At 46.9% G+C, this 143,101-nt stretch overlaps 4 protein-coding genes across 9 annotated transcripts in view; 2 read left to right on the forward strand and 2 right to left on the reverse strand.

Annotated features, from left to right (window-relative positions):
• Positions 1-18,205: 18,205 nt before the first annotated feature.
• MOCS3 (molybdenum cofactor synthesis 3) lies at positions 18,206-20,586 on the reverse strand. Its single transcript, XM_004430271.3, has one exon. The coding sequence runs from the start codon at positions 20,537-20,539 to the stop codon at positions 19,163-19,165; it is 1,377 nt and encodes a 458-aa protein (XP_004430328.1). The 5' UTR covers positions 20,540-20,586; the 3' UTR covers positions 18,206-19,162.
• Positions 20,587-20,846: 260 nt separating this feature from the next.
• Positions 20,847-44,803, forward strand: DPM1 (dolichyl-phosphate mannosyltransferase subunit 1, catalytic). 2 transcript variants are annotated; one of them, XM_004430272.3, is made up of 9 exons: positions 20,847-21,022; positions 23,666-23,765; positions 28,368-28,401; positions 30,069-30,145; positions 30,230-30,255; positions 32,831-32,926; positions 37,197-37,265; positions 41,704-41,818; positions 42,755-44,803. In XM_004430272.3, the coding sequence occupies exons 1-9, from the start codon at positions 20,862-20,864 to the stop codon at positions 42,857-42,859; spliced, it is 783 nt and encodes a 260-aa protein (XP_004430329.1). In that variant the 5' UTR covers positions 20,847-20,861; the 3' UTR covers positions 42,860-44,803. The 2 variants fall into 2 exon arrangements, with proteins under 2 accessions (XP_004430329.1, XP_087301242.1); XM_087445116.1 differs by lacking the exon at positions 32,831-32,926.
• A 1,369-nt stretch (positions 44,804-46,172) lies between these two features.
• ADNP (activity dependent neuroprotector homeobox) lies at positions 46,173-80,835 on the forward strand. Of its 3 annotated transcripts, none has more exons than XM_087445114.1 (4): positions 46,173-46,852; positions 69,626-69,738; positions 71,527-71,619; positions 76,420-80,835. In XM_087445114.1, the coding sequence occupies exons 2-4, from the start codon at positions 69,631-69,633 to the stop codon at positions 79,528-79,530; spliced, it is 3,312 nt and encodes a 1,103-aa protein (XP_087301240.1). In that variant the 5' UTR covers positions 46,173-46,852; positions 69,626-69,630; the 3' UTR covers positions 79,531-80,835. The 3 variants fall into 3 exon arrangements, with proteins under 3 accessions (XP_087301240.1, XP_004430330.2, XP_087301241.1); XM_004430273.3 differs by lacking the exon at positions 46,173-46,852 and adding an exon at positions 48,884-49,028; XM_087445115.1 differs by lacking the exons at positions 46,173-46,852; positions 69,626-69,738 and adding an exon at positions 73,062-75,747.
• A 10,162-nt stretch (positions 80,836-90,997) lies between these two features.
• The window catches only part of BCAS4 (breast carcinoma amplified sequence 4), a 58,950-nt gene continuing 6,846 nt past the window's right edge, over positions 90,998-143,101 (reverse strand). The window contains exons 2-5 of one of the 3 annotated variants that reach the window (XM_004430538.2): positions 135,449-135,520; positions 125,744-125,845; positions 118,578-118,712; positions 90,998-91,541 (exon numbers count right to left, since the gene is read on the reverse strand). In XM_004430538.2, coding sequence (XP_004430595.1) covers positions 91,419-91,541; positions 118,578-118,712; positions 125,744-125,845; positions 135,449-135,520 — 432 coding nt within the window. In that variant the 3' untranslated portion in view covers positions 90,998-91,418. The remainder of the gene's footprint in view (positions 91,542-118,577; positions 118,713-125,743; positions 125,846-135,448; positions 135,521-143,101) is intronic. The other 2 variants (XM_087445117.1, XM_087445118.1) reach the window with 2 other exon arrangements.

Here is a 143,101-nt window from a genome sequence, read left to right on the forward strand (position 1 = left end):
CCACATGGCTGAACAGCAACACCAGTCAGCAGTAGACCGGAAGGCTGGATTTAACTAGGTCTGGGATTTTGCCAATAGGGTGTACGACACAGAGAGAGGGGCAAGGGCATGGAGTATGTTAGAATGTGGCTATAGTGGTGGACAGTGGAATCTAAAGTGGGTTGGAGGGAAGTGAAAATACGGGTGGGGGGTGCAGGGAGGAGGCTGTAGGATCCTGGATTTGGAGGGCCTGGTGGGTCAAGGCCTTGTTGGAATTGAGGCACTAGAGGGAATGAGTTGAAAGGCTGGGGACAAGGTGGATCCAGGCTTGGGGAGCCTGACGTTTATATAATATAAAGAAAAGATTAGAAAATTATAAACACAAAATCAGTAGGCTCCCACCCAGGGCCTTGGAGAGAGCCTAGGCAGACGAGGGGTCCAAAGTTTGAGGTTCATTAGCTTCACGGTGAATCCACCACTGGCTAAGACGTACCTTGAAATTGGATTATGGAGGAGACATGATCAATTATGGGTAATGATCAGGTCTGGGTCTCGGCTGTGATTAGATCATAAATGATCGTCTTTTGGTTCCAGTGAAGTTTCACCTCTAAGAGGCAGAGTTTTGATAACAATCGTTGCTGATTTTACCGTAGCTTTCAGCCACGTCTGCAGGCTGGGGTTGTCGACTGCATCACAGAGAGTCTGACTTTAAATAATTGCTGCTGGGCCCAGGTAGTTCTGCCTGATCGGCCTCCCCAAATTTTATTACTATTTTTGAAGGAATTGTTGGTTTTAATGGCTTTGGGTACTGAGGGAAGAAGCTTCTGGAATTCACGTGGCTGGTTCACACGCTCTTGAGGGCACCACCCTCCATGTGTCTCCTGGATTTATTAATCACATAAGCTTTGACCATGTCTTTCAATAAGGTGGCTTCACCCACTGACAGGTGATAGATTTTACTAATAACCAAACAAAAAAGGAACAAGAGCCTATTATAACGTTGATATGCCAACCTGGTAGGTGGAAACAGAGAAACAGTTTGATGAAATTAAGGCATATCCAAAGTCTGAGCAGGCGATCAAAGTGGGTTCTGCCTGAAACTCTGGTTCCCAAAATCAGATTTGATCGGAGAATCGAGGAGAAACAGAGGCGGTTTGAAACATATGAGCTTCCTTCCTACTGTCACAGCAGGAGCGGTGGAAGAATGAAAACCAATACAGGTCATCAGCTTGCAACCCCAGGTGAACAAACTGATGCAGGCAGTTATGACCAAGGGCTGCTACCACCACAACCAGAGAGGCACCCAGACGTTCCCTGCCTCTGCTGGAGGGACACACCACCACCTATGGAGATGTCATGCCAAAAAAATCAGTCCTGAATCTGATTCAGCCACCAGATCTAACTACCAATTTATAGGAAATACAGAGGACAGAGGAACATGTGAAACTAACTACAGGGCTGCAGTCAGCAAAATCCAGACTGTAGAAACTCTACAGGACTCATAATCTAGTTTTTTCAACAAACATACTGGCAGGGGGAAAGAAAAGATGGAGAGAGAAGTCTCTAGATTAAAAGATACATAAGACGTATATCAACCAATTGGAATGCATGGACTTTATTTAAACCCTCATTCAAACAGTTTTTTTTTTTTCTTTTTTGTGAGGAGGATCAGCCCTGAGCTAACATATGCCAATCCTCCTCTTTTTTTTGCTGAGGAAGACTGGCCCTGGGCTAACATCCATGCCCATCTTCCTCCACTTTACATGGGATGCTGCCACAGCATGGCCCGACAGGCGGTGCGTCGGTTCACGCCCAGGATCCGAACCGGCGAACCCTGGGCCGCCGCAGCGGAGCGCGTGCACTTAACCGCTTGCACCACCGGGCCGGCCCCCAAACAGTTTTTTTTTAATTCTAATATTTATGAGACAATTGGAAATTTGAATAATTATTGGAAATTTAATGATATTAAAGAAGTATTACTGGGCCGGCCCCGTGGCTTAGTGGTTAAGTGCGTGCGCTCCGCTACTGGCAGCCCGGGTTCGGATCCCGGGTGCGCACCGACGCACCGCTTGTCCAGCCATGCTGAGGCCGCGTCCCACATACAGCAACTAGAAGGATGTGCAGCTATGACATACAACTATCTACTGGGGCTTTGGGGGAAAAATAAATAAATAAAATTATAAAAAAAAAAAGTATTACTTTTTAAGTATGATAATGGTATTGTGGTTATTGCTTTTTTTAAAGTTCTTATTTTTAAAAAATACTTACGGATAAAATGATATGGTAGACAGAATTCTAAGATGATCCCCAATCACTCATGCACTTGAGTGTAGGTGAGACACGTGATACGAGGGATCTCACTCCCGTGATATGTTATATTATGGGCAAAAGGGATTATTGCAGTTGTAAATAAGGTCTCTAATCAGCTGAGTTCATCAAAAGGAAGATTATCCTGGATGGGCCTGACATAATCAGGTGAGCTCTTTAAAGTATGTGAAAAAGTCAGAGAAATGTGCTCCTGCTGGCCTGGAAGAAAGCAAATAGCCACGCTGTGAACTGCTTGTGGGGGCCACATAGCAAGGAACCACAGACAGCTTCTAGCAGCAGACAGCAATGTTCTGCTGGCAGCTGCAAGGAAATGAATTTTGCCAAGAACCAGTGAACTTCAAAGAGCACGTTAAGCCTCAAATGAGAATTGCAGCCCCCACCAAGATCTGGACTGCAGCCTGGTGAGACTCTGAGCAGGGGAGTCAGCTAATCCATACCCGGACTTCCGACCCATGGCAACTCTCAGATAACAAGTTTGTGTTCTTTTAAGCTGCAAAGTTTGTGTAATTTGTTATGCAGCAATAGAACACTAATACAAGTGATGATGTTTGGGATTTCCTTCAAACCACTAAGAGAGGGAGAATGTGGATGAGGGTGTATGTGAAACAGGTTATTCACGAATTGACTGATGTTGGGGCAAAGATCCACAGGGCTTCATTTTACTATTCTGTCCACTCTTGTGATTGTTTGAAGGTATCCATCACATAAAGTTAATAAAAGAAGCGAGGACGGCTGATTAAGTTAAGGATGAAATAAGATATTTCCCTGGGACAAATTTCAACATCTTAGAAGACAGCTGGACCAAAATGAAGAATGATAAGTAAAAGGCCAAAATCTTAAAGGAAAAGGGACTACATCCAGAGCGACTGGATGTATTTGAAGACGGGAAAAGCCCTAGGACCTTATTTACCATTAAGAACCAAAGAAATCTACCAGAGGAAGAAAGGCTAGATCTTGACAGCCTAGAGCAGCCATCAAACACGAGGCCAAGATGTGGAAAAGTTTTACAGCTGCAGAGAGTGAGAGCCCAAATTAAGAGTGGTAAGGGAATCATCCCTTGAAAGTAGGGACAGCTAGACCACGTGGTTCAGATTTGAGAGGAGGACTTCACAGTAAAATAATCAAAATTATTGTTGGGTGAGTTTCAAGGTGACACTTATTCAGGTGAGGACACATGACTTGCCTCTGTCCAAAGAGAACAGGTTTGAAAAATGTTTGCAGTCATGGCTCCGAGGATGACTTTGGCAAAGATGAGTCAAATTAAAGAGGAATCACAGACTGAGTTCAGGCCTGGTTCAGATGTTGGTCTAAAGGGAGTGTGTCACCCAGGGAAGACAGTCCAAGTGAGAAGGAAAGGGGGACAAGACTTTCTTAACAGTGGATGCTCTTGGCAGACCCAAAATGCATTAACTTCATATATCTCAATATAAGAGATCCCACAAAGAAACCCCACTAGAAGAATAGGGAAGAAAAACAAATGTCAGGGCCAGAAAGCAGACCCACAGGTCCAGCACACAGTGCTAGCTTCCCATGTGGCAGAAAGGGAAACGGACCAGCCTTGAGAAGCAAGATAAACCAGGGGTTAGCAACCACAACCTGAGGGCCAAATCCATTCTGCAACCTGTTCTTGTCAGGCCTGCAAACTACAAATGGTTTTTACATTTTTTAATGGTTGAAAATAAAAGTCAAAAGGAAAATAATATTTCATGTCACATAAAAATTACATGATGTTCAAATTCCCAGGTCCATTAATAAAGTTTTATTGGACCATAGCCACACGCATTCATTTCCATATTGTTCATGGCTGCTGCCACATAACAGCTACAGAGAGGAGTAGTTGTGACAAAGACTGGATGGTCTGCAAAGCCTAAAATAATTATTCTTTGATACTTAACATAAAAAGTTTGCAAACCCCTGAGTTAAACCATTAAAACTCCAGCTGAACCTTCCTTGTAGGGGAAGACCAGAAAGAGAAATGCAAACTGAGTGCAGAGGTTCTTAACCTAGGTCCTCAGACTTCCGGAAGTGTCTATGGATAGAATTCAAGGGTGTCAACGAACTCCGATCGGAAAAAAAAATACATCTTTATTTTCACTCACCTTTAACTAACACTCTGCCTTTCAGTACCAGTAGATTAACAGTACCTATGTCTTGGTCGCCAATAGAAATCACAGATATTTTTATAATGCATTCGAGTTGTTGCAAGTATTTCAAAATACTGTTTATGCTTAAAGTTATGGTGGTCAATTTGCCATCCAGTCATGTTATCAGGTGCGTGAATAACTTAATAACACAAGAAGCACAACTATTGCTACATCACAAATTTGTTTTTATAAGACATTAACTACGTAACTATAAGTAACTATTTAACTGTAACTGTAAGGGTAACGTTACAAGGCTCTGCATGGCACAGGAAGCCACTTAGATATTCTGAGAAGGGGTTCATGGGCAGCCCTAGACTGCCAAGGGGGCCATGACTGACAAAAATCTAAGAACCCCTACAGCAGAGCATAGCCCACCCCTACAGAAAAGAGGAAGGCTGGAACATCCCCATGCAAAAGACTGTCTGGAGGCGCCCCCGGCAGAAACGTGAGTCCCTACTAGCCTCCCGAGGTTAGGTCTCAGAGGCATCAGCAGTCACTTCAATTCTGGAATCTGCAGCTGAAACAGCAGCTGCAGAGGGGGAAAGAAACATCACCAGCAGGCAGCCTCTGCAGGCCAAAGAAATTCCCCAACCAGAGGCAGGGCCCAGGATGAACACACCTGCTCACAGAGAGCTCGTGCCCGATTCCCATGAGGGCCCTGGAAACACAGGGCTCGACGGGGACGCAAACACAAAGAGGCTTTGGACCTGCATGGACTACCTGTGTTCAAATCCTGTCTCTACCACTTTGTAGCTGTGTAGACTTGAACAAGTTACTTAATTTCTCTGTACTTAAGTTTTCTTACCTGTTAAACAGGAATAATAATAGATTCTACCTAACGAGTTCTCATGAAAATCACATAGATAAATAAGTATAAAGCACTTAGGACAGTGTGGGCACACGGTGGACTGAACAGGATCATGACTTGCTATAAATGATTATCCTGAGTAGGAAGAAAAGGACTTAAGACCCTCACGTTTTAAAACTCTGCAAAAAGAGAAATATCTCAAATGCTAGTCTCAGAGGAAAGAGAGAGACACATGCATAAACGGATTTGAAGAAGACAAGGATCAAGGGAGAAGCTGAATTGAGGCCCCGAGGCTCCCCCTGGCTGAGGACCAGAAGGGAAACATAACCTCAGCGAACCTGCCTAAGCCGCTCTATTCAATAGCCTTCCTTCCTGACGTTGCCGGAACATTCTTCCAAACTCCTGATGCGTGCTGAGCAGCAAGTGTGCCCTGTGTGGTCTGTGGGTCTGTCACACAGCCCTCCATATGCCGTGTCAGCTGGACTGAGCAGTAATCCCCAGATGTAAGAAGAAAACACAGGGGTGAGCGTCTTAACGCTGGATTTCTGAGCTCTACCCATCCAAGGCGGGCCTTCACTTGGCGTTAATTCTGGCCAATTTAGCTTGTGCTCCCATCGAAAAATCTGAGTCGACCAGGTTGCAATCCTTAGACGAGCTGAGGACAGCAGGCCCTAGCTAGGCAAGTATAACTAGCACAGAAAAAGGCCATTTATAGTAAGTTCACTTAAAATGGGGACCCAAATTTCAGAGTATACAGTAGAGGGGAAAAAAGTTTGGGGCTTTATCTGGAAAAATGAAAGTAAAATTTATAAAAAAAATAAGTCTATTTATGTTCATAGCAGCTTTCTTCATAACAGCCAAAAACTGGAAATAATCCAGATGAATGGTTAAACGAACTGCAATACAATCCACACCATGGACACTGCTCAGCAATAGAAAGAAACAAACTATTGATACACACAACAACCTGGATGGACCTTGTATCAGTTTCCTAGAACTGCAAATTACAAATTACCATGACTTTAGTGGTTTGAAAAAAACAGAAATTTATTCTCATAGTTCTGGGGGCCAGAAATCCCATACAAGGTGTCAGCAGGGCTGGTTCCTTCTGGAAGCTCTGAGGAAGGACTCGTTCCACGCCTCCCTCCTAGCTTCTGGTGGCTGCCAGCAATTCTTGGCGGTCCTTGGCTTGTGGCCGCATCACTCCAGTCTTGCCTCCATGCTGTCTTCACACGGCCCTCCCCTCTGTGCGTCTCTGTGTCTCAAATTCCCCTCTCTTTTATAAGAACTCCAGTCATAGGATTTAGGGCCCACCGTATATCCAGGATAATGTCATCCTGAGATCCGTAAATTAATTTCATCTGCGAGGACCTCGTTTCCATATAAGGTCACAGTCACAGGTTCTGAGGGTTAGGACTTGGGCATATCTTTTTGGGAAACACTATTCAACTCACTACAGACCTCAAGGGAATTAATTATTCTGAGTGAAAAAGAGCCAATTGCTGAAGGTTACATACTGTATGATTCCATGTATATGACATTCTTGAAATAACAAAATTGTTAATGGTTGCCAAGGGTTAGAGATGGGGAGAGGTGGGTGTGGCTGTAAAGGGGTGGCTCGAGGGAGCCTTGTGGTAATGGAAGACCTCTGTGTCTTGACAGTTATGTGAATCTACACTTGATAAAAGTTCGTAGAGCTACACACACACACGCAAATGAATGCACGTATAACTGGTGAAATCTGAATAAACTCTGTGGATTGGAGTAATGTCATTTCCCTAGTTTTGATATTGTAGCATAGTTGTGCAAGATGGAACACGGGAAACAGAGAGGGTACGTGGACTCCCTGTACATTTTTTACAACTTCTTGTGCATCTATAATTACTCCAACATAAAAAGTTTTTAGAAAATAATTATAACTAATAAAAGTTAGGTTATTGAAAACTGTGACCTCATTCTTAGAACAAAGAATAAGTCTTTTTTTTTTTTTTTGGTAAGTTTTCAACAAAAACAATTCCATAGCCAATAAACATCCATTTCACTTTCATAGCCCAAACAGAAGGAGGGTCATTTCTGCAAATTTATTTTCTGGAATATAATTTTTGGACTCATCTGGAAGTGATGTGTTTGTGTGAAGTGATTAAATGACTCTTAATCGTTTTAACATCATTCTCCTAAAGAAGTGCCTCTGGGAGCATCATCCATGTGCATTTCTCTTTGTTGTTGTCGGCCAAATTCTCATGTAGTGCCTTTGGGTGTTTCAAGTAGTTCTCCAGCAACCCTTTTGTCAGCTTTGTGAAATCCCGCATCTTTTGTGAGATTTGCAGATTTGATTCGCTGGATGACTGTCGCTGGTTGGTCTCTTGCTGGCTGTCAGATGTCCCCAGCATCCAGCCAAGCAAATCTTCGGGCCTGGAGCAGCGACGGGCATGAGGGGGCATTTGTTTCTGCCTGGCCATTTCATTACTAAGGAAGTTAGTGTTAGGACAACTTCTGCCTCCCTTTGCAACCTTGTGGCTGGGGGCCAGACCTCGGGGGAAGACTCCCAGCAGAAGTCTCTTTGTGCTTTCTAAGGGCCCCAGGAATAAAGTCCCAGAGGAGAAAAAGTCCTAGTACCTGGCATGTAGAAGAAGCTGGAGTATTTGTGGAGTGCACAAAGTGTATTGCAGCCCATTCGGATAAAATCCTGTACGCACTGTGACAAATCTATTCTCTATTTCTCCTTTAAAAAAATAAGATATAAACAAGAAGAAATGAAACCTCAAGCATCCGTGCCAGTCTTTCTCTGTATGTTTCAGCTGCCAGAGGTGTTGGTTTAAACACTTTCTGGGGACCTGCTGGGTGTCGGGTCCTAGGAGAAAGTTGACGAGAGGATGTGGGTCCTGAGACAAGAATCTGAGTGCAAGTCGTTGATTTGGGAGGAGATCCCAGGAAGCTCTGGTAGGGGCATGGAGGAGTGAGACAGGGAAGGGAAAGGAAGGGGCTATTAATGGGCAGGTTGCCACTGTGGGTAGCTGGAGATCAGTCCTTCTGGGAACCTCTGGGAGACTGAAGAACACACCTCAGAGTTGTCTCACTCTAGGGGCCAGATAATGGGGGGATTTATCCACCGCCCCCCGTCCATCATTGGCTGGGAGCTGCTCTCCCGGCATTAACTTGCTGCATTCCTGTCAGGCTCTGCACACAAGCACAGCTTGAGGACCACGGTTTTCCATTACCCTTAGAATAGGATCCAGACTCCTCGCTATGGCCCACTATGCCTTGCTCAATCTGGCCCCTGCCTTCCTCTCCCTCTCATTCACTCTGGTCCAGACTTCCCTGGTTCTTCTTGGCTTTTCCAACTCAGGATGCTCTTTCCAACCTCAGGGCCTTTGCACTTGCCATTCCCACTGCCTGGAATTCTCTTTTCCCAACTCATCTCATCATTTCTGCTATCTCCCCTTTCAGGCATCCCACCTTAAATGGCCATTTATCAGAAGTCTTCTCTGGCCACCACCCCCACTATTTTTCCCTTTCATAGAATCACATTTTGTGATGTATATTTGATTATTTGTCATCTTTCTTCTCCACTAGAATGTGAATTTGTGTGGACAGGACCCAAGTCTATCTCGTTCACGGCTGTGTTACAGGCCCACTGCCTGCCCATTCCTAATGCCTGTTAAGTATTTCTTGAATGAATCAGTTGTGTTTCTTTCACATGACCTAAGCGACTTTCCTGTCGCATGTCCTTTATTTACAAGCACTCGGGTTCTAGTTCTAACAAGGTAGACACAAAGAGACTGGAAACTTCTGTCCTAGTCTGGGTCAGGGTTACCAGGCTGCAGACCAGAGCAGATGTTTCTCTACAGAAGAATGGGCACACGAGGATAAAACATATAGCAGCTGTTGATTCATTAAACGGTCCTAAGAGCCTTTCTATAAAAGTCTTTCAATACTTCAAGAATCTTTCTACATAACTCTTTGGAAGGAGGAGCAAAAATAAAGGTAAACTTCTAGGGGGAAAAATAAGGCTGCCTGCTTTCCCTTTCCTTGAAACAATGAAGGGAAATGTGACAACATGAAAGAGAATAGGGCATCACCATTAAGCAGTTCTCATCTATCATTAGCAAACTAGTATATCAAATTTGTGATCTTGCCCGAATAGGCTAATTTTTTAAGGTGGTCAAATTCAACAGATATATTTTTTTACTTTTTTCTCTTTTTCTTTGGATTTCAGGTGCACATAATTGGATTAATCATAATCATTGGTTTGTGCCATATTCTCATTATTGGTTGTGCATGATCTCTACTTAGTTAGTTATTTTAAATAAAGCAATATCAGCCACAAACTCACCACCAAACAAAAGCTAGGACTTTGATAATGCGGTGCATCTAACCACATCATTCCCCTTTCCTATCTCCTCCTCCTCTCATCCAAGGTCATTGTATCCTGAGTCCTCTGTTCACCTTTCCTTTTTATGTCATTTTGTTACATGTGGAAGTTTCTAATACCAAAACTTCAAAATTTCCTTGGACTGGAGAAGTGTTAAGTGCTAAGCCATTATCCCTGTATATCTGGCTTTCAGAAATTCAACCAAGGAAAACCAGTTCCCAAGAATTTCTTGTTTTCAAGTCCAGAAACTCAAGTGTGAAATTATATTATAAATATGTGCACAAAGAATCTTAAATAAAACAGTATATGCAACCCATTCATTGGGAATAAAGAATTGTCTCAGAAATATCTGCACTTAGCTAATGGTCTAGGTGTCCCAAGTGCCCTGACTCCAACCAAAAAAAGACCAAAGACCACACTGAACTGAGGCTGACCCCATCAGGAGACATCAACAATGGACCAACAGGATACAAGTCTCGTTATAGCAGCAATTCATTGCACTCACAATGTCCCACCGTGGCTCCAAGGAAAAGGTTTTCTGATGATCAGAACACATAAGATGCCTGGGAACAGCTGAAAAATTCAGCCAGTCTGCAATAGAATCTTTTCTAAAATGCTATTCAGGGACAAGAGAGCCTGCTCTCATTAGTGACAGAAGGATTCTACTTTGAGAACGTGGCTCCCCGCCAACTAAGTTATTTCAGAGAAATCTCTTGTTGGTGAGGGCATATAAGAGGAGCCTATGAACAAGAGATAGTTCCCTTTATCTCAAAGGTTTTGAAGGATTAAATGAAATAATGTAGGTGGGAAAGGGCTCTGTAAATTACATGTATAAAGTTGTAAAATGAGATATGAACACCTAGAAGGCAAGCCGCACATCCTAATTCTCTTCTATCCCCAGAACTTCGCCAATGCCTGGTACGTGGACTTTCAATAAATGTCTGCAGAATGAATGAATTCAAAACTCTTTTGCTAAGGAATACAGATTTTTTTCCCTTTCTTAACCATATATATCAGTAAGAATGAGAACACACAACTATGTATAAAATGAGCTAAGTATAAATAATATTTTTTATTTGAGGAGACTTTTAAGTGTGTGAAAAACTGCTCAAACTTGCTTATAATAAAAAATGTAAATTACCACAGTGAGTTTTTTTTTAACCATCGGAATGGCAAAGATCTACAAGTCTGAAAAGACTATGCTGGCAAGGGTGTTTGGGAAATAGCCTTTCTTAGGCGTGTTGGCGATACATTAATCTATCCCCTTGGAAAGGAAATTTGGCACTGCCTACTCAGAATCGGAACTGGACCTACTCTTTGACACAATTCCATTTCGAGGAATTAATCCTACAGATACACTCTCACAGGTGTCCCTAGAACTATGTGGGGCACATAGTAAGCACTTTATTATTATTTGTTAAATGTATTGGTACAAAGACATAAATATTAAGATATTCTTTGAAGCACTATTACTAATAGCAAAAAGACTGTAAAAATTCTAAACGTCCTTCAATGGGGGAACTGGTTAAAGAAACTGTAGAGCATGTATATAATGGCATTCTAAATGTTGGTTAAAAAGAATGAGGCTGATCTATGTGAACTGATAGCAAATAGAACAGTGGTCAATATATATGACTTTTTTAAAAAACAAAATACAGGAACAGTGTAAATACCATTTGTATGAAGAAGGTATATGTGCAAATATGCATGCATAAAAACATAATAAGACTGGTTGCAGAGATTGTCTGTGGTGAGGAAACTGAAGGAATGGGAGTTAGGAGTGGAAAGGAAGATTTATACTTCCGGTATACGCTATTTTTTGTTTTGTTTTTAAACTTTTTATTTTGAAATAATTTTAGAGTTGCAAAGATAGTAAAGAGAGTTCCTGCATAACCGTCACCCAGCCTCTCCTAATGTTAAATCTTATGTATCCATGTGCATTGTCAAAACGAAGAAATTAACACGGGTACAATACTATTAACTAAACTACAGACTTGGTTTGGATTGCCCTGGTTTTTCCACTGATCTCCTTTTTCTGTTCCAGGATTCAATCCAGAATGCCATAGTGCATGTAGTGTATATATATATTTTTTGTGTGTGAGGAAGATCAGCCCTGAGCTAACATCCATGCCAATCCTCCTCTTTTTGCTGAGGAAGACTGGCCCCGGGCTAACATCCGTGCCCATCTTCCTCCACTTTATACGGGACGCCGCCACAGCACGGCCTGACAAGCGGTGCGTCAGTGCGCGCCCGGGATCCAAACCCGGGCCACCAGCAGTGGAGCGCATGCACTTAACCGCTAGGCCACAGGGCCAGCCCCCGTGTTTAGTGTATGTATTTTTTTTTTTTTTAAAGATTTTATTTATTTATTTTTTTCCCCCAAAGCCCCAGTAGATAGTTGTATGTCATAGTTGCACATCCTTCTAGTTGCTGTATGTGGGACGCGGCCTCAGCATGGCCAGAGAAGCAGCGCGTCGGTGCGAGCCCGGGATCTGAACCCGGGCCGCCAGCAGTGGAGCGCGCTCACTTAACCACCAAGCCACGGGGCCGGCCCTAGTGTATGTATTTTGAGCTGTAGGATTTTACCATGAGCATGAATTACTTTTTAAAAACTAAGCACTTCTTAAACTAAATGTATGATCATAACGTTCATATGATATTGATGCTGTGAAGGCATATTTTGCTTTTTATAATTAGAAGAAAATGTTAAAAAAGAAAATCTCTTTTTCAGATAATCATTATGAGTCATCTATCTTTCAATAGTTTTTTTTTACTTTTTTTATTTTATTTTTTATTTATTTATTGTTTTTGGCGAGGAAGATTAGCCCTGAGCTAACATCCGTTGCCAATCCTCCTTTTTTTTGCTGAGGAAGATTGGCCCTGGGCTAACGTTCGTGCCCATCTTCCTCTACTTTATATATGGGACGCCACCACTACATGGCTTGACAAGCGGTGAGTAGGTCTGTGCCCGGGATCTGAACCTGCAAACCCCAGGCCACCAAAGTGGAGCATGCGAACTTAACCACTATGCCACCAGGCCAGACCCCCTCAATAGTTTTTCTAAAAAACTTATTCCACTTACCATTCTTTTTTCCTGCTGTTATTAGAGGTTAATTTATGGGTCTAATCCAGCCTAAAACACCACAGGTACAAACTTCCAAAAGCATCATGTGTGACCTCTTACACTGTTCCATCTTTCGCTCTGATTATCTATTACGCAGGTATATCTAAGAAATTACATCCAACCACCAACTCATCAAAATACTAGGAAAAGCAAAGATAGGTGACTGATAGTGCAGGTAGCACCCCAATTCCAATTTTTCAGTCTTTTGAAAAATATCAATCTCAAATCACTTTACATGATACTAAATGTACATGACATTAAAATGAGCAAATCGTATACTTTCCTCCAAAACTTTAACCACCTAAGGTGATTAGCCTATAAATACAGTATAAACGAAAAACACAAAATACAAATGTTACCAAATTGTTAAACTGCTGTAGGCTTCCCCCAACAGTCAGGTAACACCGTGTCCACCAACGTAGACAAGACCCAAATCATGGTTTCATTCTATTTAAGCCTCAAGTCTTCATCCAGCCCACAGGTATGTTTTCAGTGGTAAACAGTTTCAGAATTTCTAAATTCATTTTCAATATTTAAAAATTAGATTTCAGGGCCGGCTCCGTGGCTTGGCGGTTAAGTGCATGCGCTGTGATGCTGGCGGCCCGGGTTCAGATCCCGGGCGCGCCCCGAGGCACCACTTCTCCGTCCAACCCGAGGCCGAGTCCCATGTACAGCAACTAGAAGGATGTGAACCTATGACATACAACTATCTACTGGGGCTTTGCGGGGAAAAAAATGAATAAATAAAATCTTTAAAAAAAAAAATTAGATTTCATAGAAAACTCCAAATACTCAGATTTTCTTAAAAGACTGAACGATGTGGCCACACTGTACCCACATTCCTGCACGGCAAAGCTGGCTAAAGCTGTGTAGTAGTTTTAGATGTGCCAGACGCCCTCTAGTTCATGGTCCCTAGCTGGCCACCTCCCTCCTTTATTTTTTTGCCTAGCCCCTGTAGTTATTGAGTTTGCAAATCCCTTTAAGCTCTGTGCAAAAGAGATATTTAATTATTGTTCATTATGTCACCAAGAGAAACTTGTGATCTAAAAGTCCTACTTTCCTTCACAGCTCTCAAAAATACCGAGAGGACATTTTTGTACTGATATTATCAAAAATTTCTTGAGGTGGTAGACCCTGCTATACACAGGTGCCTCTTTTGTTATCTTAAGACCTAAGGTGGATAGTGCTCTTGGCACCCAGTGATGCAACCGATGGTGTGCGTGTGTTCCTGAAAAGCTATAAATGTGACGGAGAGATGGCTTGACTAGAGTGGCAGCAGTGAAGATAGGAAGAAGTGGACAGATCTGAACTGCATGGGATGGAAGAAATTGTTTAGATGTGCAGGTTCTGGGCCGGCCCTGTGGCTTAGCAGTTAAGTGCATGCGCTCCGCTACTGGCGGCCCAGGTTCGGATCCCGGGCGTGCACTGACGCACCGCTTCTCCGGCCATGCTGAGGCCACGTCCCACATACAGCAGCTAGAAGGATGTGCAGCTATGACATACAACTTTCTACTGGGGCTTTGGGGGATAAATAAATAAATAAATAAAATTTAAAAAAAAAAGAAAAGAAGTGCAGGTTCTTCAAAAACTGCAGGGGAGGCTGGGAAAGGAGTCTGACATTTTCCAACCTGCCAGCAAGGAAGAAGGTGGGAGTGTGGAGACAACCCAGAGCCTACCTCTGTTGACAAGAAAGTTGAGACGTAGAAACACTGCCTCCCTTTGGTCTTACACATAGCAAGCCTGGTGTGGAGTTTTACTGTACTTAAGAGTCAACTGTTTCAACTCACCTGAACTTCAGTCTATTAAATTCCAGTTCGTTTCAGGCCTCCTTCATCCGGAAGCATTGGGTAAGGAGAATGCTGCCAATTAAAAATTATGCCCAAAACATCTTCCATCAATGTCACCCTCCTCTGGCACCTTTTTAACTAAGGTGTCACCAAGAAGGGAAATTTTAAGATATAAGCCTCTTGGGGGCCAGCCCCGTGGCTTATCGGTTAAGTGTGTGTGCTCCACTACTGGCGGCCCGGGTTCGGATCCCGGGCGCGCACCAACGCACCGCTTGTCCAGCCATGCTGAGACAGCGCCCCACATACAGCAACTAGAAGGATGTGCAACTATGACATACAACTGTCTACTGGAGCTTTGAGGAGAAAGAGGGGGAAAAAAAAAAGGAGGAGGATTGGCAATAGATGTTAGCTCAGGGCTGATCTTCCTCAAAAAAAAAAAAAAAAGATATAAGCCTCTTTCCCTACCTTCAACAACCTGTCCAACAAATGGTATTAACAGGGATAAAACACCTAGATAATTCACAATTTGTTGTTTTTAAAATCCTGAACAATTGGACTAATGATTAGAACCAGAATCAGTGTCAATATGTAGGACGTCATAGTAACCTATATATGTATATAATTATGTCTAGATATTATATTTTATATACATATATATATATACATACACACATGTACTATTTATCACCCAAATTCTGGGCTGGTTTAATTAGCTTTTCTCTCTAATCCTGAGCAGTTCAAAAATTATAGTTTATCAAAGATGTGAATTAATTCCTTTTCCCAGTTTATTTGCAAAATACTTTCCCACCCCTGCACCATAGTTGTTTTCCTAATATTCCAAACAGACTCCAGAATTATCCTGAAACAAGGCAGGTGCATGATTTCAAATGATGAGATTTTACTATTACTGGGACAGGGCTACCTCATGTTAGCTATGGAACCCTTAGAAGATACAATCTATAAAACCAAAGAGATCTCCTGCATAGAGCAAACTGGGCCATGGACCTGACCTCAGGCTGAGGGGACCCTCTGTTGCCGTGGGAGGGAGCAGCTAATTAAAAACAAATGAGTTAAAAAAAAAAAAAAAAAAACCCTCCTCTCCCCTGGGAACACTCTCAGGAGACTTACTGCCCTTTTTTGAGCCCCCTCCTTGGCAACCCTTCTACTTACCAGCTGTGACTCCTTACGTTGAGACTTTATGTCTCACTTTCCTTGACCACAGTGGCTCATTCCTAACTGGACATCTCCTATGTGACACACGGGTGCCAGAGGGCTCCCAAGGATTTCACTCTGGAGTTCCTCCCCTAAAGAGAAGGCTGCAAACCAAGTGCATCAGCTCACATTTCCATTGTATCTGAAATACAAGCTCTCTCCATTTGGTGATGATCGGGGCATAGTTTTTCCAATAATGAAACATAAACAATTACAAAGTTTGCACTAAGAATCAGTATAGTCACGTAGTGCTTAGAGCACCAGCTCTTCAGTCAGACAATCTGGGTTCAAATCCCAAATGACACACTAAGTGCTCAATATACGTTAGCTGTTGTTTTACTTGGAACAAAAACCAAATTCCTATTGTGGTCTACAACCTACAAGACACATTCCCTCTCTCGGAAACCTCCCTAGTTCTACTCTCCCCAACTCTTCACAGCCCAACTTGACTCTTCAGTTTCTTGATCATTCCAAGTTTATTTGCCTCAGGGTCTTTTCACTTGTTTTTCTCCCAGTCTGGGATGTTCTCCCAGATCTAACTGGCTCCTCACTGTTCAGATTTTGGGTGTAATGTCAACCCTTCTCCGAAGAGGCTTCCCCTAATTAACCTATCCAAAATAGCTCCTCCTTCCCCACCCCAATACATCAATCAGTCTCATTTCTTTTACGGGACTTATCACTAATTTACTTGATTTGTTTTCCTCATTGAAATGTAAATTCCATGACAACAGGAAATCTCTTGCTCATCTTTATCCTAGAACTTAGAATGGTAACTGGTACACTTAAGGCACTTGATGCTTGTTAAATGAAAACAGTTATCAAGTTCAGATCCCATCTAAAACTAAAAACCTGGCCACAATCCCCAGAGAAAACAGAATTTCAAATAGAAAGATCTGGGTTCTGTAGTGGGTACCTGTCATATTCTTAATAGCTCATCTTTTGAAAAACCTTTCACTAATTTGAGAAAATCCCAGATTATGAGTTCTGCGTCCCTCTTCTAGATGTCAGAACTCAAATTCCCAGCGGCTCTTGCAGCTGGTATGTAGGCATGTGACTGGGCTCTCCCTACCAGACACGCCCTCATTAAGACTCACTCAGAAAAGAATACAAAGTTTGTCTGCTTCATGCCCGCCCCCCACCCCCCCCACCCCATGGCTGAAGCTCGGGCTTTCTGGGAGGGCAGTGGGGCCAGGTCAGGTGAGACGGCAAGTCTGTGCTAGCGGTTTCCTCTAGCACCAGATGGGGCAGCACAGCACAGACCGGGGGCTCAGGAGGCCAGTTCTGTGCATGCTTTTGGGCATCGTTCCTGGAAGTATAGCCTTGAGGCTGTCCCCAAAATTCTCAAAAGCATCTCCTATCACTTTAATAAACTCTTCTCCCACTTGATCAAAAACAGAGTCAGCTTCTGTTTTCTGTCCCCAGTGACAACCAGGTTTCCAGGAACTACCCAAACTGCCCAACTGCCTAACTGCCTACCTTTAGGACATCAGTCTTTACAATATGAAACAGTCCTCTCTCTCTCCACTTGATTGTTTCCTGATACATACCAGAATCAGCTTTTGTCCTGGGAGTAAGAAGACACAGGCCAGTCATCTTTGTTCTCCTATCCGGGTCTCAGTTCTTTATTTCCACAACTCCTTGGGAGAAGCAGTTATAAGAAACCTGCTCCATCTTTATAACAGAGAAAGGCCTATCACACTTGAAGCACACTAATTCAAAAAAATGAGTTACAATATGTTTCACAGTTAAAAAGTGATGACTTGAATTTGACTGTTAAACAATACCATCCTTTTACAATAAAACAGGAGTCCATATCAGAGGCTGCAAACTAGTCAGTCAGTCTGACCTGCAGAGGGTTTTGTCTGGCCCTCAATACTTTTAAACTTCTTTAAAAATTTGAAGCCAGAGATACAAAGATTTCACGTCTGTGACTTCTGATGATTATAGGCCCGCATGCAACAGTCAGCCAGAGAGTAGAGGCCCCCTTTTGACATGGCGTTTGCTCTTCAGTTTACCACTGATATACACTCACATACCAGATTTTTACTTTTAATCTTGTTGCATATTGGAAATTAGGGAGACGACCCGCCACTTCATGAAAATGTTGTTAAAAATACAAAAACATCTACATTTTGCGCTGCCATAAAATGCTAGAAAGCAGATTAAATCAAAATAGGAAAGGCAAATTAAAGGGGAGCAGTGAGGAGTTGCTCAGGGGTGTAAAGTTTCGGTCATGTCGGATTGGGGGGTTCTTGGATGCGCATGTGCTTGACAATACTGTAGCGTACACTTGGAAATTGCTGGGAGGGTGAATTTTTATGTTTTTCTTTTCCACAATAAAAAAAAAATCAATGTAATTCACTATATCAACAGGAGAAAAAAGTTAAACCCATAATCTTAAATGGAGAAAAAGCATTTGATGAATTCAATGAAAACTCATAGCAAACTATAAACAGAAAAAAATTTCTTTAATCTGATAAATGGTATTTATTGACAGTAAAGCAATAACATGCAATATTGGTCAAATAGTCAAAAGTTTTTCACCTGAGACTGAGACAGAGCTAAGAATGTTCACTATTCCACTTTAATTCAATATCATATTTGGGGTCCTGGCCATACAGTAAAGCCAAAAATAAAAGTAACAGATTGGATAGGAAAAAAAGGGCAGGGGGAGGGCAGAAGGCTGGGACTTGAAGATTCCAAAGCAAGCCAATCCATGGAATACAGTTTAGAAAATGTTTGTGTACATCATAAGGTGGATCCTGAAGCTAACTTAAAAAAAATCAGCAATTTATAAGAGAAACAGACTACAAAGGTGGTTTCCTTTATTTTGCTAACCTGTAAATATTTCACTTTGATATTAACTCAAAATATTTAATGACTTCCCAGATAATTAAAACAATTTACATTTTAAACACTTATTTCTGTAGGATATAGTCCATCATTTGAAGTAGAAATCTGACCCAAAGAATGTCTTAGTAAACAATAACCTGACCTTAACTATATCATCTGTAATCAATTTGGTAAGACCAAGTTTACTACACCTTAATTCCAGGCATTGAATGGACAATTTACAGAGCTTTTTGATTGTGGGAGTTGGAAAAAAGGCAGGACAGGCAAATGATCTACAGTTTAAAACACAAAATCTTGTCACTTACATTATATCACATGCTCAAGACACCCTCCGGGTGCTGAAAACACAGGCAGTTCTCAGTATTAAAACCCATTAATAACTACGTCATCCAGTGAGTTACTATTAAAAAGCCCCTTATAAGAAGGGGTCTGTGTTCCCAGATGTTGTTGAATTCCAGGCTCTTCCGTACATTACTGAAAAAAAACACAAATACATATATCTTTAGGGTAATATGGCAATCCACATCTTTCTCAGGTCAGACTATACCAGCCACCTCAGTACTGTGGAAATGTTCCATCGATTTTGGCAGCCCAGGCCATGAGACCCCCCACTACATCCTGAACTGTTAGAGAGTCTAACTCTCCGGCTGCTGTCAAGGACTGCAGGATCTTCACGGCTTCCTGGGAGTCGTTGCCCAGTTTGCAAATCACATAAATGGGGAGAGCCGCGCCCTCCTGTGCGCCCTGCTTCCCTTTGCGCATTGCTTCTCCTAAGAGTTTCAGGCTCTCCGCATCCCTTCGTTGCAAATGTTTCAGAGGAATGTGTAGGGCATGAGGCAAACGACAGATGTCCACCTCCACTTGAGGCCTGACGTCCAGCAATAGGTGGGGTGACCCCGAATCCAGAAGTCGCTTATAGTCGGCGACAGAAACTCGCTCCTCTGGGCTCAGCAACTGCAGGGAGCGGCACTTATCGGTGGCTGAGGAGCCACAGAAGGCTTCGTAGTCCTGCAGGTCAGTCACAGTGGGCCGCTCCCCGCAAGCTGCACAGTCGGGCCTGCGGCTCCGCAGCTTAATACAGCGGAAATGTCCCCTGAGGGCATCAAAGAGCAACAGGCTGCCGCTGTAGGAGGGGCCCAGACCCGCAGCGATCTTCAACGCTTCCAGCGCCTGCAGGCAGCCCAGGACCCCAGTTACGACACCGAGCACCCCGCCGTCCGCGCAGTTGGTCACGGTCTCCGCTGGAGGTGGCTGGGGAAACACGCAGCGGTAGCAAGGCCCGCCGTCATAGTGGTAGACTGTGATCTGGCCCTCGAAGCGCAGGGCGCTGGCCGACACGAGCGGCCGGCCGGCGAGCACACAGGCGTCGTTAACCAGGTAGCGGGTGGGTACGTTGTCGGAGCAGTCAGCCACCACGTCATAGCGGCGGACCAGGTCGAGCGCCGTGGCTGGCGTGAGCGCCTGCGCGTAGGGCACGCACTCCACGGCCGAATTGAGGCGGCGCAGCGAGGCGGCGGCCGAAAGGACCTTGGCCTGGCCGGCCAACGCCTCGCCATGCAGCACCTGGCGGGGCAGGTTGCTCATTTCTACTACGTCGTAGTCCACAAGGCCAAGGCGGCCTACGCCGGCCGACGCCAGGTACTGCGCCAGTGGGCAGCCGAGCCCACCGCAGCCCACGACCAGCACGGACGCGGTCGCCAGGCGCAACTGTCCGCGCACGCCCAGCTCAGGCAGCACCAGCTGCCGGCTGTAGCGCAGAATCTCATCTCGGGACAGGGCCGCCTTCGGCGGCAGGGGCGGCACCGGGACCAGCCGCTCTGGCTCCTGCTCCGCCAGGAGAGCCGCCGCCAGCCTCTGCTTCAGGGAACTCAGCTCCGCCTCACGCTGGGCAACTTCAGCCTGCAAGGCGAGCACCTCCTCCCTGGCAGCCATGGCGGCCTCTTCCGGAAGTTGTCTCGAAAGGCATTTCCGTTTCCGGCCTACCGTCTCCTGGCGACGGGAATAAACTAAAAAAACTATGGAGCTTGCGAAAAGGTGATAAGTAGATATGTAGTTCCAGAAGCAACACTAAAATTGAACTTTCAGATTTATATGTCCCTAATATTTCCACTGGGACCATATAGAGGGCTTTAGGAGAAGTAGAACTCAACCACAGATACCATTCCCCTCTCCCCGAATTTGGTACGGTCCGACCCCTCCCCTTCCCTCGCCGCGCTGACGTCATTCCGCTTCCGGCGTCTCGCGCAGTTCCGCCATGGCCTCCGAGGAAGCGAGTTGCAGCCCTCGTAGATCTCGGCGGGAGCGGGCGGGGTGCGTCCTGCGACAGGACAAGTACTCGGTGCTCTTGCCCACCTACAACGAGCGCGAGAACCTGCCGCTCATCGTGTGGCTGCTGGTGAAGAGCTTCTCCGAGAGGTAGACGCCCGGCCGCCCTCCCCGAGGAATGAGCTGAGCTGGCTTCCTCCGCCCGGGTGTCGGCAGTTGGCTGCGCGAGGCGGCCCTGCCCGGCCTCTCTTCGGCTGCGGAGGGAGGCCGCGGGGAGAGGCCGCCCTGCGAGGAGAGGCCGCCCTGCGAGGAGAGCAGAGGCAGATGCTTCTGGGGTTCTCTGCGTGTCTCGGGTTCTCGTTCCCCTTCGGTTTTGTCAGATTCTCCTTTATCTTTCTTATACACTCCCCATCCGCCTTTTTCTTAGAAGGGCTGGCCACCCCTTTTACTTGGGGCGAGGCTGAAAGCCTGACCTCATTCCTCGCTCTCGGTGGTCAGGATCTGCGGCAGGAGCCCGGAGTCGAAGCGAGCGCGCTCACTCCCGCCCCCGTGCCGAGTGCTTATGTAAGCATGAGGTTGGGTGTCTGGGATGGGGAACTGCTGCTGGGCTGGACAGCCTTTCTGGAGAGAGCGGAAGGACACCTTCGCTGATCACGGTGGACGTTTGATGTGGTGGTTAGAAGCTGAGGGAGTTTGGAGTTTGAATTTGGAAGTGTTATATAATTTTTTTTAAAAAGCTCCAGGAAATCTTGGTATTCGTACGAAATAGTTTGTTTTACGGTTATAGCAATGGGATCGTGTTGTATAAATTTTTGAAGATCTTTCCATATCGGCAAATACAAACTTAGCAAATTATTTAGAAAGTTAGGTAGTATTCCATGTGGCTGTGTTGTAATTTATCTAACCGGTCATATCAATGAACACAGATTATTTCCAGAGTTGTTTTTGTTTTTGTTTTTTTTTGTTTGACTTTTGCCTTACACATGACAGCGGAGAGTTTGCTTACACCATATTTTCCAGCATTTAGAAAAGTGCTTGACACATAGTAGGTGCTCTTTTATTAAACGAATGTTGCAGCGAACACACTCATAACTTTTATTAGTATACGGGGCGAGGGATAAAGTCTTTGCGGTGGAATTGCTGGGTCAGCAGAAATGTGCTTAAAATGGACAGTTATTGCAAAATTGCTCTCAAAAAAGATTGTACTGGCGTAGGACTCTCCAGCGTTCTTCAGAGTGCCTCTTTCCCCACCAACCAGCCAACCTGAGCTACATTAAACTTAACATCGTTGGAAATGCTAGTTGGTGAAAAACATTGGTGTTTTGATTATAGTTCTTTGAATGAAATAACTGTTTTCACATACATGGCCTTTTAAAGTTATTTTGTTCATATCTTTTTCCTCTTTTTCAAAAATTGTTATTTTTTTATTTTGATTTCTACAAGCTCTTTCCAAATTAGAGAAATTGTAATGTAGCAGATCTGGTTCCGGTTTGTGTTCTCATTATACAATATTTTTACTGTATTGTTTAATTTGTTTTTGTCGTGCAATTTATCTTTTAATGGTTTCTGCGTGGATATTTTTAAATCAAAATGAAGTTTAGTGAAGGAAACAACTGTCTTCTTTTCAGATGCAATCAAATTACCTAAGTCAGCTCAGCTTGATTCCTTTAAGTTACCTCACCCTAGGGTTGTGTGGGTGCTTTGAAGTGGGAGTAGCGAGTAATTTTGCTTATGAAAAACTCCATTTGTTTATGAAGTATATCTCTTTCAGCACTAGAATCAACATCTTACATGTTTTGGCTTGTAAAGCACATGCCCATATTTAAGGCACAGTGAGAAGCTGAATGCGTCCTTATATTCTCTTAAGGAATAGATGAAGCTGAGTTTTTGCTTTCTTCCACGTTTGCTGGGGTTGACTTTTTTAAGCCTTTTACAGTGGAATGTGTTTTCTGATTGCTTCCCTTGCATATGTTTCTTAAAGCAGGACCAAGAGGAAACAATGTTGTATTGTAGGGCTTTTCTTTTTTTTCCCCTTAAGTTTCCCAATAAAATTAAGGAAAAGAATGTCTTCTTTAAAAGGGGAGAGGGGAGGAGAGACATAATAGTAATCACATGTACATCCAAGTGTTGTGTTGGCTTGTTAGCATAGAAACTATCAGGTGAAGTTAATGGAGAGTAACAGAGGGGTGTTACTTTTGAAGCACATTGAAATCTTTTGTAATTCTACTGTGCTATTGCTGTTTATTTGACAGTGTGGGATAAGGGGTATAACTATTTGAAATAGTGGTGTAAAGATTGTCATCATTCTAAAGTGGATTTTTTTAAGGGTGAAATTAAATCAGGTTTATTCCTGATAGTGTTATTTAGATCTATTTGGGATTAAATTAAAAAGAATAATCACTCAGAGCTACTCAGTCGACTTGAGATATCTTTTAAACGTGTTTTTGATATTTTATATAATTAAGGTTCGAAAATTCCATTTCCAAAGTAGGTAAATAAAATTTCATATGATATCATGTATATATGTAATACTATCATTTTTTAACTAAAGAGTATGTTTTCTGTGTGAGAATTTTTTGCCATCTCAGGATTTTATAATAGCATTCTCCAGCAATATGCTGAGTTTGGAGGTGAAGTACTAAATATTTATTTCATTTGATAATTGAAGTTTTCCTTTGTGATTAATATGGCAATGAATCTTACTTATACTGGTGAGGAATAAGTAATTTTAAAATTATTTTTTAATTTGAGAATACTGGTGCCAAACAATACAAATTTATTTTTTTATTTTAGTGGAATCAACTATGAAATTATAATCATAGATGATGGAAGCCCAGATGGAACAAGGGACGTTGCTGAACAGTTAGAGAAGATCTATGGGTCAGACAAAATTGTAAGTCGTGAACAAATATTTTTCTTTCGTATCAGTTGTGTTTATGTAGGGGAAAGATGAGAAATGAACAGTGCTTGAATTCAGCCTGTCTAGAAACTGAAAAGATAAAAGGCAACTTATACACTTATATATATACTTATACAACTTATACATGAACATGCGTCATGCTTGAGGTTTTACGTATCTTTGATATGTTGGGTCAGTGGTAGTTTTACAGCAAAATAGTGAGCCTTTGGATGAAGTGTTTTTATGACTGACTCAGATAAATTTTCTTGAAGGGCAAAATTAAAGCATGGTATTGAATTGATAAATACTATGGAACTAGGTTGCAGTTAGTAATGTATGTCTTGGTCTTTCTTGCCCTTTTCTCTAGGTATTCTCATACTTTCAGTAGAGAATGCTTGCAGCTAAAAGCTTGTACCTGGGAAAGGTGACTGACTGTTTTCATGTGAAGCAGGAATGACTTCAGAGTGCTTGGCATTTTTCTTTTTATCTGTAGAACAGTCTTGTGGGAGTAGATTGACTTTCTGAGTCTTAAACTTTAGATTTTCTCACTGTACCTTGAAACTTGTTGTTCTTCTGCAGGAGTAACTTAGGCAGATGTAGAGTTCATTTTATAACAGCTGTGTAATTTTATTTTTGATCAATGGTTTGGATTTATAAATGTTTGAACATACTTGTAAGCTCAACTTTAGATAATTCTTGGGCCAAAAGCATATAATTTAAGTCCAGATTTAATTAGAAAATACATTCTAGGCATTGGGTATTTTGTAATTTGTATAGACCAGAATTTCTCAATCTCAGCACTATTGACATTTGAGACCCAATAATTCTTTGCAGGGGGTGGGGGGGTGGGAGGAGGCTGTCCTATATGTTATAGGATGTTTAGCATCATCCCTGGACTCTACCAACTGAATGCCAGTAGCAACCTCCCTCCCCAGTGTGGCAACCAAAAATATCTCTGGATATCATCAAATATCCGCTTATGGGCAAACCTGTCACCTCCTTTCAGTAGAGAACCATTGGTGTAGACATAAAGAAGTCTCTTGGAGAACATTTGCTGATATTTGCATTTCAAGAAATGGCAATTAACCATCATAAAAAATAGTCACTGGGTCCAAATATTCTTGATTAATCCAAATAATGAAATAATTTCTAATCAGTTGGAGGAAATCTTGGCTGGTGGGCAGAGTTTAAGGGAAATGTGTTACTCTTATATCTGTGGTAAATCTGTCCTATACTAGAGAGTCTGTCCGTCTGTCTCACAGATGAGCAACTTACCCATCTATCACACCTCCAGTCCTCTCCGAATAGCCTGATGTACAGAAAGAGATTAAAAAGGTGATAGTTTTCAGCCTTCTAGCAGTGACTCCTGATCATGTTAGGTTCATATTTTTTTGGCAAACAGTTGCCCAGTTTTTCTTTTAAAGTTCTGGGCCAAGACCACTGATTCACATTTATTATGTATAGAATACACTAAGTTATGCACTGCTGTTTAATCGGGAGCATCAACCTGACAATATTTTGAATACTTGTCATAGAACCTTAGCCTTGAGGTATCACCGATGGGTTGATCTTAGGGAATGCCTACTAAGTTGACTTTTCAAATTCTAAAACAACATGGTCCTCCAAGAGCTCCATTTTCCCCCATCAACCCAATAAAGTCCAAAATAATGAGGAAAATAATTAACATTCATTATCATGATTTCCTTGTAGCATCAGAGAAATTCTCTATTCATTCATTCTTTTATGACCTTTAAATCATTTAAACTAGAAAATTACTTCCCCCCCCCCCCCCAGTATCAGGCCGTGCCAGGGATGATACTTATTTGCTTTTAAGTGACATATGTATGTTTATTTTGGGGGAGAAATGGAGAAAAATTATTATTGAAACCATCTTATAATACCTCAGATAAAGTATTCAGCACCAATGCTTTGTGAGCTAGCCTGTCAAACAGGCTGAAGTAAATGTTTCAGAAAAAAGCCAAGGAAGATAAATTTTTTTAAAACTCTGTAGATGAGGAAACTGAGACGAGAGGTTAAGTCACTTTCCAAGGTTACACAGCTAACTAATAAACGGCGGAAATGGGACCATAGGAAAATTGGCGGCACATATTCTGAACTGTTAACGGTGGTTGTGGGGCAGGGAGAGCCGAGGTTGTGGAGAGTTCAGCCTTTCTATGTTGAATGCTTCTGTCACATTTAATTTATATGGTTTGTCTCATCCTCCAACTTAAGATCACATAAAGTCACCTGTATTTTGTCATCTTATAGTTTAGTATTTTTAAAAATTGTTCATAATAAAATGTAACACATGTTCATTACTTTTAAAATGTCAAACATAACTATAGGATTGAGAGATTTTTGATGACTTAAAAAATGTTCTGTCCATCCCCAAATGCCAAAACTATCTCTAACAAAAAGATTAGTGCCCCAATCAAATGTGCAAAAACAGGTAATTCATAAAACAAAAACTACAAATGGCCAAAAATGAAAAAAATATGAGCCTCAATGATAAGTAAAGAATTGCAAAGTAGGAGAAAACAGCCTTTCTTAGCTGAAGATTTATTTTTATTTTCTTCTTTCTTTTAACCCATTGTTTTTGAGAGTATAGTAAAACAGGTCTACTCAAATACTGATGATCCTAGTATAAATTGATATAGTTTTTCAGAAGTGTCATCAAGATTTTCTATGATAAAAATTTTTACAAAATAAATTTTTTGTCAAACAAATCATAGGGTCACATGAAGTATTTTAAAAGCATTTGTGATAAGTGTTCTTCAGAGAGTATGTGCCTGGCGCTCTTTCACACACTTGCTGTGAATTCACTGCTTGTTCTCATGGCAGCTGAATGAGGTGAGCTCTGTTGTGCCTTTTAGTGCCTGGGATCACACAGCAAATTAGCAGGGGCTCCAGAGTCCCCACTCCTATCTATGATGCCATCCTGCCTCATGTGGAAAAAGGCAATCTCATTAATGTTAGGAGGCAAAACAGGGAGGGGGGTGGAATTAAGAGTCTGAAAGTAAAGCCCACCAAATGAAACAATTTGAATTTATTACATAAGAAATAAACAACTGCATTCCTGTAAAATGTAAATGTTACCGATGAAACTGAAGTTGCCTTGGATGAGCATTTCCTGGTTTGCAAGCCAGTCCCTTCTCCAAGGGAGACCCCAGTCAGCAGTTTGGCGGATGTTCCCTCAGACCTTTTTATGCATGTGTGCGCATATGTGTGTGTGTCTTTGTCTCTAGAACTCTAGGGAATGTGGTTTTTGTTTTTAAACATAAATGCAATCTTGTATCATTCTGTTACTTTTTAATTATGTCTTAGAGATCTTTTGTCAGCAGATTACCTCCTTTTAACTGCTCCACAGTACTCTAACATATACAACATGGTTTATATTTTATATAAACTTTTTAACATTCTGAAAAATATAAATAACAAAATTATCATTTATTTGAAAAAAGAAAGATTTTTCCAGCTGAAACATAGAGTTATAGAAAATCTAAGATGAACTTTAAAGGATTTGCTTTTTCAGGGCAGACACCAGATGAAGTCAGTATTTTGTCAATAAGTATCAGTCACAAAATCAAATAAAACCTGACATATCTTGTTTGATTTTCTTCAGTGTATCATAGTTATTATAGACAATTGATTGAATGTCTGGTTCTCCTCCATGTAAGAGCTTATCAGGCAAAATGTATTTTATCATTTCTTTGTTCCTTCCCAAGACCTACAGCAGCTTGCATATAGTAAAAAAACATTAATATATCCTGCTTGAGTTGAACTGAAAATATTTTATTTAGAGATTTGCGATCTGAGATAACCTGCTTATACACTGGCAAATGCAGAAGGGGACAAGATATGCTCAGTAGACAGTCTGCTTGAGCCCCGTATCTCAGAAACTTAGAACAGAGTCAAACTTTGGCATTTTACTTTTTCAAAAATTTCCAGACATTCAGGAAAAAGCTAAACTAAGTCAGGTTTATATATGAAGCAAAAAATGTAGAAAGACTAAGTAATTGACAAACTAAGAAAAGAGACAGAATTTAACCTGCTTGGTAGCAATGTAACCCTAAAGTCGTGCCATTGGACCAGTAGCGAATAAGATGAGGCCCTCCAACATAAAATCAAGATAAGTTGATGGAGTGATATCAGCATTTAAAAATCACAAAAGGAATTGAGAAAACAAACATGGGTACCAAATATTCCAAGCAGGTATGGGATAAGTGGGTTAAATCCTCAGTTTTCCTAGGAAGGAAACAATAGATATTGTTTAAAAGGATAAATCAAGTAACAGACATAAAAACATTGTTTACATATTGTTTTCTGGTGGATAGCACCAGGAAAAAAAAAAGTTTAAAATTTGGCCTGTGGAGTTGTGGTGAAAGAATGTTGCTTTTCCTTAAAAGTTGTTAAACTGTTTAACTTGTTACTAAACACTTTCTTTACTTTGGCAAAATATGTTAAGCATACTCTCCTTTAAGGTCTAATAAGTGCAGCTATATTTCTGTTAAAATGAGTAGGCACTTATCAAAAAAGAATTTTTAGTAGACAGGTTTTTGATTTTTTGTGTTAAAATGTTGTTTCTTATTCTTACAGCTTCTGAGACCACGAGAGAAAAAGTTGGGACTAGGTAAGTAGAACCTCTCACCCAGCATACCTGCTCCTTACTTTGGTAAGATTATCTGGTGTGTATTTTCCTGGTTTGGAACAGGGCCAAAATACAGTGACCTTCTGTGATGGTTTTTAATGATCTTAATGACGTTTAAATGGTTTAACTTGATGTGCCTGTATCAGTCAAGGCCCACTTGGGAAAACAGAAACCACTGTAAGTCTTGCAATACAGGGAATTTAATACAGAGAATCTGGTTACACGGGTGAAGGAATTGCTGAGAAACCAAATGGAACAGTGAGGCTACTCAGAGATTAGTAATAGCTGGAGGTCACTACCACCCCTACGATGGAGCAACAGTAGGAAGAGACTGTCTTTTTAGAACCTAGTAACGTGGGCTACCAAGAGGGGGCTAGAATGGTGTGGGGGATACATGGCAGGAGCTGGAGCCATGGAGGATATCAGTGAGTACTGGGAGGCAGAGTAAGAGAGGGGGGACACTTAGACTCTTCTCCACCTCTTTCCTTGAAATCTTCCCCCTGTGCCTCCCAAAGCTGTTTGGAAACCAGTTGACAAGAGAAGCTGGGAAATAGATAGTTCCCTGCAATATAGAACAGAGTAGGGAAAGGCCAGAGAAGGGATCTGAGGGCAAACACCTTGGACCAGCACCCTGCCTTAGCTGTAAACCTTTCAACATTGCTTTAAAGTATAAATTTAAAAACGTTATTTTTAATTTTAAAGAAGAAAGCTTTTAAACTTAGGGGTTCAACATTTCTTTAAATTATTAAGTTTAAAAAAGTTATTTTTTTATTTTTAAAAAAGAAAGCTTCTAAACATAGGGGTTATAGAAAATCTCAGATGAGCTCGGTCAGTCTGAGATGAAAATCTGAATGTCTTTGTTTCTGTTGGTCACAGTTGCTTGTGGTGAGAAGTGGTATAATTTTACTGAAAAATAGGGGAGCCTGGAGGAAGCACTGTTGTTAAGAATTGAAATCTGCTGTCCTGAAGACTATCAGTTCCCTGGCATCATCAAATGTTCTGAATATCTGAATCCAGAAGGTTCTTTGGGATTTAAATAATCTGGAAACTGCCATGAAAGCAACCAAGAATTACTAACCAGTTAGTGGAAATCCAAAAAGCTGTGGGTAGTCACTTCTTAACAAAAGAACGTAGAAGAATTCAGTCTTGCTAATAGGATACTATGGTGTTTTGGGGCTACAGGATGCGGGAATCCCCAGATCCTGCTCCTGACCAGTTACCCTTACCTGCCGAGTCCCTGGGGAACTTTTAGGCACAAAGGTGACTAAGTCATTGGTAGCTGCACCTTTGGCCCCAAATACCAGAGCAGGAGTCTGGTATACCAGGCTTACAGTGTAGAAGACACTGGCTGGGGAGCTTTTGTAGAAATAGGCCAGGAGTGATGGGGACGAGCAGAAGCAGGGAGACTTGTTAGCTAGGGATCCAAGCATGAGAAGATGGTGCCTGTGACTAAGGTGACGTTGGAGAATAAAGAACGGGATTGAGAGATGTTTTAGATGGAAAATAAATAGGATTGAATTATAGTTGAGTATCACTTTTAGAGGACTAATGTATGTTTTTCAGATGCTTAACGGTTTCTTCCCTGTTCATATGTATAGTTAAGCATTTCTGTGATTTTATTTAATGGATATAAACATTTTCATTTTTAGGAACTGCATATATTCATGGATTGAAATATGCCACAGGAAACTACATAATTATTATGGATGCTGATCTCTCACACCATGTAAGTGCTATATTTCTTTATTGGCTATTTATGATATTCTTAGTCTGTTTTACTGACTTACTGTTTATTCTTTCTAAATTTCAGCCAAAATTTATTCCTGAATTCATTAGGTAGGTATTTCTAATATTTGAAAGAATTATGATTCAAATCATTTATCTTATATTGATTTTGGACTTACTTTCATTTTTCATTAATTAAAAATGCACATGCTGTTGTAAGTTTGCTATCAAAAATAAAGCCAACATAGAGATTTGAGACTCATGAGTATAGATATGTGACTAAATGATATATTTTAGGCCCTGAGGGACTAATCAATAGATAATTCCTTTGTTATCTAAATTCTTCTAAACTACAGAGAAAGATGGAAGGCAGCTTCCTGGTTAAATGGAATTAAGCCCTGCATCATGAGAATAAAATACCATGAACAAATAGGGTTTATTCCAGGAATGCCAGAGTGTTTCATCATCAGGAATCGATCAACACAGTTCATTTATCACATTAACAAAGCAGTGTGATTAAGTCTATAGATGCTGAAAGGTATTTGATAAGGTTCAATAGCCATTTTTAATAAAAACTTTAAAGTAGAGATAGAAGGAAACCACTTAAACGTGGTAGACAGCCCAGTCCCAACACAGATGTCCTACTGAATGGTGAAATGTTGAGTCATTTCCAGTAAACTCTCAAGATAGGCATGCCAGCTATCATTAAACATGGAGATATTAAGTAATACTGTAAGACAAGAATTTAGTATAAATATTGGTAAAGGATACAAAATTATATTCATTTGCAAGTGGTATCATTATATTAGAAAATCCTGGAGACCGTGAAACTTCTGAGAATAAGAATTTGGAAGCTGTTCTGAATGTAAGCTAAGTACACAAAAACAAAATCAGATCGTGTCACTCCCCTATTTAGAACACTTCAGAGAGTTCCCATTAACACATGGGAAACAATCCACACTCCTTTCCTTGCCCCTCAAACTGCTGTGTGATCTGGCCCCCGCCTCCCTTTCTGAACTCATCTTGTGTCCCCTCTTTTGCTCTCTCTACCGAAGGCCTGCTCTTTCCATTTCTGTGTCCACACAGTGCTATATTCTCTTTGCCTGAAATGCTCGTCCCCTGCTCCTTTAAGGCCACCTACTTCTCATTCTTTGATCTTGGCGTAAACTCACCTCAGAGATGCCTTCTCTGCTTAGATCTCCAATACACAAAAGCCCCTTTGACCTGACAAGGAAATGGAACCAGTGGAGTAGAAAATGGGTGAAAGACACAGTGCAGAAGAAATCCAAATGGCTAATAAACCTAAGAGAAGATATTCACCCTGGGATGTAGTCAGGGAAGTGCAAAATAAAATAACTGTTACTATTTTATTACCCATTAGTTTGTCAAAATTAAAAACCTATAGAGCAATACATCCAGCACCACTAAGATGGTAGATAATGGACACACTCAAATATTGCTGGAGGAAGTGTGAGTCACTACAACCTTTCTGGAAAGTAATTTCTGGTGATATCTGTTAGAATTAAAAATACTGATAAGCTTTATTTCAGCAGTTCCATTGTGTTCCACTTTGGGTAGTCTAAGCACCAGGATATACACATATAAGAATGTTGCAGCACTTTGGGTTGTCGTGTTCTTGGGGGTGGGGGACAGGATTCACCTCGGAAACATTTGTAGGAGTATGTGGGTTCAATATTCTATGGAATATTTTTGCAGCTGTTAAAAGGAATGGGGAAATTCTCTGTTGACCGGTAGGGACAGCCATGATTCCATGATATATATTATTAACTGACAAGAAGCAAGTTGCAAAATGTACGTTTTTGGATTCCGATTTTGTAAAAGCAACCAAAAATCCTAGGGATGTGTGTGTTTCTTTGAGATATCTTTCTGTAAACAAAGAGAAAGATCTGGAGGGTTACCAGGCTGTTTAGGCATTGTTTACTTCAGGGGGCCAAGAAAAGAATGAAGGGGGGATTGGGAAAATTTAAACAGTCACGTGTCACTTAATGATGGGGATACATTCTTAGAAATGTGTCATTAGGTGATTTTGTCTTTATGTGAACATGTTAGAGTGTACTTATACAAACCTAGGTGGTATAGCCTACTACACACCTAGGCTATATGGCACTAATGTTATGGGACCACCATTGTATATGTGGTCTGTCGGTGACCAAAAGGTTGTTATGTGGCACATGACTGTAATTTTATTATTGTATTTTAGGATTATTATTATATTTTCACATGGTGCAGTCACCAAATAGTACTATTTGGTAGTTTTAAAAATTAAAAAAGGAGAGCCAGCCCGGTGGCTTAGCGGTTAAGTGTTTGCGCTCTGCTGCTGGCGGCCCGGGTTCGGATCCCGGGTGCACACCGACATACTGCTTCTCCAGCCATGCTGAGGCCGCGTCCCACATACAGCAACTAGAAGGATGTGCAACTATGACATACGACTGTCTACTGGGGCTTTGGGGGAAAAAATAAATAAATAAAATTAAAAAAAAAATTTTAAAAAGGAAAAAAAATCAGGTTTGACAACCTTACTTTGAAAGATCTCTCAGTTCATCTATGTTCTCAGCATTATTTTTTTCTATGCAAATCTTAAAAGTTCTGTTGTGTAGCTCATGGAAATAACTACTGAAAGCTCAATAGCTTTTTCTAATTGACAGCTAATTTATTTTTTATACAGGAAGCAAAAGGAGGGTAATTTTGACATTGTCTCTGGAACTCGCTACAAAGGGAATGGAGGTGTATATGGCTGGGATTTGAAAAGAAAAATAATCAGGTATAGATGTGCTATGATTTCTCTATTTTTAGTATAACTACTGGAAATATGTTTATAACAGGTATTTGGATTAAATTACCATGCTGCCTTAGTATTTGTGGGATCAGCTTGTAATTTCCAATAAAAATTCCCAGATAGTTTCCTACCTACAATGTTTCCTATGATTAGAGTATTTTACTTCAGATATTTTTCACTAAGGAAGAAGCAGCATAAACCTTTGAACTTTTGGTATAAATGGTCTAATTCAGCAAAATTTATTTACTAGACCTTCAGCTTTTTTTTTTTTTTTAAGATTTTATTTATTTCCCCCCCAAAGCCCCAGTAGATAATTGTATGTCACAGCTGCACATCCTTCTAGTTGCTGTATGTGGGACGCAGCCTCAGCATGGCCAGAGAAGCGGTGCATCGGTGCACGCCCGGGATCCGAACCTGGGCCACCAGCAGCGGAGTGCGCGCGCTCAACCACTAAGCCACGGGTCCGGCCCTAGACCTTCAGCTTTAAGTGACGAATCATCTATGTTTTTGGACTAAGTTTTTTTTCCATATATATTTTTTATCATTTTAAGTAAATAAGACACTTAATGATTTTTTTAACTTTTACTAAGGAACATAAAGTAATGAGGCTTTGGAGTCAGACGTGAGTTAAAATCCTGATTGTGTTATTTAATTACCTCTGTCACCTTTTCTAAGCTTTATTTTCCTCATCATAAAATGGAAATAAAACATACTGTTTCAGTTTTCTATTACTGTATAACAAACCATCCCAAAGCTTAGTGACTTAAAACAACAATTTAGGGCCAGCCCAGTGGTGTAGTGGTTCAGTTCATGCGCTCCACTTCGGTGGCCCAGATTTGCAAGTTTGGCTCCCAGGTGTGGACCTGCACTGCTCATCAGCTATGCAGTGGCGGCAACCCCCATACACAATAGAGGAAGACTGGCCACAGATGTTAGCTCAGGGTGAATCTGCCTTTAAAAAAGAAAAGAAAAGAAAGCAACAACAATTTATTACTCACAGTTCTATGGATTGGCTGATGGTTCCTGTGCTGACTTCACCTGCTCATTCATGCAGCCTCCTTCAGCTGGGGGTCAGCTGTGCTGGAAGGTCCAAGAAGCACTCACTCATACGTCTGGTAGTTGGCGCTAGTTGTTGGCTGGGGCATCTCAGTTCTTGTGCCTGTGGCCTCTCACCTTCTGGAAAGCTAGATCAGCTTCATTACATGGCGTCCCAAGGGCAGCATCCAAGAGCAAGGCCTCTGGGCTGCAGCTGCAAGGCCTCTTAAGGCCTAGACCCTGGGGCTCATGCAGCATTAATTTTTGGTCAAGGCAAGCCCATAAACAAGGAGTGGGGAAAAAGAATCCACCTCTTGGTGGGAAGAACCACAAACATTTATTTATTTGTTTATTTTTGCTGAGGAAGAGTTGCCCTGAGCTAACATCTGTTGCCAGTCTTCCTCTATTTTGTATGTGAGCCACCATCACAGCATGGCCACTGATAAACAAGTAGTGTAGGTCTGTGCCTGGGAACCAAACCTGTACTGCCAAAGCAGAGCCCATCAACCTTAACCACCAGGCCAGTGGGGCTGGCCCAAGAACCACAAAGAATTTTTGACCATATTTAATCTGTCACCTACTTTTCATGGTTGTTGGGAAGATGAGATATTTTTCTATCAGTGAAGGGTCTATATAGCTTACTGCTTTTTATATAACACTGTAACTTGATACAAATTCTTACTAATATTAGTATTTTCTTTATCACCCACTTCATTCCCATTGAACATTCTGTTAAATTAATCTCAGTTTTGCCTCCTAACTGTGGAACCTTAGGCAAGTCATTTAAAACATGTAAGAGCCTCAGTTTTCAGTGAAATGAAGGGGTTGGATAAAACAGTGGTTTTCAATCCTGCTGAACATTGGAATTATGTAGAAAATTATACACAACTGCTCCCTATTTGTCCCCCCTTTCTCGTGCATACACACATTGCAGAACATTTGAATGGATCGCCAGAGGTGGGGCAAAAGCATCAGTCTTTTCACTGGCTCCCCAGGTGATTCTCTTGTGCAGCCAAAATTTAGACCAACAAATGAGTGATCTTTCAGGTCTCTCTGAATTTGGTCGTTACAGCTATTATTTAAAATTAGGGAGTCCCAATCAGAGACAGTTTACAACTTTTGGTTGGATCATTTAGTTGTATTGAGTCGTATCTGTCATTAGTTGTCAATGTCAGCACTTTCTTCCAGTATAAACTTCTGAGAAAGATGATGTAATCACCTGCTCAAGGTCCAGAGCAAGTATGGTCCAGAACCAGAATTTGAACCCAAATCTCCCTGACTCTTGCTGCATTTTAATTAAAAGACCTCAATTTAAAAATACATTACCTCGGGCCAGCCCCATGGCTTAGCGGTTAAGTGTGCGCACTCTGCTACTGGCGGCCAGGTTCGGATCCTGGGCGCGCACCGATGCACCGCTTGTCCGGCCATGCTGAGGCCGCGTCCCACATACAGCAACTAGAAGGATGTGCAGCTATGACATACAACTATCTACTGGGGCTTTGGGGGAAAAAGGAGGAGGATTGGCAATAGATGTTAGCTCAGAGCCGGTCTTCCTCAGCAAAAAGAGGAGGATTAGCATGGATGTTAGCTCAGGGCTGATCTTCCTCACACAAAAAAATAAAAAACAAAAAAATACATTACCTTGAATAGATGTAGAAATATATACATATACACTCACTTTCCTTTGATTAAACCCATTTTTGGGGGTAAATTATGTCCTAGAATTTTTTTGTAGCTATTAGAAGCAAATTGAAGGGGAAAATGTTTTTGTTATCCCAGCTATGTCCCAAACCATGTTATTTGTATAAAAATAATCTTTCCTAGAGAGGGCCTTAGTGGTTACCTTGGCTTTATTTCTCTCTAAAGCCTAAATTGAGAGAAATTGTTCTCTCTCTAGGCTGCTCCAGAAAACTTTTTTCTGAATCTGAGCACACTAAAATAAAATAGCTGCAATACAAAAGTCACTTTTTCTCAAGGCACTTCACGTCTTTTTGAAATGTTAATTATAGCTATTAGTCAGTAATAGCTTATAATTGATTGATACTTAGCTGTGTTTGAAGCACATACCCTAAAGTCATTGTTGTGTGTTCACGTGTTCAAGTACCTTACCCCCAAAGTGTTGTTATCTGGAGGTGGGGCCTTTGTGAGGTTAATTAGGTTTAGATGAAGTCCTGAGTGTGGGGCACTCATGGTGGGATTAGTGCCCTTCAAGAGGAGACCAGACAGTTTGGCCTCCCGCCCCTTCTCCCCCCTCATGTGAGCACACAGCACAAAGGCCACCAGCTGTAAGCCAGGAAGAGGGTCCTCACCAGGAACCAAGTCCACAGCACCTTGCCTTTGGACTTCCCAGCCTCCAGGACTATGAGAAACAAATAGCTGTTGTTGAAGCCACCTAGTCTATAGTATTTTGTTATAGCAGCCCAAGCCTTCTCAGATAGTCTCAGAATGAACATTTGGTCATTTTCTAGAGATTGCCAAAAACCAAAACCTTCTCCCACTTCCATACCTTCTTTAAAAAAAACAAGTGCCATTTTCATGCAGACTGACCTATTACCTGGTTGAAACTGAGATCCCTTTGTGCTTATTAGAATCTGAAAAGGAAACTCCGAATCCCTGGTCCGTTTTATTGTCTAACAGATGTTCGCAGTTCTAAGTGATGACTGTTGGCAAACATTGGAGTTAAAACTCTGTTACTGTTCTTACCTAAAATTTGGAAGAATGATTGCTTTATAGGTCCCCTCTAAATGTCACCTTCAAAGAATAAAAATCTCTATTTTCTTTTTTTTTTTTGTGAGGAAGAGTAGCCCTGAGCTAACATCTGTTGGCAATCCTCCTCTTTTTGCTGAGGAAGATTGGCCCTGGGCTAACATCCGTGCCCATCTTCCTCCACTTTATATGGGACACGTGCCACATCACGGCTTGACAAGTGGTGCATCGGTCCATGCCTGGGATCCAAACCTGCGAACCCTGGGCTGCTGAAGCAGAGCACGTGAACTTAACTGGGCCGGCCCCTAAAAATCTCTGTTTTCTGAAAAATGAGAAATAGATCTGCTTTCACTGACTGAAAATTTCTCTTCGTTCTATAGAATTAACATTTTTGTGAAATAGTGTGTTGCATTTGTGAAATTAGTGTAGCATTTTTAGCACTCTGTTCTTGGATGTGTTTCTCTTGTTTAGAAACTATTTCATTTCAAAAAAAAATCTGATTTTTTTTTGACAGCCGTGGGGCCAATTTTATGACTCAGATTTTGCTGAGACCAGGAGCATCTGATTTAACAGGAAGTTTCAGGTACAGTGAAAACTTGTAATTTTTTATTTTTTTTTTGCTATTTGCAACATCTTGCCTAAATTTCTTGCTTTGCAATGGCTTATTTTAAAGAAGTGCTTTTCATTTCTACCCTTTCTTTGTTTTGGAACACTAAAAAAGGTAGACTGAAGTTCCTTGGAAGCTGCAAATGAAGCCTAAGCATCTTCCTAAGGAAAAATATTGTACTTTTTTTTTTTTTTTTTTTTGCTGAGGAAGATTCTCCCTGAGCTAACATCTGTGCCAGTCTTCCTCTATTTTGTATACGGGTTGGTGTAGATCCTCACCTGGGAACAGAACCTGGGCCGCCAAAGGGGAATGCACTACTGAACCTAACCACTAGGCCACTGGGCTGGCCCCCAAAATGTTGCACTTTTTAAAGAGCCTCGAAGGCAAGGCTTAAGTTGGTGTGCTTGTTAACATTAGTATTAATGCTCAGCCCCTGAGGGGGCCCAAGGTGCCCCCTCACTGCTCATGCAGAACGTTGTTGTCACTGGTAATGTGCACCTCTTCAGTTATTTTCTGCATTTTATATGAATATTTGTAGCATTGTCCACAGAAAAGTCTAAAATCTTGAATATTTAAGTAGAGCTTTTTCAGTTACCTGGTTCTCCATATGTGTTTTATAAAAAATTCTTGTTTAATTGGAGCAAAGCCTCCTGCTAGGTCCCTGGGGTGTTTTTGTTTGTTTCTGGGGGGGTGTGTGTGTAATTTCTAGACTTGCTACAGTAGATGAACTGTTTTCTATGACCATGCCAAATGACTAAAGATTGCCAGATTTTGTTTTTATCTCTGAAACTATAAAATGTCTATTTTAAGTGCCAAACCCCATGCATTAGTTAATAATCATATTACTTGATATTTGTTTTTTCCCATTAAATAATGTTGATTTTTTGGTTATTCATTAGAATTGATACACACACACACAATTTAGGAGCTGGCTGTTGAAGGTAACTTGTACTTCCAGTGCAACTGCAAGTCTGTTGAATAGCAGGTCAGAGATAGGAAGACAGAGAGAGAGTCTAAAGTGACGAGAGGAGCCATCACAAATCAGAGGTCCAAGAATGAAAATGAAGCATCTTAGAATTGAAGTGTAAATTGATTAAAGCAGAATTTGGTGTATAAAAGACAGATGGGGGCCCATAAATACATCCATTCAGTTCCACACTTCGAGGCAAAGGAATAATGTGTTATCTGATTAAGATCTCTGATTGCCATGTAGCAACAATGCACCGAGTTGTGGCACTCACTGAATCTCTGTACAGGGGGAGTGGCCGGTGTGGCCTTCATAGGCCACAGGCATCATGGTTTTGAATGAAGACCCAGGTAGCTCCGTGGGTTGTGGAGAGAGGGGCTTTGCTTTTTTGTAGTTCCCCTAGTTACTTCATCAGAAGGCCCCTTCACCTTTTGGAAACGCAGCATCCTACCCATATTTGTAGGAGCGGGGGATGAGAATGTGTGGTGAGTGAGCAAGGTGATTCCTTTTAGATTCACCAGATATTTATTGAGTGCCTGCTGTGTGCCAGGCATCGAACAGGAGTCAAAGTCCCTGTCCTCCTGCAGTTTGCACATTCTAATGACATGAGGCTTACAACTACATAAAATATATGCAGTGTCACATGGGGATTATGCTGTGGAGAAAACACAGCAGGGAGAGTAATGGGGGGGACGCCTCACTGCCACCAGAACCATGGGGGGATTAGAGGAGGGTGTGAGGATGAAGGATGGCCTGGGAGCTCTGGATTTCATGTAGTGAGAGCAGTGAGTGGGTGTATTCTGTGCAGGTGACAGAGCAGCCACACACAGATGAAAGTGAGCCTGTTGATTTCACTGTTTTTTTAAATAGTTAAAGCTCATCATCTCTTCATAAGAGTAGTGATTTATTAAATACATGCATTAAAGTTCAGCTTTTCATTAGATAAAGTTCATTGTCATATCCCTAGATTTAGGAGGTATGTGCCTTTTCCAAGATAAAAGGAATCCCAGAAAAACTACAGTCTGATGCAAAGCCAATTAATTGCAAATACCACTTGGATCCCATTTATTGGTCATATGGCTTCATGTATATAATTTTACATCATTAGCCATAGTTTTAAAGATATCGTGGCGGCTGGCCCTGTGGATTAGCGGTTAAGTGCACGCGCTCCGCTGCTGGCGGCCTGGGTTTGGATCCTGGGCGCGCACCAACGCACCACCTCCGGCCATGCTGAGGCCACGTCCCACATACAGCAACTAGAAGGATGTGCAGCTATGACATACAACTATCTATTGGGGCTTTGGGGGGAAAAATAAATAAATAAAAATAAAGATATTGTGGTGGGGGAGAGAGAGGTGGCAATGAAGAGAAATAATGTCTTAAAAAATGACTTTTACAGGGAATAAAGTAACTCTTAAAGGGATAGAATTTGGGGCTGGCCTCGTGGCTAGTGGTTAAGTGCGCATGCTCTGCTGGTGGCAGCCCGGGGTTCGGATCCCTGGCACCGCTTGTCAGGCCGTGCTGTAGCAGCATCCCATATAAAGTGGAGGAGGATGGGCACGGATGTTAGCCCAGGGATACTCTTCCTCAGCAAAAAAAAAGAGGATTGGCATGGATGTTAGCTCAGGGCTGATCTTCCTCACAAAAAAAAAATAAAAAATAAAGGCATAGAATTCATAGCCTAATCCCAATTTTAAAGGTAATGCTGAAATATCCCATCATGTCCTTCCCATAATCTCAGTCCTCTCTCCCCTACTTAACATCATTTGACATATATCTTTTTTTTTTTTTTTTTGCTGAGGAAGATTGGCCCTGGGCTAACATCCATGCCCATCTTCCTCTACTTTAAAGATTTTATTTACTCAGTTTTTTCCCCCCAAAGCCCCAGTAGATAGTTGTATGTCATAGGTTCACATCCTTCTAGTTGCTCTACGTGGGACTCGGCCTCACGTTGGACGGAGAAGTGGTGCCTCGGGGCGCTCCCGGGATCCGAACCCGGGCCGCCAGCATCAGAGCGCGCACACTTAACCGCTAAGCCACGGAGCCGGCCCCTTCCTCTACTTTATATGGGATGCCACCAAAGCATGGCTTGACAAGCGGTGCATCAGTCTGTGCCAGGATCCGAACCTGCGAACCCCAGGCCGCCAAAGCAGAGGGCCGAAACTTACCTGCTACGCCACTGGGCCAGCCCTGACATAATCTTGATTTAGTTTCTAGTGCTAAAACCCCAAAACATAAAAAGGTGCCTGAAACAGAGTGGATTGCTCAATAAATATTTGTTATTGAATAAATATTACTACCATCAGATTCTCCTCACTTCGGATTTATTCCAGACTTATTCTTTGAATTCTTACGGAACCTGTGTGGGTAGAGGAGTGCGTACACTAATCCCTCTCAAGTTCCTCAAGACTGCTTTCTGCAGTCTTATATTCACTTAAAAGCTTGACAAATCAAAAGGTAGCCTTAGAAGAAGCCTGAGGAAAAAATGTGGGTTCCAGGTAAAACCCTCTGGCATTGTAGATCCAGGTGGCTTCAACTGCAAAGAGAACAGAGTTATGCCAAACTGCCTCTCCTAGTTTTCTCCCCCACAAAAAAAAAGAGGTAGAAATTGCTCCCTCCCTATTCACTGAGACTCTGGGGGTTTTTTGTTTGTTTTTTTACCTCAGCAACTATGAAAACAGGGAGTTCCTGAAGACAGTGATTGGGTCCCCCCATTGGACTTCCCAGACCCTGTGTTACTCCTGCTTCATAAATGTGATGCGATCTGTGGTTGGCCTGCAGCCCACCTCTGGTAGACGGGGCGTTGGCCCATGATGAGTGTCTAACTGTGACCTCACTTGGTGATAGCTATATCCCACCAGGATTGCCTCCGTCCCGTGATGCCCTGTTCCTGTCTTAACCCAGCTCAAGCAGCCTCATCCCAGAGGGACTTAGTTTATCCCAGGGAACTTATTTAGTAGATCTTGAGAAATAGAAACTCATCATAGACTTTTATGAGGAGACACCTGTTAATTACTGGATTATTTTTTGTCATCTAGTTTATATTGTTGCTTCATCATCAACTCAATTGTTCCGATATTTGGAATAGTTTCTCCTCCAACTTTAAATTTTAGAAAATTTAAAAACTAAAAACAATGGGTAGTTCTGCTTCAAATTATTCAATTTACCATATTTTTATAATTTCTGATAGTATGATAGGAAAATAATTCTCTAAAACATACTAAGAATTCATTTTCAAAATTATTCTAAATTATTTACCAAATATTTCATGACCTTTCCAGTTCAGGACAAATGTATCATAATCATCAACTCTAAGAACTTTTCTATATACAAATGGCTAGTGAAAGTTTTAGGTTTTATGAATACCAGTGAGCTTTTCGAAAGGTCAGGATACATATAGGCAAGTGTATTTATCCAGGTGTTCATATATATCTTAATTTCTTACAGGTTGTACCGAAAAGAAGTTCTACAGAAATTAATAGAAAAATGTGTTTCTAAAGGCTATGTCTTCCAGATGGAAATGATCGTTCGGGCAAGACAGCTGAACTATACTATTGGCGAGGTATGCAACTGATGGTAAATAGTGTATTCTGTTCCTCATAAAGAAACAGTAACTTTTAGACTTTTTATAATAAGTTTAACTTTCATAACTACTGAGTAAATGTGGAAGGCTTCCAGTTGTTTAGAATGTCCATACACTAAAGGGTGAAAATTCACATCCCTTTCAAATTAATAGGTTGGACTTACAAGATTTAAAACACTAATAGAAGGCAGCATTCCCTTTTAAATAATTAAAAGTTACTGGTACTGTCTCCATCCTTGCCCCTTCTTCTGACCACTCAGCATTATGGGATGAGTCTGTTGGCTGCTTTTTCTCTTGCCATGGCCAACAGCCACCCTACTTTAAAACGACTGATGAACCCCATTTGCCCATTTCCTGTGAGTAAATGAAAAGGACAGGAATTGGGTGTGGGGGGGGGGGGGTTGTCTAGAATATTTCCAGCCAGCTAGTGAGCTCCTAGGGAAGACCCTCCTTGTGTAATACTCTTATTTAGAGCAAGAAAATAGCTAATTAGAATGCCACTTCTCTTGTGGAAGTTATAAGATTTTTAACTTAATACTAAAACATAGTGACAGCTAAATTTGATGGACTACTGAAAAAATTAAGTGAAAGGCCATTTTACTTTTGGAGTATAATTTTTCCGTGAAATGCAGTCTGAAACTTGAATAAACCAACTTAATATTCAGGATCAATGCTTTTCAACCAGTTGTAGATTTGGTTCAAATGACCTATTTTTAGATAATAAAATGCATGTTTAATTTTAAAGACTTGGAGGTACACACAGTTGCTGTAAAGAATCCCGATTCTGAACTTACTTGAAAGACTTGCCGTCATGGGATTAATCTTGTTTCTATTGTATTAGTAATTGTTGTATGCCTGCTACGCCTCCTTTCTAATATTTTTGAAGACTGACTTAACATATATTTTTTTAACTAGGTTCCAATATCATTTGTGGATCGTGTTTATGGTGAATCCAAGTTGGGAGGAAATGAAATAGTCTCTTTCTTGAAAGGATTATTGACTCTTTTTGCTACTACATAAAAGAAAGTTATTATTTATACTTATGTTCATTTCAATTTAAACATAAAAGAACTCTGGTTGCTCATTTTTATAAAATGTATGCTTAGAGCATATATCATAAGGTAAGGTAAATTTCATGCAAATCTTTTTTCTGAAGAAACTCCATTTTATATGTCAAATTAAATTAGAAGAATGAGCAGTGTTCTCAGTATTCATTTACGTTTTGCTGTATTAAGACCTATAAATAAATATATATGGGTATTTTGCATAAAATATTGCTTTCAGTAGAGTATGTGAATGCGGAATATCTTACATGGGGAAGATTTTGAAATATTCTTTATAAAAAGTGGATTCATAGATCTTTGTACCTAATAGATGTCAGAAGTAAGAGGAATGCTAATTGTATTCATGAAATATATATGGCTGTTTCTGTATGAATTGAAAAAGAAATACACACCTCTGCCCTTTCTTTAATGTATCTCAGATGTCTTAAACCAGATAAAACAACACATTTAGAGCACAATTTTAGAGTTTGGTTCTTTGCAGCTGTTGAATTGATGAAGCATTTCATCTGTCAAAGCAAGTCTATTTAAAATACATATGATGAATTGGAAACAACTTGACAGCAGTTGATTGCATAATTTTTTTCTTTTCTGAGCAATAACTTCTATCAGTAAGGAAAAATATTGATGACATTAAGGCATAAACTTAGCTGCTATAGTAATTTTTAAACATCTTACTATATAAAGATTTTTTCCTCAAAATATTTGTTTTCATATTATTTCAGGACCCTTGAGAAATCATACATCTTTACTAATATAACAAAAATCTCTTCCCTATATAGCTCTTCTCTGTGTTCAGAAAAGTGTTCTCAGTTAAAATGCAGGTTAAGTTGTTCAATAAAGCCAGTGCAAATATTCTGTTTACCTACTTTCTCAAAAGTAGGTATTTCAAAAAAGATCAATTACTAACTGTAGCATAGCTTTTGGATCATGTAGTATCTTTTAAAATTTTGGGTAAGACATGCTTGGAGCAAATGAGCTTTTAAGACCACGTTGACTTGCCTTTGCAAGTAAAAGGAAGAGGCATCTTTAATTATTTAATAAGCATATTTAGTGAACAGTATTGCTAATTACTATATTTTCCTGGCTTAGTTTGGCTGCTAAAGAAATTTAAAATCTGATTTTTTTCCAATTGCATTTCTAACAGATCCTACCAGAAATGAATACCAGAGTATAAGACCTTTGGTGTCATTTTGAACATTACCTGTTCCCATAGATGAATCCATAGGACACATTCCACAAAGGGCCTCTCCTATTCTATTCCCCTTTTACACAGAGCTGTGCAGCCAGCCCACGAGGGACCTACCTTTCTTGGGGAAGTGACCCCTCTCATCATTAATAACAGCTAGAAAATTCATCACTGTTTGATGAAAAATTAGTTTTGTTAACATAGAAATATAATTTTTTTTTTTTTTGAGTGTTTAGAATCTATTCTTCATCCAAACCCAAAGTTAAGTTTTCATTGTCAAGTATGTGGAACAGAAATTAAGTAACTCCTTCAGAGAACCCACTGTAAGGTATTGCCTTCTTGGACCTCACTAGAGTTGATACCTTTTGCCTTTTTAATCTTTTTGTTTCTTATTCCCACAATCATTACAACTCTATCACTTATTGGAGTTTACAGTAAAGAAAGTATTTGAGCAGTGAAGACTTTCACCATTTGGAAGTTATTTAGAAAAGAATCTGGACTATTTAGATGCATTTTTGTAGTAAATCTGGTGACTTAAACACTGTAAAATCTTTTTAAACATTTACATGTGAATCCAACATCCCTTTTTACTTTGTAAATGAGGCCAAGGATGAAATCCACATGTTCTCCCTTTGTATTTGTATTATCACTGTATGAAATCTAAGTATATCTAAGGAAAACTAAACTGAAGATAAAATTATTTTGCTTATTTCATATTGGCTTTTGCCTGTCTTCTGCAGCATGTAATTAGATTTTTCATCTTTGTTTCTCTAAATCAAATGTTTTGCCCCACCCCCCACCCCTTTTTACAACTTTTTCCAGCTGTTGTTTTCCCTTGAAATACTGATTTGGCTTTTAAAGATATATTTTATCACAATTTCAGAAATTAATGGAATACTATGTTGGATGAAACAGCTTGTTAAACCTGCTAACTGAAGTCTTAGACGCTGAGCTATATGTAACCACAATTTGTACTATTTTCAATTAAGTTAGATTCTTTTGGATGTTAAGTATGGTTTGAAACTATTTTAACTTGAAATGGAGAGAAACAGCAAAAGATGTGTATTTACAGAGCACATCTTAAGACAGGCTTGGTTCATCTTCAGAGTTGGCATTTATTTTGCTTAGCCAATGTTATAGACGCACTGGACTATACAAGGTGGGTTCACAATGTGGAGGAGAATGTTGGCTGGGGTTGACCTAAACTGACAAGGGCAGAGTGCCCGCGTGCTATCTTCCGCTGTCCCGACTGTGGGAGCCCAAGTGACTGTCCGCGACTACAGTCGAAGGGTGGTTTTTAAGGACCTGGTGGAGGCCCGCTGGCAACAGCATTTCTCATCTTTAGGCTGCACCAGTCCGGTGGCCTCAAAACGCTCGCGATCCCATTTGTGTCTTCAGGCCCAAGAGAAGAGTCCATCACTGACTCGGAGCAATGTCGAGCCCTGGGCAGCGGCGGCCTTCTGCAACACGCAGCCCCTGTGCACCGGACAGCCCGGCCCGCCAGGACGGGTCCGGCGCCCATGGGTTGTGCCTCATCTCAAGTCGCTGTGTGAAGCACGAGGCCCTCACACCTCCGCTGAGGCAGGAGGTGTCAGGCACGACCGGCCGGGCGTCCCTGCCCTTCCGCGCTGCCCAGCCCGTGAGAGCGCGCGCCTGCCAGCACGTGGAGCGGCGGGCGGCCCGCACGCCCCCTCCCGCCGGATCTAGTCCAGGCCCCGCGGGGCCCGCGCAGGGATCCCCAGCACGGCCACCTGACTGAGTGCAGGGCGTGCTGCGGCCGCTGCTTGTGCCTCCGCCGCCGGCGCTGCGGCCAGGGGAAGGCGCCCGCCGTGCACACAAGCCCTGGAAGCGCACTGCGGCCATTATCCGCGGCGCCTCCTAGTGGGTCAATGGCAAATCATCTTGGTTCTCGCGAGAGCTCCCCCTCAGTGGGGATTATATAATTTCCCTCAGGCGGGGGTGGGGTGCTGGGGCCACCCTCCCTCAGAAAAAGTTAGGTGCAAGCACAGGTGGGAGTAAGAGAGTTGTCCCTGGGGGACATGGGGGGAAGGGATACTGTCCCCTACTGCCCCCCCCTACTTAGCTGGACAATGAGTCCTCTTATGCTAATAAGGTACTACGTCACTTCCGCTCTTTCTCGGCCGCCATTTTGGCTAGGGCAGGTTCGGGGACTCGCTCCGAGGCGCTTGTATTGTCTGCCGAGGGGAGACGCGGGATCAGCCCCCTCCCCCGCCCGTTGCCGCCGCCGCCTCCGCCGGCCCGGTCTCCCCTCCGCCGCCCGCCGGGATCCATGAGCTGAACTCCCGCCCCCCCGGCCGCCGCCATCTTGTGCCCCCTCCCCCTCCCGCGGGCAGCGCTAAGGGGGATTTTGGCGTCTCCTCAGACACAGCTCCCTCTCTCGGTCCCCGCTGCTGAGGAGCGAGAGCAGCGCGGCCGCCGCCGCCGCCCGCGCCGGTGAAGCCGCCTCTCCCACACCCTCCGTCTCCTCCCTCCGCCCCTCCTTTGTCTGCACCGCTCGACGCCCCCGCCGCCGCCGCCGCCCGCGCGGGGACTGGAGGGAGCCGCCCGCCCCGCCGCCGCCCGCCGCTGTGCTGCGCCCGCCGCGCCCCCGGCAGCAGCCGCGGCCGCGGCGCGAGCCGGAGCCCGCCGAGGCCCCGGGCGCGCCCTCGCCGCCGCCAGCGCCGTGCCGCCGCCATCCGCCCGCCGCCGCCGCCGCCCGGCCCCGAGCACGCCGGCCCGCGCGCGCCTCGAGGCCGAGTCAAGGTAAGCCCCGCGCCGCCCGCCGCCCGGCCCCGCTCGCGGCCCCCGGCCGCGCCCGCCCGCCCGCCGGCCGCGGGCGCATTGTTGTGGAGACGGCCAGCCCTCCAGCCGCACGCGCTCCTTTGCATACTCCGGGTTGACGGCCCGCCCGCCCGCCCGGCGCGGACCGCTACCCGGCTCGGCCCCGGGGGCCAGGCGCCTCCTCCTGCAGCCCGACCCCCGTCCCCGCCCCGCCGGCCCGCCGGGGCCAGCGGCCGGCCCGGCCACCCGAGCTTTGGCCGCTGATGGCATCGCCCTCCACCCCGCCCCCAGCGAGAGCCGAGCTTCTCCCATCCCTGGAGCTGATCCCTGCCTCCCGCCCCCCCAAAAGGAGCCCCCCCACGCGCACCTCAGTGCCTGGGACCGGCCTGCTGCCAGGTCTGCCCACCCTTGGCTGGGGGAGGGGGGCCAGATTGGGGGGCGGGGAGCATGTAAGGCACGGAGTGAAAGTCTTTGCTTCCCGGTGCGATCCTTCCTCCCCACCGTGCAGCTCTCCTCCTGTCCTGACCACCGAGCCCCCCACCCCCTTTCTCTATCGCAGCTGCCTGGTCAGCACGGCCTCTTACGAGCATTCTGAGCCCCAACTTTGCAATAAGATGGTGAAAAATGGAAATCCAGAAAGCTGCGAAAAGATTTTTTTTCAGTGCAATGAATGGGGAGTAGTTCTTTGAGCACCCTTTTAATCATCTGTTCTTTCCTCCGGGCTGCCTGCCTGCCTTCCCCTCCCCCCCAACCTGGATGCCTGTCGCTGGAAAAGGCGCGATTGCTTCTCTTCCTCTTCTGCCCAAGACCAGGCGCCAAGGTCTGATGTCCTTTGTGGCCGCTCACATACCCACACTAAGTCTTCTTGATGTTCTTGCATCCGCCAATTGCTCTGGACAGTTCTTGCCATAACCCCATTTCTCAGACAAAGGCTTAGGAGGGAAGAAGAACCAAACTGTTTCCTGTGTTTGCCATTTTAATGCTGTCCATCCCCACACACCTAATGTATCCCTGATGCTTCTCCTGCCAGTGTCTTGAACCTTCAAAATGAAAAAGAAAAAAATTTCCTGGGTAGCTTGATACAGTTTCTTTATAAATCTGCATTGTTGCTTCTGGTTTATGGCCATGAAGAAAATACCAGCCCCCACCCAAAATGCACCGCAGCCAAGTCGGCTAAAGGCGATGAGTGTTGGAGTCAGTAGGGGGCGCATTCCCTGCACTGGGTAAGGCTGCAGAAGGGGGAAGGGCCCCAGAGCTGGAACAGGATGTGCTTCACAGCGCCTTCTACAGACCATGGGAAAATGGACCCAGCAAGACACACTCTCGCACTTAGTTGGTGAGCTGACAGCAACATGGCGAAAGATTAAGTGAGTCAAGAGCAGTGATTTTATTTCTTTTAAAGAATCCACCCTACATTTTAGAAGTTCTTTTTACTCTTCCAAACTGTTGACCCTCAGACCAATCCACATTTGTTCTTGACACATCACCTTGGCACATCCTTGGTACACAGACTTCCCCTTCTCTGCAATTCTTCCACCTTAAGCTTTGAATGTGTCACCATATCTTTCCAAGGTCAGATGGTAAGAGAGAACGTTTAAGACCTTGAGAGTAACGGGTTTGGGGAATTGCTGATTATCTCCCTTCCTCATGGCCCAAATCTTTCCAACTCTTTGAGAGTTAAAAATTATTCTTGAGGGATGTTAGATTTTAGTGGGGTAGTAGTTTTGATAAGCATGTAGATGGGTGTCATGATTTGCAAAGCCTTGTTGGTAAACATCAAGCCCATGTTGAGTTCTTTATTGTCCAACTCAACAGAGTTGATTGTAAAAGGTTGTTTCTTTCCAACTTTGGACTTGTAATTGCCATTCATTATCTTAGCAGCCAACCACCTTTGCAAAAGTGTTGACACCGGTCTTCTATGAGCACCCACCTTCTTAGGGTGTGTTGATTTCTGTAGATTTTACTCCTCTTGTTATTTCCATAGGTGTGAGATGCACAATGCGAAACCTAGGCCCCAGCTTTTGCACCATGATGCACAGGGTTGTACTTTTTGTACTGAACTGATAGGTGGCCTAGTGGTTATGCCCTGTACTACCATTTTGAGGATCTGGACTCCGTTCCTGCCTTGCTCTTTGGACCACATTATCAATTCACACCGGTGGGTATATTCATTTTGGAGGGTGGGAACTACAGCAACAGGGAAGCCAGAGACTTCTTCCTCCTTGGTCACCACCAAAGCCAACACTTCCAAAATTTCAGCCTAGCCACATTCCTCAAGGAACCGGTTAGAGCTGGTTGCAGTCGTGGGTTCTGAACAGAGAAATGACCTATGGCTTAAGAGAAAATTTTAAAGTTGCTAATATTGTTTTAATCGTTTGCATTCTGCACTCTTATGTATAAAGTATGTAAAGTTCTCAATTGCTGTTATTTTGATGACCCAGTCTCAAGAGTTGCTAAGCTTCTAAAAAACCTTCAAGATTCTCTGATCAGAACAGACCTTGCCATGAGATTTGCTACCAAAGATTGACAGTGGTTGTTGATACTCAAGTGTAGTTTTAAGACTTTGTTACAAGTATTTTTATATAGATACACCAAGATAAATTTATGGGAGAATGAATGAGTATATTCTTTGATACATAGTTAACCAGTTGGTGCTGAAGGGAGCATTTTCATTGGACAATTGTTACTAAGTAATATTTTGGTGAGTGAAAAGGAGGCAGCTTGGGTCAGGTATTCCATTAGAGACTTGACTATATTGCTTTTACAATTTTTTAAATAATTACAAGAATCAGATATTTAATCTAAATAGTATTATTTGTAATTTTTAAATACTGTTTAGTATTTGTTAAACAGGTATGATTTTGACCTATATTTGATCTTTGACATACAGTTACACAACTTTTTAAACGAGTAACTTGAAGACAACTTTTTACTTGAGGATATGTTTGAGGTGAAGTTTGTGAAGGTGCTGTTGTTTGATTTAGCAAATTATACATAAGATACAGTGTTAACTGATGTCCTTAGTGATAATAGCCATTTCCCCCTACAGGAAAACTTGCTGTGAGCTCTTAGAAAGCATGTATTCTGCAGTTTCAAAGGTTTCTTGGTTTTGGCATTCAAAAAAAATGGGGGTAGGTGGAACAATTGGGCTTGAAGGCTGGAATTTAGGTAAACTGAGGGTTCATTAAAGTACAGTAAAAAGCCTCAATTAACTAGAGGGTGGGGAATGGGTATCCTGTTTAATTGAACTTTAAGAAGAAATTCCTTCATGTTGGCCCTTGTTGAAAATTTCCTAAGACTACCTCAGCAGAGGCTGCTATACTTCGAACTAACAGCCTTTGATTTTAGTTCTTATAATTGCTGCATAGAAAGTACAGGAGATTGGGCTGTGACTGTCTAAAGACCCTTCGCCCTGCCTATCCCGGAAGTCGTTGGTTTAAACATAACCACTGTGAGCTTGTTTTGCTTGAATTTCTCTTTTTTTCCTTAAACCAGAGTGCAGGAAAAGTTCTAATAGTATTTATATTAAAAATGAAATGTCACCGTGTTGAACACATTAAGGGTCAAGTACTTAATTACTCTTATTTTGATGACCCGGTCTCAAGAGTTGCTAAGCTTCTAAAAACCTTAAAGATTCTCTGATCAGAACAGGCCTTTCCTGAACATGTACTTGCTTCCAAATAACCAACCAATAGGCTTTTATCATGTAAAAATGGCTTTTGATTTTCATTTTAACGTGTGTGCATACATTTATTATTTATCTTTGATTACTAAAGGCATAATTATATAAGGTACACTATGTGTGGGTTAAATTGTTGTGTTCCTTGTAACTACTTACAAATTTTGAAAAACATTAGGAATTGTTAGTATTTTGAAAATTTAAATATTCGGCGATCTGGTGGTTGATATATTTAAGATGATGTGCACATGCTGGCTGCACATTTAATTGTGAAAACTACAGTTTAATAAGGAAGATGAGCTGTTCTAAAGGAGCAAGTAGAAATCAATACTTGGGTAGAGAAGAGATAAAAGAAAAACTTTAGAATTTAAATAGTATTTCTTTTTTTCTTTTGAGACCCGTTCATAAATTACAAAATTGCGTAAGTTGTAATAGACCTTGATAGATTGATTCCATTAGTTGGTGGGTGAGTGTGTGTATACACATAAGATACAATGCACTTTTTTAGAGTTGGAAATAACTATCATATTATTAAACACAAGTAAAATATTAGAAATGTAGTTTGGAAACTATAGTAGTTTTCTAAAGTGCAGATAAAAACATCAGAATTAAACATTGTAGTTTTTTTAATAACCTGTTTAAATCTCAGTGAAATAAACTTTAAAAAAAAATTATGTGAAAGTACAAAAAATTTGAATTTTTGTAAGATTAGAAGCTAGTTTGTAGTTTACACCAAGATGCCCAGTACTGTTGTGTAATAAGCTACTTGTTCAACCTGGACTTCCAAAGGACTTTAAAGTCTGTTATGTCTTCCAGAAGGTAAAATACTTTCCATGAGAGTTTAACTTTGATTTATTTGCTTAAGAGGCATGAACATTAAGAAAAATGTTGCTCCCCTATGTAAATAATTTAATTATAGTTAGATTGACAGAGCTTGACTCGTTATTAGCATCACGTAAACGTACAAATTTTTTCCTGCCCTAGTTCTATAAGAGCTTGTGGTATTAAGTCTGGAGCAAATGCCGTATTTTGCTGATGTGCATCACTCACTCGTACATTTTGTGTTGTTAGTTTGGAAACTTGGCGTTTGAAACTGGTATGCACCAAAGCCCCACACTAATTAACTGAATTGATATTTTGAATGTAGAAGCTGTTTCTTGTTTGCACATTGGCACTTTCCACCTTGTTCGTTGAGACACTGTTAGGAGAAGCCGTCCACGTTTTGCCCAGCATGAGTGGTCACGGTTCCCTTGTGACTTCATCGTTTTTTATTGTTTGTTTTCCTGGTCCTGTTAATTAGAAAGTGGGGGCAGGATGATTGTGCTGTCTCAGTCTCTCAGTGTCTTAGAAGTCCTCATACCTGTGTTTGGTCCTGACCTACCTTAATCTGCCAGTTTAGGGGTCAGCTTAAATGAGAATCCATAGTCTGCTTCACTGAAAGGAGAAGGCTCTCCTCACATATTATCAGGCTTCTCAAATTGGTATATGTATATATAATATATATGGATATGTGTGCATATATAGGAAGTCACAGGTGAAATGTGAGCCAGCTCTGTAAAGTGACAGTTTTGATTGGAGTGCGTATTTTTATTCTCATCAGTATAAACTGCAAAATTCTTTTCACTGTTTCAGTTCTGGGTTTCCTCATCTTTGTGTATGCATTCACTGTCCTCTGCCTTTAGTTCTTTGAGATGCACTCACAAGCCTCCTTGGTTTTCTTGATCCCTAGCTTAATTCCAAGACAGCCTCTAGAGAAATCCTGAAATGTCAAGAATTTCAGCAGTGTTCCAGAGATAAAGGTTTGGAAATTAAAAGGAGAGCATAAAAGACTTTTGATAGAGTTTACTAAGGGAAGACTGCTCTGAACATAGTTTAAGATGTAACTCAGAAACACGCGCATAATCTGTAAGAGACTCATGCGTTGTTTGACCAGCCCTCGGAATTAAAAATGAATTCCTACGTGTCCTAATTCCCTCTCCATTTAGGGTGTAGATTTGTAATTGAGTCACTCAGCTTTGGGTTGTTTGTGTTGATGTGTCGCTTCTCATATGACTTGGTTGATGCCTTTAATCAGGATGAGCTGTGAGTTAAAGATCCCCTGGGTGGCCTTTATGGTATTATACAATAATATTGATGGCTTGCCCGTTTTATTTTCCAAGCACTGTATAAACCATTCTCAGTTCTCTCGGGACTGTCCTTGTTTCACGAGTAGGGAAATCAAGGCACTAGCATGTGCAGTGATGAAGTCTGGGCTGGTTCCCAGGCCTGTGCTTGGAGCACAGGCTTTGATAGTGCTCCTGTGAGCTGTTTGGCTAATGAGGGCTCAAATGAATGCTTCATAACTTCATAGTGATGTTTTGTGCTTGTATGTCAGCTAACACCACAAGATCCCAGATGGGCTCCACAGTTAAAGCAGCTAGCCACAGCCCAGCAGGAGAGTATGGGTGAAAATGTTGCTGGTGGCGGTTAATTGAAGTAGCATATGTCTGGTTTGAAGTTGCTTGTATAAGGATCTAAAAAGAAAATTTGTTTATGGTCCTGATGCTTTCCTCAATGTTTTGGGTTAGGGCAGTCTTATTCCTTCTCTCCTCTGAGCAGTTATTTTTGCTTAGACAGATAATTGCTGGCTTTTGCCCGTCTGCCTTTTCTTTTTCTGAACCCTCTATGCTCCGTTTAAGAGCTTGTGGAAACCTGTGCTTCCCTTGACAATCTGTAAAGCTTTCCTTTTTTGGTGAGAGCTGGCTACAGCTGAGAACCTATATGAGTGGTCTCTTGAAATCTAGTGTATGTAAAGAAACTTCTATCTAGTGGAAATATGGTAGAATTTATTAAAATTTTAAATTGGAGTTGTTAATTTAAGTCAACAATTAGAATTCTTGTTCTTGTGAAAGAGGTGAACTGAGACTGGGAGAGTCCTAATATAGAGAATGCTCAGAATCCTGGTTCAAGATCAGTTATACTTAAAAACAGGGGGGCCGGCCCGGTGGCACAGGCGGTTAAGTGCGCGCGCTCCTCTGTGGCGGCCCGGGTTTTGCCGGTTCGGGTCCCGGGCGCGCACCGATGCACCGCTTGTCAAGCCATGCTGTGGCGGTGTCCCATATAAAGTGGAGGAAGATGGGCACGGATGTCAGCCGAGGGCCAGTCTTCCTCAGCAAAAAAAGGAGGATTGGCAGATGTTAGCACAGGGCTGATCTCCTCACCAAAAAAAAAAACAACAGGAAAAATACAAATAAAACTTTTCTGCAGCAAGTGATTGAGGCATCGAATGGCAAAAGCTGCTACAAGAAGAATGCTTTTGCTACAAAGAATGCTGTGGCTAAGCCCTGACTCTAGGAGATGGCGTAGAAAAACTTCAGAAGATGATTCAAATAAATTATTCTCTTCTTCAAGAATGGTGAGAAAAAGACATTTCCCATTACTATGGGAAAATTATTTCTGAATAGTTTTGATAGAGCATGGAAAATTTATTATTAAGAGATTGAAAATAACCTACTTTTTGTCTTATGCCATTTAGATGCAAAGGCCAGTGGCATGCTTCTGGAATGATCGTAAATGGACATATCTGGATGTCCTCTTAGGCCCGCTTGTGAATTAATTGGTTTCCCGTCTTCACATTTCTCTTAGGCCAGCTTGTCCACCTGTGTTGACAGCACGCAGCTCTAAGCCTGTGGGGTTCTTCTGTAGGCAGCGAAGTGTTGGAATCACTCCCCACGATGTGTCTCTGCCTTCCTGGAATGCCTATTTAAAATGGAGCAAATTGGGAAACAGTCCCCGTCTCACACTCTCCCTAAAGCTAGATTGCGATGTTAGAGATGTTCTTTTTCTTTTTTTCTTTTGTAAGCAGTAAGGCATCTTGCCCCCTTTCAAATACAATTTTATGTTAACTCTAGTATGTAAAATCGATAGAGTTAGGGGACCACATCTCCAGTTCAGCTTTCACCTTGTCCCTGAGGCGCTGTCGTCCCCTCCATTTGTATATGTATCTTAAAGTCTCAGCACACACTCAGAAGTACACCCTGAAAACCATTGGTTCCATTGACATTTTAGAAATTCTGTTGGTCACAGCTGAGATCCTTGTCTGAAGTCTAAATACTCAGAGTAACAGGATAAGCAGCAACATAATAGCAGTTTCCACTTGTAGGCAGTAGTCTTTTAGTCTGCAAGTCTTCTTAAATGAGGAGCGACCCACCTATTTTTTTAAAAATAAATATGCAAAATTTAGATCACACCTTTATGTTTCTACGTAACTGTAAGTCACCTAGGTTTATTTTGGGTACTGCAGATGTTCTGTTCCATAAGCATTTTAAGTGCCACAGAGCTTGTAAAGTTAAGAATATGCTCTTTAGCGTGAATGGGTCACACAAATGTAAAGTATTGTATAAAAACACCACTGTGTAAGTATGAATGCACATTTTAATGTGTACAGGAACAGATGTATGGCAACCACATCTGATTCTCAGGAATAATAATAGTCCATGCTTTTTAAAAGATTATACCCTGGTGTGAACTCACAGTTTTCAAAGTGATTGTGCCAGTATCTGATCTGATTTAAGGTAATAATGATAACTGCTTTAAAAGCATTAACTGATGGGCCGACCCCGTGGCTTAGCGGTTAAGTGCGCGCACTCTGCTACTGGCGGCCCAGGTTCGGATCCCGGGTGCTCACCGGTGCACCACTTCTGCGGCCATGCTGAGGCCGAGTCCCACATACAGCAACTAGAAGGATGTGCAACTATGACGTACAACTATCTACTGGGGCTTTGGGGAAAAAAAAAACGAAAGAAAAAGAAAAGCATTAACTGGTATCATCTCATTTAATTCTTCTGACATTTGAACAATTGAATAGTGTCCTTCTGGTTATACTGTAAGGAAACAGACCTCCAGAGGTTAAGTAACACTTTTAAGGTCACAAAGCTAGTAGGTGGCAGAGCAAGGGTTTAAAAACACAGATCTGTCCAGCTCTAGGGCTATGTTCTCAATCACTACAACGTACCATCTTTTCTAGCAGAGGAAAGCTTTACTGTGCTGTCACCTACTTCTTGTTATAGAAGTTTGAAGTTATGAGGTAAAAGTTTTTGCATGTGGGTGATATGTCAGCTAAATTTTTTTCTCCATGAAAACAATATAGTCCTATTGGAAAACACAAATTTTGATGTCGACTATAGGCTTCACCTTTGAACCTTTTTTTCCACTTCTTTTTGCTGTCACTTCATTGTCTTGTTATCTCTGGTGATTTTGCATACCTTTCAGATTGAGTAGGTCTGGAATGGGTGTAAGGCTCCCTAGGGTAATTCTGACAATTGGCTAAGTCTTGTATTCACTTTTCTACTTAATTGACTTCCTCCAGACCTTTTTTAATAGGACCTCCTGAACATGACCAGATTAATTCTCTTAAAGGGCCATCAGAATTGCATCGTTTCTCTACTTCAGTACCTGCAGTGTCTCCTCGGTGGCCACCAGACATGGCAGCAGCAGACTCTAGCTTCACACTCAAGGCCTCCATCCTGTTCCCAACTTGCCTTTCCAACCTTGTCATTCATTATTACTCAGAAGCTTGACATAGCAGCCACTCTGACTCTGTGCAATAGTTCCTAGAACTCCTTGCTTTCCCACCTCTGGAACTGTGCCAGCAAGTTTTTTGCAGTGAATGCAGATTCTCAACCTAACTTAGTGGGGGCAGCTCAGCAGCTGCTTCAACCCTCTCCTGATCTCCCCTGGTGAGAATGAACTTTCCCTCTTACGAAGCCTCAGATCATTTAGTTTGTGACACATCTGACACATTGCCTCTTTTCTTGTAGATATTCATGGGGTATCATCTCTGTAAGCCCTTTCTAGGCAAGGACTGTTCATTCAGTCTACATTTATTGAGTGTCTCCTATGTGCCAGCCACTGTTGTAGATGCTAGAGATATAGCAGGGGAAAAACAGGCAGGGTCATTCTAATGGACCTTCTTTGCCTTGGATAGTGAGATGGCAGCCTTGTCCTCGAGCATATTTTAAGGATTCTGGTTAGTCTATCAGTTGAGATCAGGAAAACTAATCCTTGCTGAAAAATGATTCATAGTGATTGTAATTTACAACATAAATACCTCTTTACCAGCTGTATCAATTACAGTTTCAGGTTGTATTTTACTAAATCTGTGAGATCGCCTGTGATGAGCATTTAAAATAAATTAAAACTTTTAAGTCACAGTGTGATTATAATTTTGGTGATTGATAAGGTGGTGAGCCAGGGTGTTTATTTCCCAGTAGATTCATGGCTTAATATTAATGAGCCACACCGACATGAAAGAAAACAAAACTTGCTTAAAGTGCTAAAATTAAATGTTTCATCATTCTGTTACCTTTGAAAAGGCTTCCTGTTTTATTTTTCCTGGGACCTCTCCCCTTCTGCAGTTCTATCCTTGTAACTGTTTGAAAGAAACTTAAGGTGATTTGAAAATCTAACACATCGAGATTTTGTGAAAATCTTTTCTGTACTGCTACATGCTCTAGAGTCATTTCAGTTTTGCAAAACTAAAAAATAGCTGAACTTCTCAATAAAGTAACCCCAGCTGGATTAAATCTGTTAGTTAAGGCCGAGTATGAATTGGGGCCGTTGACATTGACAGAAGTGATAAATTCCACTGTTCCTGGCCTCTTGGAGTGGAGTAGATTTTGCCAGGAAAGTGAACTCTGTACTAAGAATTTTTTTAAGTACTTAACAGTTTGGGGGCATTAATACATTACCATAGAGTTCACTCATTTAATATTTGTAAAGGCCTTCAAAGCTCCAATATTAACATCCGGGACTTGCTCTAGAAGATCTGTCTTGTTCAAAGGAATCTTAACAGATACTTAATATTCATAGTTTTGGCAAAGAGACCCATCAATGATAAATGCCTCTTAATTTTGAGCCTAGACTACCCTGCTGATAATATTACAAGCAAACCTTCTCTGGCTCCGTCTTCACTATTGTTGCCTTAAATTTTCCAGTGGCCGTGTTTTAAAAAAAAAATTATTTTAATTGTGATGCATAACAAAATTTATCATTTTAACTACTTTAAAGTGTACAGTTCAGTGATAATTAATTAAGTACACTGAATGTTGTTGTGCAACCATTACCACTATCTCCAGAACTTTTTTCATCTTGCAAAACTGAAATTCTATACCCATTAAACAATAAGTCCCCATTCTTCACACCCCCAGCGCTTGGCACCACGCTTATGCTTTCTGTCTCTGTGAATTTCACTACTGTTAGTATTTCGTATGAGTGGAATCATACGATATTTGTCCTTTTGTGACTAGCTATTTCACTTAGCATAATGTCTTCCAGATTGATCTGTGTTGCCAGTAGCCACATTTTTAAAAATAAAAAGTGAAATTAATTTTAATATCTTTTTAACCTAGTATATCCAAACTATTGTCGTTTCAACATGTAGTCAATATTTTTGAAAAGGTATTTATGAGACATTTTACGTTTTTTACACTAAGCCTTGGAAATTCCGAGTATATTTTATACTTAAAAGTATATCTCAAATGGACAAAGGACTTGAATAGACATTTTTCCAAAGAAGATATACAAATGGCCAATAAGCAAATGAGATGTTCAACGTCCCTAATCGTTAGGGAAATGCAAATCAAAACTACAGTGAAATGCTGCCTCACACTCATTAAGATGGCTACTCTCAAAAAAAAAACACAAAATAACAAGTGTTGGTGAGGGTGTGGAAAAATTGGAACCCTTGTGCACTGTTGATGGGAACATAATTGGTAGAACTGCTGTGGAAAGAGAATTACTATGTGATCTGGCAACGGAGTCTCGAAGAAACACTTATATTCATAGCAGTATTATTCACAGTAGCTAAAAGGTGGAAGCAACTCAAGTGTCTGTCAACAGATGAATGGAAAAGCAAAATGTGTATATACATAGTGTGGAGTATTATTCAGCCTTAAAAAGGAAGGAAATCTGATGTATGCTACAAGATGGATGAATCTTGAGGACATTATGCTAACTAAAGTAAACCAGTCACAAAAAGTCAAATATTTTATGATTCCACTTATGTGAAGTACTTAGAATAGTCGAAATTGTAGAGACAGAGTAGAATAGTGATTACCAGATACGGAGGTATTGTTTAATGGGTATAGAGTTTCAGTTTTACAAGATGAAAAGAGTTCTGGAGATGGATGGTGGTGGTGGTAGTACTGATGACTATTTAATACCACTGAACTGTACACTTAGAGGTGGTTAAGATGGTAAATTTTATGTGTATTTTACCACAATATAAACAAACAAATAAAGAACCTTTTGAAAGCATATCTCAGTTCAGTCCAGACTAGCCGCATTTTAAGTGCTTAATAGCCATTTGTGGCTAATATCTACCTTACTGGAAAGCACAGTTCTTAAAGTAAAAATTAATTTATAAAGTTTTCAAGCAACGTTGGTTTTCTTGCTGCATGAGTAAACACTGAAATATATAGATTCTGTTTCTTTTAAAAGAAAAATTATGTGTGCATAAAAAATCTGGAAAGATAAATATACCCACTATTAACTACTGTCTTGTCTTTGGGTAAAGTTAAGTTATGTTCTTTCACTTATCTCTATCTATATTTTGTAATCTTATATTAGGCCTAATTGCTTTGTGGTGGTTTTGTTTGTTTGTTTGTTTTTGGTAACAGCTTTATTGGTAACTCCTCCAGCCCTAGGCAACTTTATAATCTCCTTTCTGTCTCTGTAGATTTGCCTGTCCTGGACATTTCATATACAGTCGTGTGCCGCATAATGACGTTTGGGTCAACACCGGACCACATATACAGTGGTGGTCCCATAAGATTAGTACCATACAGCCTAGGCTATACCATCTAGGTTTGTGTTAAGTATGATGTTCGTACAACAAAATTACCTAACAACGCATTTCTCAGAATGTATCCCTGTCGTTAAGCAACACGTGGCTGTAAATGAAATCATACAATAAGTGGCCTCTTGTGACTGCTTTCACTTATCATAATGTTTTCAGGGGTCATCCATGTTGGAGCATGTATCAGGCCTTCATTCCTTTTTATGGCTCAATCATTCCATTGTATGGATATATTATGTTTTATTTATCCATTTATCAGTTGTTGGAGATTTGGGTTGTTTCTCCTCCTTGGGTATTGTGAGTACTGTTGAGAACATTCGTGTACAAGTTTGTGTGTGGATGTGTGTTTTCATTTCCCCATTTTTGTAACGAAAACAAAGAGAACTTTATTTGAGAAAAGGAGCCTAAAAAGTAGTTGAGCAGACTGGCCACCTGTCTACCCCTGCCCTTCAGAAAAAAAAAAAATATCATCAAAGCCTCTGCTTTTCCAAGCAATATTTGGAAGAACATGCTTTGAGTATTGATAATGGGAGGATCATAAAGGAGAGATGTAGGATACATCTGTTTTTTGAAAAGCTGGTGTTTTATGTAAGGATACCAAGGTTGTGTTTTTCATTTTGCAAGATATTTACAATTTGGACGGGAAGATATCCGTAGATGTGGCTGTCTAGTGGCCGTTGGCGTCCGTGACGATGACAAGAGCGCTTTCGGGCAGGCGGTCTCAGAGCGGGGTTCTTGTTGCCCTCCTTCCCTGGGTGTGACGGGCCGTCTGACCTGCGGTGTGCACCCTGGTTGCTGTGTCGCCCCTTGAGCTGGTGTGGCTGGGCTTTATTGAGCTCATTTCAACCTTGGGTGTCGGGGTTCTGGCACCTTCACACGTGTGTGTGTAATTTGTCGTCCTTTACTTTTAATTACTCTCAGAGAGCGGAGCTTCATCGGCATGGGTCGTGGGAGGAGCACCGCATCCCAGGTCTGAAGGTGACCCTGAGACCCAGCCCTGTCGTGACAGGCTGAGCACCCTTAGGCCAGTTGCTGCACCTCAGTTGCTAATCTGTGAAATAAGAAGGGTTTACATTAGGCAACCCCCGGGTTCTTTCACTGATTCAAAGTGCTGCTTTTTCACAACAGATTTCAGTTGATTTTGTGGTTTGGAATATAAATCTGAATCTCTTGTCTTTCCTAGGAGTTGTACTGGACATTTGTTCTTTTTCATTTTGGAATCAAAATGCTCATGCCCCTTCAATTGAGAAGACACTTAAAGACTGTTGACAGTTACTGCCTTTCTAACCAGACATGGATTCAGTACAGAATATCTTTTTCCTCAGCAGCTGAACTAGCTAATGCTGAAAAAGGCAGCACATATGCCAAAAAAAAAAAAAAGATTTGGTTGATGGTAGTCATATGTGTGAAGTGGCTGCCACAACACAAGTGTACCTTTCAGGAGCATTAATTTAAAAATAATATCCAGAATTAGAAAAGTGTTGTCCCATTTGACCTTCTGATTGTCACATCTGGAACAATAGTTTATTTAGGGCACCAGAGAGATTGACAAACTGGAGCCCCTCCGTTAGAGGTTGGCTTGTGGGATCACAGAAGGAATGGTGAAAAGAACTGAGTGTGGTTAACTTGGAGAAGGGGGAAGACTTGGGAGGGAAGGAGGAAGTGTCTTACAAACTTGAAAGGCTGTTATGTGGCTAAGTGATTAGACTTCTATAGCTGAACAGAGAGCTGTGGGCAGGTTACAAAACACTGTAAAGAGTAAACTTGTGAGCAGAGCTGTCCAGTGTGGAATGAGCTGCCTTGTGGGGGTGTGTTCCCCTCACTCAGTCGAGCAGAGAGAGAGTCTCTTAGAGCAGGGTTGTTTGTGGAAGGGGTTCACATATTGTTTATAGAAAGAGACCAGACGTTTTTGTACAGGATGCTTTATTTAGATAAGTATACTCATTTTGCCTTGATAAATGCTATCTCCCTACAAAAGAAATAGTTATGAAAACTTAATTATAAGGAATTTAATAATTGATTTGGTTTAAAAACTTGAAGAAAATCAAGGTTTTCTTCTGAAGTGGAGGCAGTTTTGTATTTGACACTTTACTCAATTAATTGGGTTTCTTTTATTGTCAGACTGAGAGAATAGTAAAAGCCAGTGCAGTTAGTTAAAAATAGAAGAAAACAGAAGTGGGTTCCATCTTTTTGCCCGCTTCTTGTCTTTATTTACAGTGTTCTAATATGATTATCCTAAGCAATATAATTGATATTCATTATTCAAATTTAATTTTTGTCTTCATTTGCAAAGTAGTTTCTCTTTCTAATCCTCCTGCGCTTTCCAAATATCCCCTCCTTTAGCCTCAACACTACTGCACATTTTCTGGTAAGATTAAGGAGAGAGGAAACTGAACTTTTTCTTCTTACCTCTGTCACACTGCAAAGTTTTATCTGCTAATCCAGAACAGCATTTTGCCCCTGGATAGTCAGACAGTTACTTGTTCTGTGGTATTTGGGATTGAGGAAGAGAGGAGACAGAGCTACCTTTCTATGAAGAGCCTCTGGCATCTGGAAGGTCTTTTGCCCAAGCTTATAGGAAATTGAAAGATAAGCTGCTTCTGTTCAGGGCTGTGTGTTTTAGAGAAAGATTGACTAGATGAGTGCTTCCAGACTGAAGGTAGACTCTGGGCCCTCCATGTGCTCCCTCGTTGGAGGGTTGCTCTAGCAAGGCTTTACAAGATTCATTTTTTAAAATACAAAATATATAAACCTTTTTACAACTCGTTTAACTTAAACGTAGGACTTAGTGACACCCTTAAAAGCAAATGAGGTGTCTGTGTTCACCACTTCAGATCCCAGGTCAGGAAAGATGAGTGCTCATGGGTTATAAAAAGAAACAGTGTTTATGATGACCAGGATTTTTCTCAATGAGTGATATTGACGAGTATTAAATATGTTGCTGAGGGGCGGTAGGAGGAAAAGAGAGTGCATAAATATGGGAATGATGTTTTCTTTCTGCCTAAATAGTTTTTACCTTAACAGGTCCTAAATGTTTCCACAGAGACATCAAAAAATCTGTTTTTAAAAAAAAAGTACTGGGGCCGGCCCCGTGGCTTAACGGTTAAGTTCACACACTCTGCTACTGGCAGCCCGGGTTTGGATCCCGGGCGCGCACCGATGCACCGCTTGTCCGGCCATGCTGAGGCCACGTCCCACATACAGCAACTAGAGGGATGTGCAACTGTGACGTACAACTATCTACTGGGGCTTTGGGGAGAAAAGGAGGAAGATTGGCAATAGATGTTAGCTCAGGGCCAGTCTTCCTCAGCAAAAAGGAGGATTGGTATGGATGTTAGCTCAGGGCTGATCTTCCTCACAAAAAAATAAAATAAAAAAGGTACCATTGTGCGTAGCAATGAAGTAACTGATGCTTTGATTCTCTTCATGAGAATCTTCTTAAAATGCCTGTGCCTCTTAGAAAATAGCATGACACTATCTTTTAGTTAGATCAGTGGTTTAAAGAAACCTCAAATATCTGAGTCTTAAAAACCCCAGTTTGGGTTATAAGATCTTTGTATAAATACTTGCATCAGCATTAATTGGAGTACTTTGTTTTAAGTATCTATCAAGGGTGAGAATTTCTTACATACTAATTTGGGTTGATGATGATGTTACCAAAAATGAAATTGTTTATATTGTAGTAGCTTGGATGTCTTCCTAATTTTCATTAACTTAGAAAATACAGCTGCCATTTTTCTTTACTAGTAATGGCAACATTTCCAGCCTTTGGTAAAGTGAAGTAAAAGATATTCCCGGTAAAAGATATACCCCCCACCCCCCAAGTAAAAGATATTCCCAGAGAGACTGTATATTTTTTTTTTTTTACAGCTTTAATGTAGAAATATTTAAAAGACAACATGAAAGAATAACTATGTTCTAATCTTTACCCTCCTGTGGGCTTCCTATAACCATATTCTGATCAGACTATAATTTTATTTAGGGGAGATTTTCAGTAAACTATTGGAATTCTGCTATAGCCATTAAACTTCCTGCTTTGGTTGATTGCCCACTAGGTCCAGATTCTACACTTCAGTAGACTGCCACCTTGGCATAAACTTGGATTATGAGCTTAGTTTAGACAAGTAACTATTTCAAGGAAATACTTGGGAACAGAGAATGTTTCCTTCTTCCTCTCTCCCTTTCAGCCTGAGCCCTCCACATTTTATCTTTTTTATGTTTCAACTAAGATTTCTTTAGAAACAAGGATTTCACCCCTTTGAAGGAGGGTGGAGAGGGGGGAGGTTGAAAACCACTGGTTTAGACTAAGCAGCTTATGTTGAGGGGTTACCAGGAAGAAGTAATCATCCTTGTCTAGCTCTCAATGCAGTGTTAGAAATGTTTTTCTTACTAAGATTGTAGATTTGCATTCACTAATGTAACTGATGCATTAGTTGTCGCTCCAGTATATGTTGAGATTTCAGTTCCCAATATTAGAAAGTAGCAGGGTTACACCTGCAGGTGATGGGGACTAGGACACACTATCACACTTACTTCTATATTTTCTGGCATGTTAAATAGCACCATATGTTCTTATTAGGAACTTGGGACACATCATATAAGAATGCATATAAAAATATGAAGAATTATATACTGGAACATGCCACGCTAGATCCATACTTGCAGTAGCTTAAAATATAATCTGGAGAAGTTTGATTTGGAGGCTTTTTTTTTTTTTCTCCTAGCTTGACTGTTTATCTTTGCCTGATCAGAAGTTTAAGGTTGGGTTTTATGTCTTTGTGTTTGTTTTTACTTTCTGATGGCACAGTTATAAATCCTTTTCTTCTACCACTAAAAACAGGGACTAAATGATGCCATCCTTGATCTGGTGGCTGTGCAGAGGGAGTACCATAGAGAGACAAGCCCCGTGGACTCTTGGTGCATCAGGTCCTGCAAACTTTGCCTTGAGCCTGCTGAACTAGCACTGTCATCTCTTGGCTTCCCCTCCATCTTCCTGACCCAGAAGAGCCTGACCCAGAAGAGCCTGAGTACAACACCTGACTAGATCCAAGTCTTTTCGCAGAGCTGTTGTTTCATAAATGATTATAATTACGTTTCTCAGTTAATGGCCTCTTTGCTTAAGTAAAGTTCACATTCATGTTGTATCAGCAGCCTGCCCCTGTACAGATTCAGCCTACAGATATTTCCTCATGAGACAGGCTGTCTCTGCCTTTATTTACCCTCTTAGTACTTAGAGTAAAGGAGTATCTTTGCTTTTGGTATTTGGAGGGGAAAGAGGTGCATGTATTTCATCAGTCTTATATAGAATTAATATGGTTCTAATTCATCTGTAGCCCAGGGCTACAGATCTCAGATTTTCATTTCAGCCATCTGACTCTGGCTGTATAAGAAAACACATGAGTAGGAGTTTGCCCAGGATTAGTAAAACTTAAATGGTTTGGCCCCAGTCAGTAGGTGTGGGTATAATTTGCAGAGATCAATAGGAAAGAGTGTGGCTGAATCATTAAACATTGATTTCAAATCATTCTCAAAAATTGATGATTTAAGTCCACTTCATCAGATGGCATATACTTACCCGAAAGCTACTTATCTTCAGTTCTTAATAAAACACTTGCAAATGTTAACTCTATTAATAGGTCAGGGAGCTTTCCTCAAAATCTTGTAGAATTTAGAAAGTGTTTGACTCTTTTGTACAGTATTTTTGAAACCAGAGGCCCAAAGTATCTTTCACAATAACTACATCTTCCTGGCAAACTCCTTTTCTTCCTACTAGACCCAATTCACAAGTATAATTATTTTGCATAAAATTCCCCATCTTTCCTCTTACTTATTCACTTCTTCTTCTATATCTCACTGTCCAGTGGGTCTGCCAAGACTTTTGGTGACGTGAACCAAAGCTTAAGCAAAAATGATCATGTGTTTGCTCCTTTATGAGAAGGCGGGGCAGGGGAGGGGCTGTCTTTCAGGCACAGCTGGATTGAAAACCTTAAGCAGTGTCTGCAGGAGTTTTTCCCTCCTCTGCTTTCTCCATGTGGTGGCAGATCCTGACTCTCTTTTTCAGCGTCACTCTCAGCCCTGTTTGGGGCGCATGTCCCACGCTGTACTAGTGAGTGTCTACAGAGATAGAATGCTCTAATTCGTCAGTCTGAGTCCTGTGGACTCTGCTCTGATGGAGGAAGGGCTTCCTGACAGCACATCAGCTGTGGCAGGGATGGTTCCAAAGGAAGTTTAGCAGGCAAAAACAAGCATCTTTACTCCAGTGACCGAGTGCCTGCTGTGTCCTCTGGGTCCTGTCTCCTAGAAGTGATGGGCTGTTGTTGAAGGGGAAGAACTGTGTCCTATTCATGTCTCTATTCTTAGCACATTGACTGGCAAAGTGTAGGTACTCTGAAAATGATCGATAAACAGGTGAACAATTGTTCCATTCTATTAAATTGGATATTTTCCCTTTTTTATGCCATGAGCTGAGAGAGGTTTATGGTTTGGCTTAAGGAACTCTCCTTGCTATTGGGATAATGGTGCTGACCTGGTGAAAATGGCCATTCTGAAGCCAAGGAGGCTCAAGAGAAAGGATTGGCCACCTAGGAACAAATCTAGAGAGAAAGTAAGCCTATCCCTCTGCATTCCTTTCAAAGCCCATCTCTAGACAATTTTTTGACATTATTGTAAGGTATCTTTCTCCCTAAGAGTAATGCTTCTAAATACTTTGTTTTTAGCTCTCTTTCTATTCAGAAGTGAGAAAATAGCCCTTAATCTCATGCAGTCAATTTCCTATATACTCTGTTCCTACCCCTCAGTTAGTCACTTAAAGTATGGGCCCCTTGTCCAGATTTCTAATTCAAAGGGCTTTTGAGGGGTGGGGAGGAGGCTGGGAGTAATTTTTGTAAAAGTTTTTAAACAAGAATCAAATAGATAACATTAATGAACCCTGGAGCCAACTGTTGATCTGAAGTTGTTTCTTAACAGCAAGCAGTAAGCTAAAAAAAGAAAAAAAAAACAGACATAGGAGCCGTCCTGGTGGCATAGCAGTTAAGTGCGAGCGCTCTGCTGTGGCGGCCTCGGGGTTCAGATCCCAGGCGCGCACCCACCACTGTTTGTCAAGCCATGCTGTGGCGGCGTCCCGTATAAAGTGGAGGAAGGTGAGTACAGGTGTTAGCCCAGGGCCAGTCTTCCTCAGCAAAAAGAAGAGGATTGGCAATGGATGTTTTAGCTCAGGGCTGATCTTCCTCACACAAAAAAAATAGGGCATAGGGCCCTTGAGTTTTTTTTCTTATCACCCATAATAATTCTAACATTAACTGATGGAGTTTTTTGGAGACTTTCTTTCAAGGAATCTTTGCCTTGTTACAGGTGTAGAAAACCTCAGGAAGTATACACAAGAAATGGTTAACAGTGCCCCTTCTGGGAAGGGGAGCTGCATGGCTGGAGGATAGGAGTAGGAGGGAACCTTCTTTGCTCATATTCCTGCACTGTTTGCCTGTTTTGTATACTGGAGGAAAAAAGTGTTAAAGCAAAAAAGAGAAGAATTTTTGTAAATACTTTTGAGGATGCTAATGCATATGGATGTGTTATTCCAGCTCCAGATGGACAAAATCTTAGAAAAGGTCTTTCTAAGCACATACACAGAGGGCACCTCCATCTGGGAGAAGGGACGGATCATAGAATTCCCAAGATCATTAAAAATGTCAGAAATCAGCTTATGAAGACAGTTATAATCCTAACTCAGAGTATGCTACATCTTTCAGTGTAAACTTTAACTTGGGTTCCTCCTAGTTGCTAATCATAGAACAAAGAACTGTGTTTTGTACAGCATTTTCCAATAAGCAGTGTCACTATTGTATTTATAAGCCTGTTTAATTCAGCCTAAATAAGTAAATGAGATTTACTCTATGGCTGAAGTATCACTTTTTGTAAGTTTCTTGTAACTAAGCTCCCTTATGAGCATATTCACTTTTTCAGATCTGTAGGTGGGTAAGTTGGGCACCTACCATGCAGTGAGGTGCTTCTTTTGGAGGTCTGAAAACGACTTGATAGCTGTGGATGGGCATTTAGAATGTCTGGTATTTTCCATGGGTTTTCCTTTATCCTGAGCTGCAGTTTGACTCCCTTGGATGTTTTCCATATAGACTGGTGGCAACATTTCCAAATCTTTGTATATTTGTTTTGCTGAGATGTTGAGCTGCTTATCCAGGAGGCAGGGAAAACCAGTAATAGCTGCCTTCTGGCACATCTCTGCTCTAAAGTGAAGCAGGATTACTTGGGAAGTTCCAAAAGAACTTCTGGATTTCAGCCCACAGAGAGTTTATGAAATGAGAAACAAGATGTCTCAGACGTCAGTGTCTGTGGGCATCTGTTTTGATGCCTGGTCTCTTCAGAATTAGCTTATAACACGGTCTGTATTTCTGAAACATTTTTCTATCAGGTGGTTGGTTCTCTCTCAATGACCTGGTTCGTGGAAACTGTTTTATTAAGCAACTGATAAAAAACCATCAAAAAGATGGTTTAAAACAATTTAGCAGTAAAAATTTCCATAAGGAATAATGGATTTGGCCTTGAATGCACATTAATTTGTATCAGAAGTGACTTCTTATCTGCCGTTAGCTAAACTTCTTATCTGCCGTCAATAAATATGCAAATTATTGGATGGCAGAGAGTGCAGGGGGCACTCTAGTCATGCTTCATAGCTAGTAGGAGTTCCATCTGGAGGATGCAAAGGCTGATAAGTGTTTTTCAGTGAAATGCATTTCTCTTTTGGCCTCAATTATACTTTGGTACTTCATATGGAATTCCAAATGCAGAATTTTCTAGGAGTTACTATTTATTTTGGTAGGCTTCACTCGTTTTTTCTTTTCCATTTTTTCATAGTTAATACTGATTTTTGGATTCAAATAACAAATGAAGTAACATGGTATTACATTTGGATTAGTTGACTTTATGTTTACAAATGGTGGTGGTATTATAGAGTAGCAGCCTTTATTAATTAGAAAAACAGATTTGCATGTATTAAATTTGAATTCCTGAGGCTTTGGCTTCTGTTTTTGCTTCTTAGAACTACTTTATATCCTGTAAAATTGATTTGGATTATTAAATTGATCATAAATTCTTACCGTATTTTGTAGGAAATATTTATGGTCACATTGGCAGCCATACGAATTCTCAGCTGCCTGAATTTTACTAATTTTATTTTCTTAAGCTTTGTTTTTAAGAAACTTGGGAAAGTGGATCTAAATTTCTGCTTTAGTGTGTTGGGTCATTTAAATAATTTTTCAATTCCCTCATACACATATAGCCTTTTCATTTTTCCAAAGAATTGCCTAAAGTCTATAATACTTACCATTTGCTCCGATGCTGAGTGGCCAGCTTCCCCCGTCTCAGCATTCATTCCGTGACCATAAGTGAGTGTTTTTGTCCAGGTATGGTGCCACCTGGGGGGCAAGTTACACAACCATTAGTGTCTTTAGTTTGGGTGGTGTACAGAAACTTAAGGATGTTTCTTTAAGAATACCATACCAGGGGCCGGCCCGGTGGCGCAAGCGGTTGGGTGCGCGCGCTCCGCTGCGGCAGCCCGGGGTTCGCTGGTTCAGATCCCGGGCGCGCACCGATGCACTGCTTGGCAAGCCGTGCTGTGGCGGCATCCCATGTAAAGTGGAGGAAGATGGGCACAGATGTTAGCCCAGGGTCGTCTTCCTCAGCAAAAAAAGAGGAGGATTGGCGGATGTTAGCACAGGGCTGATCTCACAAAAAAAAAAAAAAAAAAAGAATACCATACCAATGTGCAAGACATTTCCCAGACAACAAAAACTTCTTTTCCCTGACACTCAAAATTATGTGGTAATGATGCTGAAATGGTGAACATTTTTCTGTCTTCAGAGGTTTAACATCACAAAGAGAAAAGCACTCACGATTTTAAAATAATCAGTTGGTATTATTAACCAAATTCTCAACTTTAAGTTCATTGCCAAATTGTTTTTTTTTTTTTTTTTTTTAAGCCTAATCAGAATTGTGCCAGGTTAGATTTATAGTCAATCTGTAACATAAAATGTCCTGTTAAACATAGAAAAAACTCAGACAGCACTTATTTTGCCTGCCTGCTTTAAGTATTCGGAACATACTAGATAAGGATATCTACCCACCTTTTTTGTCAAAATGGGCCAGGGTTTGTGATCCTACCGTCAGTAGAGTTAGTAAATATTACAAATTGTACATGTTTTGACTTGACTTAAATTTTTTTTTCCAATAGAAACTATGTTCCAACTTCCTGTCAACAATCTTGGCAGTTTAAGAAAAGCCCGGAAAACTGTGAAAAAAATACTTAGTGACATTGGGTTGGAATACTGTAAAGAACACATAGAAGTAAGTAGCATGTCATTTTTAAATTTTTAACATGACTCAGCTTCTGATCCATTACTTTGTGTCAGCAGCCAGGATGGTTTAATTCTTAGGTGTGATTCTGAGTTATAACCACAGCGTTAGCTTCACCAGAGCCTTCTCAGTTAGCCTAACTTGTTCCCTTCTCCCTAAAATGGGCTTTTTCATCTTTGCATCCTGAAGCAAAAGCAGTTACCAGTAAGAAGGTACGCATTGTCAGACATTTTACTAGGTGCTTTAAAGTTGTGTCTAAATTCAGATCCTCAAAACGGCTCCTGGGGGGATGTGGGAATTTTTATCTTCAATTTACAGATGAAGAACCAAGAAAGAAATAGGTCCATCTCACAACTAAGCTTGTGGCAGGGTCTGTCTGTGGGACTCCAGAGCCTGTTTTCCTGGTACGCCTGCATGTTCTGGTTGACCTGATTGTTGAGGCATGGCAGTTTGGGTGCTTATTGTCTCTTTCCTTAGGATTTGAGCATTTGTTGGCCTTTTTGACCCATCATAGACTATTTCTTTCCCCTTGTATAACAGTTTGGACTTTACAAACTGTTTTTCCAGGCTTTTTATATTCTGTGAGCTTTATAACAGCCCTGTGGGGTAGCCAGTGCAGTGGTCTCCTCCTTTTCCAGATCTCGTTGCTCTAGGTCTTGTGGCTACTTGGTTGAAGCCTCTGATTGAAAAGAAATGTTTAAAGCTGTTTTCCCCACTAGCATTTAAGTTCCAGCAGGCCAGGGACTGTAGCTACCTCGTCCATTCATGTTTCCCCAGCACCTAGGACAGTGCTGGGCACATAGAGCCACTCAGCAATGTTTGGATGCAACTGAGAGTAAAAAAGCAATTTCTTTCATGCAACAGGTGTTTTTTTCCTGTTCCCCACTAATAATACTCAAGGGGTGTGTCATGAAGACTGAAGCTTTTCGAAAGTGGGCTTCTCTAGTTATGTGGCCCCCAGTGTGCAAGTTCACTCCACTCTCCGTCCCCTCAAGTTCAAATAGATCTGCCTTATGAAACCGTCCATTCACTTCACGCTCAGTGGGGTAATCTTCACAAAAATAAATAATGCAGATGTTAAGGTACCTTTTCTATCCTGCATTTGATTTGTTACTCCCATTACTACACCCATTACATACTCTAGAGTTGACATGTACTTGACTTTCTCACAATGAACTGTGAACCACTGTGAACCTCTTAGGAGCAAGGGGAATTTTGCCCTAAGACTTTATCTTCCTAGCCTTGGGGGAAGTGGGTCATTCAATTTTGACATAAGAGTATAAATTTAACATTACTGTTTGCCTTCTTGGAATAGCTTTCTCTTCTTTTTTGGGTTCAGAAATCCTGAATTTTCTTCCCAGTCCAGCCCCCCCTTTTTGTTTTTTTGCCCAGAACCAGAACATCACACCTGTAGTGCTGTAAGCAACAGTGCTGTCTCACACTCCATCCAAGTACTGTAACTGATGAGTTACAGTATTCTAATGAAGGGCGCTTTGCTGTTAATATGTGGATGAATTTTTTTACTTAAGTAGAACTTCCAGCAGTTTCCTTGGGAGCCTGGCTGACCGTTAAGGGAATGTTTGGTTGATATAAGATGTTCAGTGCCACTCCCATATGCCTTTTTGTATTTAAGAGCTTTATCACTCCTACTTTAGTTCTTGGTGGGGTTGGTTTTCCTGTGCATCTCCCCAGCCCTAGTTAAGAGATAGGATTTATATGCAAGGTTGGGCTAGAGTTGATACCACTGTGTTTTTGTAAACTTCTTTCACTGTTTTCTAGGATTTTAAACAGTTTGAACCTAATGACTTTTATTTGAAAAACACTACATGGGAGGATGTAGGACTATGGGACCCTTCACTCACAAAAAACCAGGTAAGTGGCACAGGAGACCTCCCCAAATGGCAGCATCCTTAGTACACTCCTTTTTCAGCTCTAGGCCTTTCATAGTAATGCATTGTTTGTAGGCAACAACCTAATGTGAAAAATGTCAAAAAATTTTCATATTTTCCTAAGTGGTAGGGAAAACTAGGAAGAACTTTTGTCTTTTTTGTCATTGGACTGAAGCTTCAAGTGTAAGAAGAATGGGAAATTTTGTTACTTAAAAGTCCTAAAGCCCAGCGTATACCAGCATTCCCCCTGAAAAGTATTTTGGCTCTTCTGTGTCTAAACTGTTCCCTCCAACATTCTGTTCATCTAGGTTATCCATCATTTTTCTCTGTCTGTGTCACAATCATTATTTTTTCTCAAGAGGAGAGGACTGGACTCTTCTTCCATTTAAGTTTTCTTATTCCTCTATGTTGATGTCAGCTGTGACACACACCCCCCCCACCACACCCCCCATAAGCTTGGGTAAGATGGGATAGGTCGTTCTGTAGGATGTCAGTGACAGAGAGGCATAACTTAAATTTTAACAAATTGGAATTAAAAGCAGTATTAGATGGTTCAAGGTACCAGCAATGCCAACAAGTATCTGTGACAAAGACGGAGTTACAGGTGGTGTTTCCTTTTGCACCGGGAGAAGTGATTGTCAATGCAAACTTGACCGTTACCTGTTTCTGTAGTGATTCCTGGATTATTGATCTGTTCATCTATCAGAACGTACTTGGCAGGGAATTAGTGCTTTTTAACTCTACCTCAGAAATTTGATAGTCTAGTTATCTGGTTCTTTCTTATTAATGCCCCAGGAAAAGGTATTAACTAGTTGTCTTAGAATATGAAAGCTTTCCAGTAGGATGTATCATTTAGTTAATTCAGTTTTACGAATCCCAAAGCCTAATATTCTAACGCTAAAGAAGGGTTGTGCTTTAAGGAAAAGCAGAATATTTCATTTTGGTTCAAATCAATATCTGAAACAAAGTAGTTTTCTGGAGAGAAAAGATAATCTCTCACCAAACTGTGTTTCACCTGTCTTCATCAAGGACCAACTTGTGCAAGTGTTAATGAGCATAATTCTGGAAGTCGCTCTTTGATACCAGTATATTCTGCAGTGCCTTATTGGCTTCTTAACACCATACACGCCTCACAGTCGGTAGGGAATTTTAACTTCTTAATTTGAATCAGAGCAGCTGTCACTCCGTTACTTCTTTTGAAGCTGCTCTTGGTTGAGGAGGAGCACCCTGGCTGCAAAAGCAAGCTGGCTTTTCAAATCAGTGGTGTGTTGATGAGCAGTGAAATCTGAGTACTATACCATACTTGGATCAGAGGGAAAAAATGGTTGACGTTTTTGAAGATGCACCTTTCTTCTATGAAAATTTTACCATGATAGGAAGGATAAAAGCTATACCTTTATATTTTGTTGCCTCATTGCACTACAGCACTCTGAGCCCTGAATTTGACTGTATAGTAAACCAGAAGCCTGGAGCAACGTACTGATTCACGGAGCGAAAGTGATTTCACATCTAGTCACGTGCCACATGACGATATCGTGGTCAACGGCGGACCGCATATGCGAGGGTGGTCCCATAGATTATAATGGAGCTGCAAGATTCCTATCACCTAGTGACGGCGTAGCACAACACATTCCTCACGTGTTTGTGGTGATGCTGGTGTGAACAAGCGTACTGCGCTGCCAGTTGTATAACAGTATAGCACATACAATTATGTACAGTACACAATACTTGATAATAAATGGCTCTTACTGGTTTATGTATTTACTATATTACACCTTTCATCATTATTTTAGAGTGTACTCTTTATACTTATAAAAAAAAAGTTTACTGTAAAACAGTATGCCATGTTATGCCAGCAGCAGCCTCATACATCTCATGTTACCACATCTCTTGATTCCACCATTTTCTCTTGTGCTTGATTTAATCTTGTGTTTGGTTCATCATGCCCCCTAAGGCTGCAAAATCCACTGCTAATGTCAGTAAGAGGCCATGTCGAGTGATTGACCTGGAAACAAAATTAAAAGTGATTAGGGACTATGAAGGTGAAAAATCGGTGATGGTTATTACTCACCAGTCAGGCGTGTCCCATTCCACCATAGCTACGATCTTGAAGAACAAGAACAAAGTGACAGACGCTGTTAAAGGATCTGCTTCATTGAAGGCCACAAGACTAACAAAAATTCGAGAAAGGCCTTTATTAGACATGGAGAAACTTCTAATGACCTGGATTGAAGACCAGACACAGAAGCGTATCCCTCTCGGCACCATGATTACAGCCAAAGCGAAAAGTTTGTTTGCGATCTTGAAAGCAAAGGCTGGACTGGATTATGATGTAGAATTTACTGAAAGCTCTGGGTGGTTTAAATGATTCAAGAATCATTATTCATACATAATGTGAACGTGAGTGGTGAGTCTGCAAGTGCTGATGTGAAGGCAGCTGAAGAATTTTTGGAAACTCTAGATAAGCTGATTATGGAGGAAAATTACTTGCCAGAGCAAATATTCAGTATGGATGAAACCTCCCTATTCTGGAAACGGATGCCTGAAAGGACTTCCACCCATCAGGAGGCCGAGTCAATGCCAGGTTTCAAGGCTTTTGAGGACAGGATAACAGTCTTGCTTGGGTTAATGTTGCAGGCTACAAATTGAAACCTTTGTGATCTGGCACAGTGAGAACCCCAGGGCCTTCAAACATACCAGTAAGCACACGCTGCCAGTGCACTACAGGAGCAATGAGAAGACATGGATGACCCAGCTCCTCTTCCAAGATGCCTCCTGAATTGCTATGCCGGCAAAATGGAGAAGAACTGTTTGGAGAATAGCATACCTTCCAAGAGTTTGCTTATTGTTGATAATGCTCCCGGACATCCTCCTTTATTCGTGATCCTCATCCTAATGTCAAAGCAGTGTTTCTCCCTCCAAACACCATCTCTTTGATCCAACCAATGGATCAAGGAGTTATAGCAGCTTTTAAGGCCTATTACCTGAGGAGGACCTTTGCACAGGCTATCGCTGCTACTGAGGAAGACACTGAGAAGACATGGATGCAATTCTGGAAGGATTACAACATCTACGACTGCATCAAGAACCTTGCTTGGGCTTGAGGTGATGTCCCCAAGGAGTGTATGAATGGCATCTGGAAGAAGACACTCAAGAAGTTCGTCCATGACTTCAAAGGATTTGCCAAGGATGAGGAGGTTCCAAAAATCAACAGGGCTGTGGTTGAGATGGCAAATAACTTTAACCTGGGTGTGGACATTGAGGAGCTCCTAGAGGTGGTTCCTGAGGAATTGACTAGTGAGGAGTTGTTGCACCTGGAACAGGAACACACAGCTGAAGAAGAGGCAAGAGAAAAGGAAACTGCAAGAGAAGAAAAAGAACCCCCAAAAAAATTCACAGTGAAAGGTTTAGCAGAAGCTTTTGCAGACCCCTACAAGCCCCTTAAAAAGTTTGAAAACATGGACCCCAACACAGAAAGGTTTTCATTGATAGAGAGGAATGTTCACAGCGCATTATCTGCCTACAAGCAAATCTATGATGAAAAAAAGAAAGAAACCAAGCAAACCACGATGGACATACTTCCGAAAAGAGTGACACCTCCTCATGAAGAGCCTCAGGCACGTCCTTCAGGAGGTGCTCCAGAAGAAGGCACTGTTACAGGAGATGACAGCTCCATCCATATTATTGCCCCTGAAGACCTTCCAGTGGGACCACACATGGAGGTGGAAGACAGAAATACTGATGATCCTGACCCTGTGTAGGCCTTGGCTATTATGTGTGTGTTTGTGTCTCAGTTTTTAAGAAAATTTTAAAAAAAGAAAAAACCTTATAGAATAAGGATATAAAGAAAAAAATATTTTTGTATAGCTGTACAATGTGTTTGTGTTTTAAGCTAAGTGTTATTATAAAAGAGTCATGTTCAAAAAAATTTTTAAGTTTGTTACAGAAAGCTAAGGTTAATTTATTGAAGGAAAAATATTTTTTATAAATTTAGTGTAGCCTAAGTGTACAGTGTTATAAAGTCTACGGCAGTGTCCAGCAGTGTCCTCGGCCCTCACACTCACTCACTCACTCACCAGAGCAGCTTCCAGTCCTGCGAGCTCCCTTCATGGTAAGTGCCCCATACAGGTGCACCGTTTGTTGTCTTTTATACTGTATTTTTACTGTACCCTTTCTACGTTTAGATACATGAAAACTTACCATTGTGTTAACAGTTGCCTGCAGTATTCGGTGAAGTAACGTCCTCTAGAGGTTTGTAGCTTAGGAGGAATAGGTGGCTGTACCATACAGCCTCAGTGTGTAGTAGGCTATACGACCTAGGTTGTGTAGTACACTGTGATCACATGATGACAACATTGCCTAACTACGTTTCCCAGGACATATCTTCTTTGTTAAGCAACGCATGACTGTAGTTTATTCTTGTCCTATCTCACTGTGAAGTGTTTATCTTGAACTCGTCTGTCTTTGGTTTGTCTAAAACTGATCAGCAAATGTGACTCTGCTCCTTTCTAAACATTGAAGAACTTAGAATTGAGTTTATTTATATTGTGGGACCCAAATAAAAGTATTTAGTTTAAAACATCTTTCTTATTTGAGTTTATATTTCATAAGTTTATTTTGCAAAAGAAAAAAAACATTGTACTCAAATCAATGCATTAGAGAGTTTCAGTTCTAAAAATAGCATTGTGTCTATTAAAAATAGAGAATGTCTAGGAAAACACCTAGAACCTGTTACTGCCTGTCTGAAGTGGCATTCTGATTCCAGTTTTTGTCTTCTCTTTAGGACTATCGGACAAAACCTTTTTGCTGCAGTGCTTGTCCATTTTCTTCAAAATTCTTCTCTGCCTACAAAAGTCATTTCCGGAATGTCCATAGTGAAGACTTTGAAAATAGGATTCTCCTTAATTGCCCCTACTGTACCTTCAATGCAGATAAAAAGACTTTGGAAACACACATTAAAATATTTCATGCTCCAAACGCCAGCACACCAAGTAGCAGCCTCAGCACTTTCAAAGATAAAAGCAAAAGTGATGGCCTTAAACCTAAGCAGGCTGACAGTGTAGAGCAAGCTGTTTATTACTGTAAGAAGTGCACTTACCGAGATCCTCTGTATGAAATAGTTAGAAAGCACATTTACAGGGAACATTTTCAGCATGTGGCAGCACCTTACATAGCAAAGGCAGGTGAAAAATCACTCAACGGTGCAGTCCCCTTAGGCTCAAATGCCCGGGAAGAGAGTAGTATTCACTGCAAGCGATGCCTTTTCATGCCCAAGTCCTACGAAGCTTTGGTACAGCACGTCATCGAAGACCACGAACGCATAGGCTATCAGGTCACGGCCATGATTGGGCACACAAATGTGGTGGTTCCCCGATCCAAACCCTTGATGCTGATTGCTCCCAAACCTCAAGAGAAGAAGGGCATGGGACTCCAGTCAAGAATTGGTTCCCTTGCTTCTGGAAACGTCCGGTCTTTGCCATCACAGCAGATGGTGAATCGACTCTCAATACCAAAGCCTAACTTAAACTCAACGGGAGTCAACATGATGTCCACTGTTCACCTACAGCAGAATAACTATGGAGTCAAATCTGTAGGCCAAGGCTATGGCGTTGGTCAGTCAATGAGACTGGGTCTAAGTGGCAACGCACCAGTTTCCATCCCTCAGCAGTCTCAGTCTGTGAAGCAGTTAATTCCAAGTGGAAATGGAAGATCTTATGGGCTTGGGTCAGAGCAGAGGTCCCAGGCACCAGCAAGATACTCGCTGCAGTCTGCTAATGCCTCTTCTCTCTCCTCAGGCCAGTTAAAGTCTCCTTCCCTCTCGCAATCACAGGCATCCAGAGTATTAGGGCAGTCCAGTTCCAAACCGACTGCAGCTGCCACGGGCCCTCCCCCAGCCAATACTTCCTCAACTCAAAAGTGGAAAATATGTACAATCTGTAATGAGCTTTTTCCTGAAAATGTCTATAGTGTGCACTTCGAAAAAGAACATAAAGCTGAGAAAGTCCCAGCAGTAGCCAACTACATTATGAAAATACACAATTTTACTAGCAAATGTCTCTACTGTAATCGCTATTTGCCCACAGATACCCTGCTCAACCATATGTTAATTCATGGTCTGTCGTGTCCATACTGCCGTTCGACTTTCAATGATGTGGAAAAGATGGCGGCACACATGCGCATGGTTCATGTTGATGAAGAGATGGGACCTAAAACAGATTCTACTTTGAGCTTTGATTTGACATTGCAGCAGGGTAGTCACACTAACATCCATCTCCTTGTAACCACATACAACTTGAGGGATGCCCCAGCTGAGTCTGTTGCTTACCATGCCCAAAATAACCCTCCAGTCCCTCCAAAGCCACAGCCAAAAGTTCAGGAAAAGGCAGATATCCCTGTTAAAAGTTCACCTCAAGCTGCAGTGCCCTATAAAAAAGATGTTGGGAAAACCCTTTGCCCTCTTTGCTTTTCGATCCTAAAAGGACCCATATCTGATGCACTTGCACATCACTTACGAGAGCGGCACCAAGTCATTCAGACGGTTCATCCAGTGGAGAAAAAGCTCACCTACAAGTGTATCCATTGTCTTGGTGTGTATACCAGCAACATGACCGCCTCAACTATTACTCTGCATCTTGTTCACTGCAGGGGTGTTGGAAAGACCCAGAACGGCCAGGATAAGACAAATGCACCCTCTCGGCTTAATCAGTCACCAGGCCTGGCACCTGTGAAGCGCACTTATGAGCAAATGGAATTTCCCTTGCTGAAAAAGCGAAAGTTAGATGACGATAGCGATTCACCCAGCTGTTTTGAAGAGAAGCCGGAGGAGCCTGTTGTTTTAGCTTTAGACCCCAAGGGTCACGAAGACGATTCCTATGAAGCCCGGAAAAGCTTCCTGACAAAGTATTTCAACAAACAGCCCTATCCCACCAGGAGAGAAATTGAGAAGCTGGCAGCCAGTTTATGGTTATGGAAGAGTGACATTGCTTCCCATTTTAGTAATAAGAGGAAGAAATGTGTCCGAGACTGTGAAAAGTACAAGCCTGGTGTGTTACTGGGCTTCAACATGAAAGAATTAAACAAAGTTAAGCATGAGATGGATTTTGATGCTGAGTGGCTATTTGAAAATCATGATGAGAAAGATTCCAGAGTCAATGCTAGTAAAACTGCTGACAAAAAGCTCAACCTTGGGAAGGAAGATGACAGTTCCTCAGACAGTTTTGAACATTTGGAAGAAGAATCCAATGGAAGTGGTAGCCCTTTTGACCCTGTTTTCGAAGTTGAGCCTAAAATCCCTAATGATAACCCTGAGGAACACATACCGAAGGTAATTTCTGAGGATGCTTTAGAACCTGAGGAGAAGCTAGACCAAAAAGAGGAGGATGGTTCAAAATATGAAACGATTCATTTGACTGAGGAACCAACCAAACTAATGCATGATGCTTCTGATAGTGAGGTTGACCAAGATGATGTTGTTGAGTGGAAAGATGGTGCTTCTCCATCTGAGAGTGGCCCTGGTTCCCAACAAGTGTCAGACTTTGAGGACAACACGTGTGAAATGAAACCAGGAACCTGGTCCGATGAATCTTCCCAGAGTGAAGGTGCAAGGAGCAGTAAGCCAGCTGCCAAAAAAACGGCTACCGTGCAAGGTGACAGAGAGCAGTTGACATGGAAGAATAGTTCCTATGGAAAAGTTGAAGGGTTTTGGTCCAAGGACCAGTCACAGTGGAAGAATGCATCTGAAGATGATGAGCGCTTATCCACCCCACAGATTGAGTGGCGGAGTAGCACAATTGACAGTGAGGACGGGGAGCAGTTTGACAACATGACTGATGGAGTAGCTGAGCCGATGCATGGCAGCTTAACTGGAGTTAAACTGAGCAGCCAGCAGGCGTAAGTGCCAGGTTCTCTGGCGCCGGTGACGTACTGCAGCCTGGAACTCTGTTCTTCTTTCAGGATGACGGCAAAGTTGTATTCTGACTGGTACTGCCTTTTGAGTGCTGGCTCATCAGGCTGTGGGGACATGTGCCACTGCAATCCCAGTGGCTATTTCTAAGTCTGTGACACATGGTTGGCTGATCTTGATTCAGGACTTGCTGTGACAGACACAGTAACTTAATGTGAAAAACCAATAAGCTGGTGGCTCACGAACGCACATGAGGAAAAGCAGAGGTTTATTTTATCTGCCTTCTCAACGTTTCTTTCCCTGTGTAAAATTTTGGTTGGATGTCCTTGAGAAGCGTTATTCTGATTCACATGGTAGTGTAGGGCCAACATACAAGCTACCAGTCCAATGTGTATAGTAGACTTTGGGGAAAATCCTTTTTTTTCATGTATTCATTCTGAATAGTTGAAATGTATATTTGTACAGCCTTTTAGACCTATTCAAGTGATGCTTATGATATTGTTATTGTGTACCCATCATAGATTTCTTTTTTTCGTGTTGCCCTTGCTGTGTAATAAACGCTATATCTAGGTTACCTAGCCAAAGCTTGAAACTGCGCTAGTGTGGACTTTTGGACAGACTTAGTTTTTGCACATAACCTTGTACAATCTTGCAACAGAGGCCAGCCACGTAAGATATATATCTGGACTCTCTTGTATTATAGAATTTTTCTCGTTCTGAATATCCTTGACATTACAGCTGACAAAAACAAAAACTGGTATTTCAGATCTGTTTTCTGGAATCTTTTAAGCTAAAATCACATGCAACAATTGACTTTGCAGCTACTAATTTTGACACCTTTTAGATCTGTATGAAAGTGTTGTGTTGAGGCAGCAAACTGAGGAGTGCTGCATTTTGGATATTTAGTTTTATCTTTAGTTAAACACCACCCTGGTGTATTCATTTATACCATCTAATATATGACACACTGTTGTAGTATGTATAATTTTGTGATCTTTATTTCCCTTTGTATTCATTTTAAGCATCTAAATAAATTGCTGTATTGTGCTTAATGTAAATATTTGCTTTATTACACATTACAGTCTTATGTGTCCATTATGTCTTGTGCCAGTTGATGCCATGGCTCTCTGTCATCAGAGGGAGAAGCCACAGCCACTGAGGAAACTTGTGGAAGACCAAGATCTGCCATTGGCATAAAGAATGCTCTCTTTCGAGGCACCTGTTACAGATTCTTTTGGTTCTGTTTTGTTTTGTCTTTTTCCTTTTTAACTGCTAAAATAAACATCCTTGAGTTTTTTTCTGGTTCCCCTTTTGTTAAGGAGCAGAGCTTGCTTATATATGTAAATGTCTCAGTGATAAAAGGATGTAAACGTAAATTGGCATTAACTTGCAAGCAGAATCTTAATGCCCTGGTGTTCTTCTAAAGGAAGTAAATGTTGGTTTTCACCTTATAATGGGAACAATTGTACTAAACAGGCAACTACTCTCTGCTTTTGTTATAACTCTCTTGACCATCTTGCTATTAAGAAAAAGGCTTTGGAGATCACACGCTGGGAGGGCTGTTAAGATGGAAGGAGCTGGAATATTTACTCTGCGTAGATTCCCAAGAGCAACTCAAAGAACAAAGTTACAAGGAGGCAGAATTAGGTCAATGTTTTCAGCGATTATGACGATGATGGGATGCTCCCAGTCAATGCAGAGGGCAGAGGCTGGTCAATCACGTCTCAGAGACATTGGCCTAAAGAGTTCTGAAGTGGCTGGTTTCCATAATTTCTAAGACTCTTTCCAAAAGATTCGTCAGTGCTTTTGTTACCTGAGAGTAGAGATTTGACCAACATCCCCCTGAAATGTTAAGTCATGCTTCTCAAAAACAATACAGGAGAAAGTGCAAGAATAGACTGTAACCTTCAGGGTTTTGGGGGCTGGCATGGAGCTATTTTAGATGTGTTATACAGGTAGATTATAAATTCTGTGGATACCAGCTAATATTTAGGACAGGATGTCCCCAAATTAAGATGCTACAGCTTACCAAATCAGAAAAATGGGCATCGCAAAGGTTTCTTCTCTTACTTAGGGGTAGTAGTGCCAGCTGAATTTAAACCATCTCACATTTGTTTTTGAAATTACTCTAATTAACAGGTGGGAAGAACTTAGCCTGGGCTTGTGAGTCCTGCGTGGAGTACTTACGAGACTTGTGCAAAATAGCGGAGCGGGGGACATTCCTTGTTGGACGTTTGAGCAGAGACAGATGAGTGTGCTTCCTTGCTAAGGTGGTGGGAGTGGGCCTTGTTGCCATTTGGAAAAGAGTTTAGCCACCTAAGATTGGAAATAAAGAAGATATCCAACTAGAAATGTTGCAGAAGCCCTGAAAGTGTCTCAATAAAAGCCATTTTAAAAGAATGTTGTTGCTACTGTTTGCTTTTAGAATGATCTGGGAATAAAAGCTGTGGCACTCTGCCACATTCTAATTAGAGAATGCCTGTAACTGTAGACTGGACCATTCTGTAGATTTTCTTTTTACCCTTCAAATTTTCTTGTGGCCATGAGTTCCGGAGTCAGACTGACTAGCACTACAGTTTGTTTCCTTTTTCAGTGCATCGAAGCATTTTCTTGCCCCATCTTTGGTCCCCTGTGACTGAGCAGTACGGGGTCTCTATCAGACTGCTTTAGGTCCCCTCTAAGATCCAAGCAGAAAAGGATCTGCCCCTTTTACTGCCCTGTATTTGTGTCTGGTCCAAATGCCTGCCCATTTGTAAAGATGCACACTATTCAGAAGAGAGCACAGTGAGGGCCACATTTGAAAAGGATCTGTGAAAGATCGGGGAGTGCCCCGACTGAAACGCTTCACTAGAAGCTAATAAACTTGCTTTTGCCGAGTACTGCCATATAGAGGGGGTGTTCCCCCACTTTGGCTGCAGCCTCCCAGCACCAGACCCTCAAGATAGGGGCCCCCAAAATCTCTAGGTGATTCTATGCCAGTAAGGCTTGAGAACCACTTAGCTTGAGTGATGGAATATCTACTGATTTTCACTAACGAAATTCAGTATAGAACATATCGAGTATATTGATTTCACAAAGCATCAGGTCAGCGTTTTGCCCCTCAGGCAATTTCTGCCTATTGTGACCCTTCTAACCCATCCTGTTGCTCACGGGGTTGACAACAGTTGCAGGAATGTTTCAGCAGTGTCATGTAGGATCTTCTCAAACATCTAAATCCCCAGGAGACTGGGAATAAAATGAGGCAGCTGCTCCCACCATTCTGAAATGGCGGTCCAGCGTATCAGTTGGCCACCGTGAGGCGGTCTAGAGAAAGCCTACAGCTGAGATAAGCTCGTGACAGTCAAGTTAGAAGATAAAAACTGCTTTCTACCAACTACTGGAAAGTCAGCTTGAAAAGGGATCCAGACTTACACCAAAGGAGGGTCATCATTTGGTAATTTGCATCCTACTACTTCCCATCAACTTACTCCACTTGAAATAATTAACTGTAACACGCACTATAACGTGAATCTAGTGAAATTGCCCCTTAGGTGGGGGTTATGTTCAAAAATCAGCACATAAAGTGAAATTTACATATCCTGAAAATCCTTAAGTCGCGGTTTCAAAGTGCCCTATCTAAGAGCAAGATAGGGAAGGAAGGTCCATGGTCCTTTCCAAGACAGATGCTCTATGAATGGAATAAAGGGGAGAAACTTCTGCACTATTTTCATGAGTCTGTTTGTTTTTCAGCATACAACATCAGTGCGTCTGTGATACAAACCAACCCTGCGCCCCGGTACACCCTCAGGCCTTAGAAAGGTGTGAGGCCATTTAAACCTAAACTGGTTTTTGCAATAAAAATCTTGCTGTACCTTTATTATGTCTTATTACTTAGTGAAACAAAATGGATATCCTAATAAATTGTTCACCTTTTGGAAACTGATAAAGCAAGCAGCTAGAAATAAAAGGGCTTTTCCAGTGTACTTGATGTAAGCGCTATACCAGCTGCCATCTAGACTGGGGCAGGATGTGACAGCTGTGTACCTGAAGCAGCCATCTGGGAGTCTAGGAATTGAAGACCCTGCCTTGGAGACCGCCGACGAAAAGACCGCTGCATGACTTGCCTGTGGCTGCATCTGCCAGCACAGCTGCATGGGCTTCCCTGGGAAGGGGCAAAGGCTCAGAGTCCTGTCCAAGGAGGGGACCTCCAGGCACGAGCGTGACTACACCTTTCCTAGGAGTGTGACACTTGCTAAAAACACCTGGAGCTCAGCGCACGTCCTGAGTATGTTTTTACTCAACAAGTACTTTCCAAACATCACTGAAGTGTTCCTGGGACTGGCTGAAGGGCACTAGATGCCTGGGTAATTTGAGTCCTCAAAACAGTTCTGCCCCAGCTCCCCCTCACACACACACACACACACACACACGTCTTGTAAAGGGAGTATCAGCTCCAGGTTTCAGGACATGAAGGTTCAGAGACACTAACTTGTCCCAAGATCCCAGCTGGCAGAGGGGAGATGCCAACTTGGACCCAGGATATCTGAGTCTATGGCGCCTGGAATTCCCAACCACACCATGCAGCCTGGATCTTGGCTCAAGACTAGCCTCATAGGAAATGCTTTCCCTGCAATGAAGCAAAGACACGTGAGCCCCGGTCTGTAAACCAACACATCATACTTTCCCTGGCACAGCATTTCTCAAATGACGCTCGTTCACACTGCCATCTTTGTCATTTTTGCCACATCTGCCTAACAACTGCTTTATGTACTTAGTATGTTGCAACTCCCCTTTTGACAAAGGAAAACTCTACAAAAAAGAGAACAGCATAATTTGCCATTAATGAAAGCACCCATAAACACAAGACAAAATGTTATACTAAATCTTTGCGATCTATCATTGCTTGCTAAGGGCTGTGAGCCTGCTCTTTATTAAAAACCAAAATCAGAGGGGTTCGGGGCACACTAGCCAGTTACCCGGGTGTCCCCTTTATTAGGCCCAGCCTGAGCTGGAGTTCCCGTTACCTGCCAGTGAGAGTCCTATTTCATAAAAAGGGAGTCTAAAGCTGGGTAAGGAGAGTTAGGTAATCACTGATGGGCATGGACTTCCAGGGGAAGCACTCTGAGCCAGAACCATCTCTTGACTGGTAGTTCAGTGCCACTTTCTCCTTGGCCGAGGCAAGACTGAAAGAACTGGAGGGGCCTGTGTCTCTGTGGCTTGTTACCTAATGCATGTCAGGTGGCACCGAACTACAAGTCGAGATGGCTCTGGCTTGGGCTCTGGCTTCATGAGTAGGGCAGCCTGCTCAGTGACATCGGCAAGGGTCAGGTCCTCTGTCCTTACATCCACCACCCACCCATATGGTCACCTTCATCCTAAGCAGGTGCTTCCCATTCACCTTCCCGGAGAGAGGGTTTCCCTCCCTCACCATCGAGCAAGAGTCCTGAACGCAGACCCAACTGGGCCATTCCAGAACCAGTTTCTGTGGCTGGTGGACTTAGACCAGAGCTATGTCTCGAGCAGTCAGCAGCCATCTCTGGAGCTGGGGTGGAATCAATTCAACCCAAACCAGAAACCAACTCAAACCCATTCCCACACCACGCTCAGGAAGGTGTGAGACGACGTTGAGGCCACTACACTCTTCAAGAAGCCTCATGCAGTCTGTAAAACAAGAACAGTGCAGTCGCTACAACTGAGAAAAGGTAGCAAATACTTGAGTGTCTCCTGCCTGCTGTTCTTTGAAAGCACTGACTCCCAGCCCTGGCTGCACATTAAAGTCACGTGGGGAGCTTTAAAACCCAGTGATGCCAAGGACCCTCCCCCAGAGATGCTGATGTAAGTGGTCTGGGGTGTGGCCCAGCCGATTCCAATGTGCAGCCAAGACTGAGAACCACAGTTCGCAAGACACACAAGGGAACATGGGCTACAGCGCGAGCCTTCCCCTGATTGATAAATTTGCCACCAGTGGTTTCCTGTGTAAGACAATTTATTCTTTCCCCACCCCATTCAACAAACACCTGCTGGACAGCCTAAGAACCCCCATCTCTACAGTCAGAGATGCAACCTGTGTATAGAAAATAATTTCACACATGCAAGCTAATGCCCTATGTCTCTTCGATTCACCAGGGACAATGAGACCGTGGGCTCATTAAATGGATAACCCTTATCAGTAAATGGATAACCCTTACTCCCTGGGTGGGGTCACTGCTGCGGCCACACTTGGCTCTTGGAGATGCCAACAGAAGAAAAGCATAAACCTGGCGCCTCAGGCCCTCCTTCAGGTCTCCTCCCTCTCCTACGCCTCGGGCCTGGCTCCCCCACGAGAGTGGTGCTGATGAAACACTGAATGTTAGTTATAACAGAGCAGCTCCCAGGAAGACGGATGAGATAGTCCTTCCGGTTGAAGGGGCCCACCTCTAGCAGTCAGGCTTGGCTGGTTGAGTTCTTCAGGGGATGTGTTTATCCTGACCAAATGCATTTGTCTGCTGCAGTCCTCTCCTCAACTTCTTCCTCCAACTCAGCATCGTGTGTAGCCACCAAAGCACACTCGCCAGACGTGCCAGCAAGGAAGGCAAGGCAAGCTCTAGACCCACTGCCCCGCCCCAGCTGCGTGCAAGTCTGAAAAGCATCCTGCTGACGATTACTGTTAAGAATTTTGATGCTTTTGAATCCACAGTGAGCCTACAGGACTTAGAGAGGAAATTCTGTGACAGCTGCCCGGAGTCAGAAATGCTCTGAATTCTTCCAAACCCAAAACGATCATGCTCTTGACCAAAGACAAAATGGGATTTTGCTTTAAGATGGGGGGAAAATGCCTTGATGCCTCCAGCTGCCTGGACCAACAGATCTTCTCCACAGTTTGGTAACCCCTGTATGTAAACACCTGTGGAGGTGTCTGCTAGCCTCTAACCCTCCTCTCTGAGAACTCCCCTTTCCACACCAAGAAGGAGAGCTTTGATCATGAATGGATGTTGGATTTTTTCAAATGCTTTTTTCTGTGTTTATTGAGACGATCGTGTGCTATTTGTCCTTTATTAATCGTGTGTTACACTGATTGATTTTCAGATGTTAAACCAACCTTGCATTCCTAGGAGAAATCCCACTGGTCGTGGTATATAATCCTTTTTATATGTTGCTGGATTCAGTCTGCTAATATTTTGTTGAGGACTTTTGCATCTATATTCATGAGCGATATTGGTCTGTAGCTTTCTTATGATGTCTTTGACTTGGGATCAGTCACCCCCAAAAGGAGAGCCATGGATAGCACGTATTCTATAGTGAGACCCAACCCCTTCCCCAGGGCATTTGGAATCGGGGCACAGAGATGCTCGCTGGCGGGTTGCTTGAACCTCAGTGACCAAGCAGCTGCTTCCTCCAGCCAGCTGCATTTCTTCACATATCCTTGGAGTAAATTCTGCATGGTCTAAGGGCCTCTGGTTCTCAGGGTCTCAAATGCAAATGCCGTTGGGGGCCAGGCAGGCAAAATAAATTAGTGAAATAATTTGTATACAAGTGAAACCTGGAGAGCATGGTCCCTCTAATGCGACTCAGCTGTAGCTCATTGTGGCCTTGCACGAATATGAGCCCAGAACTGCCAGATATTTCAGTTTTTGAAGAGAAACTGGAAATCCAGTTCTTTGTGTGGATTCTTCTAATTTTTTTTTTTTTTTAAAGATTTTTATTTATTTTATTTTTTCCCCCCAAAGCCCCAGTAGATAGTTGTATGTCATAGCTGCACATCCTTCTAGTTGCTGTATGTGGGACTCGGCCTCAGGATGGACGGAGATGTGGTGCCTCGATGCGCACCCGGGATCCGAACCCGGGCCACCAGCATTGCAGCGCGCGCACTTAACCACCAAGCCACAGGGCCGGCCCGGATTCTTCTAATTTTTAATTGCTGATTTTAATTGAATTTTTTGAATAAGTAAACACTAAAATATCAAAAGGTATAAAAAGTAAAAAGTGAAAAGTCCAGGGGCCGGCCCAGTGGCATAGCAGTTAAGTTCACGTGCTCCGCTGCGGCAGCCCAGGGTTCGCAGGTTCAGATCCCGGGCACAGACTTACACACTGCTTGTCAAGCCATGCTGTGGTGGCGTCCCATAAAAAGTAGAGGAAGATGGGCACGGATGTTAGCCCAGGGCCAGTCTTCCTCAGCAAAAAGAGGAGGATTGGCATCAGATGTTAGCTCAGGGCTAATCTTCCTCACACTCACAAAAAAGTGAAAAGTCTACTTCTCACCCAAAACAGATATTCACTGTTCTCAAATTTTTGTTTATTCTTCCAGAGAATTTTAATGCCTTTCTTTTTCACACAGATGGTAGCATATCGTGTATTTTTCTGCCCTTTGGCTTTCATATCTTGGTGATATTTTCATACCAAATCATAAAGAACTCCTAATCATTTTGACAACTTTATAGGATTCCATCATATGGACATACTATAACTGAACCAATCCCACACTGATGGACACTTAGGTTCTTTCCAATCTTTTGCTGTTTCAATGAGTGGTAAATAACCTTTCGCATTTATTATTTCTCTTGTGTGTGTATATTGGGAGGCTAGATGCCTAGCGGTGGAATCATTGGGTCCAAGGGGAGATACATTTCTGATTTTGATAGGTCCTGCCCTTGGACCTCCATGAGAATGGTGTCCCACCATCAATGGGTGAGAAGGCGTGTGTCTCCAAAATTTCACCAGCAGTGTCATCAAAGATTTTCATTTTGCCAGCCTAAGTGAAAACTGAGTAATTTCAATATTCTTTCATACTTATTGGTATAGATTGAGACTGAGTATCTTTTCATATGTTTACAACACCATTTGCATCTTCTTTTCTGTGAAATCCCTGTTCATATCCTTTGTCTATTTTTCTGTTTTTTCCTCTTATTCATTTGTAGGAGCTGTTTATGTATTAGGGAGATTATCCTTTTGTAATACGAGCTGCAACTGTATTTTCCCAGTTTGTCTTTTGTCTTTTTGGTCATTTGTCTTTTGAATTTGCTTAGGATTTTGTTGTTTTGTCTTCAGTTTTTTTTGTTGTTGTTGTTTTTGGTTGAGTTTTCTGTTTGTTTTTGCCATGCAGAGGATTTGCTTTTTTATATATAATCAAATTTATCTATCGTTTATGGCTTTCTGGACTTTGTATGAGTCTCTGTTTCTGCCTCCTTCTTCTGTAAATTCATTTTATACATTTAACTCCTCCTTAATCCATTTGGAATTTTGGAACTGTTCCTGGTGTACAGAGTGAGGTATGGAACTCACTTTATTTTTTCCAGATGGTTACCCAGTTGTCTCAACATGAAAACATTTTAAAACAGTTCAGGGCAAACCATACATTTCTGCCCACCCATGGGCCACCGTCTCGAAACCTCTCGCTTCCACAGATGTGCAGTTCACATCCACTGGGGAAGTGGGGAGGAGGCTGACCGAGGAACCTTGCTCTAGGATACTCTGCAGTGGCCTTTCTACTGGTGTCCCTGTCCAGCAACAGCCACAAAAGAAAGAGAAAGAAAAAGATCGCCCTTTCCTCGGCTGCACAGTGACCCCTGCGTCCTTCGGGCTTCGAAGCCAGCTCAGGTCAGCAGTCAGGTCTGCGTTTACTTCCCCGGGGGCGAGTCAGGCACTTGCTTTAAAGGGGATGCCTCTCAGGTCACTGGCACAAGGACAGTGGCAGGACTGAGGGAATCCCTGGCAGGCTGTGTCCTGGCCTTCCCTCCCCCCAGGTGTCTCTAAGGGTCCTTAAAAGCTCGTTGTTCAGCACTGCAACTGCCAGGACACTTGGAATGGCCAATTCCAGTTCATTTGTCACCCTTTCCCCATAGATGTTCCCATGCAACCCCACCCCTCCTCACTGACTTGGGGTGGGGGGAGGGGTCCCTAAAAGAATCCGAGGACAGCAAAACCCTGAGAGAGCCAGATGGACTTTTGGCAGCTCTCTCTCTTCTGTCACTTGTTCTTACTCTGCGATTTAAGGGCAGTCCCTAAGTCCCTCACTGTTGAGGCTCTTGGATGCCACTGGTCAATGAGAAACGCAGCACGGGGTCACCCTGTTCCCAGCTAGCCCAGTCACCGTAACAACAGCCACCCATTACCAAGTGCCCAATGCCACGCCCTGAGCCAAGCGCTCACACAGGTCATTTCGTTTCATCCTCACAACCCAGCAGGGGCCATTATTCCCTGCATCTTGCTGAGAAGGAGGCTGAGCTCAGAGAGGGTAAGCAACGAGCCCAGGGTCACACAGCTGAAATGTGCAGGAGATGACGGTGCCACCCAGGCAGGCTGACCGCGGAGCCTATACACTCTTAGCACGGTCCTGTGGGTCTCTATTTTAGAACACTTAAGTTGCTGTGGCTTGATCACATGACATTCCCTTTCACCTCTCCCTGGCCCCCGGTCCAGGCTCTGGAAGGAGAAAGTAGCTTGGGCGTCTCCAGCAATCAACATAGACTCAGCCTTCCAGAAATTGGTGTCCTCACCACTTGTCTGAAAACTTAACTTTCCATTGAACCTATGCTCTCCCTGAGCAGACGGGCACAAGAGTATCTAAGCTTCCTTCATTAAAAACGGTCCCAGTCGATACACACAGTTAACGATGTGCAGCTACACACAGCAACAGGGATGCCTCCCGCAGGCACAGCGTCAGCCGAGAAGCCAGGCGCAGATGGGGACGTACTGTGCACATGCCACTCACCCTCCAGTTACACCCAGTACAGAAGCCGGCAACCCCCGTCTATACTGTTCCGTGTCAGGACGGTGTTAGCGCGGGGTGCGGGTGGGGATGGGGTGGGGGTCGGGCGTGACTGGAAGGACGCAGAGGAGATTCTGGGTGCTGATGATGTTTATTTCACCATCAGTGTTCAGTTTGTGAAAATTCAGTGAATTGTACACTTAGGTACACCTTTCTGTATGCAAATTATACTTCGATACTTTAAAATAAATTTAAATAATAAATAATAATTAAAAACATTTTTTATAAACGTTTACAAAAATTATCTCCATGGAGAAACGCTGGCTCTTCTTGAAACAAGGGGTCCACCTATATCTTTTAATTCCGAAAACTGTCTTAAAATTGGCAAGACTCAACTTTTTCCTTGCTTCTACTGCTGTCTCTCCCGATTCATTATGTTAGATTTCCTTGGAATTCTAATGCAGGTCTGGAGTTCAGAGGGGGGTGTGTGTGTGTGTGTTTGTGTGTGTTTTCTTGGCTCTCTGAGGAATTCCAGAAAAAGGAGAAATATCTATCACCAAAATGAGGAATCTGGAGTTTCAGGAAATTCATCTGCATGAGAAGAATTTAAGGCAAACCCACCTTTGCAGACCCCCTGGAACCCTAATGAGCTCTCCACTCTTGCTGGGCCTCTGAAGGCCAGAGCTGCACCCCCCCCCCTCAGGTGAGGGGCTTTATCATAAGCAGGTTGGAGGATCACGCTTGCCCAGGGGGCAGGAGCACCCTTCCAGAAAACACTTACACCCAGACCACACGTGACCTCTTGACACCTTTATTGAGATGATTCACAGCCAGTGGGCACTGGGGTTTGCAGACAGACCCACCACCACCGGACCTGGAGCCACACAGCCCTGGGGCACCGAGTGAGCCCCCTAAGATTCCCATGCAAAGCCCTCGCAGAGAAAGTCCCCGGCGTCCATCAGCCCCGGTGGCACGTCAGACCTGACGCCTCGTCCTGGAACCCCAGGCAGGCCAACCGCTGGCGGAAAGCGCCCCCCCCAGCTCACCCCTGCGGCACGGCCACACGTGCGTTCCCACCGCCTCTCCAAACCCCGCGGTCGCACATGAAGCAAGGCAGGAAACTCAGAAAACAAATCAACAGTAAGAACAGAAAAAACCCAAGCTGCTGTGTCCTCAGTTTCACTCTCCGACGACCCTGAAGGCAGGACGGCAAGGCTCACAGCCGCCGAGGGCCGCTGCGGGGGGGGAGCGTTGCCTCCCCGGCGTCCACAGGAAAATAGTCCTCGGTCCTGTACAATGCGGGCAGCTCGTACGTGGGGGGCGCCGGTGTAGACGGCCTCTGGAATGACAGAAAACGGGGTGCTTATCAGCCAGGTGAATCCACCTGTTTTGTGACCCAAGAATTCCAGTTTTTCCAGGAATTCATCCCGCAGGGAGAGTCGCACATGTGACCACGGATTCCATGCTGCTTGGTGATGACCAAAGCCGGCCCCCCTGAAGGGGGCTAGCCATCAGCGTGGCCCACGTCCCCGACGCAGCACTCTGCATGCCTGAGAGCAGGCAGAGCCAGGTTCCGCTAGCGGACGACTGGGGCGGCGAGACAGGGGGCCTTCCCCCCGCACGCGCGTGCGCGCACACACAGCTCTGCAGGGACCCCCAGGCGCGGGGCGCGGGGCCCGTCGCTGGGAGAACGGGGGGGCCGCTTGTCCTTTCACTGCGTGCCCATCGGTGCTGCCTGAAGTTTGTGCCACATGCATGCGGTACTTTTTCAAAAAATCGAACCATTTTAAGAAGTGCTTACTTATTTCTGGCGTGGATTTTTGTTGTGGGGAGGCTGGGAATGGGGACACTTCCCATCAGGCAACCCTCCCCGAGCTCTAGCTGGGGGGACCCTATAAGTTAGGTACGCAGCTCGAGGAAAAACCGGTTTTACGGAGGAATACCTCGAACAGTGCTTCTCGAACTTGGCTGCATGTTGGGGCTTCCTGGGAGGGTTATGAAATGCTTCTGCCCAGGCCCCACCCTGAGTCTGACGTCACTGGCCTGGGGTGTGGCCTGGGCATCCGGGTATTTCAAAGCTCCCAGGTGATGCGCCTGTAGAGCCAGGGCTGATCCCAATGACCGGGTCCCGGGGGAGGAGGGAAAAGCGAGGAGGTCTGCCGGGCTGCCCCCGGGAGGACCCGGCAGGGGATGGGCAGGTCCGTGGGGCTCAGGGGTGCAGAGGGAGGAGGCCCTTCTGCATGGCTCCGTCTGGGGTCTCTCTCACCAGCCTCCCGCCTCCCCCACAGCTCCCTTGACTGTTCCATCTCCTGGCCACCTCTGCCCCACCGGCTGAGACCAGCTCTGGCCCAGCCTTCGGCTGGAGTCGCAGGCGGCAGGGTAAGGATGGGGCTCTAGCTGGTGGTTAGCAGCTCCCCAAAGCAAGCACCTCCGCGGCCCCGCGCTGTGCTGCGCGCGTACTTACCCTCCCCTCGCACTTGTTCCCCAAGCGACACCGTGACTGTCCTTCTCACGAGGACGTGGGCGAGCAAAGGCTCTGGGAGGTGCTCATGGGTGCCCCACGTCCCATGTCCTCCAAGCATCCACCCACTCACCCTCTACCTTACTGAGCCCCTGTGCCAGGTCAGGCCCCCTTCTAGGCACTGAGGGACAGCTGGGAACCAGAGGGCAGTCCCAGCCGTCACGGGACTCGCTGTCTGGCGGGGAAGACAAAGGAACCAATAGGAACAACAACACCGCCATGTGATGAGGGCCGACGGTGGGGAGGCTCAGAGGCCTGCGGAACCGCGAGAGGCCTGACTCCTGGGAGGTTTGCAGAGGCTGAGCCGGCTGGGACCTCAGCCAACAGGAGGGGCCGTGGTCCAGGCCGAGCAGCGGCACGTGCACAGGGCTGTGTGGTCCACGGGCACTGAAGCAGCTCAGCCTAGAGTCGGGCTGGATCAGTGTGGACAGGGATGAAGCCATAAACCAGGGCCAGATCACGTGAGCTCTTGGAGGCCGTGCTAAGAACTTCATCCTAAGAGAGGGAGCCATTGAAGCCAGTAATTGAGAGAGAGAGAGAGAGAGTGTGTGTGTGTGTAAAATTAGACAGAACAGACAACAGACTGTAGGAGAAAGAGAAGAGCCAGAGAGGCTGGGCAGGTGTCCCCCCCGGGTGAGGGCCGGGTTTAGGGTCGGAGTGGACAGAATCTAGTGTGTGAGCCCCTTGGCCCTGAGCTGCCCCCACACAGAGCCTTCCCGTGTCACCAACCCACACCTGGAAAACCAGGACGTCTGGAAAACCAGGACGAGCAATTCACCTTGGCCAAGGACCAGCCTCACAAAAGGGCACACAGAGCATTCCACCCAGTAACCCTCGGTCAGCCACTCTTGGCTCAGCCTGCTTGGGGGATCCTGGGACCTAGGGCCTATCTCACCTGCCCCCTTCTCCCAGCACCTCCCTGGGCTGCCACTCAGCCCTGCAGATCGGACCCAAGTCCTCCGACAGCACTACAACCAGAACACAACTGAGAAATGAGGCACAAGATGCATCTCACAGCCTAAGGGATGTGGTTTGTGGATAACCCATAGTTCTAGAATCTTCACCCTGTTCCTCCGGAGAACTGGCCATTGTACTATCTAGAAAATACAACATTTGGGGCCGGCTCCGTGGCTTAGCGGTTAAGAGCACGCGCTCCGCTGCTGGCGGCCCGGGTTTGGATCCCGGGTGTGCACCAACGCACCGCTTCTCCGGCCATGCTGAGGCCGCATCCCACATACAGCAACTAGAAGGATGTGCAGCTATGACATGCAACTATCTACTGGGGCTTTGGGGTAAAAAATAAATAAATAAATAAAGTTATCAAATGTTGAAACAGCAGATATCTTTCCCTTTAAAAAAAAAAAAAAGAAAAGAAATACAACATTCAAGTGAATAATGACAGTTCAAAGACCAACTCCCTCGTCCTGACACGTGGCTTGCAGAGCAAAGAGCATTTTGTGATCCTGAAAGACAGGTCCCTTCTTCTCCTGGCCCTCAGGATGCAGGTAAGCCTTCGTGGGCGCCAAGGGTCAGTGGCCAGGCCAGGCCAGAGCCAGTGTCCTGGCCCAGCCACGTGGCCTCTCCTGGAGCTGCTGGGCCTCATTCGACCCGTGTTCTTTTCAAACGGTTCTACCAACAGGGACGGGGCTTCTGCCTCTCCCCTCAAGGAGACAGATTTCCAAAAGAGGAGGAAAATCAATGTCATTATGAAGGAAGGAAGGATAGATGTCATAAGAGACTCCTAGCAGCTCTAGATGGAATCACATCTGTAGCTCCAGCGAGACCCGGTGCAAGAAACGGCGGCAGCTTTCCTGGTGATGGAGGGGGAACATCATTTCTGCATTCAGGAAGCAAGGAAAAGAGGGATGCAGGGAGATGCGGGGGGATGCAGGGGGATGCAGGGAAATGCGGGGGATGTGGGGAGATGCGGGGGATGCGGGGGATGCAGGGAGATGGGGGATGCGGGGGATGTGGGGGATGCGGGGGATGCGGGGGATGCGGGGGATGCGGGAGATGGGGATGCGGGAGATGCAGGGAAGATGCGGGAGATGCAGGGAGAGCGTAGGGAATGCGAGGGAGAGCAGGGGAATCGAGGGAGAGCGCAGGGGAGATGTGGGAGAGCGGGGAGATGCGGGGGGATCTTGAGGGAGATCTGGGGGGATGGGGAGATCTGAGGAGATGGGGGAAGCAGGGAGATGGGGATGCAGGGAGATGCGGGGGGATGCAGGGGAGATGCGGGGGATGCGGGAGATGCGGGGGATGCAGGAGATGGGGAAGCAGGGAGATGGGGATGCGCGGAGATGCAGGGAAGATCTTGAGGGGATCTTGAGGGAGATGTGGGGGATGAGGGAGATCGGGGGATCTGAGGGAGATGCGGGGGATGCGGGAGATGGGGAAGCAGGGAGATGGGGATGCAGGGAAGATGCGGGAGATGCAGGGGAGATGCGGGGATGCGGGAGATGCGGGGGATGCAGGGAGATGGGGGAAGCAGGGAGATGGGGATGCGCGGAGATGCAGGGAAGATCTTGGGGGATGCGGGAGATGTGGGGATGCAGGGAGATGCGGGGATGCAGGGAGATGGGGATGCGGGAGATGCAGGGAAGATGCGAGGAGATGCAGGGGAGATCTGGGGGGATGCGGGGATGCGGGAGATGGGGAAGCAGGGAGATGGGGATGCGGGAGATGCAGGGAAGATGCAGGGGATGCAGGGGAGATGTGGGGGACTGGGGATGCGGGGGGATGCAGGGAGATGGGGATCTTGAGGGAGATGCAGGGAGATGGGGATGCAGGGAGATGCAGGAGATGCGAGGAGATGCAGGGAGATGTGGGGGGATGCAGGGAGATGGGGATGCAGGGAGATGCAGGGAGATGCGGGGGATGCAGGGAGATGCGGGGGATGTGGGAGACGCAGGGAGATGCAGGGAATGCAGGGAGATGGGGATGCGGGGAGATGCAGGGGAGATGCGGGGAGATGCAGGGGAGATGCGGGGAGATGTGGGGGGATGTGGGGGCATGCAGGGGGATGCGGGAGGATGCAGGGAGAGGGGAGCCTTCCGTGGGCACCCCCCAGGCGGCCCCGTGTGTTATTAAAGAGCTGCTGCATGTGCGTTCGCTCACTAGGAACCCACAGGGCTCGCAAGAACAAGCCACTCCAAATCAGCTTGCCTTCCCTTTTCACAAGGGTCCTCAGCCTGGAAGATGGGAAGAGAGGCTGCGGAGGCTGGTGTAGCTCCATTTCAGCCCTGGACCAAGCCCCTCGGAGCGCGTGGAGAATGGGGGTCAGTGACCAGGAAGGGGCGGCCTGTGTTGAGCCAGGGGGCTCTGAATGTGGCCTCTTCAGCCCCAAACGCTGCTCTGGGAGAGCAGATGGGCGTGGAGTGGGCGTGTGCTGTTTCGGCCAGCCCCCACTTCCCACTCTGGTATTAGCATCTTGGATTTCCTGCAGGACCCCTGGCTGCTCCCCATCGAGCTCCTCTCTGGACCCCACAGCTGAAGGAGGCCTGACCACCCTGAGCAGTGACTGGTCCAGGGGTGAGCAGGTGACCCCAGCTGGGCCCACGAGAAACAGCCTTGGGACTCTTGATACTGGGACAGAGAGGCTCTCCCTGCCCCTCAGTTTCCTGTGAGGATGGGCTGCGACCCTGAGGGCCACTTCTGCCGCTGCCCTGGGGGGCCTGCCTGGGAATGAAGCCACACAGGGAAGCAGACTGGAGATCGAGCAAGACGGTCCTGAGCTATCATTTGAGCCCGAGTGCAGTTCTGCCTGAGGTTAGCGGTCCCCTGGGACTTCTGTTCATGAGCATGGATTCTCCTCTTTGCTTAAGCCAAGCTGACCTGGGTTGCTGTCACACGCAACCAGGAATTCTGCCTAAAACAAATAATAAGCCCACCGTGGGGCAGCGAGCACTTGGAAACCAGCGGCTTCAGCAGCACGTGAGGGCTGGTGCGTGAGGCTGAAAATAGCCAGACGCCCCAGATGCTGCGGGTGAGCAGGACCACACCCCGGAGGCCAGCCTAGCCACAGGCCACCAGGATGCCGTGGAAACCCAGCCCTTTCACGTCCATTTCCCCTGGATTCTCACAGCAACCTGCAAGAGGGGTCGTCCAGTGACTCAGAGGTGGCCGGAGCCAGGGACCCATGGAGCTGGGGTCCACTCAGGCCTATCCAGCTCCAAGTCCCGAACCCATCCCAGGGGTCCTGCCTCGGACCTGGACTCAGCAAACCCAAACCCTTGAGAATCTCAGAGGAGACTCAGAGAGCTCCGCCTCCCACCCCTCACCCTGCAGCCGGTACTCAGGTGCCCCTCTGGGGGCGGCCAGGTAAGCAAGGAGAGTCCAACTCCGGCTTCCACTCCCCCACCCCCAGCCTACAGGCTGGAATGTTCCACCAGCCCGGGATAGGATGGGAGACTCGGAAACCTGACACCACAGGTCAGGTGTGCCCCTCCCTCCCACGTCCCCCTTCATCCCCCCCAGCCCAGAGAGTGCCTGCTGTCCCCTAGAAAAGCGACCTCCGGGGTGCTGCGCCTGGGGCGCCAGGCCTGGGGCACTCTCCCAGGTCTACCCACACCGCACACCTTCCTCACTTCCACCCTGGACACCGGAGATCTGAAACCCACAGCCCACACATCAGACGCACGCATGCTTGGTCTGGTTCATGATGTTTTTAAAAATGAAATTAATTGCAAACATGTAAAAAATCAGATTTCTCATGAAAACGAGACTGCCAGCTTCTCTTGGAAAATCGGATGACCTGGAAGCCCTAGGCCCACCCGTCGTGGCCGGGCTGAGGAGCAGCGGGTACTCTCCTGTGGCCCCAGGCCCCTCCCTGGCCACCTCACCATTGCTGTAACCTGCTGCTCCTGGCAGACGCCTCAGCGTTGGCCCCCTGGCGATCTGCACCGTCAGGCAGCTCCTTTTCTGACAAAGACCCCAAATGGCTGCTGCAGCGCGTGACAAGTGAAGCCTCGCGTGGGGCCCGGCCTGGGTTCAGGGTCTCTCTTCTGGAAGCCCCTTGGTCAGATCACCACCTGATAAAGCCAAGCTCACCCACTCAGGGCCTGTGCCACCGGCCCACTCTTGTTTCCAGAAATCCCCCACAGCCCCTGGTAAGTCCTGGCCCACCTTGTAGCTCCCTCTTGGGAAGCCCCAACTGCACACCCCTGATCCTGGACTGCTGTCAGGCCAGGGCCAGCAAACTCGTTCTGCAAAGGGCCAGACAGTATATATTTCAGGCTCTGCAAGCCACACGGTCTCTGTCACAACTACTCAACTCTGCCCTGGTAGCACAAAACAGCCACAGGCAATATGTAAACTAATGGAGCAGCTGTGTGCCAATAAAACTTTATTTACAAGGAAGGCAGCGGGCCACACTTGGCCCCGAGGCCATAGTTTGTCCTGGATTAAATCTGTCTTCCTAAACAGAACAGGAACAACAAACCTTTCCTTGTATCTCCCATCCAAGTGGGCACTGAGTAACAGGTCACCACTCGACCTGCAGGATTCAGGGCCGGGCCGCCCTGCTGACTGCCCCCGGCCTGAGTGTTATTTGGTTGGCTGCTCCTGGGCCACGACTGCAGCTCCAGCATCCTCCCCCCAAAAAAAGCAGGCCACACAGCAGCCCCAGCCCTGGACGGGGTTCTGAGGGTCTACAAGGTCAGCCCCAGAGCCTGGTCAGGGAGGCCGAGGCCCCAGGCCGACCATGTGTGGGAGCTCAAGTACCCAGAGGCCCACCCTCATCCCCCAGGTACCCACAGCCCACTGGGAAAACAACAACTATGCCTACTGTGCCCCAGGTGACATACGTTGTCTGTAACCTTCACAACATTCCTTTAAGGTAGGAGTTTCTCATCCTCTTGAATCTCACTTTCCTCTCTGTAAGATGGAGATAATACCATCAACTTCATACTGTGCCTGGAGCAAGCAGTGATGCTGGAGGTACTGCAGCCACCTTGGGACCATGAGGACAAAAGCCACATACTAAGGATGGCAGAGCAGCAGCCAGGAGAACCCTGGGTCCCTAACGACTTCCTAGAGAAGCCCCATCAGCTCAACTGGCCACCTCAGGATTTCTTGTCACATGAGGAAAAAACACAAACCCTATTTGGTTAAATCACTGTAGTCAGGTTTCTGTTACACAGCCGAACGCAGCCTGACTGACACACGTCGTTATTATTCTCATCATCACTCCAGTTAAGAGTGAGTCACCTAAGGTCACGTGGATAGTAAATGGGAAGGGCCAGGACTCAACCCAGGTTGTTTAGATAATGAAACGGAATGATCTCCAAAAGAAGTGAAACCTGCTAGATGTAGAACAAGCAGACAGGAAGAGAAGACACACATCTCAAAATAATTCCACAGGGTACAAAAGAATTCCAAATAATTTATGTGTGTGTCACTGCCTCCCGGAGCTTGAGCTGAACTGCCCCTCCCCCGAGGGGGGACTGGGCTCGGTGACTTGCTTCCCAAGCAGAGAGTAGGGGGGTGGGGGGGGTGGGCAGTAACGGCCACCTGGAGAAGCCTGGCACACGCGACCTCAGCCAGGTGGCCAAGATCAACGTCATCAGTGATCTGTCACGTTGACAGCACGTCCCCTGCTATGATGTGGTGAGAAGGACACTTCACCTCCCTGGTCTTCCTCCCAAAAACCCGTAACCCCAGGCTAACCACGAGAAAAACGTCAGATCAGCCCTAATGGAGGGAGATCATACAAAGTACCTAACCACTATTCCTCAAGACCAAGGTCACCAAACACATGGAAGTCTGAGAAGCTGTCAGACCAGAGGCAGCTAAGGAGACATGATGACTAAATATAATATGGTTGGTATCTTGGATGCAATCCTGGGACAGAAACGGACATTAGGGGAAAACTAGCGAAAGCCGAATAAACTGTGGAGTGTAGTTAACAGCAAGATATCAAGGCTGGGATGATGTCCCACAGTCAAATAAGATGTTAACAATAGGGGGCACTGGGTGAGGGGTATACGGCACTCTCTGTATTATCATAGCAACTTGTCTCTAATTCTAAGATTAAGAAATGTATTTTGGGGAAAAAAAAAGCAAACAGACAGAAGAACCAGCTCTGTCTACCTGCACAGACCAAGCCCCGACCTCTCTGAATTCAACCGCAGCAACCGAGCAGTAAGCACTTGCTGAGTGCCCCGTTCAGGATGGGCCCTGTTGGGTCACAGCCCATGCATCCTCACACACACTGAGAGAGGAGGGATCCTTAATCCCATTTTGCAGAAGAGGAAACTGAGGCTCAGAGAGGCACTGGCCCAAGATGACCCAACTGGGAACTGCAGAGCTGAATTTGAATCCAGGCCCACCCCACTCTGGGGTCTGCGCTGCCCCAGCACTGAGCCGGGACACGGGTGGCCCTGGGGCTGAGGGGGGGACCTCAAGTCCAGGACCCAGGATGTCCCATCAGCATCTGCTTTCCAACCTTGGGACACTTGGGAGTCCCCCCTTCCAGCCTACTCAGAGATCGCACACTGGGGGCCTTTGGTCAGCGTCCGGCCTGCAGACATGACAGGTTTGGCTCACGCAATTTACAAGTGCCTTAGCTGCCAACACGGAAGAACTGGGATGGCTCAAGTAAATATCGCGTTCCTATTGGTCTTGAACAACAGAGCGATCTGGCCGCACTGGGCCACGTTTCTGCGGGGTGCAGCGAGCTGGCCCCTCCAGACAGGGCACGTGCTGTCTGGTTTACCACCGTCCTGCCCGGCCTGACTCACTGTCCGCAGGACCTGCCGAGCCTGCGGGCAGCTGAGCTGGCAGTGGCCCCCGGCTCGCGTCACATCGCTCAGCCAAGACTCAATGGGGCTGTCGAGGGGCTGGATGGAGACGGCTGTGCTTCCAGCCCCGTGCCCTGGGCCCCACGGGGCGGGGACTGCCGGCCTGGGGCCACCGCCAGGACCCGCGGCTGCTGCCCTTCACCCACGCTCTCCTCCAGGGCCCACAGGAGCCACGAGGCAGGTGCTGGAGGTGCGTGCTTTGTGCAGGAGAAAGCAGGCTCAGAGAGGAGAGGATAGGTCACGTGCCGGGGGTCACATTGCTGGTAAGGGCTGAGCAAGGACGAAAATGCGGCTCTTCTGAGCCCTTGGCCCTGCCCCCCGCCCCCACGGCCAGCCCCCACGACCTTCCCCCTTGGTCCCGGCCTCCCTTCTCAGTCCTAGCTCAGGGCTTTCTGCACCTCAGGCCACGCCTGGCTGTCCTGCCTGCAATCTCTGTGTCTGCTCCAGGGCCCCGTCTTCCAGAACACTCTGACAGCTGTGAGCAGAGCCCCTCCCACTTCTCTGCAGGCAGCCCCTGCGTGTCCAATCCTGCCCGCAGGGTTGTGCTGGCCAGCCTCACGCGCCTGTGTGAGAGCAGTCCCCCTTCCCCTCGGAGCCCTCCTGCCCAGCCCGCCCCGGCCCAGCCTCTGCCCGCCCCGGAACCACAGCAGCAGGTGGCGGCGGGAGGCTGCTAAGGTCCTGGAGACAGAGGAACAGGGCTGGGGGCTCCCAGAGTGGACAGCCCCTGCCCAGGGGGACCCTAGCAGCAGGGGCAAGCTGGTGCAATCTCATTACAGGCGATGCTGACCCTGGCGGCAGCTCTAGAAGGTTCCTGGATCCCCATGGATTCTGCTTTTTAGCTGGAGGAAAAGCGTTAACATGGAAACCAGCAGAGGAGGAGCCCCCAGAAGTTCTGCCAAGATACTGGCTACTAAATCCAAACTCATACAGGGGCAGGGAGCAGACAGGACAGCCAGGTGGCTGGAGTCGTGTCTTGGCCCCTCCAGAACTAGGCTCTCTGGGGGCTCCAGCTCCTGACCCAGCGTCTGATGCCTTGCCCCTGGCCCCTCTGCCCTGCGGCCCCACCTCTGGGGGGAGGGGGTCTGACCTCATCACAGGGCCACTGACTGTAATTTTCTGATTATCATAAACTTATATGCATATTTTTAATTGAGCACCGGCTACATTCCGGAGACCCAAATCTGCATAGGTATCACAAAGTCCTCTTACAGACGAGGAAACTGAGGCTTTCGGTGGTTAAGTGACGCACTGTGGGGCCCACCCGCTAACCAGAACCTCTATCAACCCAGTTTGTCCAAATCCGAAACTGGGATTCACCCTGGACTCCTCCTCACCCCCACATCCAGCCCGTCCTCCATCCCGGCTGCTAATTCTTCCCAAATCTCCCTCCCCGTTGTCACTGTCACACCGTCCGTGCCACCTCCCAGCCCTTGCAGCCTGCTGGATTGTCTTAACAACAACCCTGATCCTCAGGTAAGTACCCTGTCGCAGTTCAAATAAAATCCAACTCCTCACTGTGGTCGCAGGCCTGCCACCGTGGTCACCAACGGGCAGTCCTGAGGACAAACCCAGACCACAGGCGCATCCCGCTGGGCTTCCCTGGGCTGAGTTCCTTCACAGTACTCTTGCTTTTGTTAGTTTGGATGTTTGTGTTCTCATATTTGTTATTGAAATGCCATTTCTCTTTTAAAAACGGATTTTAAGCTTCTCTAAAAACACCCAAAGCTCCGGTGCTGAGCAGCGGCTGCCCCCTGTACAGGGGACATGTGCACTCGCCTGCCGTGGTCCCCCAGCCACATCACTCATTTCTGCCAGCTGCCTGGTCCCTCAGAGCTGGGGGTTTTCGACCCCAGATCCACATGATCTGGCCTGACTCTTTAAACTCGATCTGTCACCTCCCATCATTCACAACCCTCCAGCCCGGGCCTTCTTTCTGCTCCTGGACTTTACCAGGGGCTGTCCTGCCGCAGGACCTTTGCACCTGCTGTCTGTTCTCAAGGCATTTTCACGAGGTCTTCTTGTGCTGGTTCCTTCCTTCCTTCAGACCATCCCAAGGGACCCCAGTTTCATCTGTGTCACCCTCCCTCCTCCATGGCAGCACTGTGGAGTGTATCTTGCTTACCTCTTTCCTTGGTTACCACCCATCTCCCCACCAGGCTAAGCTCTGCAGGGATGGAGACCAAGCCAGTCTTCAGCCCCAGCGGCAGCCGGAGCCTGGCGCACAGGTGACACTCAGGAAATGAGAAATGAATGAACTCGAATCTGTGGAGCAGGCCGGGTCTGGGGGCCAGCCTCTCGCCAAGTCAGGGCTCAGGAGCCCAGGACCAACGGTGACAATCATCTCCAGACGAGGACACCTGCAGGGCACCGTTCTGGAGTCACTGGGTGGCTCAAGGCTGGCGTCCCTGCCCTGGCTAGGACTGTGACCCACTAGTGGAGACACGAGGTCACGTTAAAAATAAAGCACACATTGGGGCCGGCCCAGTGGCGCAAGTGGCTAACTGCGCGCGCTCCACTGCGGTGGCCCGGGGTTCGCTGGTTTGGATCCCGGGCGCGTAGCGATGCACCGCTTGGCAAGCCATGCTGTGGCGGCGTCCCATATAAAGTGGAGGAAGATGGGCACGGATGTCAGCCCAGGGCCAGTCTGCCTCAGCAAAAAAAGAGGAGGATTGGCAGATGTTAGCTCAGGGCTGATCTCCTCACTAAATAAATAAATAAATAAATAAAAATAAAGCACACGGTGCATGGCCCCGGTGGGAGCCAGGAACAGAAACGGACGTGAAAGAAAACCAAAATGAATTCTGGAGTCGAGTGAACAGCACGGGACCGATGCTGGCGTCTCGGTTTTGACAACTGCGTCTCGGTGATGATGATGTGAGGTGACAATAATGGGGGACACTGAGTGAGGGGCATGCGGGAACTCTCTGTACTGTCTTTACAAGTTTCCTGCAAAACTACAGTTATCCAAAATAAAAAGATCATTTAAAAATAAATAATAAAGTGCATCCTCAGTAGCGTATGCAAAGCACTGAGGCAACAACACAGATAATGAGCTTTTAAGTAACAATATCAGCATCATCAATAATAATAACAAGAGCAGCTAAACCTTCCATGATCTCAGTTACTGCTCCCGACAACGCTAGGCAGAGGATATGACTGTAAACCCCATCTCACAGACGTGGAGAATGGGATTCGGCAGCCTCAGGAGCTCACTCAAAGCATGACACACGCAAGTGACAGACTGGTCTCATGGGCGTGCGACCGTGCAATCACACTGGCCTGGCGCTCAGTCTAATGCTCTGCTGTGAGGGTCCTGAAATTCTTAATAAGCTTAGACAAAGGGGCCCCGCATTTTCATTTTGCGCTGGGCCCCGCAAATTCCGCAGCCGGCCCCGGGGATGCGTGTGCTCCCAGGGCGGGGTTCTCCCCACTGCGCCGTGCCCCAGAAAGGTTACCCATGGACGGCTCCGGGGCCAGCGTGGGGCCAGCGCTCCAGGCTGAGAAAACACCAGGGCAAAGGGCAGCAGCAGGGGCAGCGGTTGACTTTGGGGGGCCTCAGCAGGTGGGTTTGGCTGGAGCTGGGACTGCCCCACTCGTGGCACGGAGCAGGGAAGGCAGATCCTTTCCCAGCAGAGGGCAACACACCAGCCACCCCTGCCTGGGGGCCTGCTCAGTTCGGCCGCCTCCTTTCAATCAAACAGACCCCCGAGCTCCCCACGGAAGGCACGGTCATGCCCAGATTCCCACTGTCTGTGTCCCGCCTCCAGACCAGTGTCCAGGAGCCCACGCCAACCGCAGGCTGCCTCACCTCGGAGCCGTACAGTTCTCCTCTGATGCTGCTTATCAACAGAATCCTCCGAGGTTTTGTTGGCTGGCCTCGAAGGTGGTTGGCTCCAGAAAAGAATGTTGAAAACAGCACCAATTAGCTCTGGGGAGCAGAAGCAGACACAGCCACATTCCAGCATTTTGTGGGGGGTCCCTAACCTGGGCAGCTGTTCTCCATTCAACAAACAAGCCACCAGGGCAAACAGAGGCAGCCACCAGAACCGGCAGGTACTAGGAAGCCACCGAGAGGTCCGCCCCAGGCCTGGTCCAGCCTAGAGCAAGACTCTTCCCCCAGGGCTGAGCAGCAACCTCCTGAAGTCAGGGAACCTGCCTCAGAGGCCAGGTCTGGACGGTCACTGTGCCCTTCTCCCCCATTCTGGGCCTCCAGGCGGCCTTGGGAGCCCCTTCTCGAGGTACCCTTTCCTCAGACCAAGGCTGCTCAGAGCTCCGGTCTGGGCCCACGAGCTCAGCCCGGCCTGTCCTCCACCTGCACGCTGGCCTGTGAGCCTCGGATGGACGGACGGACGGATGGTCACCGACACCACACTGATTCCTTCCCCACGGCCTCGTCCTTCACCAGAGGCCCCAGGCACTCGCCTCGCGAAGCCCTTTCACAAGAACTCACCTCGCATGCAGGCCTGGTCTGATTAAGACATTTATCCATTGGGCCTCCTGAGAGGGAAAGGGATGGTTTTCAAGGTCTGTGAAATAACATTTGAGAGCGAGAGAAAGGAAAAGAGGAAAAGGAGAGAGCACGGAGAAACAGAGATGAAGATGATCAGAGATGGGAGAAGGAGACAGACAAAGGGAGGCAGAGACAGAAGGGAGATGGGAGAGAAAAATATGAGAGAGAGAGAAAATGTGGAAACAAGATAAGGGAGTTCAGAAAGAGAGGAAACGGATGGGAAAAAGGGGGAAAAAATGGGAGAGAGAGCGCAGAAATGGAAATGGAGGGATGGAGAGGGAAAATGAGGAAATAGAGAAAAGAGAGAAGGACCAAGTGGCCCTTGCAGAAGAGTGAGCATTCCAGGAAGGGGGCGGCGGGGGGGTGGGGCAGGGTGGGGACAGGAGACGGAGGTGAGGAGCCTGTGACGGGAGCTGGGGGAGCCAGTCCATGGATTCAGGGCCTCTCCAAACCCAAGCCAAGTCACTGTGCCTGGCAAGGACACGTGCCACCCCTCTCCCACCTGCCAACCCCACCCCTTTGTTAAAGAAATCGTATTCTAAAGGGACAAAGGCCATCTCAGAAGACGGGTCAGTCTGCTGAATGGACTCCATCTTGTCTTAGGGGCAACACTTGGCTCTTTTCTCATTTTATTCAGGACTCCTGGAAACCTCTGGGCTAAACCCTCCACCCCAGGGCCGGACTATTGGCCTCAACAGGGTCCCAGCCCTCTACGGCTGCAAAGAGAGACAAGAGGAGGAAGATGGATGCTGAGTGTGCCCCTCCCATGTCCACCCCAGGCTTCTAGCCCCGAGTCAGCCCCACGCCACCCGCAGGGACCTGGTCGGCCTCATTCACCGCCGTGTCCCCATGCCTCCACCAGCACCTGGTACACGGTAGACACTCAATCAATATGAGCCCCTCTGCCTCCCTGGGGACCTCATTCAGCCTCAGGCCTAAAGCCCCTGGCTCCGCGCTGGATGCCTCCAGCCCTGGACCCCGCCCCGTATCTCCCACCGTGGCTCCACCTGGACACGCACCCAGATGGACCCGCGATTCACACAGCGACCTGCATGAACCTCTGGGGAATTATGCTGAGTGCCAAAAGCCAACCCCGAAAGGTGACACGTGTATGATTCCATTTATAGAACATTTCTGAAATAGCACAATTTTAGAAACGGAGAGGGGTTGGGCGGACGGAGGAAAGGAGAAGGTGATTATAACAGGACAACACGAGGGCCCCTGCGGCGTTGGGACCTCCGGGTCTTGACCGTGGTGGTGGAGATGGGAACTTAAAATAGAACTGCACAGAACCAATACAACTGTCTCGCACTTAACACCCACAAATGAGCAGACGGACAACTGTGAGATCTGAGTAAGATCAAGGGATCGTATCCATGTCAGCATCCTGGTAGGGATGTTGTAGGCAGTTCTGCAAAGTGTTCCCATTGGGAGACACTGGGCAAAGCATACAGGGCTCTGTACTATTTCCTGTAACTGCATTTCAATCTACAATCGTCTCCATGAAGGATTTCAATCACACGCACACACACACAGAGTGGGCCACGTGTCTCCACCTCCACCCTGGCCTACCCGAGTCCAGGCCGCCAGCCTCTCTCCCTGGACATCCCAGCGGCTCTAACCTCCACCCTCGCACAGCCAGCGTCCTCCTCCACGCGGCCAGACGCAGGGCAGACCACGTCTTGAAACCCTCCTGGGCCGAGTCCTTGCACTGGCCCGCCACCTGCACCTCCAGCTCCAACATGCCGCCCGCTCGGGCCTTGCTGCTCCCTCAGCTGCCCCAGACACCTGCCCAGTCCCTCCCCGACCTCCTCCGGGGCGCCAGCCACCCCGTGCTCCAGTGTCACCTTCTCCATGAGGCCTTCCCTGACCAGCCCCCCCAACACACACACCTCCCTGCCCTTCCCCACTTTTCTCTCTCCCCTGGGGCACATTACAGGTTACACTAGACCCTCAGCTGCGGAGGGCAGGTTCCGGCCAGCTCATACAGGTGGGTGGATGCTAAGTATTTGTTGAATGAATGAACGAATGAATGAACGAAAGACAAGAGGGGCGGTGGGTGGAGATCCAGCATCAAAGGAGTTAAGCCCGGCCAGGGGCGGAGCAAGGAGGGGTGAAGGGCTGGGGTCGCACACACGTGGCAGCTCCTGGAGCAGCCCCAGGGATCTAGAGGGAATGTGGGGGGAGGGGGGCTGGTGCGCTGCAAAGAGGGGGATGGGCGAGGCTGTCTCCAGGCTCAGGATCCCAAGGTCTCCGGGGCAAAGCCCAAGATATGAAGGGAAAGAAGCCCAGGACAATACCCTGCAGGCGGGGCCACGCTGCCCACCCCAGCCCACCCCCACCCGACACGCTCTCAGGAGAACCAGAAACAGGGGGAGGGGTGGAGGCTGAGCTCACTGTCTGGGGCCTCCTGGGGGCCCAGGGGCCAAGCCTCAAGGGCTTCCCATTATCTGCCCGTTCACTCGGCTTGTGGGAATGAGGGTGGGAGTGGAGGCGGGGGTCACAGAGGGCCTAGCATTTGCACCTATAACATCCCCTCCAAAGCCCCATGGAGCTGCCAGCACTGAGAGCTGGACCCCCTCATCCAACACAGTAAACTGTGTCCCATTTCCAAATCCCTCAGATGGCAGTGGTCCCCCTGTCTAGTTGTGTGACTTTGGCCAAGTTACTTAACCTCTCTGTGCCTCAGTTTTCTCATCTGGAAATAGGGCTAACAACAGTTTCTACCTCATAGGATGCTGTGCCCATGTAACTGCCAAGTGCTCAGAAAACAGTAAGTGCTCAAGGAATGTCGGCTAATTTCATTATTATTATTTTATGGCCCCCTGAATTCATATATATATATATATATATATATATTTTGTGAGGAAGAGTAGCCCTGAGCCAACATCTGTGCCAATCTTCCTCTATTTTGTATGTCGGATGCTGCCACAGTGTGGCCTGATGAGTGGTGTGTAGATCTGTGCCCGGGATCCAAACCCGTGAACCCCGGGCCGCCGACATGGAGCACACAAACGTAACCACTACGCCACCTGGCCAGCCCCTCACTTTCTTTTTAAATGCCATCATTAACTTGTGAACAGCTCAACTGCATAAGATTCCGTGCATTTTTAGTATCAAATGCATTCAGTTTCAAGGAACATTTAAACTAAATCACAAGTGCAGGAGCCAATTCGGGTGCTGCGTTGACTCTTCCTCACAAGGGGCCTCAACGATGATAAGTACTACAACACCTCTCAGGTACAACATCTCAAGTACTACAATAGCCAACGGGGCGCCTGGCTCACACGAAGGGCTCCATAATGCTGCTGGCCAGACAGTGACAGGTGACAGCAGGTCACACAGGGCACAAATCCGCTGGCAGCCAGCCCCGCGAGCAGCCCCCGGCCTGGGGTCTCCCATTTCTCTCGATACAACGTGCTGCCATCTGACCCCTCCTGCCCGCCCCGCTACACACACAGTCCGAGGCCTCCGGAGCCAGGGCCAGGCCAGCAAAGAGCTGCCAGACCCGGGAGGGGAAGAGGCGGTGCCGGGGCCACAAAGCTGAGATCCCAACAGAGGTCACGGTGGGCACCTCCCACCCGGTGCTCCTCGATGTCCTCCGTGAAACAGCCCCTCCCTGGTCGGCTCCTCACTCCATTTCAAAGCCAGCACTCCCCATCTCCGACTGAATTCCCAGGTTAATTGTTAGGACTCTCGGAGTAACGGGCACCTTGGCCTTCACTGCAGGCCTGGCAGCGTGACAAGGTGTGATGGTATCAGCCGGAACAGCACCGGGATGAATTAACTGCTTAAGGAGACGTGCTTTATCTTCCCAGCGGAAAGCTGACTGTGAAGGGAGCCGAGTTCAAGAGCTTCCCAGGTTCCCTGGGCATCAAAGGGATCACACTTTCTCCAGACGCCCCAACCTCGGCTGCAGGCACCAGAGGTGATCACACTAATGAGGGACTCACCTCCGCTCACCACATCCCTCCAGAACCTGCGATGGCTGATCGCAGCTGCCCACCCTCTGCCCGGCCCACCTCGCTCAGGAATGCCCTGCGACCCAACGCCAACCTGGTGCCACACATCGGGCCACACAGTCCCCTCCCAAAGTCCTTTCCTCTCTAGGTCAGTGGCTCCCCTGACCTCTGTTCTCTCCCTTTCCATCATGTGGGGAAGTCAGAAGCACACAGCCCTCCTCAGAACCACCTGCTGATGGCACCTGCCTGGAGGGTTACTTTCCGGGAGACCCAGAGCTCAGGCAGGGGCCCAGCGTCATTTCTCCATCCATGGGTGCCCAATTCACAGCTGTTATTGCTAACAGCTCCCACGTATCAAGCCTCACTACACACTAAGCGTGTCACTGCGGGACCCCCTCTGGGTGCACTTATGTCCGACGAGGACACCAGGGCTCCAAGGGAGGCAGTGGGCGTCCACGGTGCCGCCTAGCCAGTGGACGCAGAGCCAGCCCTGATGGCCCCTCCACTCCACACAGGTGGGAGGCCCACACAGGCCCACAGCCTTTCTCCTTCCATCTGAGGAGTGGGAGGTCCCGGTGAGACCCGGAGGGGAGTGGAAGAGATGCGGGGGGGGATGAACGAGTGGGGGGTAGGAGAGGCTTTGTGATTGTGTGTGAGGCACACAGAGACAGAGGCACAGACAGAGACCCAGAGACAGGCAGACACACGAGACAGAGACACAGAGACTGACGGGCTGAGATCTGCACACGGCAGGGCCACAGCCAGTGTAGCCCCCAGGGTGTCAGATGAACCCGTGGCCCCTGGTGGGGAGAGAGTGGAAGGGGTGGGACTCGGAGGGGGACCCAAGATGCCTGGTGCCTGTCCCCTAACGACCCAGCGTCACCTGGGACAAGTCCTCGGGCAGGGCCTCTGCTGCAGAGCCCCACTCCCAAGCCGCCACCTCAGCCAGGCTGGCTGTGTCCTCGTGTGGGCGGGGGCGGCTGGCCCAGGGGACAGTGGCTCAGGGAAGAGCGAGCTGCCCTGTTCAGTTCCCACTGGTGGGATGGGCGGGGGGCTCCGCACAAGCACGTTGGGGAGCGGGGTGGAACCATCAGTCCTGCAAAAGGGAGGTTTCTAGAAAACGAATCCCAGGAGCCCATGCTCACCGAGCACCTGCTGGGTGCTGGGACCCTGCTTACTGAGTGCCCCACACAGACCCGGGATCCTGGAGGCGGCGTGGAGCTCAGGAGCCAGACAGCGTGTGTGTGTGGGGGGCATCCAGGCTGCTCCTCTTCCCTCCTCTGGCCAACTGTGGGCAAGCAACTCCGACTCCAGGGAGGTGCCTGGGTTGCTCTTCTACAAAACGGGGCCAGTGATGCTGCTAAACATCCTACAATGCACAGGACAGCGCCACAAGAGAGAACCATCTGGCCCCGAATGTCAATAATGCTGAGGTCGTGAACCCCTGGTCTGAGCCCATGCTCTCAACTACCCCGATCCGAAGGTGCAGGAGTTTGGTCTACACCTGTGTCAGGGGGCAGGGAGCATGCATTATGATATGGGGAACTGAGAGGGCAGAATCTCTCCGTGAAGGGTGACCTTGAGGGTGACACTCTGGTTAGAAAAGAGGGTGTTGGAAGCTGCATCTGTCAACACCTCACATAAGACTGAGAAAATATTGCACATCTGGCTCAGGAAGTAGGGGCGCCTGATGGAGAGTATTTGGGGGGTAGGGGCCACCACCAACCACCTCCCTCGGCACTGCACCCAGAGAGAACCCCTTGTTGGCAAAGGTCAACCCCTGGGCCTTTGCACCCCTCATATCCCAAGTGATGTCCCCCCACCTAGGACACTCAAATGGCCAGGCTGGGTGGGGATAGGCACATGCCCCACCCATGGGGTTCACCTCCTGGACTCTTTGGGTGCTGCCCAGTTGCCACTACATGGGCCCTGGGGACCGGGACCCATCTGGCCAGAGTGAGCTGTCCGAGGTCACAGGTCCCACTTCCCGACCACCCCCGGTGGGCCCAGAACAGCTGCTGAGATGCTAGGGGTCTGGGGCAAAGGCTGGGTGGGGACCCAGCCACAGGAGCCTCGGACAGGACAAGAGCCGGCAGGGTCTGCAGCTCAGTGAGGCCAACCCTGCCGGCTCAGCACGGCCTCCAGTCCTCGAGGCCGTGCCCCTCTGCTATTATAGCGGCCCCTCTCCCTGTCCCTCAATAAGCAGGCACCGAACCCGCACCCAGGCCAGGCTCCGCAGCGGGCACTAATTCACCGCAGACCCTTGCCAGGGCACAGACAGAGGCCTGTGGGCCAACAGGCCCCCTGAGATTTCTCTGAGCCTCTCAGATTTGTTTTCAAAATCAATTAATTTCACATAGAAATCTGTATCCTCGACCTCTCTCCTTTAAAAAAAAGACAAGGTCAGGCCACTGGGAGCCTTTATTCCTGGCTGGAGTTGAGGGCACCCGCCTCTTCAGTTGGCCACAGTCCCCACCTGGCCCCTTTGCATCACACAGGGCCCCACCTGATGCCACCTCTTGAATTTTGATCCCTGGGGCGCTCCCGCACAGGCTGCAAACAGCCCACCCAAAATAAAAACCTCTTCTATATTGAAAAGAACTTCCTCCTCACTCACCCTCAAAATCTCAACAAGAAGCAATGCTTAAAAAACATCTGTTTCCCAAAGCAGCCCGCCAGGAGCCCTCTGTCCCTCCCAGCGCACATGCCACCAACTACGTGGAGTCCAACAAATGCCTTGACCTGCTGAGTGACTCACTGACAGCGTTTGGTGGGGGACTGGGGACCAAGCGCCACTCGGCCCACCACTGTCGCGCTAATATTTGCCATCTGCTCATGGTGCATTTTACCGCAAGGGACGACGGGGGCAGAAGGAGAACAGGCCGGTTCAGGGCCGGAGGAGGCGCACGGGATCTCGTCGCTTCTTTGTGCTGGTGCCCTGCTCGGCCTCCCCCAGCGAGATAAAGCCCCAGCCAGGCCGGGCCTCCTTCCGGGAGCCACCCCTCCAGGGGGACTGGGCAGAGGGAGGGGAGGCCCCAGCAAGACGGAGCCTCCCTCTCTCCGTGGGCCGGGCGGGGTGTGGAGGGAGCTGGGGGGGCTTGGCGGGGGAGGGAAGGAGAAGCCAAGCCTGGCACTGAGGACTCCTACAGGCCAGCCCGGGCAGGGCAGCCCCGCCCACAGCCTCCATTCCCTCCAGGAAGGCCCGTGAGGCGGCCCCAACGAGGGGGGGAGAGGCAGGCAGGGAGGCTCGTCCCAGCTCTCCAGGGCCTGAAAACGCTTCCCAAGAACTCCGCCAGCAAGGGCCACGGGAGCCTTAGCGCATCCGCTTATTGACAGTCACTGAACACCTACTATGCGCTCCACCAGGAAGAAACTCAAATGCCCACACGCAGGGATGCTGCTCAGGGGCCCAGACCTCTGCTTTTTCACGAGAAGCCAGAAGTACAGATTCTTATGTGAAATTTGCTTTTAAAAATGCTGGCAGGGCCAGCCCCATGGCTTAGCGGTTAAGTGCGTGCGCTCCGCTGCTGGCAGCCCGGGTTCGGATCCCGGGCGCGCACCGACGCTTCTCCGGCCGTGCTGAGGCCACGTCCCACATACAACAACTAGAAGGCTGTGCAACTATGACATACAACTATCTACTGGGGCTTTGGGGGAAAAAAACAAATAAATTAAAAAAAAAAAATGCTGGCAACTGATTCAAATTAAATATATACATACACCAAGCCAGCAAAAGAACACGTTGGTGGGGGAGATCAGGCCCCAGGATCTCCAGTTCGCAACCTCAGCAGTGGAGGCTGTGGTCCCCACCCTCAGGAAGATCTCAGGGGGAGGGGAGAGACACACTGAACAAGCTCAAAGCTGGATCAAACCCTGGCTCTGCCGCTTATGCTGTGAGACCCTGGGCAAGCGAATAGCCCTCTCTGGGCCTCAGGTCCCTTACTCTGAACTGGAATAATAACATCTACCTCTGGGGTTGTTATGGGAGGTTGAGACAAGGCACAGAAAGCCCTTCATGTACGTGCTCAATACAGTAGTTGGAGGAATAGCAGATCCTCACTAAAACTGCTGGCTGTCAGTGATGCTGCTGCCAAAAGCCGAAGGAGTCCTGCTGGGGCGGGGGCCTCCAAAGGGATGGAGCCTGTGGGGTACAGGCCATCAGCCTAAAATCTGGGGCTAGGGAGAGTGCCGGGGCAGCCCACAGGTGCAACAGATGTTTCCCACAGTGTTTAACATTTAGAAAAATTAGTTGCTGACTTTTAGACATTAGAAGGTTTATATAAGACTCCAGATGTCCAGCTTTCTCCCCAAAATAGGAAAATCTGGCCACATCTGGCCCCCATTTCTGCAAGGCTGCTGCTGGACCATCTCCACCCCCTTAGATGAGGCCTGGGCTCGGCAATTCGCCACGGGCCCCACCACTCCTTACCGGGTCACACTTGGCAGACGCACTCATTTACCTCACCTGATCGCCCCGTGGGCACTTGTAGGGTGAGCAGGTCCAGGCCAGGCGGCAATCCACTCGGCAGCCCGGTTCCGTGTGGGCGTCAGGACGCGGCCCCACCTGGTTTTGCTATCAGCCAAAGGGCCCTCCTTGGAAAGCACCAGCCTCCCATCCATCGGAAAATTAATCAAAATGACACCTCGTGAACAAGATGTTTTGGCTCGGCAGAAAACAAACAGCGGTTTACAACGAATTAGCGAGGCTGCTCCGCGCCTCCGGGCACAGGCGCCACGGGGAGGGCCTGGCGCGGTCGGCAGAACACCCAGGGTGGCCACCAGGCTGTAACACGGGACAGCCAATGGGGTCCCCACGTCCCCCCCAGGCCCGCGGGCTGTGCGACTCCGCTCCATCCCCACTTTCGCTTCCGCACCCGCCTGCACCGGAATCCAGATGTGCGGGGCCGCCCCTCGGGAGGGTCTCTGGGCCAGACACCAGGAGATGCTCCAAGCGAAGCAAACTGACCAAGTCACTCCCCTGACACGAACCCTCCATGGCTCCCCACTGCCCTCAGAGGGGTGCTCAACTGCCAATCGGGCCCTGACCCGTCTCCCTCCACTCTCCCCCAGCTCACAAGGCCAGCCCCTGCTGGGCTGCCTGCTAGTCCTCAAGCGCCAGCCCTCCCGCCTCACAGCCTCTGTGCCTGCAGGTCCCTCTGCTGGGGGCACCCTTTCTCCCGGCTTCAGACTGCTCTTCCCCATCACCCAGCTCTCGGCTTACATGGCGCTTCCTCGTAAGGCACTTCCTCGGAGGCCATCCCTGACGCCCTCAGGGCAAGCCAGGCCCCCTTTAGAAATGACTATCTGGAATTTTCTTAGGATTTGGTCACTGTCTGTATTCTCCCACTAGATACAAGCTTCCTGAGGGGAGAGATCACAGTTCTCTTCCAAGGCACTGTGGGATAGAGTTAAGAGAGTTTATATCCTGATGCCCAGCTATGTGACCTTGGGTAAGTTACTTAACCTCTCTGTGCCTCAGTTTGCTCATCTGTAAAATGGAGATAAAAACAGCACCTCCCTCGTGGGGTGCTGACAAGCTGAGAACAGTGTCTGGCCCCACACAGCTGGCTCTATGTCACCACCACCACGATACTTGCTCAGCTCTGAGTGATTGGGCAATCCGTCCTGGACCACTCCATGATTTGCAGGCAAAGCTGGCTCTTCAGACCTGCTTCTGAGGGTTCTGGAGTCTTTCTCCTCCTTTTTATTCCCACTGCTTTAATGGAGGTCTTCATCATTTTGCATCAAATCCAAACCAGTTTTCTAGCAAGCAGAGCCTTCCATGGTTGTGCCCACGTCAGCTAACAACAGCTAAGCCATCAGAGGCTTACAGAGGCTAAGTGATTTGCCCAGTCACAGCTAACACATGCCAGAGACGGGGTTTAGCTACAGTGAAAGAGAGCTACAGTTCTTAGTTAAATCTTGGAACAGTGTAAGAATCAATGTAAAAGTATAATCAAAAACTTTTACGTAGGACAGCAGGAAAATATGGACCTTTGCACCATGAAAATGTACACTGTAGCATGAAAACGCGTACATTTTTGTGCCTGGGCGCCAGGCTGGCCCTGTCTGCAGATGACCGCGCCAGTCTCAGGCAGCTCAAGTCAGAGGTAGAGGCCTGGGCTTCAGGAGGAGCTCATTACGACATGGTACCCCAGGTTCCCCAGCGTCCCCAGGCCTCCTCCTCCACGGCATCCCGGGGCCAGCCCACGCCACGGCTGGCACCAAGTCACATGGGCAGGGGCGGGTCTGGGTCCCTGGACCTGGGGCAGAGGGTGGGGAGACTTCTTCCCGGCCCCACTCCTGGGGGGCTGGGAGACCCTGGCCCAGCTGCCCCCACTTCCCTGGGCCTCCCCACTTCATCTGCAAAGTGAAGACCAGAAGACAGGCAGGAAGGAGGCGAGGAGGGAAGGCGGGGCTGCCAAAGTTAGAAAAAACAAGGATGCGTTTTCTCCCCTGCCCCCGCCGAGGAACTCCTGTTCCAGCTGATGGAATAGCAGGGAAGGTGGAAAACACACCCCAAAAGGCCCCCGCCCAGCTCCAGGGGTGAAGGCTGAGGACCCTCCCTCCCGGGCCCCCTGAGGGGGTCCCCACTCCGCCCCTGATGCCAGGACGGCCATGCGGGGCCGCGATGGGCGGCCTCTTTCCTTTGGGAGCTGAGCTCCCAGGGGAGCAGTGTGGCTCACCCCACAGGGACAGGACCCCTAGCCAGCATCCCCATGGGGCCCAGCGAGGCCCAAGAGCCCTGCCCACACCAGCTGCCCCTCCATGGGACCCTCGGAGGCCGGGGGGGCCGGCGGGGCAGGAGGTGGAATCCGGGGGTGTGGGAGAGGCTTCTCCCTGAGGGACGGAGCAGGGCCCGGTGTGGACTTAGGCGACGGCAGCGGTCCCTGAGCAGAGTGTCCACCCCGGCAGGCACTGAGGGAACTGACTCCACACAGCGTGAGATCCTGGCTTTAGGGGAAACCCCGATGGAAGGAACAGAACCATCGGGTGTTCTGCCTGGACCCGCCCCAGACGGCATTCCAGGGGTGGCACTGGGCACTGAGAGACGCTGGTGGCCAGGTGGTGCAGCACGCCGGCTCTGCGCCCAGGCCTCGCAGGGTCGGCTCCCAGCCCCACCGCTTTCTGGGTGGCAAGCAATTCGACCCCTCGCTGCCTCAGTTTCCTCATCTGTAAAATAGGGACAAGGACCAGACCCGCCTCACAAGGTGGACGTGAGGTGCCTGCAGTCAGGCCCCAACACAAGCTGTGACGACCATTATTCTAGAAGGGCCCCTCCAGCTCGCACCCTGGAAACCCTGGGTCTGCACACATGTGTACGCACACTCCCCCGCCCGTCTACCCCAGACAAAGCCCTCCCGGGACCAAGATCAACATGCCAGGGTGGCCGAATGACTCACCACCCAAGCTGGGACACGTTTCCTGGAACAAGTCACCACAGGTAGGCCTGGGGGCCCCATCTGAAGAGACGAGGATGCAAGTACCAGCACGCCCGGCCACACCCCGGGGGACCCCGCAGCAGGAGTGGGCGGGGGACCCCACTTCCAGAGCCCCGTGGGCCTGCGTTCCAACCCAGTGCTGACCTCAGATACGTGACTCCCTCTCTAAGCCATGGTCTCCGCCTCTAAATGGGGACACCAGCACCGATCACACGGGGACGACCGTGCAGATTCCAGAAAAAGACCCTAAAGTACAGAGACAAGGGCCCAGCAGGCCCCACTGTTGCAACACTTGCTGCAGGCCACGGGCAGCCCCGGGCGGCCACGGTCCTCCAATCGTCCTCCCCAGTGTGCTTCTAAGCCATCGGTGGGCAGAGCACTGTGTGACTGGGGTCTCCTGGTCACCCAGGAACAGTCACCATAACCAGAGGGAGAGGAGGACAGAAGGAGCAGCTCCTGACTTCTCTGTTGCTGGAAGGCAGAGGGAGTGCCTCTGTCTGCAGAGGGGGCAATCTCAGAGGGCTTCTTAGAGGAGGTGGCATTAACTTGGACTCTGAAGGATCAATAGGAGTTTCTAGACCATGAGATCTATGAGCCCACTGTCTAGCCGTTACTGGCCGTGGGCAAGTCACTCAGCTGGAGGCAGGCAGGTGAGTACATGCCTCGGGCGGGTGTAAGATGAGATGGAGCAGTGGGGTCCCGGCAGGGACTGACGAGTGAAAGCCCAGCCAGGCAGCCTGAGTCACATTGTTTAAATAACACTGCTTGGCCAAACAGAATGAGCTCACATGAGCCAAATTCTGCCAATGGGCTGCAAGACTACAACCCCTGAAACCTTCCAAACTTCCATCTCCTCACCTGTCGGGCCGGCAGAATGTTAATACCAGACACACACGATGGCTGGGAAAGGGGAACGAGTGCCTAAGGCCGTGCAGGCACATCATCTACACTCAACAAACGAGACTTTGTGATAACACGAAGTGGAGACATGGGGCAGAGGGAACAGAGCGGGGACGCGCAGGCAGAGCCCAGGGAACAGTGAGAAACCCTGCTGGGGGCAGGACAGGGCGGCCAGCCAGGCAGACACCTTTCCTGTGACGGGCAAAGCCCAGGAGACGGGCCCACTGCGGCTCCAATCCAGCCCTGTCATACCAGGCTATGTGGCCTGGGGCAAGTCCCTTCAGCTCCCTGAGCCTCAGTCCCCTTGTCTGTAATATGGGAGGATGACAAAGTACCTTCCTCCCAAGACTGGGGTGGAATTAGAGGCCACATCAAACCACACGTAAAGCCCTGAGAACAGACCTAAGGGAAACCAGGATTATAACTATGGAATACGGCGTGGGGCGGGGCTTCTTAAAGTCAGCACACTGACATTTAGAGCAAGATGATTCTCTGCTGTGGGGACTGTCCTGTACACTGTAGGGTACATGATGTTTACCAGCATCCCTGGTTTCTACCCACTAGATGCCAATAGCATCCTCACCTCCAGCTGACAACCGAAATGTCCCCAGACATTGCCCGGTGTCCCCTGGAGCAGGGGATCAGCAGACGGTAAGTTAGAAAGACAGACGTGTCTGGCCTCAGTTTTTCCATCAGTAAAAGGGACACAATGATCCTTTCTTCCTTAGGGCGTCGCAGGGAGGGTCCCAGGAAAGCAGAGGCATGGTAGGGAGAGGCCTTTGCAAGTCGCAAAGGGCCACATGCAGGCTGGACACCCCTCCACCATCCCCGGCCCCTCTGGTCAGCTCAAGGCTGACTTGCGCCTTGGGAAGGGGGACACGGCCTGAATTGTGGATGTCACCTTGAGCATGTCCCTAGGTGTGCACGGATGGGACAGGAGGGCAGGGGCTGTTTCTGCTCCCGACAGTAACCCCAGATGGACCACAGTGCTCAGCAAACAGCAGGCGCTCAATAAATGGTGGATAAATAAGTGAGCAGTCACAGCACTGATGCTCGAAGCTCAAGGCAAGCAGAGGCACCAGAGGGAGGGACGTAGACACCCAGCCACCTGGGCCAGCCGCCCTTGGCGGCCAGACACCGTTTCCTGTCTGCAGGAGCGAGCCGTGCCCTCTGAACTCCCGTTTCCTGAGCCCCCTCCCCCTGCGGGCTCTGCAAGGAGGCGGGAGTGGGGAGATACTCACGTTCCTGAAGGAGGGGAGCCCCGCGGAGCCCAGCCACCTCCGCAGGGTCTGCGTGAAGGCCCCGTGGTCTCGCTCGGCCTGAAACACGTGGGCTTCCAGGAGGGAGACGTGGCGCCCCACCATCCTGACGAAGGCCTGGGGAGAGAGGGGCCAGGATGCCGCATCCGCCCGGACTGGAGCAGTCCTGGCTGCGCTCCCTCGGCGGAGACGCCAGCCCCTCCACCACCGCCCCCAGCCTCCCATTCACCCTGGAGGGGCCAGGCAGGGCCTGCTGAGCCGGGGCACCTTCAGAAACCCTGACAGCACAGTAACAGCTCCCACTGGGGCCGGGCCTGGCTGAGCCTCTCCTGCATCCTCTCACCCTCTCCCCACAGGGACCCAGAAGAGGGAAACTGAGGCTCAGAGAGGTTGGGTCACCTGCCCAAACTCACACAGCCAGGAAGGGGCAGCGAAGGGACTCAGGTGCACATCCCTCAGACTGCAAAGCCTTCTTTATTAAAAATGCCAAAATGCTCACTTTAACAGTGGGTGGATATCAGGGAGTCTCAAACTCAGAAGCTGTCAAGGGGCAGGCAGGTGACAAGCAGGTGAGGAGGGCTAAGGGGGGTGACGGGAATGCTGGTCCAGGCCCACAGGGGACCCTGAGCTCCTGGCCTCTGTGCAAAACTTCCAGTTTCAAAAAAAAAAGAGAGCTCCGGGGTCAGACTCTGGATTAGAATCCAGGTTCTACCACTCACCAGTTGTGTGCCTTTCGGCAAGTCACTTAATTTCTATTAGCCTTGATTTCCTCATCTGTAAAATGGGAATGATAACAGTACCAACCTTGCTAAGCAGTTAAGTGCTTAGCATGTATTAGAGCTCAATAAATGTCAGATAATATCATTTTAAAAGAAAGAAAAGGGCAGATTTTATGAAAAGTGTCCCAGTTTTTATCAAGATTAGCAATAAATTCACAATTTTACAGGACACTGGGCAAGCCCGGTAAAACTCAACCCACTCATTTGTGACCTGTGGTGTGTATCTCTTCACGCCTTTCTCTACACTCGGTACACGTGTGTATCTGCGTTTACATGCGTGCCTGCGTGTGCCTGTTTATACATGCACATGTTTGCATGCATGTATTTAAGTGTGTGTGCGTGTTTGTGTGTGTACATGGCTAAGGCCGCCAAAGGTAGCCACTCCAGTGCCGTCTCAGACCAGCCCCACCTCTGTGGGCCTCCCTCATTCCAATAGGAAAACAGAAGAGATTTTCTTGCACCAGGAAGAGGAAGGAGGACACCTCAGTGCAGGGCTCCATGAGGGAGCCTCCCTTCACTAGAATGAAACCCATGGTCCCTCCATGGCTGCAAGGCCACCACCATCGAGCCCTCCCCCATCTCTGCCCCACATACCAGCTGCACTGGCCTCCCTTCAGTTCCTTGAAAGTGCAGGCCTCACTCTCCACAGGACCTTTGCACCAGCTCTCTCCATGCCAGCAGGGCCCTTCTCTCTGTTCTTGATGGGGTGAACGCTGCTTGTCCTTCAGGCTGTGGATTGACTGGCCCCTCCACAGAAAGGCCTTCCCTGACCACCTGATCTAACACAGCCCCCGAGTCACTGTGGAGCCACCCAGTTTCCCTGCTGTCTTAGCTCTCCTTGCCCTCTGAAATTCTTGTCTACTTATTCACGGTCCACCTCCCCCTAGAGTGTAAGTTCTGAAGGAGCAGATGCTGAGTCAGCGTTTTCACAAGGCCAAGACCAGAGCCTGGTCAGCTGGAAGGGGCTCAGCTGGATGGCAAATGCACGAATGCATGCATGCACGCACGCATGAATGAATGAATGCACGCATGAATGAAAGCATGCATCCTTAGCAAAAAGACATTGGATGAACCCAAGATGGCGGCATTGTTGTGCTGTGGCTGCCCGAGGCTCTGGCAGGGGCAGAGTTGAAAGGCTGAATAAGCCACATCAGATGTGTGCTGGGGGGGCTCGGTGGGGGACACGGAGCCCCGGGCTGGGCAGTGTCCCCTGACCAGGGCTCCGCCTCCACATTCTGAGGCCTCGCTCGGCCAGCACATCTGGTTGTAAAACACAGAAGAAAGTCCCGCAGTCCCGGCCGCCAGCCGATTCCAATTTTCCGCTCCCTGCGTTACTGTTACTACCAAGCTGGTGGGGAGTGTGAGGCGACGCGGAGGAATGCGGCTCACGAGGTCGGAGCTGCCTCCAGCATGCCTGCCCGCCAGGGCCCTGGCCAAGCCGCAGCCAGGGGGAGGCCGCAACCCGGGCCAGGGAGATGGGAACACACACACACACACACACGCACACGCACACGCACACGCACACACACGCACAGATGAGGGCTGGGGGCACAGAAAGAGGGCAACGGCCAACCGTAACCACCTGGGGGCTGGGTGTCGGGAGGATGGGTGACTTCTGTATATTTTTCTCTACAATGAAAATGTGTTACTTTTATTATCAGGAAGGAGGGAAGGAAGGGAGGGAGGAAAGAGAGAGGAAAGCCCCATTGTTTTAAAAAACATTTGTAAGTACTATGTATTTGAACACTTCCGGCTAAAGGCCCCCCAGCGTCGGAGCGCCGGGCCAGGAGTGCCAGCATTCAGCACTGAGGAGCGCCCAGGAGCACAGACTTCAACCCAGCTCCACCGCTTCCCAGCTGTGTGACCTTGGGCAAATCGCTTCACCGCTCTGTGCCTCAGCTGCGTTTTCTGTAAAATGGGACTAATGAGGGGACCTTCCTCCTGGAGCAGCTGTGAGGGTGCACTGGGTTCTTCCGAGTACAGCACTTAGAGTCCCCGCTCACAGCAGGTGCTCAGTAAATGTTTGTTTTTATTATTAACACTGAGAAAGGGCCAAGTTCTAGCCTGAAAACTCACCCTACGGATCCCAAGCCCCCACCTGGGGTAGCACTGAACTGAGAGCAGGGTGGTCTTGGGCTCCTCGGAAGCCCCTGGCACTTCAGACACCCCGGGGCCCCGGCCGGCGGGGCAGAGTGGCAAGCGTCCATGCAGACAGTCTGCCTCTCGGCCTGTGGGCAACAACCACCACGACAGCTTGTCCTCACTGAGTGCCCAACTGTGCCAGGCGCCAGCCCCACACCCTCCCGACAACTCTGGGGGGACGGACGGCGCATTCCCAGTTTATAGAGGAGGAAACAGACTCTAAGAGGGTAGAGAGTTACCCAAGGGGCAGATCTGACACCCAGGCTGTCTGGCCCTGGAGTCCATCTGTCCCAGGACAACGTTAGGTTCTCGTCAGGTCCTTAGTTTTATTGTTCTAACGTCACGTAGTGGGAAACGTGTATTCTCCCATTGGTCTCAGAATCCATGATCCTCTTGGACTAGCTTAGTTTTTCCTCCTTTTAATAGAGACCAGTTACAGAGAAATCTCTCTCTACTCTAAGGAAAGCAACAGCCCTGGGGCATTGATACAAGGCAAATGCCACTCAGCCTCAATGTTGGGGAGACTCTGGGGCAGAGTGGGGACTGTGGCAGGCTGCAGATTCGTACCCCACCAAAGGGGATGGTTGTTGGAAGTAATGCGCGAGGGGTCCTTGGGGTTGGTCTTCTAATGCCAGCCCACCTGGCCAGCACAGTCCTGGATCCTGTTGGCATCTGAGTTTGTAATCTCCATCTAAAACTTATAGTAATTGCTGGTGGAAGTGTAAAATGGTGTAGTCACTTTAGAAAATAGTTTGGCAGTTCCCAAAAAGAGTTACCGTATGACCCAGCAATTCCACTCCTAGGGATTACTCAAGAGAAATGAAGACATACACCCCCACAGAAACCATGAGCGTTCACAGCAGCATTATTCATGATAGGCAAAAAGTGGAAACAACCCAAATGTCCATCAACTGATGAATGGATAACAAAATGCGGTATATCCATCCATACAATAGAATATTATTCAGCCATAAAAAGAAATGAAATTCTGACACGTGCTGCAAAATGGATGAACCTTGAAAACATTATGCTAAGTGAAATAAACCAGACACGACAGGCCACATTTTGTACAACTCCATTCATATGAAATGTCCAGAATAGGTAAATCCATAGAGTCAGAAAACAGAATAGTGGTTGCCAAGAGCTGGGGGGTGGATGGTGTTTCATTTAAAGGGTCAAAAAATGTTCTGGAATTTGGGGCCAGCCTGGTGGCACAAGTGGTTAAGTGTGCATGCTCTGCTGCGGCGGCCCAGGGTTCGCCGGTTCGGATCCCAGGCGTGCACCGACGCACCACTTAGCAAGCCATGCTGTGGCGGCATCCCATATAAAGTGGAGGAAGATGGGCATGGATGTTATCCCAGGGCCAGTCTTCCTCAGCAAAGAGAGGAGGATTGGCCGATGTTAGCTCAGGGCCGATCTTCCTTACAAAAAAAAAAAAAAGTTCTGAAATTAGACAGTGGTGATGATGACTGTACAACCTTGTAAATATACTAAGAACCTCTGAGTGGAACACTTCAAACAGAATCATTTTGGACTTTCTCAGGGGGAAAAAATATATAGTAACTGTAATCCCTTTGATGGGTCCTGTCATTCGCAAAACAGGGTCCAAACTCCACGACTTGGCCCTACAAGGTCAGTCTGTGCCCAGCGCTCCAGCCTCACCTCTGACCTGATCTCTACACCCACCCACAACTGCCTGAGAGGCCTTGCTCTGTCAGCCTCCGGGCCTTTGCACAAGCTGTTCCCTCCCCAGGCTCACTCCTCCCTCTTTCAGGCCTTCGTGTAAGAGTCATTCCCCAGGAAGCTGTCTCTGTCCCAGGTCTGGTCAGCCACCCTCTTGGCAGGTGCTCACACAGCCAGGCTGTCTCATCCAGCCCACCTCCTCATCAGTGCCCCCCACAGGCTACTAGCAGGAGACCAGGAGTCTCCCACCAGCTGTGTCCCCAGCACCCATCTCAGGGTGGCCCATAGTGAGGCTTCAACAGATGTCTGTCCAGTAAATATTGGCAAGATTTGCCTTCAAGACCCTCCCTACTCTTATTCCGTTTTGTCACAACTGGACCAGGGGTGGGCGATGCCACTGGCATCTCGTGAGTGGAGACCAGGGAAGCTGCTAAACATCCTACGATCCACAGGACAGCCCCACAACAGAGAATTTCAGGCCTAAAGCATCAATAGGACCAAGGCTGGGCTGCCCCATGCTAGAGCGTACACCCCTAACCACTAGGCTACCCTGTCTCTTCAGTGGCTTCCTATTCCTCAGGATAAAGGCCGAAATCCTGACCTTGGATCACAAGGCCTTGGCAATGGGGCTCCTACTGCCCAATTTCTCCAGCCCCGCTCTGGTCATGTCCCTGTAATCTGCCTCCCAGGATCTTTCCAGTGTCTTCATCTCCTTCCTGCTCCAGAGTTAAGATCCTTCCTGCCTCTGAGTCTCTATCTGAGCAGTGCCCTGCCCACACCTCCCACCCGACACCGCTCCTTCCACTTATCCTCCAGGAGCCTGTAGATTCCACTCCTGGGCACTCGCCTCCCCCTAAATCACCCTCAGTCACTGTGGTCAACAGAATAATGGCTCCAAAGATGTCCACATCCTCACTCCCAGGAACCTGTGAATATGTTATCTTACATGACAAAAGAAACCCTTTTTTTTTGCAGATGTGATTAAGGATCCTGAAATGGGGAGATGAGCCTGCATTACCCAGGTGGGCCTAACGTAATCATTGGGTCCTTACAGGAGGGAAGCAGGAGTGTCAGAGTAGGAGACTGGAAGATGCTGTGCTGTGGGCTTTGAGACGGAGGAAGAGGCCACAAGCTGAGAAATGCAGGCAGCCTCCAGAAGCTGGAACAGGCAAGGACAGGGATTCTCCCCCAGAGCCTCCAGAAGGAACCAGCTCTGCTGACAACTCAATTTTAACCTGTAAGAAGCATTCTGGACTCCTGATCTCAGGAGCCGTAAGACAATAGATGCGTGTTGTTTTAACCCACACGTTTGTAGTACTTTCTTACAGCAGCCACAGGAAACTACCACGGTAACATCTGCTGTCATGTCTCTCCTGCTGGAATATCGCCCTGGACCGTCTTTCTCACTGTGAGAGCCCGGCAGTGGCACACAGTAGGCCCTCAACAAATGTTAGTGGACTGAATGCTGAGGGAAGAACTGGGCTTGACAGCTGGGCCAGCCAAGCAAGGCAGGAGCCAGGGCTGCAGACCTTCCCATTTTATTTCCTCTTTCAAACGTGTGGAATAAAATTCAAATGAATCAGCTATTCCAAGGGCAAAGTTTTAATTATATTCCTGTCTCATTCTCTGCTGACAAGAATGCTAATTCTCTGCTAACTCCAGAGCCAAATGCCACGCTCTCTTCATCTGCAGCTCGGAGGGGCCCCGTCCCCTCTGTCCAGGTGACCACTATTAAATTACGAGCTCCTCCCAGCCTCTGGGGCTTTCCCCATGCAAGGAGCCAGGATCCCAAGCCAAGGGCCCCAGTGTGATTAAGAACTTGGGCTCCAGTGAAGGCAAGCTGAAGTCCCAGCTTCATGGGACTGTGTGACCTCAGGGAAGTGACTTAGCACTCGGAGTTTATGCTCCTCCTCTAGGAGACGGGACACTGGCTTTGCAGTGTGGCAAGGAGAAAAATGAGATACCACGCAGCTTGGCCCGGCACCCACCGGGTAAAAGATGAGTGAGATAAGTCATCAATGAGGCAATAGGGCATGGTAGGGAGTGTGGTGAGCAGGAGAGCACCTGTCTCATCTGAGGGGCAGCTGCCACCAGCTCTACAAGAATACAGCCCCGGGGTTGGAAATTTTCTACTTCTCGATTTGGGTCATCTTCACATGGGAGTTTACATATGTAAAAATTCAGTGAATTGTACATTTAAGATGTGTGCACTTTACATATTCATACCTTGAAAAATACACAGATTAAAGAACTTAAAGAAATGTCGGCCCAGGGTTATCAAAGCTTCTGAATTTCAAAAAGCAGCTTAAAATTCAGATTTTTATATAAAGCATCTCGATTTTTCAAGAGGGTACTTTACATAAATTCAGATTTGTCATATTTTTTTAAATACCATGTAAGTGTAGACCCTTTTTCGTCACCACCCCCTGCACTGGGTCTAATACTCAACACTCTCAAGGCCAGATCAGCATCTTGGAAGAGAGGACGAAAGAGCCAGAACTAGTCCACAGATCTCACAAAGAAAGCTCATTATCCTGGACACACCTCCAGCTGGTCCACTTTGGCGTAGATGCCACGCATTTCCGCCACTTTGGCCTTAAGGAATGGGATGTTTTCCTCCAAGATCTGGGATGTGTCGCTTCTGATCTGCAAGGAAAAAAACACTTCATCAGGCCCTCTGCCCTGTCACTGCGTCCTCCCGCCTGCCTTGGGTCAGCCAGGGTCTGCAGAGACCTCGCTGATGGCTGAGACACCGAGCAGCATCCGGCACAGGGACAGGCCCAGGAACAACCCAGAGTCCCAGGTGGGGACCAAGCTCACCGCCTCTCGGGACCCAGACCCACCCAGGTATTATTTACCGAATCGCAAATTAATTGTTCCCCCCCAATACCCAACAATACCAGCCCCAAACTAAATATCTTCGTTTTCTAAACCACTGAAGTGGAGCAAAGGAAAAAAAACAAAATCTCTTTTCTAAACTGAAGTCGGGGTAAGTCGAGTTTTCGTTGCACTAGAATTAATAATACTAACGAGTTAATAATAACCATGAATATTCATTAATAATGTTAATGAAAACCACAGCTCTCACGTATCTAAGTACATCCTCCAGGCAGACACTGCACTAAGCATTTTCCGTGCACCATCTCATTTAATTTTCAATTTCTTTTGCTTGGAAGGGCCCCAAAAGCAACTATGACCTTTATGAAGCCACATCCTCCCCTTGATCACTGAAATGGGACACTTAAGCCTCTGTTCTCCTTCAGAGCTGAGGACCAAGCCTAACCCTTCAGTGTGTGCGAGAGAGATTCCATTTCCACATTATCACGTCCTCACCGTGCAGAGGCGCAGTGTGCACACTGCTCTCAGAGTCTAGGCAGCATCTGAATCCCCCGAGGGAAACCTGTCAAATGCTGATTCCCAGGCCCCTCCATGTCTGGTTTAGTTTGCATGGGGTTGGCTGGGAATCTGTGTTTTCGGCTAAGCTCCAAGGCCATGCTGGAGGGGGGGTCTGGGGACAGTCAGAGAAGCACCAGTGGGCACAGTAGGAGCTGGACTCAGGGCTCAGACTGGAGTTTGATTTTAGCCCTCCCCACCACAAGTTGTGTGACCTCGGGCAAGTCACCACACCTCTCTGAGCCCTCGTTGGTTTATCTGGACAGTGCAGCAACGACGATGGTCCTGGCCTCCTTGGAATGCTGGGAGGAAAGAACCTTCAGCAGAGCGTGTGTGTTTGGCACGGCGTGTGCAGGCAGCTTCTGACCCGGTCCCCAGTGACCCTCGCCCCCTGGTATTCACACCCTTGTGTGTTCTGTCCCCCAGGCTGTGGGCTGGCCTAGCCACTCGCTTCTAACGAAGAGGAGCCAGCCACAGCGAGAGACGTCACTCCTGAGACTAGTGTACAGAAGACTCCATCCTGCCGGCGCTCTCTCCCCGCGACTTCTTTCTCACGTGCCCCCTTGGTTGGTAACTTTGGTGAAGCGAGTGGCCGTGGTGGAGAGGCCCATGTGGCTGGGAACTGAGGGTGGCCTCCAGTCAACAGCCGTGAGGAACCGGATCCTGCCCACACCACTGACCGGGCCTGGATGCAGTCCTGCCCCAGTCGAGCCCTGTGATGACTGCGGCCCTGGCCGACACCTGGACGGCAACCTTGAGCCACAGGACCCGGCCAGTCCCCACCTAGCTTCCTGACTCACAGACCCCGTCAAATAGTAAAGACTGTTTAAGTCACTAAGTTTGGGGATAATGTGTTATGCAGCAGTAACAACACAGGGTGACAACTCAGCACAAAACTGTAATTTTAAAAACGTTTTTGAAAACTCTGGGGGCCAGCCCGGTGGCGTAGCGTTTAAGTTTGCACGCTCCGCTGCTGGCGACCCAGGTTCAGATCCTGGGCGCACACCGATGCACAGCTTGTCAAGCCATGCTGTGGCGGCATCCCATATAAAAGTGGAGGAAGATGGGCACAGATGTTAGCCCAGGGCCAGTCTTCCTCAGCAAGAAAAAGAGGAGGATTGGCATGGATGTTAGCTCAGGGCTGATCTTCCTCACAAAAAAAAAAAAAAAAGAAAACTCTACCTGTTTTTCCTCCACTTCCTGCCTAAGTTCATGAAACTTCTTGTGGTTCTCCTGGAATTCTGCTCCCACCACCCTTCAGGATGACATTCCCCTCCTCGCCCTGGGTTCTCAGAAGCCGCCCCATTCCCTGCATATCTAACACCAACACCTGTGTATCTCCCTCCCGGCTCCCCTCCTCTGGTCAGGGCACTGCCACCTCCCTGGGCACCTGGCTCTGAGCCTGCTGTCCTGAGGTACACTCCCTTCCCATGCCCTGACCCCATGAGGTCAAAGGTCGGCCCTGAGAGGGTGGCATCTGGCCCCAGTCTCTACTCTGACCTCCCTGTGCCTCAGTTTCCTCTTCTGTAAAGCGAGAATCATACTAGTGTTTCTCTCAAAAGAATGCTCTGAGGATTCAACAAGATCATTGATGGCTGGATGTGGCCTACAAAGTGTTTTAGTTTTTAATTTGACTTAATTTCCAACTTTAAAATTAAACTGGGGCTCCTAGGAGAAATGGCTGATTCTAGGGCTGGGGCCGGGAAAATATGAGCCTGGAGCATCTTGTAGTGCCAGGAAGTGTTTTAAAAAAAAAAAAAACGAAGGATAGAGGATGTCAAAGGAACACAGGAACCAACCCCAAAGAGCCAAATGGCCAAAACTGGAAAAATCTGAACAAGAAAATAAATAACACAGTATTGGATTATAACCCAAATTATAAAATAAATACCCGATTCTGATAGGAACAAATGATCAAACAGGCCGTGGAAAGGGGAAAATGGCAACGTCACTGTGGAGAAACCTGACGGAGACCAACACCCCAGTGACGCCGCGTGGGTGTCACATGCCCCTGACGTGATGTGACCAGAAAGCTCCTTGCCTCTGTGGATCCTCCCCAGAGAACCATAACCCCATCCGACCTCAGGAAAACATCAGTCAAACCCAAATCGAGGGACCTTCTACCAAATACGTGACAAGAGCTCCTCAAAACTGCCGAAGTCATGAAAATCCAGACAAGAAGGAAACTGTCACAGACTGCAGGAGCCTAAGGAGACACGAGGACCTAATGCAGTGGGGCATCTCAGATGGGATCCTGGGACAGTTCAGAGCGCGGCAACGTACCAGGTTGGTTTCTTAGTTTTGACAAAGGTACCGTGGTGATGTAAGATATTAACAATGGGGGAAACTGGATGAGGGATGTATGGGAACTCTCTGAACTATCTTTGCAATTTTTCTACAAATCTAAAACTATTCCAAAATAAAATACATAAATATGGCTTAAAAATATTGAAGTGATTAAGCATGGATTTACAACTTCTCTTAAAAGTCAGCAGCTTTGGCAACACTGGGTCTCCACCTCCCCAGGCACCGAAGGCCGGGCTGAGCAGCACTGCTCCTCCAGACGGGGCAGGAGCTCTCCAGTTTCCACAGTCGCCACCCCTCCCTAGTGCCTCACCCTGTCCAGATCCTGCCCGGCTCCCGCAGGCACCTGCATCTGTTACTCTGCATGGATAGGGAAAAGTCCTCAATATCCTGCCTTGTTTCCCCAAGGACCAGTTTCTGGAGAGACACCCATCTCTCAACAAGGCTAAACCCAGGAGAAATCGCTCTGATGCAACAAAGAGCAGATAATTCATGGCAAGGTCGGAACACAGTGCATCAAAGGCAAATCTTTTCTTTCTGTTAATTTCTAAAGAAACAAACAGGGCGAGAACAAGTGAGAATCAGGAGGGACTAGTCTTAGCAACCTACAGGAGTGAAGGGAAGGTTGCGGAGAGGAGAGACACGGAGCGCTCGCCTGCTTTCCTCTAAATCCGAAGGACCTGTAGGAAGCGAGAGGGTCTGTGGGCCGAGTGGGAAGTGTCTCTGAAGACACTTCCCCACGAGCTGAAATTGTAGGCGGTGGGGAGCTCTCCGCACCTGCCCAGAAGGCAGGGTAGCACTCGGGGGGAGAGTAGCGGGTAAGCCTTGGGGTCTGAAAGACCCTCAAACCTTTCTCTTGGTTCCCCCGTGGGCTGGGAACCGTAAGGGGAAACTTCAGGGTGCTAACACAGGCCAGGTCAAGGGGAGCCTGACACCAACATGCCACGAGCGCTCGCCATGTGCTGGGAACAGACCCCGTGTTGCAGAAACTACTTTATCTTCAACCTCATTTTATAGGTGATGAAACTGAGAAAAACAGAGCAACTCAACGAGCTGGCCCCAGGTTACAAAGCTACAAAGGGGGAAATGGAGGATTCCAGAGCAGGTTGGTCTGAGGCCACCCCCTAACACCAGAGGTCTGCAGACATGTTCTCTCGGGCCTATGCAGAGCCAGCCTGCATCACGTCTAAAAAAACCTCAACATCACAACCAAGTTAGGTGCCAAGGCCTAAAATTAAGGACATTTCCCTTGGAAACCCAGATTTATGGCTTCTTGTGAAAAATCAGAAGACCTGTTGTTCCACCTGGCAACAATCAGCTAGAGCTAAGGGACAGCTGCCCCCTTTGGTTAACCACAGTCCCCACCACCCCCTAGCGTCTCCCCAACATGGCGTCCATGGCCACTCTGTGCACTTTTCTTCTTATAGGGGAGTCAAAGGAAAGTGACACATTTTGTTTCCCACACCCAACCCCCTTCACATCATCGAGTCACAGGCATCTGAGTTTGCACTTTCTACACACAACTGAGAAGAGCAGAGAATGACACCAGATGCTTTCAGAGCCTCTGCTAAGATGAACCCCCAGCCAGGTTTCTTGGCCTGGGGGGCTGGCAGACCCTTCCCCAGCCTATTCTCCCCGCTTTCCAGAGCCGATCTCTGGAGCTCAGAAGTCTGGGCAGTGGGTAGGGGGGTCATCACAGAGCAAAGACGGAGGGCTGTCCAGGGTGATTCAGGGACCCCAGGAAGGAGAGCCAAATGCACCTGACCCAAAAACACACACCAAAGCCAAATGCAACTGCTGGGCCGAGGCCAACAGGAAATTTTCTCCATTTACGTGAGTGAAGGAAGAGTCTGCGCCACGAGAGGTGGGCCCGAGGCCACTGGGGCTTCTGAGGTCCCGACGAGCAGCCCAAACCCCAGAGGGCACTGAGCCGGGAGGCCTTACCCATCCAGTTCTGTGGATAACCTCATCGGTGTCACGGCCCTCTGGTGCCTCATGGTGATGACAGTGACCTCAGAAGCTACTGCTTATGGGTCATTTAATACATAGCAGGCACCGTGTGAAGCAATTATTTTTTAATTGAGTGTAAATGACACACAGTAAAGTGCTCAGGCCTTAAGTGGACAGTTGGATGAGTTCACATGTGTGTTTACATATGTGTTAACCACCGTATAGAGATTCCACCACCCCAGAAGGCCCCCTCGTGCCTCTTCCAGGTCATGACCACCCTCCCAAAGCTAACACTCTCTGACTTCCATCACTGTGGACTGGTGTTGCCTATTTTCGAACTTCGTATTAAGGGAACCACACAGAACGTCTTCTCGTGTCTGGCTTCTTTCCTCAACATCACGTTTGTGCGAGTCATCCATGTTGCCATGTAGAGTAGTTCATTCCTTTTACCACTGTGTGTTCCAGTGTGTGAGTAAACAATAATTTATTTACCCATTTCTACTGTTGACGGACATCTGGGCTGTTTCCAGTTCAGGGCATCACGAACAAAGTCGCCATGAGCATTCGTGTCCGAGCCTCTGTGGACACTTGTTTTCACTTCTCTTGGGTAATTACCTAGGATTAGAATTGCTGGGATGTGGGGTAAGCTACATTTGACTTTATAAGAAACCGCCAAACTGTTTCCCAAAGCGGGCCACCTTTCTGCGTTCCCAACAGCAAAGGTACAAGAGTTTCAGATGCTCCTCACCCTCGCCCACACTTGGTACTGTCTAGCTTTTTCCAAACCACTTTTTTTTCTTTTCTTTTTTTTGAGGAAGATTGGCCCTGAGCTCACATCTGTTGCCAATCTTCCTCTTTTTTTTTTCCTCTTTTCCCCCCACAGCCCCAGTACCTAGTTGTATATTCTAGGTGCACGTCCTTCTAGTTCTTCTATGTGGGATGCCGCCCCAGCACGGCTTGATGAGTGGTGTGTAGGTCTGTGCCCAGGATCTGAACTGGCAAACCCTGGGCTGCCAAAGCCGAGTGTGCAAACTCAACTGCTACGCCGCTGGGCTGGCCCCTGGCTTTTTCCTTTGGGCCATTCCAGTGGATGGAAAGCACATGTTCCTGCCTCATCTATTGGTCACTACAACTCTGTGGAGATGGACACCATTTGCAGTGGATTAAACTTGGCCACAAACTCTTTACCCTCCTTCCATGAAGAGCTGGGGTCTATGTCCTCTCCCCCTTGGATCTGGGTGGGCCTTGTGACAGCTTTGACCAATAAGACACGAGGGAAGTGACACTGGGTCAACGTCCAGACGCACAGCTCCAAAGACTAGGCAGCTTCCACTTCCCACCTGTTGGACATTTGCTTCAGGAGGCCAGACCACCACACTCCGAGGAAGCCCACGCTGGCCACGAGGAGAGGCCGCAGGGAGGAGAGGTATGCAACGAGTCCCCGGCTATCCAGCTCTCCCGGCCCAGATGTGAGACGAGCATGAGAAGGAGCCATCTGAACACCCCTGGCCCAGCAGGTGCCACGTGGCACCTCTGCGGCCTGCCCCGGCCCACGTAATACACTGGTTGCTGTTTTACACCACTACCTTTTGGGGGGGTTTGATGCAGCAACAGATAATCAGAACCATTATCTCCACTTTACAGAGGAGAAAATAAAGGTACACGGAGGTGACACGCTGTGCTCAAGGCCCCACAGCGGGAAGAGTCAGAGCTTGAAGTGGCAGCAACCGGCGTTATATCTAAGGTCAAAACAGGTCGCAGGCCCAGGGCAGTGAATTCCAGTCACGGCGAGAGATCAAGCACGGGCTGGCAGAGCAGTTAAGGCATCAGACAGGAGGCTGGACTCTCATTTCTAGAAGGCTGATTTTATCAGAAACGAAGCAGCTTCCCTCTGGACCGTGCAGCAGGGAGCCTGGCCTTTCTCGGACCTCCAACTTGATCAGTGTTTCCAAAGGCCACGGCAGGGACCTGCGGACAGTGGTCCACGATGTGACACCACCTGCCCCCCAGGGGGTCCCCACTCATCCCTAGTTTGGATCAAAAGAGAAAAGAGGTCCCAAGCCAGGGACACCTCTCTGTGCCGTGGAGCACACGACACTCGGGCGCAGACACCCTGGGTAAGCTACGCATCAGCTGCTGGGGCCAAGAGGATTTCCGTGTTCTAAACGGCCTCGGCACAGAGCATTGCTGCTGGGGCTGCACACTCAAAATGCCTCCAGGGGCCACAAAAGCATTGCACTAGGCACGTTCTATCAATGCAGACAGCTCCCTTGCTTATAAACGCTGAAATAGTCTTCACTCCCACGGGAAGTGCAATCTCTTCCATTTCTTGAAACACGGGACCCTCTTGGTCTGGTTTATTTGCCTCCTTTCAGTGGGGCCCAAAGTACCAAGTACTCCACCATAAAACACCCGAGCACGTGATGGACGTGCCTGGCGGGTGGCTGTGCAGCTGGGGAGGCTCCCCCGGGAGCAGTGGGACGGTGACAAGCTGGAGAGCACACGTGCTGTCCACAGGGAGTGGACACTGTGCAGCCCCAGCTGATGCCGTCAGGCGGGAAAGAGCACCCAAGGGGGGCCAGATCTTTGCTTTTCCAAGAGAAGCCAGAACTCCAGATTTTTTTGCATGACATTCTATAAATGTCAGCAGCTAATTCCTTTTTTGTTCCCAGAAACATCCAATATATCTGCAGGCAGGATTGGGCCCACGGGTCATCTGTGTGTGACTTTCGTATTAAAATCTTTGCATAAGTGCGTCTCCGGGCTTCAAGTTCGGAGAGGACCTTCTCATTCGGAGATGACCTTCTCAATGCTGCCTACAATCTTGGAACTTCCCACCATGGAAAGCCTTGGCGGTTTTCAAGGCAAGGGTGGCCTGGGCCCCTCTCTGCCCATCCAGGCTGACTCCTGCCCCAAGCTCTGCTCTCGGGCAGCTGGTGGCTCTCCTTTCACAAGAGGAGGATGCGCTAGGACTTGAGAACAAAAATGTCCCTGGATCAGCAGTCCACGCCATCTTCCAAATCCACCCCCTGCCCGTGGGCCCTCACTGTCCACGCTGTGTCCAGCACACTAACCCCCAGGCCGGTCCTCGGCCTGGACACCCGCCCTCCCCAGCAGTTGAATTCTTTCTGTTCCTCCTTCAAGCTCCAAAGTAATCACCACCTGTTCTGCAAAGCCTTCCCAATTTCCCAGGCAGAATTTAACGCCTCTGCTCTTCACTGGTTTTTTTTTTAAAGCAAACTAAGCCCCCAGTTCCTTCCAGACCCTCTCTCCCTTTTCAAAACCTCTGCAGCCCCCCTGTGCACCTTGAACACACCTCACAACAGCCCTTCGATGCCGGATGACAGCGACTGGGGCACAAATTGCCCCCCACAACAGACTGGGGGTCTGCCTCTGCGTCCGCAGGCTCCCCACGGGACCCAGAGAGGGCACCTGACGTTTGGTGATGAAGAAAGGACGATCCAGGCATTCCAAGTCTGTCTCGTCACCCGGCTCCCACCTGGACCCACATCCGAACTAAAAAATTGGCTCTCAAGAGAAAAACACACATGGGTCCTCGCGGGAACGTTTCTGTCTCGTTCCCTGCTGAGCCCCAGAGGCTGGCACAGGTAGGTGCACAAATGTCTGCTGAATGCACGGGGATGACCTGGTGTCCATCGTGTTGGGTTGCTTCAAGGGGAAAGAAGATGCTACAGGAAACACACTTTGTATGGTGCCTGCTACAAAGTAGGTGTTCAATAAACATGCTACCGTTGCCGTTACTCCTGTGGGCTGTCCAGACACTTGCTTCACAGGGACACAAATCTACACCACCGGGCAGGCCTCCCTCCGTCCAGGGAGAGGCAGGGCCTTGTCACAATATGGAGCTCTACCCTTTGGGCCTCCAGGCAGAAGCCTCAAACCCTGGTTGTTGGTTTGCTTTTAATAAGCTTGGGCACCTCCAGAAAATTCTATCATTGCTCCTGGGGGCCCCACAGCTGGCTGGCAACAATCCTGGGAACACAAGGATCTAGAGATTTCTGGAGGATTCAGAGTGGAGACCTCATCTTCCAGGCCTAAGGCACAGTCTTCCACGCTCTTCCCCACCAGCCAAGGGGATCTGACCCAACAAAACAGGGTAGGAGGCAAAAGCGGAGAGAGCACAAGGATTCAGGAAGGAAGCCGGTGCCCAACCCCGCCACCAGCGACGGCCTGGCCAGGAGGCTTCTCAGAGGCCTGAAGGCCTGAAGCCATTTCCTGGCTGTCTCCATGTTTGCCTGGCGAACTGCGCAGAGCCGAGGAAAGTTAAATACAGTCTTAGCATCCCCGCTGACCGGCTCCCCGCATCGGCGCCCGAGAGTGCCACCTGGTGGCCCGCTCCCGGCTCCTCTGTGGAATAAAACCATCTCGGGGGAAGGGCGCTATCAAGATGGCCGCCTCAGGAAGCCTTGGCGTCGACAGGGAGGGGGAGGGGGCGAGAGCCCTGCTTCTCCTGCCACCTCTGGCCGCCGCCCCACTCCTTCTGGTTGCTAACTCACCACCAAGATGGCCTCCCCAGAAAACTCCAGGGAGGGCCTGGAGGCTGGCCTGGGCCTGGATCCTCGCCTCCCAGCAGACACTCACCATGTCAGTCAGGCTGCAAAACTCCTCCAGCCTGAGGAGCACCCCCTCGATGGTCTCCTCCACCTCCTTCGCCTGAAAAGAGACGACATCCTGGAGGTTAGCGAGAGGTTTCCAGGGAGACAAACGCCCCTCTTTTTTTCCTAAAAGCAAACTAAATCTTAGGATTATCTGCCCCGTTCCCTCTAGAGCTCCTTTCCCTTTTCAACACCTCTCATAGCCTCACTGGAAATGGCCATCTTGATGCCGGTGGACGGAGGACTGGTTAGAGCCACCGTGGTCCATCCACTCTGTGCACTGTGCAGCTCTCAAAAGAGAAGAGATACATACATACTAACAGGAGATAACAAAGCTACCCTGGGGCCAGCCCGGTGGCGCAAGCGGTTAAGTTCTCACACTCGGCTTTGGCAGCCTGAGGGTTTGTAGGTTCGGATCCCCGGGTGCGCACTGATGCACCGTTTGTCAAGCCATGCTGTGGCAGCATCCCATATAAAAGTAGAGGAAGATGGGCATGGATGTTAGCCCAGGGCCAATCTTCCTCGGCAAAAAAAAAACAAACAAAAACAAAGCTACCCTTATCATCCCCATTGTTCAGAGGAGGAATCTGAGGCTCAGAGAGGTGAGGTAATCTGCTCAAGGGCATACAGCTAGGAAGTGGTGGGGCCAGGATTCTCTCATAGGTTTGAGCCCACAGTGTCTTATCAACACTGAGAAACACCACGGAGAAGACACGCAAACAGCAGAAGATTAAGAATATAAACCTATCCTTGTAACAACACCAAAAATATGCCTGGTTCAGCAGAGAAAGGCCTGGAATGATATATACCACACTGCTAACAGTTAGGGGCTACACTTACACTACACTTATCTGAAATTCAGATTTAACTGGGCATCCTGTAGTTTGTCTGGATACCCTACTTACTTCACCCTGGGGCATAATGGGAATGCCCCATTCCCATTATGGGGTCTGACAAGGGAGACCTGAATGCTTTACGTCCTTTGAAGGGTCCAAAACTCTAAAATTATCAGGGCCTGGCAGTAACGCACACGAGAGAAGCGGGCCACCGGGGCTCGTGGAGAGCTGAGAGGTGCTTGCCCAGGTCTAGAGCAGCCAGCCACCTGCAGCCACCAGGAAACACGGGCCAGGGCTGCCAGAGCCTTCCATTTTTCAAGAGAAGCCAGAAATTCTAACTTTATCAGAAATGTCCCAATTTTTAAATAGTGGCACAAATTCAAAAAAAATTTTAATGCTTCACGGGCCAAGCAAAACATGAACTCGAAACAGTCTGCCAGTTTACAATCCCCGCTTTATCACCTATGTGAAAATTAATTTGAACCTTTTCCCCCGTCAAGTACGTACCATTTTCATGACTTATCAAATACCTGTTTGTTTTTTTTTTTTTTTTTTACTTATCAGGCCTCTAGGAGGAAAGTTCTCCTAGAACATGAACCACTTTCTCTGGCTTAGCAGGCCACAGCGTTCTGCTCCAGGGAGGCGACACCAGATATTTTGGGCAGGGCTGGTACCCGCCCCCTACACCTGAAGGGCTCCCCCCCCCACTTGTCCCCGAGAAATGTTGACACAGTGCCGGAGCCTGCTGCCCACAGCGTGAGCGGGCGCTAATACAACAAAACAAACGACTGAGCAAAAAACATCTTTCCGGCTGGAGTATAAATAGTACCAAGTTGCAATTTTAAACTCTGTACCAAGTTGCAATTTTAAACTCTGGAACCTTCAGCTCACGGCTGGGCCTATTTCTGTGCCTGAATGGAGGAGGCTGGACCAGAGAAGGGGACCACAGCAGAGGGGGGCCTGGGAAACACACAGGAAGTCCCCCTACCCCCAGAAAGTAAAATCGTGGTAAAAAATGTCCTTAACACACTGAGAAAGCAGGAGCCGAGAGGCTACTGAGGTGGGAGAGGGGAGGGTGGGTTGCTCCTTCTGATCCAGAGGAAAGCAAGAGAGATGGGAGGGGGCACAGACGGGTGATGGAGATGCTGCAGAGCACGGGCGTAGACAGCCGGGACCCCAGTCCAAACATGCTTAGGGAGGTCCCCCTGCAGGAGGGACACGAGAGCCACGCCCCAGCTGGAAGGGCTCCCTCCCTCCCAAGACGTGCCTGGAGCCCTTTGCCCATGGGAAGCGCATCTCAGCCTATCCTGGCATGCTCAGTCCTGGGTTCAAATCCCATTTTCTCTTCTGCCAGCCCCGTGACCTTAACCCAAGGGCTTAACTTCTGCATTTCGGTTGGCGCACTTGTGACAGGAACCTCCACACCCATTTGGCAGGATTGTTAGGTTAACCTGACATAATAAACGTGGCAAATCATTTAAAGAGTGCTGACATACAGTAGGTGCCTAATAAATGGTCGCCTTGTGCACTTTTCTCACTAGATAATAAAGACAATGGCTAACCACTAGATATGGAGTATCTGATTTGATTCTCACAGAACTCTATAAGGCAGGTGCTATAATTTCCCCCTTTTTATGGATTGAGAAACAGAGGAGCAGAGTTGAAGTCACTCACTCAAGGTCACACAGCTAAGAAATACAAGAGCCAGAGTGTGACCCTGAGCAGTCTGACGCCAGAGCTGAAGTTTGCAAGCACCAAGATGCTCTTTGGGGAGGAGGGAAATGCGTCCCCTTGATTGCTGCCTGTCGGCTATGGTCTCTCTCCTCCCCTCACCTCCCGGTTCCTAGGGAGGCACCCCAAAGCAGGAGGGAGGGAAGAAAGCATTTGCTGACTGACTGGTCAGCTAAGAGAACAAGCCTAAGACATTCCCAACCAACAGGAAGGAGCTCGGGATCAGCCCCTCACCGTGCCCACAAATCATTCCCGGGACAATTTTCTTTCAAGATAATCCCCTAAGTGGCCTCAGAAACGCGAGTCCTGAGGCTGTGGTCCACACGCCTTTCTAACCAGCCCGGAAGCAGAATGAACGCCCTCCGTCCTCTGCAGCTCCCCAGGTATAAATGGCTCCACTCCAAGGAGAGGAAGCAAACAGCTCACTTCAGTGCCATTCAGGGCCCGGCCGGTGGGGATGGCGGGTGGACATTTTCCAACACACGTAATCATGGCATTCGCTGCCTTCTTCCACATCCTCTCCCATCTCCCAAAGTGCCAATCCAAGCTTCCCAGCCAGGCGTGCCAAAAAACCAGGAAGGGGCTCGCCTCTGCCCACCAAGTGACCGGCACAAGAAAACACACAGAGACCTTCCCCCAGGGTCTCCTCCAGCTCAACAAAAGGAAACTGCAGTGTGCAGTTGTTCAGGCCAAATATCTGCAGGCATCCTTGACTCGTCTTTCTTTCTCACCCCCGCTCCATCCAACCTGTACACAAATCCTCTTGGTTCTGCCTTCAAAGTGTATCCCAAATCGGACCACTTCTCTCCACCTCCCTTGCCACCACCCTGAGGCAAGGCACCATCCTCTCTCGCTGGGACCATTGCAGTAGCCTGCTCACGGGCTCCCCCCCTTCCTCTTTTGCTCTCCTTCAATCCACTCCTCTGAAAGATGTGTTAACACCAAAGCCCTCCTCAGCTCAAAATCTTCCACTGTACCACTCCACAGCCACTAGATGGCTACAGTCACAAAAATGGAAAACCACAAGTGTTGACAAGGATGTGGACCAACTGGAACCCTCATCCGCTGCTGCTGGGAATGTGAAATTGCACAGCTGCTTTGGAGAATAGCCTGCCAGTTCCTCAAAAGGTTAAACAGTCACCCTACGACCCAGCAATATTTCTAGAAGAATTGAAAACATATGCTCTTATAAAAACTTGTACATTATTCATAACAGCCACAAAGTGGAAATAACTCGATGTCCATCAACTGATGAACGGACAAACAAAATGTGGTATGTCCATGCAAGGGAATATTATTCGGCCATAAAAAGGAATGAAGTCCTGATACGTGCTACCACAGGGATAATCCTTGAAAACACTATGCTGAGTGAAAGAAGCCAGGTACAAAAGGTCACAGATTACATGATTCCTTTTATGTGAAATGTCCAGAAGAGGCAACTCGACAGAGACAGAAAGCATATTAGTGGTTGTCTCCCCACAAGAGAAAGGGGGAGGGGGAACGGGGAATGGCTGCTAATGGTTATGGGGTTTCTTTTTTGGGTGATGGAAATGTTCTGGAATTAGGTCATGGTGATGTCTGCACAACATAGTGAATATACTAAAAATCACTGAATTGTATACTTTAAAATGATAAATTTTATGCTATATGAATTGTATCTTAATTTTTTTTAAGAAGTCTCCCCTGTCCTCCACCTCAGTCAGTAAACATCTATTAGAGGCCTCCCCAGGCCTATGCCATCTGGATCCTCCACCTCCTCTCTGGGTCTGATCGCCCACTGCTCACTTCCCACTGACCACCCCAAGCACGTCCTCACCCCAGGGCCTTTGCACCTGCTATTCCCTTTACTGGTAACGTTCATCCCACACTTTCTTCCAGCCTTTGCTCATGTCTCTCCTTGTTAAGGCCTTCCCTGACCTTGTAGCTTCCCCACCACTCCCCGTCCTGTCCCAACTTATTTTTCTCTTTAGCCTTTATCATCATCTAACATATATATTTTACTTATCTTGTTTCCTGTCATCTTCCTGCACCAGAATGAAAGCTCCTGGACGGCAGGGGTTTTAGTCTCTTTTATTCACCTTTGTATTCCCAGGGCCTAGAGCAATGCCTGGTATAGTAGGTGCTTGAGTTTACAAAGATGGCCTCCAACTCTCTTGCATCCCACACACCTTTTTGCAATATGACTTTGCCACTCTGCCCAGGAAGAGGTGGCATCCATTCCTCCCCACTCCTGAACCTGGGCTGGCCTGTGACCTGCTTTGACCAATGGAACGTGTTGGAAGCAATGCTCTGTGACTTGTGGGTCTGGGCCTCGAGAGACCTTGCAGCTTCTGAGTCACTCTCGGCAGACAATGGCCATGTGAGGAAGTCCAGGCAATTCTGCCTGAGAGACCACAGGGCAAGAGAGGCCCCAGAGAATGAGAGGCCACGTGGAGGAGAACTGAGATGCGCCAGCCGACAGCACCACTGCCAGGCATGAGTGGGGCCGTGCTGGACCTTCCAGGGGGGCCAACACTCCAGCTGAATGCAGCCCCATGTAAGCCCAGCCAAGGCCACGGAGCAAAAGAACCACTCAGACGAGCCCCACCACCTGCACAATCATGCGCCATACAATGGCAGTTGTCTGAAGCCATTAAGGTTTGGGGTAGTTTGTCACCCAGAGATTGGTAACCACTACAGCGCTCAATGAATATTCGCTACGGGAAAGAAAGGAGGGAGGCAGGGAGGGAGAGACACACTCTCTCAGAAGAGCGTCGGCCTGAGGACAGTAGCCTAGAGTGCGCTCTAGTCCCACCCTTGCATGTTACGCTGTGTGGTCTTAACTACATCTCTGTCCGTCTCTGTGCCTCGGTTTCCCCATTTGAAAATTTGGAGAAAAAGATCCTCAGACTCTCTCTGTCTCAAGATGAAAGTTGAGGGGGGTCAACTAAGTAATTTCTCCGGGTAGCTCCTGGCGAGATGCTATGCCCACACAGGAGATGACTGTAACTGGGACCCTACTGAGGTCTCCAAACTCAAACGGACACAGAAGCCAGGCAGGAAGTGAAGACCAGGGAAGTGGGCCATGCTTAAGAAGATGTTTTCTGCACACTGCTTATTTTCAGTTTTCTATTTTTGATGGAGACCTTTTCCTTTTCTCTAAGAAACACGGCGGCACAAGCAGGATAATAAATGGCAGCTGACACTCCCCTTCTGGGCAGGGAGACAACAGGGAGGGGCAGGGACTGCAGCAAACATGAGACTGCTCGTTCCATCTAAAGAGGGCGGCTGCTACTTGACTAGCAGACTGACCCAGGTGGGAACTGCCAAACTTTTTGTTCAAGACAAATGGTGATCCAGACGTTTATGCAAACTCTCCCAGTTCGAAACTGTTCAAAACTAACCGAAAAAATTAAAAGACATCATGATCACCAAACAGATCTGTCTTCAGGCTGAACGGGGCCTTCAAACCTCTGGCCTATCAGTGTCTTCAAAACACAAACATACAGGACATGCCCAGAATAGGCAAATCTATAGAGACAGAAAGTAGACTAGTGGGAGGTTTGGGGGAGTAAGAGCTAAGGGGGACAAGGTTTCTCTTTGGGGTGATGAAAATGTCCTAAAATTGATTGTGGCTTATGGTTGCACAACTCTATGAATATACAAAAAAGCCATTAAATTGTACACTCTAAACGGGAGAATTGTATGGTATGTGAATTATATCACAATAATGCTGTTTACACACACACACACACACACACACACACACACAGGAGAATCCTCCTAGAAACCACAAGGTCCGTTCTGCCCAGGCCAGGCCCAGGGCCACTGAAGACCTGTGCCTTTTCTTGCAACATTTTTAGAGAAGCCAGATATTTGGATTTTTATGTGAAAACTCCCACTTTTCAGAAGTTGGCAACTACTTAACAATTTTTTAAATCAAATCACTGTGCCAGCCAGAGGACACCCTCTTGCAGCCACGTTGAGTTCCAGGGCTTGACACCGGGCGCTGCTGTCTGCCCTGCCCCCCCTACGCCCCCCCCCCCCCAGTCCTCCAGCCAGCCTGGGTCAGGGTCCATGAGCACATGCCTGGGGGCCCAAGGACCATGGGACCTGCCCACGGACAGGGCGCGTAGTTAGGAATGTCACCTCTTCTCGGAAAGCGCTCTTGGTGGCCCCTTCAGACAACAGCAAAAGTAAAGGTCTTTTCGATGTTGGTGTTTGCCCTTCTACCAGCCTGACGGGAGGCAGACAAAGCAGCCCCACCCCTGTGCACAGGAGGAATGGGCTGAAATGACAGTAGAAAGACCCTGGGAGCCGGGCAAGGCACCAATGAAGGGCTGAGAAGAGCGAGTGGAGGGATCCTGCCAACGGCCTGGGGTTGGAACTGCAGACCAGGAAGGAGCTGGTGGGTTAGATGACAGTCCACTTCCCAAAGAGGGGACTCGGGAACTCCTTCCCCCGAGCCCCAAAGCAGGGCAAACAAGTTCCCATCCTGGCCCCAGAGGGACCTCCGACCTTGAAGACTGAGTGTCCAGACAGGGCTGACCACTCCACTCTACACTCCCCCGACCCCGACTTCTAGGAACGTTAATTTGGCAACAGCAACCAAAATTTAAAATGCACGGGCCAGCCCCATGGCTTAGCGGTTAAGTGCACTCACTCCGCTGATGGCGGCCCGGGTTCGGATCCTGGGCGCTCACCGCCGTACCGCTTCTCCAGCCATGCTGAGGCCGCGTCCCACATACAGCAACTAGAAGGATGTGCAGCTATGACGTACAACTATCTACTGGGGCTTTGGGGGGAAAATAAATAAATAAATAAAATCTTAAAGTGCACGTACCCTTGGACCTCCCCCACTAGGTATTTATCCTACAGACATATTTGCACAAATGCAAAATGATGTACATACAGAGATACTCATTACAACAGACTTTAAATGTCCATCAACAGAGGAACGGTTACCTAAATTATAATTCAGACAGACAATGAAATTCTGTTTAGCAGCTAAAAATAATTGGGCAGCTCTCTACGGAAAGATCTCCAAGACATCTTGAGTGAAAGAGGCACGATGCAGAGGAGGGAGGTGATGG

This window comes from Ceratotherium simum, chromosome 21 (genome assembly GCF_057802395.1).
Source record: "Ceratotherium simum simum isolate JZ-2026a chromosome 21, ASM5780239v1, whole genome shotgun sequence".
Lineage (NCBI taxonomy): Eukaryota > Metazoa > Chordata > Mammalia > Perissodactyla > Rhinocerotidae > Ceratotherium > Ceratotherium simum.

What these genes read in the sequence shown, in the direction of transcription:
- MOCS3 (XM_004430271.3), bottom strand. Translation starts at nt 20,539, where the DNA reads ATGGCTGCCAGGGAGGAGGTGCTCGCCTTGCAGGCTGAAGTTGCCCAG.
- DPM1 (XM_004430272.3), top strand. Translation starts at nt 20,862, where the DNA reads ATGGCCTCCGAGGAAGCGAGTTGCAGCCCTCGTAGATCTCGGCGGGAG. An exon ending in AGAGAAAAAGTTGGGACTAG is followed by an intron (nt 28,402 to 30,068) that starts GTAAGTAGAACC and finishes TTTCATTTTTAG; the next exon opens with GAACTGCATATATTCATGGA. An exon ending in TTTATTCCTGAATTCATTAG is followed by an intron (nt 30,256 to 32,830) that starts GTAGGTATTTCT and finishes TTTTTTATACAG; the next exon opens with GAAGCAAAAGGAGGGTAATT.
- ADNP (XM_087445114.1), top strand. Translation starts at nt 69,631, where the DNA reads ATGTTCCAACTTCCTGTCAACAATCTTGGCAGTTTAAGAAAAGCCCGG. An exon ending in ACTGTAAAGAACACATAGAA is followed by an intron (nt 69,739 to 71,526) that starts GTAAGTAGCATG and finishes ACTGTTTTCTAG; the next exon opens with GATTTTAAACAGTTTGAACC. An exon ending in CTTCACTCACAAAAAACCAG is followed by an intron (nt 71,620 to 76,419) that starts GTAAGTGGCACA and finishes TCTTCTCTTTAG; the next exon opens with GACTATCGGACAAAACCTTT.